Source organism: Lepus europaeus, chromosome 14 (assembly GCF_033115175.1).
Source record: "Lepus europaeus isolate LE1 chromosome 14, mLepTim1.pri, whole genome shotgun sequence".
Classification (NCBI taxonomy): Eukaryota; Metazoa; Chordata; class Mammalia; order Lagomorpha; family Leporidae; genus Lepus; species Lepus europaeus.
Window position 1 is genome coordinate 68,062,518 of NC_084840.1, and position 135,212 is coordinate 68,197,729.

The 135,212-nt window shown below is 46.4% G+C and overlaps 4 protein-coding genes and 1 pseudogene across 8 annotated transcripts; 4 read left to right on the forward strand and 1 right to left on the reverse strand.

Annotated features, from left to right (window-relative positions):
• Window positions 1-7,582: 7,582 nt before the first annotated feature.
• Window positions 7,583-7,677, forward strand: LOC133774078 (U2 spliceosomal RNA; annotated as a pseudogene).
• Window positions 7,678-13,591: 5,914 nt separating this feature from the next.
• LOC133773543 (phytanoyl-CoA dioxygenase, peroxisomal-like) lies at window positions 13,592-34,433 on the forward strand. Its single transcript, XM_062210887.1, has 9 exons — window positions 13,592-13,666; window positions 17,554-17,612; window positions 20,077-20,187; window positions 20,783-20,951; window positions 25,033-25,114; window positions 26,331-26,512; window positions 30,238-30,387; window positions 31,418-31,552; window positions 34,108-34,433. The coding sequence occupies exons 1-9, from the start codon at window positions 13,592-13,594 to the stop codon at window positions 34,159-34,161; spliced, it is 1,017 nt and encodes a 338-aa protein (XP_062066871.1). The 3' UTR covers window positions 34,162-34,433.
• A 12,837-nt stretch (window positions 34,434-47,270) lies between these two features.
• LOC133773863 (cyclin-C-like) lies at window positions 47,271-49,283 on the forward strand. Its single transcript, XM_062211415.1, is given in 2 exon segments — window positions 47,271-47,285; window positions 47,287-49,283. Coding segments are annotated over 2 exon segments (912 nt in total). The 3' UTR covers window positions 48,184-49,283.
• A 15,384-nt stretch (window positions 49,284-64,667) lies between these two features.
• Window positions 64,668-73,010, forward strand: UCMA (upper zone of growth plate and cartilage matrix associated). Of its 2 annotated transcripts, XM_062211416.1 has the most exons (5): window positions 64,668-64,804; window positions 65,174-65,239; window positions 65,317-65,412; window positions 68,862-68,960; window positions 72,605-73,010. In XM_062211416.1, exons 1-5 carry the CDS (start codon window positions 64,747-64,749, stop codon window positions 72,700-72,702), a joined length of 417 nt encoding a protein of 138 aa, XP_062067400.1. In that variant the 5' UTR covers window positions 64,668-64,746; the 3' UTR covers window positions 72,703-73,010. The 2 variants fall into 2 exon arrangements, with proteins under 2 accessions (XP_062067400.1, XP_062067401.1); XM_062211417.1 differs by lacking the exon at window positions 65,317-65,412.
• Window positions 73,011-79,131: 6,121 nt separating this feature from the next.
• MCM10 (minichromosome maintenance 10 replication initiation factor) lies at window positions 79,132-119,713 on the reverse strand. 4 transcript variants are annotated; one of them, XM_062210891.1, is made up of 20 exons: window positions 119,638-119,713; window positions 117,391-117,473; window positions 112,238-112,576; window positions 110,734-110,838; window positions 110,452-110,586; window positions 107,854-108,034; window positions 104,328-104,493; window positions 103,056-103,223; window positions 100,585-100,701; window positions 98,470-98,669; window positions 96,696-96,796; window positions 94,888-94,998; window positions 94,685-94,802; window positions 92,601-92,805; window positions 90,318-90,462; window positions 89,225-89,340; window positions 87,585-87,698; window positions 84,988-85,133; window positions 81,165-81,207; window positions 79,132-81,070 (listed from the first exon to the last, which is right to left on the reverse strand). In XM_062210891.1, exons 2-20 carry the CDS (start codon window positions 117,425-117,427, stop codon window positions 80,987-80,989), a joined length of 2,631 nt encoding a protein of 876 aa, XP_062066875.1. In that variant the 5' UTR covers window positions 117,428-117,473; window positions 119,638-119,713; the 3' UTR covers window positions 79,132-80,986. The 4 variants fall into 4 exon arrangements, with proteins under 4 accessions (XP_062066875.1, XP_062066874.1, XP_062066872.1 ...); XM_062210890.1 differs by having other exon boundaries at window positions 89,225-89,343; XM_062210888.1 differs by having other exon boundaries at window positions 89,225-89,343; window positions 94,685-94,820.
• Between the last annotated feature and the right edge of the window lie 15,499 nt (window positions 119,714-135,212).

Here is a 135,212-nt window from a genome sequence, read left to right on the forward strand (position 1 = left end):
GGAACATAGGGAAGGGGTCCAAAATGCTCACTGGTTATCAAAGTTTTGGATTATTTTCATCTGTTCCCTATTTATCCTTATTATTTTGATCACTCCTCTCATGTTGGCACAATGGCTATAGTGGCCCCAGACATTGCATCCTTGAACAACATCATTCAAAGGCAAAAAGCAATTAGAACTCTTCTTTGTGTGTTTTTTTTTAAGTCATTTTATTTATTTGAAATACAGAGTTACAGACAGATGTAGAGACAGAGAGAGAGACAGGTCTTCCATGCACTGGTTCACTCCTCAAATCTTGCAACAGCCGGGCCTGGGCCAGGCTGAAGCCAGGAGCCAGGAGCTTCCTCAGTTCTCCCACATGGGTACAAGGGCTCAAGCACTTGGGCCATCCTCTGCTGCTTTTCCAGGGACATAGCAGAGAGCTGGATTGGAAGTGGAGCATGGGAAGTGGAGATGGGACTCGAACTAGCAACCATATGGGATGCAAGTGTTGCAGGCCAGGGCTCCAACCTGCCTGCCTTTGTGTCTCCTTTTAAGGGCTTAGAATCCTTTCTTTATATTTGTTTCTTTGTAAAAACTAAGAACTAAAAAACCTTTCCCCTAATCTCATACACTCCATAAGGTTCCTTCCTCCACCCCATCAAGTTCATACACCCCTAGTTAAGTCAATGATTAGCAAGGGGACTTACTTAACTGAAATGACGCTGGCAACAGTTCACAGGACGCTAAGAGGGAGAAAAAGGTGACAGCCAACAGAAAAGCAGTATGGGAGGGTTTGAAATGAGAGCCTCAGCCACAGCAAATGCAGAATGCAAGAATGGACACAGTGGACCTCGCTTAAGACACAAAAGCAACGGGAGTTAGACGTGATGGTGAGAGGAAGAGAGGAGGCCAGGGTGACCCCAGAACATGAAGGGTACTCTTTTTTCTCTGCCAATTGACCCCACCAACCCTACTCTGAGGCCCCCTGAAAGAAGGTGTTTCCAAGGCCATGAAGACCTCACTGAGAATCTGTGCCAGGTTCCCCAGGTGTGTGGGATGCCTTCTGCCAGCAACTCATCTCCCAGGCCCTCCCCTGCCGGCTCTCCAACCCCACTCTCCTAGAGCCTCCAGGGAGTTCCTTCTCAGTCTCCTTTGCTGGTTCTCTTCCTCTCCTTGATGTCTAACTCTGTGCACACTTTGCCTTCTCAGACCTTCTCTCTTCTCCCTACGCCTTCCCGAGGTCAGGGTGGGGGGGGTGGGTCCGTGAGGTCTCTCAGGTGCAGTGGCCCCAGTTTTGAGCATCAAGTTCTAGCTCAATCTCCATCCACTCTTTCGGGAAACTGTTCTGACATGTGCCCAGGGACGGAGGAGGTGTGGGCTTTCCAATCCTTTCTACTTTTTGACATAAGACAAGCAGCACAGTGTAAATCAAATCCTCACACCCAGTAGGGTATGCCTGTTAAAAAACGAAAAGAGAGAGAGAGAGTAACAATTGCTTATGAGAACATGGCGGAAATTGGCATCCTTAGGTCCTTTTGGTGGGAACGTAAAATGATGAAGTTACTACGGAAAATTGTGTGGTGTTTTCTCTAAAAATGGAATTACCGTTTAAACTGGCAGTTCTGCTTTTGGGTAGCTACACAAAGGAATTCATAGCAGATCGTGATACACCCCTGTGGATGTCAGTATTATCCACAATAGCTAAAAAATGAAAATGACCCAAATGTCCATCGATGGACAGACAAGCTGAATGTGCCATTGACATACAAAGGACAATTTTTAAAATGTATTTATTTATGTATACAAAAAACAGAGCACTGAGAGAGTGGGCTGATCCAGTGCACAGATGACCACAACAGCCAGGAGTGGGCCAGGCTGAAGCCAGGAGCCAGAAACTCCATCTGGGTCTCCCATGAGGGTGGCAGGGACCCAAGTACTTGGGCCATCAGCCTCTGTCTCTCAGGGGCATTAGCAGGGAACTGGAATTGAAGCACAGTGTGGCTGGGACTTGAGCCAGTGCTCCAATTTGGAATGCAGGTCTCCAAGGAGTGGCTTAACCCACTGCATCACAACGGCTGCCCCATAAAATACGCTATATTGTTCAACCTAAAAAAGGAAGGAAATTCTGACACAGGCTCCGAGGTGGATGAACCCTGAGTTTATGCTAAGTGAAATACGCCAGTCACAAAAGGACAAATACTTTCTAATTCCACTTACGTGAGGTGCCCAGTGTTCAAATTCCTAGGCAGAACATCGAATGGTGGCTGCCGGTTCTTGGGAGGTGGAATGGCAAGCTATTGTGAATGGGTGCAGAGCTTCAGTTTTACAGCTGAAAAGAAAAAGAGCTCTGGGGATGGGTAGCAGTGGTGGTTGTGCAAGGTGAGGAATGCATGCGATGCTGCTGAGCTGTGCACTTACCAATAGCTAAGACCAGAGTGGAAGGTTAGCCTCCCTGCTAAACACTGCATCCCACATCCGCCTCCAGCTTCCTGCCAATGCCCTCCCTGGGAGGCAGCAGGTGTTGGCTGGAATGCTTGGGGCCTTGGCACCCACATGGTAGACCTGGATTGAATTCTAGGCTCTCAGCTTTGGCCTGGCCCATTTAGGAAGTGAACCAGAAGATGGAAGATCTCTGTCTCTCTCTCTCTCTCTCCGCCTTTCAAATAAGTAAAAATAGGGACTGGCAGATGCAGTTCCTGGCTCCTGGCCCAATCCCAGCTGTGGCAGGCATTTGGGGAGTGAACCAGAAGGTGGAATATTTCTCTTTCCCCCTCACCCAAGCTCTTGCAGAGGAATAAATAAATCTTTAAAATAATTTTAAAAAAACATTGGAAGAAAAAGACAAACAGCTCCTCCCCCAAGCCCCAATGTATGGACCTCACCGAGGTTCACTCCTCAAGGGAGTGAAAACCTCCAGGTGGATGTTCTTCTGATGACAAAATCGGGTGACAACAGAGTAAGGAAGCAGCAGGGAGAAAACCTGCAGGCAAGGGAGCTGACTCCAGCCCAGAGACAAACTCACAGCAAGGCGCTGTGCCTGCCTATTTGTCTTTGAAGTTGAGATGATTATCTCAGGTGGTGTATTGGTAGGTTTATTGCATTTGCAGGTTGAGCTGAAAAATAAAGTCAGATTTCTGATAATAGGAAGTCTTGTGGGCTGATTAGATTTTATGATAAAACAGGACCCGCAATGCAGTTGGGTGATGAGTTTTCTTCTATGCGTCAGTGTGGTGGTTTAGTGTGCAAAGCCACCGCTTGGAAGTGCCAGCATCCCATATGGGCTCCAGTTAGTGACCTGCCGCTCACAGGCTTCGTGATCCTGGGCCACGCACAAACCTAGCCAAGCAGCAGAGAAACGAGGTGTCGTTTGTGATCCACAACCTTCCTGTGCTGGCCAAGATGGCTGCTGTGAGCAAGGCCTGCGGAAACATGTTTGGCCTCATGCATGGGACCTGCCTGGAAACATCAGGTACAAGGGTGTGGGTCCAGTCTGTGCATGTGACCCCACTTTGAGGTCAGCCCCCTGTGGCCATGGCGGCCTCCTGCTGTGTATGGGCTTCCAGGCCCCCTCAGCCTGTGTGGACTGAGCAGCTTCGGTGGGAGTGGCCCGTGTTCTTGTTGACATCAGAATCTGGTGATGGGTGGGAGAGGGATGATGGTCTGGACTAGAACTAAGGTACGTTTCATGAGTCTTAAATTTTTAAAAAATGCCAGAGCGCATTCTTGGTTAAGATGAGGAATCCTGTTGTTTGTGTCGACTTCAGTGTAGCTCCCATTCTGGAGCCCTAACCACCTTTCTCCTATGTAGCGTTAATCATTCACAGATTGTTTGTTTTCGCCATTTTGAGGTTTTTGTTGTAGAAGTGTTTTTTATTTAAGAAAGTGGAGCTGACCAAGAACTTGCTGAGCCGCTGTACAGGATAGACCAGGCATCTGAGTTGATGGAAGGTGCAGCCTGCTGCAGGCCCAGTGAGGTGCTGGTCTGGGGGGAAGTGTCTGTAGAGGCACGGAGGTGGAGAAGCTGCTCTTGTCGTGTCACAACTAATGGTCCCTCTTTATTCCTTTGCCAGGAGGCCTCCTAATCTGTTTACCACGTGAGCAAGCAGCTCGGTTCTGTGCGGAGATAAAGTCCCCCAAATAGGGTGAAGGTCGCCAAGCATGGATTATTGGGATTGTAGAGAAGGGCAACCGTACCGCCAGGATCATAGACAAGCCCCGGATCATCGAAGTCGCACCGCAAGTGGCCACTCAAAACGTGAACCCCACACCCGGTGCCACCTCTTAATTTAGACGGAAGTAGCTACTCAGTTTTGTTTTTAATTAGATCGATTTCCTTTATCATCACTTCAATTAAAGACTATAAGCAACAAGAATCTCATTGTGTCTACACATCTGGTGACCTTAGGTCGATTTGTGAGTGGATACAATTAATAAAATAAAATCCATGGCCTTTTCTTCCTGTTACATTAACTGAAGATGCACCTACTCTTGAGGCAGCTTCTGAGTTGAGAATTATATTGTTATCCAATACTGTTGATTCATTTTGAATCTTTAGACACTTATCTCTCACCGCATAGGCTCTTCCTAAAGGTGCTTTCACATAGCACAGACGTTTCCAGTAGTGGTGTCAGGTAGCAGTTCATGTGTTTTCATTTGATGTGTATTTATCATAGAAGCCTGCTCTTTTTTCAAGCATCTTGACTGGCGTTCTGGAAAGACGGAATTGGTAAGTGAGAATGATGGCTTCTGAGCAGCAGGAGGGTTGCATGGTTCCTTTGAGTCTTATCATTCAAGAGCATCTCTTTGGCCCAGGACATTCTCCAATAATAGTGCATTCAGTTCAACAAGACAAGTGCTTCACTCTGCATGGAAAGCACTTTGAAGACCAAAAATGACATTTTATTTCTTTTTTTTGTAGCCTTCCTGATATTTACAGTAACATCATTAACTGTTTTCTTTGACATCAAAAAAAGATACTTTTTGCGATGTAATTAGTTGTTCTATAGTGCAATGAGGAATTGCCTTCCTGAAGGGGATTCATGTATAATACTCATTTACAATTCAATATATAATTATGCAAATAATTTTTATATATAATCAGTAATAAAGAATGTAGTGTGGATGGTAGTGTTTAATACATTTTATATGTGGAGGGAGCCAGGATGGCAGAATAGTGAGGGCTTGCACGGATAGTCCAGGAAAAGATAGTTTAATCAAAGTGGAGATACTATAGTTTCAGGGAAATGTTCGGGAAAAAAACTGCAGAGGAAACTCTTCCGGAACTAGGGGGGCATGGTGGACCTACGTGGAGGGCAAGTGTGCCCAAGGCTCGGGAGCCCAGCCAGGGAGTTTACACACCAGCGTTGGAAAGGGAGGTGAGGCAAAACCTGAGTAGCCTGAGACATTGGTGGGGAAACAGCAGAAGAGCTTAGAGGGAACGAGGCTTGAAGCCCCACTGGAGAAAGTTCAGCAGGCTAACTAGAGGAGAGAATAAATAAATAAATAAATGAATAAATAAATAAATAAATAAGTAAATAAAAGGGACCGGCAGGGACATGAGTCTCTCTCTTCAATCACCTTAAAAAGGTGAGTAAGATAAAGAGCAGGTGCCATTTTGGTCATACGTAAAAGCAGCGCCCGCCATCACCAAGCAGAAAAACCTGACTCTGGTGGGAGAACTAACAGGAGGTTAGGACCTAGTGAACGTGTGGAGCTAATGAACTGAGACTGTGAAAACTGAAGGTGCAGGAGAAAACTCACAGAGATGTGAGTACTCTCCAGAGAATACACAAACTCGGTAACCTTGGCAACCCGGTGGGAGACTGCAGATACCCACAGGGGCCAGAATTCAGACATTGACTACCTTCAATTCCACTCAGCTGTGTGGAATTACTTCCCTTCTGAATTTTAAAAAAAGAGAGAGCAAGAGAGAGACAGATAGAGAGCGAGTGAGAAAATTTACCACTCCTAACCTGGCACACCCTTAACCCTGAAGAACAAGAGTTCTCTGGGCACACCCATCACAAGCCTCTAAGGATACATCAAAAGCACTCAGTCCACTTAATCTAGAGTCATAGTATAATGAGAGAAACCACTACAGCGAAGAAACCAAAGAATATCTCCACAATGCCAAGCAACAAAAGCAGAAACCGAAGAAACAAGATCAAGGAAGACACTATGACGCCCCCAAATGAACAAGACACCCCAAGCCAAGATTATGAAAATGATGAGATAGAAGAAATGCAAGAAAGAGATCTCAAAAAAATTTATAAGAACATTAAGAAGTTCTCAAAAACAAATTCTTGAACTAGAGAAATCCTTACTGGACAGGATAGAAAATCTCTCTCATGAAAATGAAATTATAAGCAGGAATCAAATGAAATGAAGAAACTAGTAGAACATGAAATTGTGATCATGAAGAGAAATCAAAATGAAATGAAGAATTCAATAGATCAAATGACAAACTCATTAGTGAGCCTTAAAAACAGAGTCAGTGAAACAGAAGAGAGAATATCGGACTTAGAAGACAGAGCACAGGAAAGTTTACAGTTAAACCAAAGAAAAGAAGAGGAAATTAGAAATCTAAAAAATATAGTTGGGGATCTACATGATACTATTAAAAACCCAACATTTGGGTTCTAGGAGTTCCTGAAGGCATGGACAAAGGATTAGAAGGCCTTTTTAGTGAGATACTAGCAGAGAACTTCCTGGGTTTGAAGAAGGAGAGAAGCATCCTAGTACAGGAAGTTCATAGAACCCCTAGTAAACATGACCAAAAGAGAGCCTCACCACGACATGTTGTAATCAAACTCACCACAGTGAAACATAAAGATTCTAAAATGTGCAAGAGAGAAACATCAGATTACTCTCAGAGGCTCTCCAATTAGACTCACAGCAGACTTCTCATCAGAAACCCTACATTCTAGGAGGGAATGGCAAGATACAGCCCAGGTACTAAGAGAGAAAAACTGCCAGCCCAGAATATTATATCCTGCAAAGCTCTCATATGTGAATGAAGGTGAAATAAAGACCTTTCATAGCAAACAGAAATTGAATGAATTTGTTGCCACTTGTCCAGCACTGTAAAAGATGCTCAAAGATGCGTTACACACAGAAACACTACCATCAATAAGAAAGATGGTAAAGGAAGAAAACCTCGCAGTAAAAGATCACAGGAAGTTAAAAGCATATATTAGAAAATATCCTTGGCAAAATGGCAGGGCAAAGTTACTACTTATCAACAGTCACATTGAACGTTAATGGCCTCAACCCTCCAGTTAAAAGACACACAGACTGACTGAATGTATTAAGGAACAAAACCCATCTATTTGCTGCTTACAAGAAGCACATCTTTCCAATAAAGTTGCATGCTGACTGAAAGTGAAAGGTTGGAAAAAGATATTCCATGCCAACAGAAATGAAAAAAGAGCAGGTGTAGCCATCTTAATATCAGACAAAATCAACTTTAACACAGAAACTGTTAAGAGAGACAAAGAGGGGCACTATATAAAGATTAAGGATTAATTCAACAGGAAGATATAATGATTATCAATGTATATACACCTAATTACAGGGCACCGGTTTATTTAAAACATATGCTATCGCTTCTCGGCCTTTGGCTAAATCAAGTGTAGTATCTGTTCTTATCAGTTTAAAACATATGCTAAGGGACTTAAAGGGAGATGTAGACCCCTAGTACAATAGTACTGGGGGACTTGAATAGTCCACTCTCAGAAATAGACAGATCAACCAAACAGAAGATCAACAAGGAAACAGCAGATTTAAACGACACTATAGCCCAAATGGATCTAATAGATATCTACAGAACTTTCAATCCTACACATAAAGAATTTACATTCTTCTCAGCTGTACGTGGAACCTACTCTAGGACTGACCACATACTAGGCCATAAAGCAAGTCTCAGCAAATTCAAAAGAATTAGAATCATACCATGCAGCTTCTCAGACCACAGTGGAATGAAGTTGGAAATTAGCAACTCAGGAATCCCTAGAGAGTATGCAAACACAGGGAGACTGAACAAAATGCTCCTGAATGAACACGGGGTCATAGGAGAAATCAAAAGAGAAATAAAAAACTTTCTGGAAGTAAATGAGGATAACAGCACAACATATCAAAACTTATGGGATATGGCAAAAGCAGTGTTAAGAGGAAAGTTTATAGCAATAGGTGCCTACATCAAGAAATTGGGAAGGCACCAAATAAGTGAGCTTTGAGTGCATCTCAAGGATCTAGAACAACTGCAGCAAAACTAGACCCAAATCTAGTAGGAGAAGAGAAATAATTAAAATCAGAGAAGAAATCAACAGGATTGAATCCAAATAAACATTATAAAAAATCAGCCAAATGAAGAGCTGGTTTTTTGAAAAAAATAAACAATTCTAATTCAACTCCCTGCCAGTGTGCCTGGGAAAGCAGCCAAAGATGGCCCAAGTGTTTGGGCCCCTGCACCCAAAGGGACACTCGGATTGTAGTTCCTGTCTCTTTACAGCTACTTGAGAAGTGAACCAGTGGATGGAAGATCTCCGTGTCACTCTACCTTTCAAATAAATAAAAATCTTTAAAAAAAGAATCCTTATGAATTATGCAGGTACTAAACATGGCAGGAATCACAACAAAAATCAAGATTCTGTTGAGAACATGGGGAGTGTTAGATCCTCTCTGTTTAAATCTGTCATTTGACATGAGGATGGGAGTGGGTGGATTAGACAGGCCTTCCTTTAATGTGAAGCAGCTGGTAAGAAAGGCCGGTGCTGGGTGTCCAGATGTGTTCAAGCATCGCTGGCGTCCAGGCTTGCCGTAGGTGATGAGGGCAGGGGAGGCAGGGCTTGGAGCTGCTCTCTAGGCCTCCTGTGTGGCACAGTTCTTGAAATGCTCAATGGTTGCATTTTGCCACATGGATTCTCTCCATGTAGAACACAGTTGCCTGGGCAGAGCCAGTTGTGGGAGTCAGGTGCAGACAGCAGGACCCTCTGGTAACCCGATTGTCTTGCACCCAGCCACATGTTTTCAAGGCAGTTTTTAAGGTTTTGGGGGAAGAATACCAGAGAGTTTCTGGAGTATAAGAGAATGGACACGAGCAAAACTAAGCAGCACTGAAGGGGGGCTGGAACCTACAAAACCGCACATGCTGTGTATACTGCTGGGCAACTTGCTGCTGTTCGCTCACATGCTGGACCTGCCAGCCTGGCTGTTTAGTGACAGGAAGGGCCCCACTCATTTCAGCCTGGACATCCCGTTGTCTGGGCTGTAGGGTACTCCGTCCCCGAGATGCAGAGAGTGAACATGCTCCTGCCTGCTCCGTAAGCTGTCTCAGCTCCCTCACCTGGCGTTTTCTTGAGCACTAATCGTTGAGATGTTGCAAACCTGGCGCTTGTACTGCCTTGCCCTAGCTGTGAGATCTGAGGATCATGAGATAGTAGCTCTCTCCGTAGCCCTCTGTGGCCTTAAGCACCAAGTATTCAGTGACTATTACTATTTGCTTTCTAATCTGCAGGGTGTTTTAAAGGAAATGTGAATTATTAAAAAACAAAAATAAAACCCAGAAGACTTGAGTAACAAAGCCATTGAGCTGTCACTAAATTTTATTCACCACAGACAAGGAATTCTCCAAAGTCTCCATCTCACCTGTTAACTCAAGAACAGGAAAGTGTGGAAATGCAAAAGAAACATCCATGCTTGAATCCCTAGAACCACTGCTTCGCAGAAGGTAAGGGGTGAGCAATGCGGGTGAGAACAGAGGCCTGCGTTCCTTTTCCATCACTGGGGTAGCCAGTTCCCACAGTAGGGTGGCTTCAAACCAGGCCAGTTGTTGTGTTACAGTTCTGTAGACTGTGTGTTCAACTAGGACCTGGGTGGACGTCACGTAGGAGCAGCCATCCAAGGGGGTAGCCTTGCCTTTCCCTTTGCAGCTTCCAGAGTGTGCCCGGGTTCCTTTCCTTGTGGCCCCTCCATCCTCAAAACCAACATTGTTAGCATCTCTGGCCTGCTTTCCATCAACATTCTGGACTCCTGATGACATTGGATCCACTCAGAGAATCCAGGTTAATCTCCCTGTTTCAAGTCCCTTATCTTGTTTTCTGGGTACCAGGACACGGGCATATCTGGAGGGACGTAACACCCATGGGGAGCTCCAGCAAGGCAGAGATTTTTGCAGCTACAAAACCAAGCTCTTGGCTTAAACTCAGCACTCAAAATGTGCTTATGTAACCATTCCAAGTAGGGGCTAGCAGGCAGGAAGCTCTCTCTGCCACCAGCTGCCAAGCCTGTGCGCAGACCAATGGGCCACCAGGCAGGTTGTGCACAATCGACTTTGGCACAGTACAAGGATCACCTGGCAGTTGGTGACTGATACTTGAGAAGCATCACATGGAAATTTCGCACATGTTGCATGTTCTAAGGATCTGCCTCTGCTGGTTTATAGTGTCTCTGATGCACAGTCAGACTTCCAGAGTCTCTCTCTCTCTCTCTCTTCACAAACACACACACACACATACACACACACAAACACACAAACTTTAACTTGATTCTTGGTTTCCAGAGGGCTGGGCACTTGCTGTAATGTCTTGAATTCCATCGGGGCCACCCATACCGTGACTCCCCTTTCACTAATGTCCTCAGAGGCCACAGGTATAAGGTGGCAACATCACAGAATGAACCTGTGTATCCTTGAATCACTACTTTAGCAAGAGGCACTGGGCAGTCAACTGGATTGTTTTGTTAGATTTAGCGCCTCCCAGTGGCCTAGCCCCAATGGTCCCAGCCTGAGTTTATCTCAGGACCCTGAATGTGAATGGGAAAAAACAAGACCATGTTTCCACACAAGGCCACACTCATCTTTTCCTGGGGAGTAGGATGTGAACATATCTTCCAGCACGGGGGACACCATCTTTTGGAGGTGTCAGGGATCCTATTTTGAGGGGGTTGGTCGGTGCTGTGGCATAGTGGGTAAAGCTGCTGCCTGCAGTGCTGGCATCCCAAATGGGCGCTGGTTCAAGTCCTGGCTGCTCCACCTCTGATCAAGCTCTCTGTTATGGCCTGGGAAAGCAGTAGAAGATGGCCCAAGTCTTTGGACTTCTGCACTCGCGTGGGAAACCGGAAAGAAACTCCTGGCTCCTGGTTTCAGATCAGTGCACCTCTGGCTGTTGCATCCAACTGGGGAGTGAACCAGCAGATGGAAGACCTCTCTCTTTCTCTCTCTGCCTCTGCCTCTCTGTAACTCTGCCTTTCAAAAAATAACTCTTTAAGAAAGAGAGGGAGGTGGGGGGAAGGGAAGAAGGAAGGAAGGAAGGAAGGAAGGAAGGAAAAAAGGAAGGAAGGAAGGAAAAAGAAATCCTAGAGGCAATATGATGTTGACCATTGGTGACACGGGGTCTGGAGTTCAGCATCTCACTCCTTGCTTTGCCTCTCAAATTTAAATAGATAATTAAATAAACACTTCTTTTTTTTTATTTAACAGAGTTAGACAGTGAAAGAGAGACAGAGAGAAAGGTCTTCTTTCCTTGGTTCACCACCCAATTGGCGCTACGGCCGGAGCTATGCCAATCTGAAGCCAGGAGCCAGGGCTTCCTCCTGGCCTCCCACATTGGCCATCTTCCACTGCCCTCCCAGGCCACAGCAGAGAACTGGACTGGAAGAGGAGCAACCAGGACTAGAACCCATCGCCCATATGGGATGCTAGCACCGCAGGCGGAGGATTAACCAAGTGAGCCACGGTGCCGGCCCCCACTTCATTTATTTTTTAAAAACCGTTTATTTATTTTATGTGAAATCAGAGTTACACAGAGAGAGAAAAAGAGGCAGAGAGAGAGAGGGAGAGGGAGAGGGAGAGGAGGAGGGAGAGAGGGAGAGGGATAGAGGGAGAGGGAGAGAGGGAGAGAGGTCTTCCATCCGCTGGTTCACTCCTAAAGTGGCTGCAACGGCCCAAGCTGGGCCGATCTGAAGCCAGGAGCCAGGAGCTTCTTCCGGGTCTCCCACGTGCGTGCAGGGGCCCAAGGACTTGGACCATCTTCTACTGCTTTCCCAGGCCATGGCAGAGAGCTGGACTGAAAGTAAAGCAGCCAGGTCTCGAACTGGTCCCCATATGGGATGCCAGCACCACAGGCAGTGGCTTTACCTGCTACGCCACAGCGCTGGCCCCAGCTAAACACTTTAAAAGGCAACACAGTTCCTGAAGATGCTTACTCAGGAAATGTCCAGGCAGTCCAAATTGCTGCTGAAGAATGCCAATAACATCAACCAAATTACCCCTTTATTTAAAAAACTGCTTTAATTCCTCATGGGTTCATAAATGAACAAATTTGTTTAAAATTTTTTTTTTAATAATGTCTTTGAGAGGAACAGAGAAGGGGAGTGTTCCCATTGGATGTTTCACTCCCCCAATTCCCACAACGGCATGGGTTGGGCTGGCCCAAGTCAGAAACTCAATCCAAGGCGGCCACAGTCCAGCTATCCAGTGTGGAGGGCAGGGACCCAACCACTGGAGCCGTCGCCGCCTCTCAGGAAGCTGGAGACAGGAGCCGACGCTGGGAATGGAACCCAGGCACTGCCATGTGGTAGGCAGGTATCTGAACTACTAGGCTCAACACCTGCCTCCAACTGAAAGAAATAAATAAGGAAGGAAGGATGGAAGGGAGGGAGGGAGGGAGGGAGGGAACATCCCTTGGACTTTAAACAGATAAAGGACGATTGTAGACGTTCAGGATTTTCTTCTTCTCGCGGTAACAATCATCCATTGAAGATATTCCTTAAAAAAAAAATGTCTTAACAGAGCAGGGGCGGGGATCTTCACACACCTGCTCAACCAGGGCATTTGAAAGCAGCAGGACCAGTGCAGGTCTAAGTAGGTGGGAAAGCCGGTCACTGCCAGGCCCAGTGCGGGCAAGGGCGGAACTCCAAGTAGGTGACAGGTGAGCCGCATTCATATTTTTAGTTTTTTTTTTTTTTTTTTCCCCTCTTCTTAGCAGTTCCTACTGCTCACCAGGCGAGGGCGGTAGGGAGACACCTGTTGGTCCGCTCCCCATAGGGTAGGGGCTCCTGGAAGGCTCAGCCTCTGAAGTGGGGCTCAAAGCCAGGTGCGCCTCCGCGACCCTAGATGGCAGCTGAAGGATCAGGATCTTGCATGGGGCGACCGGGCTGCGGAGGAGGTTAACAGGGAGTAGGGCAAGGAGCAGGCCCGGGGTCCTTCTGCTACCTCGGGGGCTCTGGGGGAGGAGGGATCACAGGCCGAAGGGCTCAGGCGTGTGGCTTGCACGGGGGAACCTTTGAATTTGCGTGCGCTCTGCAGTTAGTGGAAGGAGAGCCACGTGGGGTTAAACGGATTGGGTCCTTTTTCCGCTCAGCCACGGGTCACTGGAGGGCCTCCGTCCAGTCCCTGGACCCCCAAGCCTGGGTGCTGCCGGGAGGACCCCCCCTGGTCGCCAGGAGGACGTCCCCGCAGCCCGGTGGCCTGGCCGGCCCATGCCAGGGCGGCGCTGCCCGGGATCCCTAGCTCCACGCGTGTCCACGCCCCGGTCTTGGGCGGGGCCGCCCCGCCTCCGGGGCCGCCTACAGAGTTAAGTCCGGGGCCCTTTGGGGTCTCCACGCTGTCACCATGGATCAGCTGCGCGCAGGCGGCCGCCTGAGGATCGTGCTGGGACACCTCGGCCACCCCTCGGCCGCGGCCATCATATCCTTGCGCCTGTGTGCGCCGCTGGGGCCCTGGCTCGGGGCGGTGGCCTCCGTGTGCTCGTCCCCGCTAGGGTCACTTTTCGCCCAGGGCGAGCCGGGCAGCGGGGAGGAGGCCGTGTCCCGCGACGCGGGTGGCCCCGGCGGGCCTCGGTAGCCGCTGTGGCTCCGCTCCATCGTGTGCGCGCCCTTAGGGGCTCGGTTTCTTGCTCTGGGGACTGGGGAGCTGATCCCGAAGAGGGCTTTGCCATTTTCCCTGTGGCCGCCCAGAGCCCTAGACACAAATGCGAAGCGCAGGGTGAGCTGGCAGGCAAGTGACTCCCAGGACTGGGTGCGCTGCTGATGTTGGGTGGCTGTGGATCCGCATACATGTCTCTGGATGAGGCCCGAGGCCAGGTGCCTGCTCGGGTTAAGTTCTCATCCAGAGCATGCGCAGGTCCTTCCACAGGTCGTGGCAAATGGAATTAAAAGATAAGCTTAGTTTGGATCAAAGACAGGTTGAATCGTGCATGCTGGTCCTCTTGGTAACCCACTGGAAAACGGCCTGGGATGTTTCTCTGAGTGAGCGACCTGCTTCACTCCTGTTCCTTGCATTGAGACTCTTGAGCGGCCCTGACGTTGACCACAGCTGTTTCTTTTGCTTTGGCCATTGCTCTCCCTGCTGAGTTCCCGAGCAGCCGTGTATCAGAAATTCGGCAAATGTAAGGTTCTGTCCACAAAATAGTCAGGAGGCCGGAGGAGATGTTGCAGTCTCACTTGACAGGCTAGGAGAGAGTAAAACCTCAAGGAAGCTCCTTTAACTAAAGCAGAGCTGGCCAAAGTGCGGTCCCTGGGCCAGAAGGCCCAGTATCACCAGGGACCTGTTAGAAATGCAGATTCTAGGGCTCAACTCAAACCTAGGAAATCAGAGTGTGGGGGTGGGGCCCAGATTCCGATGCAAGCTGCAGGTTGAGACCTGGTGATAACACTGTGACTAGATCTGCGTGGGACCAGAGCTGAGATTCCCCGGTCTGTTCTCTCACCACTTTTTAAAATTTGATGATCCGATCATGCCAGGTTTGGTGTCGTGGGATGGAGGTTAGAGCCTGGTGTTTTCACCGGTGACTCCTGGAACAGTGCTCAGCAGTACAGCTCTCTGCAGTGTTGGAACCGTTCTGTCCGTGCACTGTCCAGTCTGGTAACTACCTGTCTTATGTGGCTAGTGAGCATTTGAAATATGGCAGGGGAGGGATTTCTTTGCTCCAATAAACTCCAATTGAAATAGCCAGGTATGGCCGGTGGCTTGTGGGACAGTCCTGGCTTAGACTTCCGGTGAATGAGTGGTTTACTCTTACGTGGGTGCCTGGGAACTCTGTGTTTCTCCCCAGTGTTTTTTCTTGTTTTCAATTCCTTGGCTAAGACAGCAGAAGAAATAACTTACTGAACCCGGGTTATCCTTGGCCACAGTGGAGAACAGAACTAGTTCAGAATGTCACAGGCCCAGGGCAAAGGCCGTCAAGGACAGTTTTGGTGTCAGCAAAGTGGGTCTCACAGGTGGTTTTGGCGATCCATTGGTGATGAAGTTCCAGATCCTTTGAAGACAGGTTGTAGCTGGGAGCAGGCAGTCTGACAGCTTGTAGCGAAACGTGTTCCAGCGTCCCAGGGTCCGGCACTTCTTACTTCTGCTCCTTTGGCCCCCACGGGCACACAGCCAGCAGCGTACTCGGATGTGTGGTTCATCTTTCTTCTTCTGCGCTTCTGCCTGGCATTCGCTTCTTCCCCCACTTGGCCCTCATGGCGCTGAGGTTTCCAAGAAGACGGTGCTAAAGCCCAGAGCGCTCTCCCCAGTGTTAACTGTTTCTAAAGTAATGTTGATTGTGGAACTAGGAGTGATCATTGGAAGTTGAAAACATAATGTGGTTTTTAAAAGGTTTATTTATTTATTTGAAAGTCAGAGTTACAGAGGCAGAGAGAGAGAGAGAGAGGTCTTCCATCCACTGGTTCACTCCCCAGATGGCCGCAACAGCTGGAACTGCACCAATTTGAAGCCAGGAACCAGGAGCATCTTTGGGGTCTCTCACGCAGGTGCAGGGCCCAAACACATGACCATCTTCTACTGCTTTCCCAGGCCATAGCAGAGAGCTGTATCAGAAGCGGAGCAGCTGGGACTCAGAGTGGTGCCCGTATGGGATGCCAGCACTGCAGGCGGTGGCTTTACCAGCTACGCCACAGCGCCGGCCACTCAACTATTTTTTTAAAGGATTTATTTATTTGAAAAAACGAGTGACAGAGAAAGGGGGGGGGGGGAGAAAGGGAGAGAGGGAGAGACAAAGAGAGAGAGAGAGGTCTTTCATCTGCTGGTTCTTTTCTTAAATGGCCACAATAGCCATGTCTGGGCTGGGCTGGGCTGGGCTGGGCTGAAGCGAGACATCAGGAACTCCATCTGGGTGTCCCATGTGGGTGCAGGGACCCAAGCATTTGGGCCATCTTCTGCTGCCCTCCCAAGCTCATCAGGATGGAGCTGGATTGGAAGTGGAGCAGCCAGGACTCTTGACCAGGCACTGTGGTACCGGATGCTGCTGTTGCATGCAGTGGCTTAACCCGCTGCACCACAGCACCAGCCCGTTGCCACTGAATTTATAGAGGAAACATTTGCACATCATTAAGTAGTGCTCCAGGAGCAACAGCCAAAAAGCAACCACGATGCAGGAAGAGGGGAGGCTGAAGTCTGGCTGTGTTCACAATGTTTTACTGAGAGTCGTTGACCGAGACTTAATATCCTGAGAGCCTCTGTGCCTCAGTGTAAACAGACAGTAGCTAATAATTCTGACTCTGACTTGCCTCGCTCCTGGAGTATGGCATTGTCACCACATGCTATGAAGACATTATTGAAGAAATGACATGTGATGACAAGTGACAAAGCTCTTCAGACTACAGAAATAATGAGAAAAAACCAGCACGAGATACTACGTCACTGATGTGTAACCAGGAAAGAGAGCTTACAAAAAGAATTTTCAGGGGCCGGCATTGTGGCACAGGGGGTTAAAGTGCCGAACTGCAGCTCCGGCATCCCATATGGGCACTGGTTCAAGTCGTGGCTGCTCCACTCCTGATGCAGCTCCCTGCTAGTGTGCCTGGGAAAGCAGCAGAAGACAGCCCAAATGTTCAGGCCCCTGTACCCATATGGGAGACCTAGAGGAAGCTCCCGGCTCCTGGCTTCGAATCCGCCCAGCTCTAGCTGTTACAGCCATTTGGGGAATGAACCAGTGCATGGAAGACTTTCTCTCTCTCTGTCTCTCTCTGTTTTTACCCTCTCTCTAACTCTATATTTCAAATAAATAAAAAATAAATCTTAAAGAATTTCTTCAAGATACCTAAATATATACTCAGCTGTATAGACCCTACTGCTGTTGGAGTCCTTGTTTATTTTACAGGTTTTTTTTTTTAATAGCTTGGACTGAAGTCCCACTAAATTGAAAAGCTTGTGTGAACAACACATGCCCCTCTCCTTCTGGAGTTGCACCTTGGAGATTCTTAGTTGTTCAGCAGTTTGGGGGAAGGAGCAGTTCTGTGGACTAAAGCCCATGGCAGCTGTGGAGTGTGGGTCCCTCCTAGTGACCCTGGCCCTGTGCTGAGTCTCCCCCACCCAGGATTCCTGCTCTGTAAGCAGGAGTAATAACAGAGTGCTCCATCTTCCAGCCACCTCTAGGGTCATTGTGAAGATGAAGTGAGGTGATAGAGGCCATGGGCCTTAGCCGTGGTGTGCACCTGTCCAAGGAGTGAAGTCCAACGCTCCTGTGTCTGTTCAGGAAGATGCCTTTCTCGTGAGAACTGAACTAGCACGGGGGGCTATTTCTTGGAATGGCTGGCTCCTCAGTTTTATCTTATTTGCCTTAATTCACGTCCTAGGTCGCCCACCCCACTTCAGGGACAGCTTCCCCTGCCAGTTTCCAGCCTCAGCAATTCCAGTAAGTAGAGCTAACTGTGATTTTTTATTTTTTAAAAGATTTATTTTATTTGCAAGAGTTATGCAGAGAGACAAGGAGAGGTAGAGAGAGAGAGAGAGAGGTCTTCCATCCACTGGTTCACTCCCCAATTTGCCGCATCCAAAGCCAGGAGCGAGGAGCTCTCCAGGTCTCCCAAGAGGGTTCTGGGGCCCAAGCACTTGGGCCATCTTCTGCTACTACTTCCCCAGGCCATCAGCAGGCAGCTGGTTTGGAATTGGAGCTGCTGGTATTCGAACCGGTGCCTATACGGGATGCTGGTGTCACAGGCAGATGCTTAACCTCCTATACCACAGCACCGGTCCCCCAGAACTAGTTCTAATCAGTAAAGTTGGGGAAAATGGTTCACGTGTTGACTTTAATTTTCTATATGTAAATTTCAGAAGGAAGGAACAGTATCAGAAACTACATAACTAATAACGCAGGCAGGATATATATTACATTTAAATTAGCTTGTAGTTAGATTGACATATTAGCTAGCTAGCATCTCTGGCATATCTTAAGTCACCTTTGATAGGGAAAGCTTTGACCTTCATAAATATTCTGCTTGTAATATGTACTATTAGCAACAATTCCAATTTTTAAATTGCTGGTTAAGATTTATACTTATTTACGGGATATGATATTGTAATTTGAGACATGTATGCATGTAAAATGATCAAATAGGGGTAATTAGTTTTTCTACCTCCTCAGATACCATTTCTTCTGCTGTACATGGTTTCAAGCGCATAATTAATTGTTCTAGAGTCCAGTTACCCTGCTGTGTTATAGACAGTAGGGCTCATGTCAAGGAGTGGGTTATGTAGCTTGAGTTTGTGGACATGCTGTGCACTTATTTGGATGTTGTCACTTAAAACTACATATATTCATTATACCAAAAATCTTATATACTCATCTATAATTCCATTACTGAAAGGCACTCACTCTTAAAAATTATTTTTGATATATTTTTTGCAGGTTTTAATCTTTTTTTTTTTTTTGACAGGCAGAGTGGACAGTGAGAGTTAGAAAGAAAGGTCCTTCTTTTTCCATTGGTTCAGCCCCAATGGCCACTGCAGACAGTGCACTGCGCCTATCCGAAGCCAGGAGCCAGGTCCTCTCCTGGTCTCCCATGCGGGCACAGGACCCAAGGACTTGGGCCATGCCTTCCCGGGCCACAGCAGAGAGCTGGACTGGAAGAGGAGCAACCCGGACAGAATCCGGCGCCATAACCAGAACTAGAACCCAGGGTGCCGGCACCGCAGGTGGAGGATTAGCATAGTGAGCCGCGGCGCCGGCCTTTAAACTTTTTTCTAAGTTTTTATTGATGTATTTTTATTTTATCTGAAAGGTAGAGAGAGAGAGAAAGACAATGAGAAAAAAGAGAGTGAGCTACCATCCCATGGTTCACTCTCCGGAGGAACACAGTAGTTGGGACTAGGCCAAGGCTGAAGCCAGGAGCCCATCCAAGTCTCTGACGTGGGTGCAGGAATCCAAGCAGCTGAGCCATCATCTCTTGCCTCCCAGGATGCACATTAAGAGGAAGTTGGATCAGAGATGGCCAAGACTCGAACCAGGCACTCAGGAATGTGATGTAGGTGTCTCAGGGGATGACTTAAGCTGCTGCTCCAAACACCTGCCCCTGCGTCTTTCCACAAGTAGTGTCTTGGCTTTACATCACTGTCCTCATAACGTATTAGAAAAAACATCATCCAAACTATTATATGCCCTTTATTTTTAATACTTACTTATTTGAAAGAGTTACACACAGAGAGAAGGAGAGACAGAGACAGAGAGAGAGGTGTTCCATCCACTGGTTCACTCCCCAGTTCCCAGTTGGCCACAATGGCCGGAGCTGTGCCAATCCAAAACCAGGAGATTCCTCTGGATCTGCCACTTGGGTTGGTGCAGAGGCCCAAGGACTTGGGCCATTTTCCACTGCTTTCCCAGTGCACAGCAGAGAGCTGGATTGGAGGTGGAGCAGCTGGATCTCCAACTGGCATCCATATGGGATACCGGCACTACGGGCAGCGGCTTAACCTGCTACACCACAGCACTGGCCCCATGCCCTTTATTTTTAATGCTGGAGTCATAATCTATTGAGTGGATATACAGGGGTGTTCAAAAAGTCTGTGGAAAATCTGTACTGTGAAAATACTATGCATAGATTTCAAAAAAATTATTTGTAACTCAATAAACTTATATTTTTACTCTATTACCCTCAAACTTTTTGAAGTACACTCATAATGTTGGTTAATTTTTCTTTGATTACTGCAGTTTTTGGGGGGATAATCATAGTTAATGCTTTTTAGGTTGTTTTAGATTAGTTCCTTACAGTTAGGAACAGAAATAACAGATTGGAGAGTAGAGTATGAATATTTCTTAGGTTCTTGGTACACGTTGTTTTCTTATCATTATAAGGATATTATGGAAATCTTTTCTTCTTTAGGTATACTCTGGATAATAATGTTCTAAGCCTGGAACAGAGAAAATTTTATGAAGAAAACGGGTACCTGGTCGTTAAGCATCTGGTGTCGGATGCTGACATTCAGCGCTTCAGGTACAGTAGGACTGCTTGTTCGTTATGAACTGTGTGTTCTGTGGCAGGAGGACCCGAGTTAAGACCCGCCTCTTCCTGACCCATGTTTGCAGTGATCCGCTTTGTTAGGCGGTGGGTATGAGCTCTGGGCTAGACTGATGGCCGCGTCCAGGGGCCGTCTGCCTAGGCTTCCGCGACTCCGTGTCCCCTCCCTGCTACATTTCATCTGTACAATGGCCATCGGGACAGTGCCACCATCCCAGCAGCTAAGACTAAGTATGGTGACAAGTAAGGAAAACGTAGCAAGTGGGGCCTGGCACGCGGTGAAGACGACTGGCGTGTTGGCCATCATTTTTACTGCGCAACCAAAACCACAAAACTGTTTCCCTGCAGGTTTGCCAAGCTGAGCAATGTTTTCATTGTGGTAGGGTGATCCCTGCCTGGCAGTAAGGAGGCCGGCACATCTGAGGTGGCCATGTCCCCTCCCTGTCGCTGAGACTATTCTGTTGTGCAGGGAAACCCGCCACTTGGGTCTATGGGTCCCTCCGGCAGGGCAGGGCCGGGCAGGTGCTGGGGGCCCACCTTCATGACACCGTATGCAAATTTATTTTCCTAGGAGTGAGTTTGAAAGAATCTGCAGAAAGGAGGTGAGACCACGGGGCTTAATGGTGATGAAAGATGTGGCCATTGTGAAAACGGAGCATAACCTGAGTGAGAAATCGGTTACCAAGATCCAGAACTTCCAGGAAGACGAGGAGCTCTTCAGATACTGCACCCTGCCCGAGGTCAGAGGCTCTGTGCGCCGGGCTTGTGTGCGGCATCGCCGGGCTGGGAGCCTGCACCCCTGGCCCCAGATCTGCTGCCCTCTGCCCCCTTCCTGCATGTGGCTCTAAGCACTGTCGTCCACAGCTGGAGGTGCTTTGGGCACCCAGTGGGTATTTGGCGGTTTTTGGTTGGCACGTGGTGGTTTCTCCTGGGTGGGAGCCGGGGATGTTGCAGTAACGGCGCTCAGCCATGCTACAGTGCCCAGAGCCAGAGCAGCCCCCTCCCCAAACAGAGAATGACCCCACCTGCAGCGCCAGGGTTGGCAGCCTTGAGGAGCCATGCTCTGTTGAGAAGGAACAGAGTCTGGGTGAACGGGACACAGCCCTTCCAAGACAACGGGCGTGAAGTGACTGAGGCTGTGATTCGGAAACTCGTGTATGTTTTCTTTTCTTTTTTTTTTTTTTTAATATTTACTTGAGAGATAGAAGTTACAGAAAGAGAGAGGGAGAGAGAGAGAGAGGTCTTCCATCTGCCGATTCCCTCCCCGAATAGCCCCAACAGCTGGAGCTGGGCGCATCTGAAGCTAGGAGCCAGGAGCTTCTTCCAGGTCTCCCATGTGGGTGCAGGGGGCCCAAGGACTTGGGCCATCTTCCACTGCTTTCCCAGGCCACAGCAGATCTGGATTGGAAGTGGAACAGCCGGGACTTGAACCAGCACCCATATCGGATGCTGACGCTGCAGGCAGCAGCTTTACCCGCTTCACCACAGCACTAGCCCCAGGATGTGTTTGTTTTAAAAATTAGGTTTCTTTTTTTTGACAAAGAGTATTATTCTTTTTTTTTTTTTTTTTTGACAGGCAGAGTTAGACAGTGAGAGATGGAGACAGAGAGAAAGGTCTTCCTTTTGTTGGTTCACCCCCCAAATGGCCGGTGTGGCTGGCGTGCTGCACCGACCTGAAGCCAGGAGCCAGGTGCTTCCTCCTGCTCTCCCATGGGGTGCAGGGCCCAAGCACTTGGGCCATCCTCCACTGCCTTCCCAGGCCACAGCAGATAGCTGGCCTGGAAGAGGGGCAACCGGGATAGAATCCGGCGCCCCAACCGGGACTAGAACCCAGTGTGCCAGTGCTGCAGGCGGAGGATTAGCCAAGTGTGCTGCGGTGCCAGCCAAGAGTATTATTCTTTTTTTTTTTTTTTTAGTAATTGTATTCTTCACTCCGGGTTTCTTTTCTTTTCTTTCTTTCTTTTTTTTTTTTTTTTTGACAGGCAGAGTGGATAGTGAGAGAGAGAGACAGAGAGAAAGGTCTTCCTTCGCCCTTGGTTCACCCTCCAATGGCCGCCGCAGCTGGCGCGCTGCAGCCGGCGCACCGCGCTGATCCGATGGCAGGAGCCAGGTGCTTCTCCTGGTCTCCCATGGGGTGCAGGGCCCAAACACTTGGGCCATCCTCCACTGCCTTCCCAGGCCACAGCAGAGAGCTGGCCTGCAAAAGGGGCAATCGGGACAGAATCCGGTGCCACGACCGGGACTAGAACCCGGTGTGCCAAAGCCGCAAAGCGGAGGATTAGCCTAATGAGCCGCGGCGCCGGCCAAGAGTATTATTCTTTAAGAGTGAAACATATTTACAGAAAAGATCAAAACAGGCTGGTGCCACGGCTCAATAGGCTAATCCTCTGCCAGTGGCATCGGCACACTGGGTTCTAGTCCTGGTCAGGGCGCCAGATTCTGTCCCGGTTGCCCCTCTTCCAGGCCAGCTCTCTGCTGTGTCCTGGGAAGGCAGTGGAGGATGGCCCAAGTTTGGGCCCTGTGCCCGCATGAGAGACCAGGAGAGGCACCTGGCTCCTGGCTTTGCATCAGCGTGGTGTACTGGACGCAGCATGCCAGCCGCAGTGGCCATTGGAGGGTAAACCAACGGAAAACGAAGACCTTTCTCTCTGCCTCTCTCTCTCTCTTTCTCACTGTTCACTCTGCCTGTCAAAAATAAATAAAAAAACAAACAGATAAATAAATAAAATTAAAAACAAATAAAAAAAGATCTAAGCAGTACACAAAGACATGAAGCAAAACAGAGCGACCCCATCTCCCGGGACCTCGCTCCCTGTTGAGTATATGTGTTGGGAATTCTCTCACTTGTACACCTCCCGCCTGTGTCGAGGATCAGGAACTTCCTGGCTGTCACCTTGTGTTTTTCACTTACAGTGGGTCCCTGTCATCTTCCCATATCCCTCTGCATGGAGCCACCTGGTAACTTTCAAACTGCTGTATACCAGGGTCTTAGTTTCCGAGCCATTTGTTTGGAATGGCTTTGCAGGAGGCTTCCCAGGGAGTATAGAAATTATAACCAGGTCCTGTTAGAGAGCTTGGTTCCCAGAGGTGGGCTGTCAGGGATGCCACCTGTGCTGTCACGTCCAGGTCCCCAGACAGAGGACCAGAGGGGAAGCGGCCCCCTGGACTGTCCGTGCAGTCCTGTGCTGGAGGTGGAACTCGGCTGTGGGATGGTGGGTGACAACTTGTGGTTGGCGAAATGCTGCTGTGACTTTCAGATTTCTTGGGTGAATATTGGCAGTTCCTGTAGTGCCTTCAGGAGGTACGCATTACGTGAATGGTTACTTCTCTCCCCATGTGTTGGGAAACATCACCGGCACATTGAACTCAACGATTTTTAGGAAGTTAGTAATCAGGATAAGATTTAGAAGGAAGCTGATGTAATGAGCGAAGTGACTGGCTAAAGAACAGTACGGAGGACAGCAGTGATGGTGGGGATGGCTCTCAGTGGTGGGGGTTTATAGAGCACAGCCCAGGCGAAGGCCCACAGTCCCAGGCTTGGTGTAGACGGATCTGTGAGGCCTGCCTCTCGAGCTGTTTGTACATTTCAAGTGTTTCAGGCTGCAGTTGCCAACATTCCCGACCTAGCAGAGATCAGGCTGTAAGGAGGCAGCGGGCCCTGCCTCCTGTTTTGGCATCAGACCCGGGCCACGCTTGAATGCCGTCTTCTTCCCTGATCTGACTTCTGAGTCTTGGGTTTATCCATGCAGGACTTTCATCTTCAGAGATTCTTGTGAAAGATGGCGTGAATTTTCAGGCATCGTGTAAGGCTTAGACGGACTGATATGTCATGGGCATTCAGTTGGGAGTCTGTGGCTGGGTCCCTGTGTGGCGCAGCACCCCCACTCCCAGAGCCTGGGACTGATACCCGCTCCTTGTCAGGTGCTCTTGGTGCAGCTCACCCTTGGCCGTGCCCTCACAATGCTCCCAGGTCATGATTGAGTCAGCATCTTGATTCCCACATGACTGCCAACTGCACAGGCACAGGACCTGCTTTTCTTGTCCACTGCTGCACTCCCGCTTCCTGTGACTGGGCCTGCTTCCTGCCTCTGTGAAGACGTGGAGGGGAGGGCACACTCTGAGCCGCTGCCCTGCTCTGACCTGGCCACTCCTGACAGCAGCGAATCCTGCTGGGCTCTTCCTTTCTTTTCTCACTGCCTGAGAGGTAGACTGATGAAGAAATCTCCCACTCATGGCTCCACTCCACGGATGCCCATAAGGGTCCCGGGCTGGGCCTGCCAAAGGTGGGCACTGGAACTCAATCCAGGTCTCCCACGTGGGTGGCAGAACCCAACGACTGAGCCATCAGCTGCTCCCTCCCAGCGTGTGCACGAGCAGGGAGCTGGAGTTGGGCGCAGAGCTGGGACTCAAACCCAGCTGCCGGGCCAGATGCTCCCCTCGGGCCCACTTACACAGGGTTGTTCTTGTGCGCGGTCTCCAAGAAGAAAAAGGAAACCGTTTCTCCCAGGGCAACTGTCTGTGGCTCTGGGTGGCAGAAGGGCTGGCCCTGGCCTTCTTGGCTGATACCTTACAGAAACGCATCCCTTTCTTGTAGAATAGAAACAGGTTATATTCCCAGCTACTCAGACAAGCCTGCCCAGTCCAAAAGGTTGTAGATTTAGAGTGATTTCCAGTTTCTGGATTTCCCCCATGCTTTGTTCACAGTATCGGGGAATACTGACTGTTACCATCTTGCCTGTCATAGAGTAGTTGGTGCCACTGGCCTGTACTTCTGATTGCCCATGAAACTTTGTTCCTCACCCTGCCCCCTTTTTTTCTTAGATCTTGAAATATGTGGAGTGCTTCACCGGACCCAATATTATGGCCATGAACACAATGCTGATTAACAAACCTCCAGATGTTGGTAAAGGACTCCTCTTCTTATTATTTTAGATTTATTTATTTATTTGAAAGGCAGAGTTATAGACAGAGATCTTCCATCTGCTGGTTTACTCCCCAGATGACCCCTAATAGCCAGCACTGGGCCAAGCTGAAGCCAGGATCCTGGAGCTCCCTCTGAGTCTCCCCTGATGGGTGGCAGGGGCCCAAGCACTTGGGCCATCTTCTGCTGCCTTCCCAGGTGCATCAGAAGGGAGCTGGATTGGAAGTGGAGCAGCCAGGACTCAAACCAGCACCCATAAAGGATGTCAGCATTGCAGGTGGTGCTTAACCAGCGGTGCCACCACGATGGCTCCAGGACTCTTCTTATTAAGGAGAAGCAAGAAAAAAATTGTTCAATTAAAATATGTGAGGTAGATGTTCTGACCTTGGTGGTGCAGAACTTCTAGCCTTCTGGCTTCAGATTGGCTTTGCTCCTGCTGTTGCAGTGACTGGTTCACTCCCCAAATGGCCCCAATGACCAAAGCTGGGCCGATCCAAAGCCAAGAGCTTCTTCTGGGTCTCCCACGCAAGTGCAGGGGCTCAAGAACTTGGGCCATTGTAAGCGGCTTTCTCAGGCCATTGTAGAGAGTTGGATCAGAAGTGGAGCAGCCAGGACTGAAACCGCCACCCATATGGGATGTGGCAGTGCAGGTGGCAACTTTACCCACTACACCACAGTGCTGGCCCCTCCCCATGTTGATTGGACATCTAGTTGGTTGCTTCTCTCTCGAGGTTGATTTTTCTATAGTGTTGTTTCATTTGCTGGGGGATAGGTCATTTTTCTGGTGTTCAAGGCAAAGGATAAGAAATTCTGAGACTTGGACAAATGTCTTTTTAAGATATTTGATTTAATTTGATTATTTATTTAAAATTTTAAAAAATACCTGAGAATAAAAGAGAGAGAGAGCTTGCACAAGAAAGAGCCCATCTTCTGGTTCACTCTCCAGATACTTGCAATGCCTGGGGCTGGGCCAGGAACTCAATCCAGGTGTCCCACCTGAGTGGCAGGAACTAAGGTACTTGAACCATCATCACCCACTGCCTCCAGGGTGCAGAGTGGCAAGAAACCGGAGTTAGGAGCCAGCACTGAGTATCACACCCAGGCATCTGAATTGGGCTGCAAGTGTCCTAACCAGTGTCTTGACCACGGGCCTATTGTCTGCCCCTTGAACATCTTTTAACAGCAGGTTCTCTTTCAGGCAAGAAGACGTCCCGTCATCCCTTGCACCAGGATCTACACTTTTTCCCCTTCCGGCCCAGCAATCTCATTGTTTGTGCTTGGACTGCGATGGAGCACATTGACCGGAACAACGGTTGTCTGGTGGTGCTCCCTGGCACCCACAAAGGCCTCCTGAAGCCGCACGACTACCCACAGTGGGAGGTAGGTCTGTCTGGGAGCTGAATCTCGTTCCCTGTTTTAAATTTCACTCAGCATCCATAAAGAGTGGACAGGGGAGAGGGCACTGCCTTTCTTAGCCAAGCGCTGTCCCGAGACTTACAAATGCGATCAGCGCCAGTTGCAGGATGTCAGGCAAAACACCCAATGTAGCTGTCCTTTGAACCGTGTTTGAAAACCGGCCCAGGTGGGGAACTTGAGCAGGTGCTGCGGAGGGCCCGAGATGGCACGGCCTAATCGCAGAGGAAGACATAAGCACTTCAGTCCTGGATGTGGGGGTACGTGGCCCCGAGTCTTCTCGCTGACCGATGGCTCTGAGAGCGGAGAAGAGGATGGGATCGTGTGCTGCAACTTAGGGGACAGCGGGGCTCTGCGGAGGACTGGACGGGGGAGAACGGCCCCGAGCAGAGAGGCCTGGGTTAAAGGGCAAGCACGCTCGGGGCTAGGGAGCAGGAAGGCCCTTGGGCGCTCACAGGCCAGCCTGGCTGGGGAGAGAGGTGCATTTGGAGAGCAGCAGAGATGAGCCTGAAACAGTCCACCACGGCCGGATAATAGAGAACTTTGTTTTATTACTGAGGGTCCCGTTAATTAGAGAGAATGGGGAACTGTTTTTTTTTTTTTTTTAATAAATTGGAAGAGCTTTTCAATAAAACTGGATAGTTTCACTGAGGTATAAGCATCAGGAAAGGAACTGTTCATATTTATTTTAGAAATGTCTTTGAAAGGCAGAGAAAAGAGAGACAGAGCTTTTCCATCTGCAGGTTCACTCCCTAAATGATCACAACAGCCAGGGCTGGGCCGGGTCTCCAATGTAGGTGGCAGGGACCCACGAACTTGACACCTGCTGTGTCACAGGCTGTGCATCAGCAAGAAGCTGGGTCCAGAAGCCTAGGAACCAGGACTCAAACCAGGGACTCTGAGTGGGATGTGGGTTTCCCAGTCATCAACTTTGCCCCAAACGGAGCATATTTTGAGTGTATAACATGATCACTTTCACACACACACACAGCCCTGTGCAATCCCCACCACAATCGAGATAAGCTCTCCTAACCACAGGTAAACACTGAGTTATTTTCTGTTCATGCTGATGAGCTAGCACTTTGTAAACATGACCGAAATGTCATCCTGTGCAGCACACTTTTTCCGCTTTTGATCTGGGTGCGTCCACCCAGCGTGGTCATTTTGGGAAGCCTCCCCGTTGCTGAGTCGTCTTCCATTGCGTGGCTGTCCCATGCCTTGTGCATCCGTTCAGCTGTAGATGCTGGGGAACTGTTAAGCTCCTTTAAGCCAATGAGTGGCGGCATCAGATCGGTCCTTGAGGAAGAATAGGCTGACGCTCTGGCCCAGGATGCACTGGAGCTGTGGGAGTCCAGAGCCAGAGGAACCAGAAAGGAGACCATGAGCATTTGAGGTGTGAGATGAGGAGGTTGGGAAGGCCTGAGCGACGGTTGGCCTGGAAGAGCACCTGCGGCTGAGCAGGACGTGGGAGTTGTGGGTCTTCAGAAGTGAAGACCCCTGTGAACGTTCGTCTCCGATAGTTAGAATGCTTGCACGGATGATTAGTTTACGTGCAAATATTTGAGTCTGGATCCTGTTAGAAAAACTTGAAATTGTGAGATCATCCATGAAGTTCTGGTTTCGGTGAGAGTTAGTGCAAGTAAGTAGCAGGAGAGGCTCTGGATGCCTTAGGCCGGAGGGAATGTCTGTAGGACTCCAGGGCCAGGCTGGGGCTGTGCCCCTCTGCCGGGGCTCAGAGTGGTGGCAGCTGTGGGGCTGGGGGGTCTGACTCACTGGGCCTGGGTCACGTTTCCACCTGGACCAGAAGAGAAGGCACTGGGTCACAGGTTCACCACTCTGCAGCAGGGAAGTGGGCGTAGACAGAGGGGATTTGGGATCCCTTGGGAAGGGGAATGGGTGCTTCTGCCTCCCTGTCTCCAATGACCCATATAAACTCCCACACTGTAAACTTTATTGTCCTTCTCACTGTCTTTCCTCTCTCCCTTCCTTCCTTCCTCCCTCTCTTTCCCTCGCTCTCTGCCTCCCTCCCTCCCTCCCTCTGTTCCTTCCTCCTATTTCTTTCAGAGACAAACACAGCACATGCCTGCACTCCCATCTACAGGTTCAGGCTCCCCAGATACCCGCAGTGCAGAGACCAAGAGCTGGGAGCTCAGGCCAGGTACCCACGTGGGTGGCAGGAACCCAAGTACTTTCTTAAAACATAGGAGCTTACAGCTTATTATTTTCTTTATTTTTAAATATTTTTATTTATTTGAAAGACAGAGTTACAGAGAGAGGTAGAGACTCAGAGACAAAGAGGTCTTCCACCCTCTGGTTCACTCCCCGATGGCCGCAATGGCCAAAGCTGTGCCGATCCGACTTCAGGAGTCAGGAGCTTCTTCTGGGTCTCCCACGTGGGTGCAGTGGCCCAAAGACTTGGGCCATCCTCTACTGAACTCTTGGGCCACAGCAGAGAGCTGGTAGGAAGAGGAACAGCTGGGACTAGAACCAGTGCCCATATGGGATGCCGGTTCAGGCGCTTCAGGCCAAGGCTTTAACCCACTGTGCCATAGCACCGGCCCCAGGAACCCAAGTACTTGACCCATCACCTGCTGCCTCCCAGGGTGGGCGTTAGTAGGAAGCTGGAGGCGGGTATGGAACTCCGGCCCCTGATGTGGAGTGTGTGCATCTGAACAGCCAAGCCAAACCACACCCTGAGGCTTGCAAGCTTCCCATGCGTCTCACTTGTGTTCTGCAATAAAGATGTAACCCATTACCTAAAGCAATCACTTGCTTTGGAAACAGTTTTAAGCAAACACCAAATTTATTCTTTTTGTTTTTCTCTTACTCTGGATGTGACATAAATGCTTTTGGGCAAAAAAATAAATAAAGTACAAACTGAGCACTTCTTCCCCTGCCCCTATTTTGGGAGAAGGACTGGCTTCTCAGAGACGTGCCCGAGTAATGGAGAAGAATGTTCGCGAGCTCTGGGAGAGGACACTGCTGGCAAAGACTGTGACAGAGTCAGCTGGCAGGGTCAGGAGGAGGCCGGAGAAGGGTCGCCCCTGTACTGGTCCAAAAGGCAAAGCCCATCTGAGGCTTCCTGTTTGACTCAGTCGTGAAATTTCAAAGATTTTAATACCAACACATGACTTTTCAAACCAGACACCCAAGAGGCTTTAGTGTATGGAAACTTTGTCTTTCTTTATTTTTTTAAAAAAATTTTATTTATTTATTTGAAAGGCAGAGATACACACACACAAACACACACACACAGGGAGAGATGGAGAGAGAGGAAGAGAGAGCGAGAGAGTGCTTCCATCTGCTGGTTCCCTCCCCTAATGGCTGCAAGGGCTGGGGTTGGGCCAAGCTAAAGCCAGGAGCTTCTTCCTGGTCTCCCACATTGATGCAGGCGCCCAGGCACTTGGGCCATCTTCTGTTGCCTTCCCAGACACATTAGCAGGGAGCTGGATTGGAAGTGGAGCAGCCAGGACTCAAACTGGCGCCCACATGGGATGCCAGTACTATAGGCAAAATCTTAACCCATGTACCACAGTGCTGCCCCTGGAAACTTTTTCAAGACTCTGATTCAGATGTCTCTTTCTCTTGGAAGAACAGAGAGTGCCTGTGCTTCCGTGGTGAGCTGATGAACAAGTTTTTACTGATGCTGCTGCTTCCTCGTGTTTAGCTGTGTCTTCTCTTGTGTGTTGCAGGGAGGAGTTAACATAATGTACCACGGGATCCAGGACTACGAGAAGAACAATGCCCGTGTGCACCTTGTGATGGAGAAGGGGGACACAGTTTTCTTTCATCCTTTGCTCATCCATGGATCCGGGCGGAACAGAACCCAAGGCTTCCGGAAGGTATGCATTCATGTTGCTGTGGCTCTCAGAGATGATGAGTTAGAAACAGAAATTTTAAGATATATGAAAATGTGAAGGATCTGTGAGTTTTAACTACACTGGACTTTAGTCCAGTTTGTTTACCAGGAAATAAATTTGTGGACCTTGTGCCTTTTTGGCTCTTATCAGTGAGAAGCCAGAGGACCTCACGATCCTAATCATGTGGATATTGACTACTGACACATGAACGTGCTCGGGATTGCTTATTCTGGGGCTCAAATGTGGAATTTCGATGGCTTGTGTACATGATCGTCAGAGGGAACTTCATGTTAATATTACTGCTGGGAAAAACAGTATTGATTCAAAACACATTGTATTGATTCTGAATTGATTGCCCTGAAGCCAAAATGAACAGCAGCCATATATATTTGTCTTTTTTTAATCCCTTGGCCTTAGAAGGTTTTAATTTCATTGCTTGCATTTAAAAGTGAATGACGATCCTCACACATCCCTGATGGTTGACTTCTTGGTCTCACAGACTGACAGTCCTGTGGGTACACATTCTCCCAGGATAACATGCTGTCCACACACAATACTGGAGCTCCTTTGGGGCCCAGTGGGTCTTTCCAGTTCATCGTGCTGTTCCCACCAATCCCTGAAGCCTCTCCGAGGCCAAAGATCAGGGGTCACATTTCATGTTCCATCCATTCATTTTTTCCCCCTGGGCTCAGCAGGGCCCAGAATAGGCTGAGGCAAGTTGAGGCAGCCTCCCCAGGGGCAAAAATTAAGGGGATGAGGCCAGCGCTGTGGTGTAGTAGTTATTACACCTGGCTAAAAACCATTTGTAAATTTTCAGTTAGCCTTTAACTGGGGTCCTGGGAGAGGGAAGGAGCTGAGCTACAGAGAGACTGATTTTGTGTCCCATGGAGCAGGCTTCCAGTGTAGCAATCCAATGCTGAGTGAAATAATTGGCTGGGTAAGAGAAGGCCTCCCTGCCCTGTTGGTTGCTGGCAGCAATGCGATGTGTTTCTCAATTTCACAATCTCCACAGGCAATTTCCTGCCATTACGCCAGTGCCGACTGCCACTACATTGATGTGGAGGGCACCAGCCAAGAAAACATTGCGAAGGAAGTTTCAGGAATGGTGGATAAATTCCACGTCCCTGAGGGCACCGTGGACTTCAAGGTACGCTTGTGAAAAATAAGGTACAGGTGCCAGGTGTGTCTTCCGATGCTTCACGGTTCTCCCACCCAGTGAAATCTGGGAGGTGCAGAATGCACTGCGGAGCCGCACTGAGAGTGGCAGTGGCCTTTCCAGTTGCACCTGCTTCCCCCCTGCCGGGGACCCGGGCACCTGCAGCTGTCACTCTGTGTCTTGGGGAGGTCCCACAGCGCGAGGTCAGACCTGTTGCACACAGCACAGCCCAGAACAAAAGCAGGAAGCAGATTTCGGTGAGACAAAATGAAGCACAGAACGCTACCTTCTGAAGGCAGAGCAGGGCAGGTCCAAGTTCAGGATGGCCATCACAGGCCTCCTGTATCACCACAGATCACACGTTTGGCCATTAGCAAAGCCAGTGAGGCTGCCAGAGAGCAATGCCCAAGCACATGTTCCTTTTGGTAAACTTGCCTCTGGGGTTTTAGGAGAGGCACAGCTTGCATATAGCAGGGATAAAGATCAGGAACATTTATTGAGTAGGGCCATGAAACAGTGCTGCATGTGCTTTCTAAGTGGACACGCATCACTCCTAAATCATTATTTTTAGCCAGTGGATATTCTGCTGAAGACCAGTAGACGGATTATCAGTCAAGGCAAATAAGCAAACGTGGTGACCTTAGTTCCTGTAATATGCGCATTTTAGCTGATCTTGTTATTTAATTTGTAACAGATAATGACAAGTGCAGTCCCAAATGCTTCCTAGGGAGACGGGCTATCACAGGGACTCTGGGCTGCTGAGTATGCTGGAGGGCATGTGTGCCAGTGGCAGCCACCAGCCGTTGCCAGTCACCTTCTGAAGTAGTTCCCAGTGTGAGAATCTTCTTCTTCCTTCATTACCTGCAGCTGTGACCCCAGCTGACAAGGCCTTGGCTGGGCATTTTTCCCTTGAAACCTTGTCCCTTGCCTTTTGTTCAGTACTTAAAATGCCTCACACAGACAACCTAATCTGTCCACTGGGACTTCTGTCTGACACCCTGAATTTTAATGTAGGATAAACACACTATGCAGTCAGCTCTGCTTAATTGCAAGTTCTGCGTCTGTAGAATCAATCTTCCAAAGTATAAAAGACAAGAGGAACTTTTGAAAAAATATTCCATTTGTCCTGAATACGTAGACTTGTTCCTTATTAATGAGCAGACAGTCAAAGCTACTGGTGACCAGCAGACAAATTATCTGTGTCATTGGTCCCTGAATGATCCAGAACAACTGTTTACATAGCATTGCCTTTGTACTTATATTATGAAGACTCTAAAGATGAGTTGAAGTAGGCAGGAGGATGTGCACAGGTGAGATTCCGGTTTTATACACTACTTGATACTCAGATGAGGGTCTGGAGCAGCCTCAGATGTTGGTATTCCCTGGGGGTCCTGGAACCAGTCCCCTGCAGATATGATGAGGTCCAGCTGCACATATGTTTGACGTTCAGCAAGGCTATGCTGAATAAATACCTCCTCTATTTAACTGAGTTATCGAGTAGGTCATCGTTCCTCAGGCTTACTGAGCTGGCGGTACTAATTGTTGTGATCTGCTCTAGAATTCTTTGTGAGGTATCAGAGCACGTTCATGTCCATTCTGCGGGTTTCTTCTCCCACAGCCAAAGGAGGAGAGAGCAGTCAGCACGGCTCCATGCTGGGTAGGAGAACATGAGTCCCAGTGGTTGCTGCAAGTTCCCTACGCAACATAAGAATTCGAGGTCTAATTCTAAAATCATTCTTTCCACCCTCCCTTTTGCCCAGAAATAAATAATAAACTAGATTGTGTAAATTGTGTCATCAAAAAACAAAGGAAAAAAAGCAACAAACAAATCAGTAACCCAAGATGCCAGTTTTCCCTGTTAGGATACAATCAGGAGTAGAATATCTAGTGGCTAAAGCACTTAGCATAAAGGTCAGCAGGAAAGTGCAGAGGAAACTCTTCGGGAAGTAGTGATGTCACGAGACATTCCCTGCAGTTAGCAGGTGCACCACATCCGCCAGCGCTGGCAATTTGGGGCCCCACTGACTTAGTGTGGTTGGCACTATTTTAGATATTAGATTAATTGCAGTCGCAGAACATGTTTTTTGTTTTGTTTTTAAATTTATTTGACAGATTGAGTTAGATGTGAGAGAGAGAGAGACAGAGAGAAAGGTCTTCCTTTCCCATTGGTTCACTCCCCAAATGGCTGCTACGGCTGGAGCTGCGCCAATCTGAAGCCAGGAGCCAGGTGCTTCCTCATGCTCTCCCATGGGGTGCAGGGCCCAAGCACTTGGCCCATCCTCCACTGCCCTCCCAGGCCACTGCAGACAGCTGGATTGGAAGAGGAGCAACCGAGACTAGAACCCAGGGCCCATAGGCGATTCCAGCACCACAGGCAGAGGATTAACCAAGTGAGCCTTGGCGCCGGTCCATCAGAACATGTTTTATTTACTAAACAGTGTAGCAATCACGGGGAATTTTGTTCCCCCTATTTAACCCTATGTAGATAGTGAATAGGCAAATAGAAGTGTCCCATAACACTTCCTTCTGTTTGGCCTTATTTCCAGGATGTTTGGATGTTTCGAAGTCGACTTGTGAAAGGGGAACGCATCAACCTTTGAAACAACCCTTCGCTAAAACTCTCCGACAGGAACCCAAAACAAAACCAGGTGTCAGAAGAAAACCCTTCCCTTGTGATGGTGTCATCTGTGCCATCACTCGTTAACAAAATCACAAACCATGGCTCAGGTACTTAATTGCATCCAGTTAATTCTGCAGTGCAATGAGGGTGTGGTGATGGAAGTAAAAACAGTAAAAGTGAAATAGTATTGTCTCAAGGAAAAACATCTGGGGTTACAACATGATTAATAAAGATAGTTGACATATAATTTCAGTGTGTGAAGTCGGTTTATTTCATTCAGTTGCTGGAATGAATGCCTTGGAACTCAGGACGAGCTGAGGTTTGGGTTTGTCTCCTGATAAACCCACTACCTACTAATTTCCTGTCATGACAGATGCTTCTCCAACTGAGAACAAGGTATAACACCTTGACCTTTTATGAAAGGCTTAAGGAGGGCATGATGACGTCACAGTAAGGGTGGACATCCAGGCTCCGACACAGGCCTCCTTCCACAACTTCCTCAACCCAACTGTCCTCCTTAAGAAACCCATCTGGTGTTTCTGTTCTTTTAAATTAGTTTAATTGAGAGGCAAAGTTATAGACAGAGAGAGGGAGAGACAGAGAGATCTTCTATCCCTGCCTACTCCCTAAGTGGCCAAAGCCAGGAGGCAGGAGCTTCTTCTGAGTCTCCCATGTGAGTGCAGGGGCCCAAGCACTTGGGCCATCTTCCACTGCTTTCCCAAGCCATGAGCAGGGAGATGGATTGGAAGTGGAGCAGTCAGGACTTGAACCAGCATCCACATGGGATGCCGGCACCCCAGGTGGAGGCTTAGCCTCCTATTATCACAGCGCCGGCCCCTATTTCTGATCTTTCCCTCTGCTCAGATGGTGTGTTCTGTTGGGCAGGGCAGTCGAAAGCCTTGAGCATTTACGAAGGAAACACCACTTCCTTCACGGTGCAGAACGTTTTTAGGAACTTTCACCTGGATTGGAAGTGGGCTGGCAGGATTTCACCACAGCACCATATTTCTGGACCAGTGGAGGGCAGCAGGAAACACAGTCTTGATTTTTAAAATTTGTAGTTAGGACTTTAGTGAGAAAAAATAACAAAGGGTCGCTTTCTTGCCATTCTGCTAAGCACAAATGTCCCTAAGTCTAGCATCACCTTTCTCGTCGGTTTCTTTTTAGGGACACCTTGTTTAGGACCTGTTCCAGCTGGAAACCAGGGTTGCCAAGGGACTCCTGGGGAGGATCTGAGCAGCCTGGATTGTGGAATGGCGCTAAAATGTAAAGAAGGAATGCCAGTGTGAATAGATAGCACTTAGGCAACACTGTTTTGTTCTGGACTAAATTTTCCAAGCTGGTTTCAAACTTCAGTGTTAAAAAAAAAGGGTGTGTGTGTGGCATTGTGGCATAGTCGGTGGAGCATGTTTGCAAAGAGTGGATTTGGGGCTAGTGCTGTGGCATAGTGGGTAAAGCCAACGCCTTCAGTGCTGGCATCCCGTATTGGTCCTGGTTCAAGTCCTGGCTGCTCTATTCCCAATCCAACTCTCTGCTATGGCCTGGGAATGCAGTAGAAGATGGCCCAAGTCCTTGGGCCCTGCACTCGTGTGAGAGACCCTGAAGAAGCTCCTGGCTCCTGGCTTGGATTGGCAGAGCTCTGGCTGTTCTGGCCATTTGGGGAATGAACCAGCGATTGGAAGACTTTCTCTCTCCCTCTCTCTCTCTCTCTCTCTCTCTCTGCCTCTGTAACTCTGGCTTTCAAATAAATAAGTACCATAAAAAATTAAAAAAGACAAAAAAAAGACTTCAGTAGGAAAAATAGATAGCACAAGGTGTTCCTGCCCATGTGTATTTGTGACTGAAAGCCAACCAATCAGGACATCACATTTTATCCATGGTGTTTTGTCCATGAAGGGAAAGAACAGCTGAGCAAATGGGCACTGCTCATCGTCTGTGTGGATCCCCGGTGAGTGGAGGAGAGAGGAGGAGCTGCAAAGGGGATGGCACTGGTGCTTGGCAGAATGAGGGCAGCCTGGTGCCTCAGAGGCTGGACTTGGCCTGGGCTGCTGTTCCTTTCAGCAGAGACTAATCTAGAAGTTAATGCTCAAACAAAGCACAAAACGAAACAAATGGAAAAGCTTCTGTTGTATGAATTTTGGGACTCCCAGCTTAGGAAACAAAGGTCTTTGCTCACTGTCTACACTGCAAGCCTTCCTCGACTCACCTTTTATTCCTGTGTTCTTTTTTCTTTTTTTTTTTTTTTCAATTCTAAAATAACACTAATGGAAACTCTACCACATAAACCAGCTTTGTTTTTTTTTTTACCATATTTTTTTTTTAAAAAGATTCATTTTATTTATTTGAAAGGCAGAGTTACAGTGAGAGAAGGAGAGAGGGAATCTTCCATCTGCTGGTTCACTCCACAAATGGCCATAATGGCTGGAGCTGGACCAGTCCAAAGCCAGCAGCCTGGAGCTTTTCTGGGTCTCACATATGGGTACAGAAGCCCAAATACTTGTGCCGTCTTCTGCTCCTTTCCCATGTGCATTAGCAGGGAGCTGGATCAGAAGTGGAGCAGCCAAGACTCAAATTGGTGCTCATATGGGATGCCGGTGCTGCAGACAGCAGCTTATCATGATATACCACAACACCAGCCCAACATAAACCGTTTTTTTTTTTTTAAAGATTTATTTATTTGAGAGGCAGAGTTACAGAGAGAGGTGGAGACAGAGAGAGGTCTCCATCCACTGGTTCACTCCCCAAATGGCTGCAACGACTGAAGCTGAGCCAATTCGAAGCCAGGAGCTTCTTCCAGGTCTCTCATGCGGGTGCTGGGGCCCAAGGACTTGGGCCATTCTCTGCTGCCCTCCCAGGCCATAGCAGAGAGGTGGATCAGAAGTGGAGCAGCCGAGACCTGAACTGGTGCCCATATTGGATGCCAGCACTGCACGGAAGGCTTTAACCCACTGCACCACAGTGTCAGCTCCATATGCCCTTTTTTTTTTTTTTTTAAGATTTATTTTATTTATTTGAAAGTGTTACAGAGAGAGGTAGAGACAGAGAGAGAGGTCTTCCGTCTGCTGGTTTACTCCCCAGATGACAGCAATGTCCGCAGCTACGTCGATCCTTAGCCAGGAGCCAGGGCTTCTTCCTGGTCTCCCATGCGGTTACAGGGGCCTAAGGACTTGGGCGATTCTCTTCTAGTATCCCAGACCATAGCAGAGAGCTGGATCAGAAATGGAGCAGCCAGGACTAAAAACGGTGCCATATAGGATGCTGGCGCTTCAAGCAAGGGCGTTAACCCACTGCGCCATAGTGCTGGCCCCCCCATATGCCGCTTTTTAAAAACCACAATTTATTTGTATTAAACATTTTTAATTTTGTTGTCTAATCATCACTGCCATCTATCTCCAGAGCCCTTTTCATGTTACAAAATGGAAATCCAGCACCCACTAAAAAATAACTCCACATTTCTCTATGCCTCCAGCCCCTGGAAACCTCCACTGTACTTTCTTTCTTTCCTTTCAAAGCTTTATTTATTTTATTTATTGATTTGAAAGGCAGAGTGAGAGAGCGCTTTCATTTGCTGGTTCACTCTCCTTACAGCTGGGGCTGGGTTGGGCTGAAGTCAGGAGTCAGGAATTCCATCTTCTAGTGCTTTCCCGGGCCTGTTATCAGACAGCTGGATTGGAAACGGAGCAGCCAGGACTTGAACCTGCACTCTGATATGGGTTGCAGACATTGAAGGCCAGCGGCTTAACCCACTGTGCCACAATACCAGTCTGAGTTCAATATTTTTGACTGAAAGACTCTTAGTACAGACTTCCACAGACAACTGAAAATTGACTGTAACTTCACAATGACCCCAATGCATGCACCTGTTTGGGGTCAGGTTAGATTGAAGCCTTGAAGGTTAGAGAAACCTAATGAAGGAGTTGGTGAACAGGCTGAGGAGATGTTAAAAAGCCACTTTCCGTGCTCATAGGGCCACATTATAAATCAGAAGAGATCTTGGCAGACTCTAAGGAGGAATGCCTCGTAAATGAAGCCCTGGGCAGCTGTCCCGTGGACCTCCTTCCCTGAGGTCAGCCGGGCCTGCAGCCTGGATGCTTTGCAAGAGGAATGGTTTCACACACCAGCGGAGGCTGTGCAAGCCCAGGCCCACCAATTCCCAGCAAGCTGACCTCTCGGAGCCTGTTTCCTCATCTATAAAGTATCCACAATACGACTGCTCCATAGGCTGTTTGTAGGGGATTCCCAGGATGATATATTGTGGTGGGGGTGGGGTGGGGGTGGGGCGTGCCGCACTGCCCAGATTCCTTTCAGTAATAAAGAACATAATTCCTGCCGCTGCTAGCACTGTCAGTAAACAGCCTTCAAATGCCAGCCTCTTTGGGAATGGCCTCCGCGGCAGAGCTGCCTCCACCAAGGTCAGGCCTTTCCCCTGTGACTGACCAATGTGGAGGTAGAAAGCTTGGCCAGGGGCTGGCATTGTGGCACAGCAGGTTAAGCCACTGCTTGCAAGGCTGGCATCCCATATAAATGCTGGTTTGAGTCCTGGGTGCTCTGTTTCTGACGCAGCTTCCTAGTAAAGCGCCTATGAAGGCAGTGGAGGATGGCCCAAGGGCTTGGGCCCCTGTCACCCACACAGGAGATCCCTCTGGAGTTCCAGGCTCCTGGCTGCAGCCTGGCCCGAACCTAGCAGTGTGGTGAATTGGGGAGTGAACCAGCAGATGGAAGATTCTTATTCTCTCTCTCTTTCTTCTCTCTCTCTCTCTGTGATTCTGCCTGTGAAATAAATGTCTTTATACATATATAAGTATATATATTTATAAATATATATATATATTTATATATATATATATATATATATATATATATATATATATAAAGTCATGGGGGCCGGTGCTGTGGCTTAAGAAGTAAAGCAGCCACCTGTAGTGCTGGCATACCATATGGGTGATGATTCGAGTCCTGACTGCTGCACTTCTGATCCAGCTCCCTGCTAATGTCCCTGGGAAAGCAGTGGAAGATGGCCCATGTACTTGGACTCCAGCACCCATGTGAGAGACCTGGAAGAAGGTCCTGGCTCCTGGCTTTGGCCTGGCCCTGCCTTGGCTGTTGCAGCCATCTGAGGAATGAACCATAGGATGGAAGACCTTTCTGTCAGGAGACAGGAGCTTCTTCCAGGTCTTCACACTGGGGGCAGGGGCCCAGGTGCTACAGGAGTTTGGAGTTGGGCCTTTGTCACAGGACAAGGAAGAATTATGAAGTGGACAGCAAATGGGGTGAGAAAAGCAAGTGAAAGCTGATTTTATTGAGAAGCAGACTCCCGCTTTTCAGGAGGGGTCCTCCAGGGAGGGGTCCATCCAGGTCTGGGTATTGGGAACTTCTATAGGAAGTGCACAGCAGCTGATCAGTTCTCTACACAGTTTCAATATGCCAGGGGTCTGCTTTGTTTTTCTCTATGTCTCTTGCACAGGGGTCATGGTTCCTGACCACTTAGCAAACTTGACCATGTGGACCCCTTGGGAGATGTGACAGTTGGGAAGTATTGTTGACCTGGCCAGTTAAGGCAGGTTATGCCGACCTGATAGGTTGGGAAGCACTTGAGACCTGCTGTTGTGTGCTGTGGTCTGGTGTGATGCCAGAGCTTAGTCTCTCATATTGTTGCTTATGTGTATGGGACTCACTGTGTTCCCTATCAATCATTTTCTTGAGGCAATGGTAGGTTTTTTTTTGTTTGTTTGTTTTTTTTTTTTTTGTTTTTTTTTTTTTTTTTGACAGACAGAGTGGACAGTGAGAGAGAGAGACAGAGAGAAAGGTCTTCCTTTGCCGTTGGTTCACCCTCCAATGGCCGCCGCGGCTGGCGCGCTGCGGCCGGTGCACCGCGCTGATCTGATGGCAGGAGCCAGGTGCTTATCCTGGTCTCCCATGGGGTGCAGGACCCAAGTACTTGGGCCATCCTCCATTGCACTCCCTGGCCACAGCAGAGAGCTGGCCTGGAAGAGGGGCAACTGGGACATAATCCGGTGCCCCGACCGGGACTAGAACCCGGTGTGCTGGCGCCACTAGGTGGAGGATTAGCCTATTGAACCGCGTCGCCGGCCACAATGGTAGGTTTTAACAAGCACTTTTTTTTTGACAGGCAGAGTGGACAGTGAGAGAGAGAGACAGAGAGAAAGGTCTTCCTTTGCCATTGGTTCACCCTCCAATGGACGCTGCGGCCAGCACACCACACTGATCCAAAGCCAGGAGCCAGGTGCTTCTCCTGGTCTCCCATGCGGGTGTAGGGTCCAAGCACTTGGGCCATCCTCCACTGCCTTCCCAGGCCACAGCAGAGAGCTGGACTGGAAGAGGAGCAACCGGGACAGAATCCGGCGCCCCGACTGGGACTAGAACCTGGTGTGCTGGTGCCGCAGGCGGAGGATTAGCCTATTGAGCCTTGGTGCTGGCCACACAAGCACTTTGTACCTTCTACCCACAGAGACCTTTCTTAACTGCCTATTAACTCTCTATCTCCCCACACAGGTATGTGGGACTTTTGCTGCTGCTTTCTCTAGGCCATTAGCAGGAACCTGCATCTGAAGTGGAGCAGCTGGGACATGAACTGGTGCCCCTATGGGATACCAGGGTTGCAGACGGTGGCTTTACCCACTGCACCACAGTTTCAGCCCCATTGAGTTTGTTAGTCCTTCCTTACTTTCTGAGACTGGAAGGATGCTCCAGGCTCTCCTGTATCTTTGCTGCCCTAGTCCTGTCACCAGGCTTTTCTCCCATGAGCCCTGGCTCCTATATTTGGAGACTGGTGTTAGAGACCCAGCTGAGGGCACTGCAGCTACTCAAAATGTACACTGCGAAGTCTGGCTCAATAGGCTATTAGTCTCAATAGGCTAATCGTCCGCCTGCAGCACCGGCACACTGGGTTCTAGTCCCAGTCGGGGCGCCGGATTCTGTCCCGGTCGTTCCTCTTCGTGTCCAGCTCTCTGCTCTGGCCCAGGAGTGCAGTGGAGGATGGCCCAAGTCGTTGGGCTCTGCAACCGCATGGGAGACCAGGATATTAGGGGGTGAACCAATAGAAGGAAATCCTTCCTCTCTGTCTCTCTCACTGTCCACTCTGCCTGTAAAAAAATTTTTTTTAAAAATACACTGATCCAAGCAGGAATTCCACTTCTGGGTAAGTACCTAACAGAACAGAAAGCAGAGTCTCAGAGGTTTTCGGCTTCCCACGGACACACAGCATCATTCACCATAGACAAACGGTGCGGGCAACCCAAGTGTCTGTTGACAGATGCAGACGGATGACAAATGGATAAACAAAATGCAGTCTACCCGTACAGTGGAATATGATTCAGCCTTAAAAAGGGAGGAAGTTCTGACGTATGACACACCGTGCATCTACCTTGAGATCGCTATGTTAGGTGAAGTAAGCCACTAGTCACAAAAGGACAAACATCGAATGATTGCCCTGAGATGAGGTTCCTAGAGAAACCAAATTCACACAGACAGGCAGAACAGTGGCTGTCAGGGGATGGAGAAGGGAGGATGGGGAGTTGTTGTTAAGGGTACACAGTTTCCCTTGGAGGAGATGAGAACGTTCTGGAGACGGATGGAGGGTGGTGACAGATGCAAAACAGTGAGTGTACTTAATGCCACCGAACTCTGCCCTTAGAGATGGTTAAAATGGGAGCTGTTATGCTATTTATGTTCTACTACAATAAAAGAAAAAACCATAGAGAGAAAAGGTGGTGGTGAGTGAGGAGTTTGAAAGATGGAGAATGAGCAAAAGCCTTTGGTTTTCCTAAGCGGCGAGTCCCCAAATCGGTGGCAGGGAACCCGCCTATTTGCTTTGAGCGCTGTTCGGGGACCTCAGAAGCACCTTCCAAATGGGGTGTCTAGTGAAACAAACACAGCCCAGGATAAGTCCCCTTGCAGCCTCTGAGGAGCCAGGCTTGCTGTCATTCTGCCAAGATCTTTGTTTTCGCTCAGTGTGCATCCAGGGCTGGTCCCAGCACGTGGCCCCCAGAGTGGTGACCTCTGAGGAAGTACAGCTCTCTCCCAGACTGGGGCTTGGGGGGCCTCTGCCCAGTCTGCAGCCCGTACAACCTGCTGCACAGTCATTGCCCACACCCATCATAGAGCCACAAAAGCAAAACCGACAACACCCAACCAAAAACAGTCCCCAGCTCTCCCTGGGGACCCCAGGAGCATCCCCCTCCCACCGGGCTGAGGTTAAACCCCAGCTCCATTTTCACTCCCCACACGAGACCCTGGACATCTCGAGACCTTCGCTGCTTCATCTAAAGAAGGCAACTGCTGGGGAGGTTTTCAAGAATGAATGAGAGCCGTGGGTAATTTTCTTTTCCTTTTCTCTCATTTGTTGAGGGGCCCATTCAGACCCCACTTGCTTAAGAAGATCTCAAAAATGGGGCCACCTTTCTCTGAAGGGAGGAGAGAACTTCCACTTTGACTAAGACCTTGTCTAAATAAGGTCTGAGTTGGTGAACACAGGAGGCTTCCATAGCCTTGCCAGCTCATGACAAGAGCCTCGGGTGATTACTGACACCATAAATAAGAGTGTCAGTTGTTAAATCAACAACGGGAGTCACTGTGCACTTACTCCCCGTGTAGGACCTCTGTCCTTAATGTGTTTACTATGTGAAGTATTGGTTTATCTAGTACTCAAACAGTACTTTACACTTTGTGTTTCTGTGTGGATGCAAACTGTTGAAATCTTTACTTAGTATATGCATGCTATCTTTTGTATATAAAGATAATTAAAAATGAATCTTAATGAAGAATGGGATGTGAGAGGGAGTAGGATATGGGATGGTTTGTGGGTGGGAGGGTGGTTATGGGGGGAAAACTGCTATAATCCAAAAGTTGTACTTTCAAATTTGTATTTATTAAATAACAGTTTAAAATATGGGGTCCATGTTACCCATGAAAACAAAGAGAATCAGCCCCAACTCAGTAATGAGTATGCCTGGGAATTTGATAGAAAAAGACAGGGGAGGTGCGAGGTACCTGGACCCCCTTCAGGTACAGTGGCCTGTAGGCCACCCAGCTGGTCTCATGGCGTCATCCAAGGCGCTGGGCATCTTCCCACAGAACAAGCCAAAACCCTGCAACGTCTTCCCGCATCAGTGATCTGGATGCTCAGTGGTGACTCCAGGAAGAAGTGTAGAAACAGACGTTTAATAGAAAGATGCCTGCAGTGTAGGTTCCAATCGGCTTCTCATTAGGACAATTTCCTCAATAGATGCAGGTTACTGAAGGGGAAGTAGAAACCTTGGGCCAGGTGAGAAGGAAAGAAAATAAACAGTTGGAAACCAGCACTTCTCAAATGATAAACAAAAACAAAACAAAAAAATACAAAAACAAACAAACAAAAAACTCAACAGAAAACAACAAACCAAACCACTGTGGGCAAAAATCACAGGCTCACCAGAATACTGAGTGACCACAAACATTTACATCCATTCCTTCTGACTCTATCCTTGGAGTTTCACTCCCACCATCTCACAGGCACCCTCAGGGACTTGAACAAGCTGCCTCTCATTGCTCCTCGCTCCAGAGACTTCCTGGACACAAGCCCACAATCACCCACTCACTGACACCTGCACTATCCGCACAGCCACCCTTCCCCTCATTCCCTCAACACAGAGACCCAGGCACCGGGCTACCACGTGTGTGTGCACACTCGCACAATACACAATTGTCCAGCCCGCAGCTCTCAGCTTTGCCTGGCCACCTTTCCTGCCTCTCCCAGCTTCAGCCCAAATCCTCCACTTCAATCCCCATCGCCAAATATTTACTGAGTGACTGGGATGTGCAGGCGCTGTCGTAACCCCTGGCAGAAACACAGATGAGTCAGACATGGTCTTTGCTTCCACGGAGTTCAGAAGAGAAGGGGGGTGGAGGCAGAAGGCACAACTCAAAAATCTATGTGCGTGGAGTGAGAATGGCCCTAGATGCGAGAGAAAGCAAGGGTGAAATGGAGAGAAGTGCAAGGGGACACAAGAAAAGGAGAACTGCCCCCTGGAGAGGTGAGGAGAGAGAGGCACACGAAAACAGGGTGCCTCACAGGAACCTGAAGAAGTAGGGAGATTTTGCCGGACAGGCAAGGTTACTCACCAGAGCAGGTGTGCGAAGGGTGGTTCCAAGTGTGACGTGGCCAAGCACACAGGCTGGGACAGTGGGGGCTGTAGGGAAAATGGGCATGTGGGAGCCACCCTTTGGTGTCACACAAAGTGATCTGCAATTGATGTAGTGTTCTATGAAGAGTAGTTCAGGATGCCTTTGGTGGCAAGAGCGCTTCCAAGTCAACTCTGCAGGCCTAGCCAGTAAAAATAAACATGTTGCCTCTTATAACTGGAAGTCAGGGAAGGGGCCCAAATGCTCACTGGTTATCAAAGTTTTGGATCGTTTTCATCTGTTCCCTATTTATCCTTATTATTTTGATCACTCCTTTCATGTTCGAACAATGGGTATAGTAGCCCCAGGCATTGCATCCTTGCACAACATCATTCAAAGGCAAAAAGCAATTAAAACTCTTCTTTGTGTGTTCTGGGTTTTTTTTTTAAGATTTATTTTATTTATTTGAAATACAGAGTTACAGACAGAGGTAGAGAGAGAGAGAGAGAGAGAGAGAGGTTCACTCCCCAAATGCTTGCAACATCCAGGGCTGGGCCAGGCTGAAGCCAGAAGCCAGGAGCTTCCTTGGGGACTCCCACATGGGTGCAGGGGCCCAAGCACTTGGACCATCCTCTGCTGTTTTCCCAGGTGCATTAGCAGGGAGCTGGATTGGAAGTGGAGCATGGGAAGTGGAGATGGGACTCGAACTGGTGACTCATCAAGCCCACCACAGGGGCTGGAGATGGGTGCAAATACACATGGCTGGCAGATAACTGGATGACAGCTCTGCTGCCAGAGAAGGGAGTGGCACGTGCCATCGCTGTGCTGAGCCCTGCTTGTGGGCTTTGGGTGGTGGGACAATGTGATCCAATTCGCATTGTGCAAAGATGACTCTGGCAACAGTTCACAGGATGCTAAGAGGGAGAAAAAGGGGACAGCCAACAGGGAAAGCAGCATGGGAGGGTTTGAAATGAGAGCCTCAGCCATAGCAAATGCAGAATGCAAGAATGGACACAGTGGACCTCGCTTAAGACACAGAAACAGCAGGAGTTAGACGTGATGGTGAGAGGAAGAGAGGAGGCCAGGGTGACCCCAGAACATGAGGGGTACTCTCTTTTCTCTGCCGATTGACCCCACCAAACCTAAGAAGGCCCCTTGAAAGAAGGTGTTTCCAAGGCCATGAAGACCCCACTGAGAATCCGTGCCAGGTTCCCCAGATGTGTGGGATGCCTTCTGCCAGCAACTCATCTCCCAGGCCCTCCCCTGCTGGCTCTCCAACCCCACTCTCCTAGAGCCTCCGGGGAGTTCCTTCTCAGTCTCCTTTGCTGGTTCTCTTCCTCTCCTTGATGTCTAACTCTGTGCACACTTTGCCTTCTCAGACCTTCTCTCTTCTCCCGGGAGGAGGTACCTGGTTCCTGGCTTCAGATCGGCACAGCGCCAGCCATAGTGGCCATTAGGGGAGTGAACCAACGGAAGGAAGACCTTTTACTTTGTCTCTCTCTCTCTCTCTCACTGTCTATAATTCTACCTGTCTAATTTAAAAAAAAGAGAGAGAGAAACGAGTGCTGATGAGAACATGGCAGAAATTGGCATCCTTAGATCCTGTTGGTGAGAATGTAAAATGGTGCAATTGCTACAGAAAATTGTGTGTTTTTTTCTCTAAAGATGGAATTACTGTGCAAACCAGCAGTTCTGCTTTTGGGTAGCTACGCAAAGGAATTCATAGCAGATTGTGGAACACCCCTGTGGATGTCAGTATTATCCACAATAGCTAAAAAATGAAAATGACCCAAATGTCCATCGATGGACAAACAGACAGGCTGAATGTGCCATTGACATACAATGGACAATTTTTAAAATGTATTTATTTATACAAAAGACAGAGCACTGAGAGAGTGGGAAAGAGAGAGACAGCTTCCATCAGCTGATCCAGTCCACAGATGACAACAGCCAGGAGTGGGCCAGGCTGAAGCCAGGAGCCAGAAACTCCATCTGGGTCTCCCATGAGGGTGGCAGGGACCCAAGTTCTTGGGCCATCAGCCTCTGTCTCTCAGGGGCATTAGCAGGGAGCAGGAATTGAAGCACAGTGTGGCTGGGACTTGAGCCAGTGCTCCAATTTGGAATGCAGGTCTCCAAGGAGTGGCTTAACCCACTGCATCACAACGGCTGCCCCATAAAATACACTATATTGTTCAACCTAAAAAAGGAAAGAAATTCTGACCCAGGCTCCGAGGTGGATGAACCCTGAGTTTATGCTAAGTGAAATACGCCAGCCACAAAAGGACAAATACTTTCTAATTCCACTTACGTGAGGTGCCCAGTGTTCAAATTCCTAGGCAGAACATCGAATGGTGGCTGCCGGTTCTTGGTCATGGAATGGCAAGCTATTGTGAATGGGTGCAGAGCTTCAGTTTTACAGCTGAAAAGAAAAAGAGCTCTGGGGATGGGTAGCAGTGGTGGTTGTGCAAGGTGAGGAATGCATGTGATGCTGCTGAGCTGTGCACTTACCAATAGCTAAGACCAGAGTGGAAGGTTAGCCTCCCTGCTAAACACTGCATCCCACATCCGCCTCCAGCTTCCTGCCAATGCCCTCCCTGGGAGGCAGCAGGTGTTGGCTGGAATGCTTGGGGCCTTGGCACCCACATGGTAGACCTGGATTGAATTCTAGGCTCTCGGCTTTGGCCTGGCCCATTTAGGAAGTGAACCAGAAGATGGAAGACCTCTGTCTCTCTCTCTCTCCGCCTTTCAAATAAGTAAAAATAGGGACTGGCAGATGCAGTTCCTGGCTCCTGGCCCAATCCTAGCTGTGGCAGGCATTTGGGGAGTGAACCAGAAGGTGGAATATTTCTCTTTCCCCCTCACCCAAGCTCTTGCAGAGGAATAAATAAATCTTTAAAATAATTTTAAAAAAAACTCAGCCAAGCTGAGCTGATCCGATCTAGGAACGCGGTTACCGGACGGGCTGGGTCTATGGTCGCTCCGCGGGCCGCTCCGCCGGCTGGTGCTTTTTTATCAGGGCAAGCTGTGTTCCATGGCAGGGAACTTTTGGCAGAGCTTCCACTATTTGCAGTGGATTTTGGATAAACAAGATCTGTTGAAGGAGCGCCAAAAGGACTTAAAATTTCTCTCAGAAGAAGAATATTGGAAATTACAAATATTTTTTACAAATGTTATCCAAGCATTAGGTGAGCATCTTAAATTAAGACAACAAGTTATTGCCACTGCTACCGTCTATTTCAAGAGATTCTATGCCATGTATTCTCTGAAAAGTATAGATCCTGTATTAATGGCTCCTACATGTGTGTTTTTGGCATCCAAAGTAGAGGAATTTGGAGTAGTCTCAAATACAAGATTGATTTCTGCTGCTACTTCTGTATTAAAAACTAGATTTTCATATGCCTTTCCAAAGGAATTTCCTTATAGGATGAATCATATATTAGAATGTGAATTCTATCTTTTAGAACTAATGGATTGTTGCTTGATAGTGTATCATCCTTATAGACCTTTGCTCCAGTATGTGCAGGACATGGGCCAAGAAGACATGTTGCTTCCCCTTGCATGGAGGATAGGTAATGATACCTACAGAACGGATCTTTGTCTACTGTATCCTCCTTTCATGATAGCTTTAGCTTGCCTTCATGTAGCCTATGTCGTACAGCAGAAAGATGCCAGACAATGGTTTGCTGAACTTTCTGTGGATATGGAAAAGATTTTGGAAATTATCAGGGTTATTTTAAAATTATATGAACAGTGGAAGAATTTTGATGAAAGGAAAGAGATGGCAACAATTCTTAGTAAGATGCCGAAACCAAAACCACCTCCAAACAGTGAAGGAGAGCAGGGTCCAAATGGAAGTCAGAACTCTAGCTACAGCCAATCTTAAAACATTCCGAAGAATTCCATAGTGGACCACTTGGAAATAAACCATTGGACAGATTTCAGTAATGTCTTCAATGGAACACAAATGAAAATGAATAGCTTGTTTCTGTCAAGCATACTTGGAAGTGATTTTATTTTTGCAAAATAAGTTTTTCCTTACCTAAGTTGATTCTAGTATATAATTGATCAAAATCTCCTGGTTATAAAAGTTTGGAAAGGTTCTAAAAGGACCTGTAGACAGATAGACATTTCAAAATTAATAAGTTTTGTTCAATATTTCTTAATTTGGATAATAGAAAAAATTTAAGCTAGGAAACAAAACATAAGTGCTTAAAACTATCTTTGGTCATTGAAGGACCAAAAAAGGAAGTAAAAAGTCAAAATGTGAGGTTGTTTTTTTTTTTTCACTTCATAAGTTAAACTTTAAAACTCTGTTTAAGGAATCATGTCTTACAAAATCCTGGAAGATTTTAGTGATGATGTGTATAATTTCAGGGAAATTAATCAAGTATCTGTTGATTTCAAAATGTATAAAAGCTCAGCCTAGTAGAAAAGTGCAATATGAGGGGTCTTGAAAAAAATGTATGGAAAATGCATATTATGAAATAACTATGCATGGATTTAAAGATTTTCTTGCACCAAGACCAACCTTTAATTCCATTTTTCCATGAACTTTTTAAGTCTCCTTATATGTATACCATATTTTAGCAGTTTAAAAGTTACATTAATTCTGTAACCATTTGAAATGCTGGGCAAACTTTTAAAAAAAAAACCCTACATGAAGATACTTGGAATTCATTCAGCTAACCTGGCATTTTGAAAGCTTAATTGGATCAAACACAATTAATAAGGTTGAAAATTTGGTATAATCTTAATGTTAATTTTTATTCTGCTGTGAAAAGTTTTTATAAAGTATATACACCTTAGTTTAATTTTGTCTCTTAGTGTGGATTTACAAACTTAATACAGGTATCCTGAGCCAGGAACACAATCAGGTTTCAGGCCAGTTTGATACTGGCTTTTCTTAAGTAGGACTTCAGACTAAATGTTTTGTCAGTGGGACTGTGCTGTCTGTGGAACTTAATAAATTAATCATTTTATTCAGACTTGGGGAAAAAAAAAAAAAAACCTTTGGAAGAAAAAGACAAACAGCTCCTCCCCCAACCCCCAATGTATGGACCTCACCGAGGTTCACTCCTCAAGGGAGTGAAAACCTCCAGGTGGATGTTCTTCTGATGACAAAATCGGGTGACAACAGAGTAAGGAAGCAGCAGGGAGAAAACCTGCAGGCAAGGGAGCTGACTCCAGCCCAGAGACAAACTCACAGCAAGGCTCTGTGCCTGCCTATTTGTCTTTGAAGTTGGACGTGACACGATTGTCTCACGGGGTGTATTTGCAGGTTTATTGTATTTGCAGGTTGAGCTGAAAAATAAAGTCAGATTTCTGATGATAGGAAGTCTTGTGGGCTGATTAGATTTTATGATAAAACAGGACCCGCAATGCAGTTGGGTGATGAGTTTTCCTCTAGGTGGCAGTGTTATGGCATAGTAGGCAAAGACACCGCTTGCAAGTGCCAGCATCCCAAATGGGCACCAGTTAGAGACCTGGCTGCTCTACATCTGATCCAGCTCCCTGCTACGACTTGAGAAAAGCAATAGAAGATGGTCCAAGTGCTTGGGCCCCTGCACCCACGCGGGAGACTCAGAAGAAGCTCCTGCCTCCTGGGTCAGATCAGCTCAACTCTGGCTATTGCGGCCATTTAGGGAGTGAACCAGCAGATGGAAGACCTTTTTTTCTCTGCCTCTCTGTAACTCTGCCTTTTAAATAACTAAATAAATAAATCTTTAAAAAAATTTCCTCTAAAGTAACCAGTAAAATATGCAGCTTGAGTGTTTGGTAAAATATATTTAAAGCATGGTAGTGATAGAGTTTTTGTTCAAAATATTATTAGCAAGTGTTTAATGACAAATAATTTTAGAAGTCTTGATAACATTCTTTTTCAATTTCTGAGAGGCTGAGAAAGTAAATGACTTAAATCACAGGTAGCAAACCCTTTTCCCTCTCTCTGGTTAATTCTTTGCTTTCCTCAAAATTGAAAAAAGGGGTGGGCATCTGTCATGATGGTCAAGATGCCATTTGGGACACCTCCATCCCATATTAGGGTGCCAGGGTTTGTGTCCTGGCTCCACTTAAAGTTTCAGCTTCCTGCTAATGTGTACCCTGGGAGGGAGCAGTTATGGTTCAAACAGTTGGGTCCCTGCCACCCACGTGGGAGACCCAAATAGAATTCCCAGCTCCTGGCTTCAGGGTTCCCAGCCCAGGCCATTGGTAGAATTTAGAGAGTAAACCAGCAGTTGGAAGATCTCTATGTGCCTGTCTGTATCTTTGTCTCTGTCTCTCTCTTTCAGTCTCTTTTCCTTTTAAATAATAAATTAAAACACAACAAAGAAAAAATGAAAAAAAGATCCAACAGATTTGTCAGCTGTTAGGTCTTTTTTTTTTTTTTTAAAGATTTTTGTTATTTATCTGAGAAGTACAGTTATAGACAGAGGTTGAGACAGAGAGAAAGGTCTTCCCTCTCCTGGTTCACTCCCCAAATGGTCTCAATGGCTGGAGCGGTGCCAATTCGAAGCCAGGAGCCAGGAGCCTCTTCTGGGTCTCCCACGTGGTTGCAGGGCCCAAGGACATGGGCCTTCTTCTACTGCTTTCCCAGGCCATAGCAGACGGCTGGTTCAGAAGTGGAGCAGGCGGGACTTGAACCAGTGCACATATGGGATGCTGGCGCTGAAGGTGGCGGCTTTACCCACTACTCCACAGCACCGGCCTCTGCTGTTAGGTCTTTACAAGTAATATTTGATGATAGATCATGATGTGATTTTTGTGATGTTTAACTGAGAAAATTTTCAAAGAATTGAGTGACAGGTGGAAGCCAGGAGTCTAGAACTCCATCTGGGTCTCCTACATGGGTGGCAGGGCCCCAAGTACTTGGGGCATCTTCCATTGCTTCCCCAAACACACTAGCAGGGAGCTGTATTGGAAACGGAGCACCCAGGATTGAATTGGCACCTGTAGGGGATGCTGATGTCCCAGGCTGTGGCACAACCCTCTGGGCCACAATGTGGTTCCTATAGTAATTTTTTCACCTCACCATCTACTTATTTAAGAGAAAGACATTACTCAGCCTTCTGTCCATTAAAACAAACAAAAAAATAGCAAAAACATTGCTACTGAATCTTGTCTCAATTTAGCAATAAGGAATAGCCAACCCTAAATATATAAGCTAATTCACAAACAACTACATTCATTTTATGAACAAAGGCTGGTGATTATTTAACATTTATAAATAATTATTTTGTTCTTTGCTATTTAATATGTGATCCTTATGTTGTTTTATTTGTTATACACTAATACTAATTGTTATGACAACTATATCCTGAAGAAAAAATTTAACATTAGGAATTATGATCTCATAAAAAATACATCCTCACAAAGAAGTAAGATGGGGTGACAAACGAGGACTTACAAGCCTAAAGTTATATCACACTAGGAAAATATTCTAGAAGTGGACTGGAAAGGCTGTAGGTCCTCGGTGCTAGTTGTTTTATCCAGTAGACTGGAACCAAGAACTCGAGAGGAAAATATGTCAAATTTCCAGCTGTTAAAGAAGAGCCTGTTCATGTATTTCTAAAAAATTGTTGGTGGTTATAAAACCACTTTTGTATTTGGATTCCATTGGATACATCTAAAAGATCAAAGTAGCAGTTTTACCAAAAAAATTTAATGCCTACAATATGATCAATATTATTTGCAATTATTTAAATTTAAAGCTATAGATAAAAACCCAAAATATGTGAGGAGAATCATAGTTTTTCAATGTTAATTAATAGGCCGACATTTATATAACACTTTGTCCAACAACTGAAGAATACATTTTTTTTTTAACAAGTAAACTTAACCTTTATCAAAATGCAGCGTGTGCTAGCCCTAGGATAAGCCTCACTACAGCAAGCAGGACTGATATCATGCTATGTTCTCTGACTATAACATTTATGAGAAGACATGTACAAAGCACACAATCATTTGAAAATTAATCAACACACTTTCCTTGTTTTTATTTGAGAAGCAGAGACAGAAAAAGAGAAAGAGAGGAGTGCCCACCTGCTGGTTCACTCCCCAAATTCCTGCTGCTAGCATTGGGCTGGGAACTCTCAGGCTTCTAGCTCTGGCCTGGCCCAGCCCCAACCACTGCTGCCATCTAGGGAGGAAGCCTAAAGATGGCAGATCTCTCTCTGTCTGTCTGTCTGTCTGTCTCTCTCTCTCTCTCCCTCTCCCTCCCTCCCTCCCTCTCTCTCTCCCTCTCTCTCTCTGTAACTCTGCATTTCAAATAAATAAATCATTTTTAAAAAATAGAAAATTTGATCAAGAAACATAAAGTACTTAGGGAATAAATCCTACAAAGATGTGCAGGACCCACAGCCGATGCTATAAAACATTCCAGAGAAATGAAGACAATCAAAATAAATGAGGAACTATTTCATGCTTGTTGATTGGAAGACTTAATATTGTTACACTGCCAGTTCTTTTTTTTTTTTTTAATTTTTTTGACAGGCAGAGTGGACAGTGAGAGAGACAGAAAGGTCTTCCTTTGCCATTGGTTCACCCTCCAATGGCCGCCGCGGTAGGCGTGCTGCGGCCGGCACACCGCGCTGATCCGATGGCAGGAGCCAGGTACTTATCCTGGTCTCCCATGGGGTGCAGGGCCCAAGGACTTGGGCCATCCTCCACTGCACTCCCGGGCCACAGCAGAGACCTGGCCTGGAAGAGGGGCAACCAGGACAGAATCCGGTGCCCCGACCGGGACTAGAACCCGGTGTGCCGGCGCCGCAAGGCGGATGATTAGCTTGTTGAGCCACGGCGCCAGCACACTGCCAGTTCTTGAGCAGGCATTTGGCCTAGTGGTTAAGCACCGCGGCTCAATAGGCTAATCCTCTGCCTGCGGCGCCAGCATCCAGGGTTCTAGTCCCAGTTGCTCCTCTTCCAGGCCAGCTCTCTGCTGTGGCTGGGGAAGGCAGTGGAGGATGGCCCAAGTGCTTGGGCCCTGCACCCGCATGGGAAGCTTTGGATCAGCGTGGTGCACCGGCAGCAGCGGCCATTGGTGGGTGAACCAATGGAAAAGGAAGACCTTTCTCTCTGTCTCTCTCTCTCACCGTCTATAATTCTGTCAAAAAAAAACTCCTTGAATTCAGAATCATTCTAATTTGGCTCAAAGTCAGACCCACCAGGGAGGTGAACTTCCTTCCTTTTTATGTCCACATTAAAGTCTACACTTCTTTCCTTGGATGTTTTGCTTTTTCAAAATATAAGACCAGAGTTGGTGTTTGGCCTGGTGGTTAAGATCCCAGTTAGGTAGCCTGCATTCTCAACAAAGTATCCAGGTTCCATATCCAGCTCTGGCTCCTGACTCTGGCTTCCCACTAATGAATGGATAGGGGCAGCAGCACTGGTCCAGGTAACTGGGTTTCTGCTACCCATGTGGGAAACTTGAATTGTGTTTCCAGCTCCTGGATAGGCCCCAGCTGGGAACGTTTGCAGCATTTTGGGAAGTGAGCCAGCGAAATGCAGTTCCCTCTGTTTTTTTATTTTTATTTTTCCCCTTTCTCTTTCTCCTCACCTTTGCTCTCTCTCTCTCTCTCTCTCTCTTTCTCTCTCTCTCTCTTTCTCTGAAACATATTTTTTAAAATTAAGGAAAGAGGCCGGCGCCACGGCTCAATAGGCTAATCCTCCGCCTGCGACGCTGGCACCCTGGGTTCTAGTCCCAGTTGGGGCGCTGGATTCTGTCCCAGTTGCCTCTCTTCCAGGCCAGTTCTCTGCTGTGGCCCGGGAGTGCAGTGGAGGATGGCCCAAGTCATTGAGCCCTGCACCCACATGGGAGACCAGGAGAAGCACCTGGCTCCTGGTTTCGGATCAATGTGGTGCACTGGCCGTGGCGGCCGTTGGAGTGTGAACCAACGGCAAAAGGAAGACCTTTCTCTCTGTCTCTCTCTCACTGTCCACTCTGCCTGTCAAAAAATAAAAAAAAATTAAGGAAAGAAGCTAGAAAGAAAAAAAATTAAAGAAACATAAGACCAATAGCCACAGTTTTAAGATGGGTCTTTTGGGGGCTGGAGCTGTGGCATAGCAGGTAAAGCCATTGCCTGCAGTGCCGGCATCCTATATAGGATCCAGTCTGAATCCTGGCTGCATCACTTCTTTTTTTTTACTTTTTTAAAAAGTATTTATTTATTTGAAAGGCAGAGTTACACAGAGAAGGAAAGGTAGAGAGGTCTTCCATCCACTGGTTCACTCCCCAGATGGCTGCAACGGCCGGAGCTGCACCAATCTGAAGCCAGGAGCCAGGAGCTTCTTCCAGGTCTCCCACGCGAGTGCAAGGACCCAACCACTTGAGCCATCTTCTTCTGCTTTCTCAGGTCATAGCAGAGAGCTGGATCTGAAGTGGAGCAGCCAGGACTAGAACCGGCGCCCATATGGGATGCCAGCGCTTCAGACTAGGGCATTAACCCGCTGCACCACAGCGCCAGCCCCTGCTGCTTCACTTCTGATCCAGCTCTCTGCTATGGTCTGGGAAAGCGGTAGAAGATGGCTCAAGTCCATGGGCCCCTGAACCCACGTGGGAGACCCAGAAGAAGCTCCTGGCTTCTGCCTTTGGATCGGCGCAGCTCCAGCCATTGTGGCCAATTGGGGCGTGAACCAGTGGATGGAAGACCTCTTTCTCTCTGCCTCTCCTCTCTCTATGTTACTTGGACTTTCAAAGATGGGTCTTCTGCTTACTCTTTAGAGACATGAGTCTTGCCTTTATTCCAAAACCTTCTCAGAAGCTTTCCTGTCCCCCTCTTTCCTATACAATTCTTTGTATAAATAACATTGGTCCTCACAGCACCCTGTATTATTCTTAAAAGATTGTTCCCAGTGAGTACGAGCTCCCTAACTGAAATGCATATTATTGAAGGGTAGAGGCCCAGTTTTATAATATTTATTAAATTACTGTTTTCATGAAAATTGACTTAGGTTACTGATAAAGACCATTCTAGATACAGACTTAAATGATGATTAAGGAAGTGTGGGAAATACAAATCAAAATTAAACAGATTCTCTAACAGCAGAACTAGTCAGAGCACTTAATAAGCCACCGTGCATTGTGCATCTGGTGGGGAGGAGAGAGATAGAGACTGTAGTATTTCCCAGATTTATTTGACCATGGACTCTTTCCATTGGAGCATCTTGTGACTCTAGGGTCTCCAAACTTTGGGGAAGCTACACCCTAATATATTCCCCAGTATTGGGGTGCAAGTGGGAAGTGGATGACACTCTTTCCAGGTAAGATGCATTTTGTCATCTACAAAGAGGAAGGGCCATGTCTGTCATTTTCCAGTTCTTGGATTCCCCTGGCCGACCTTTCAGAACTTAGCCTAGCATAGCCTCTGCACAAGGCTTTTGCGCCATCCCCAAGAGGATGACAAGACCAGGCCCCCTGTGCCCGTTTTCCTCAGGCCGCTCAGCCTCTGCCCAGGCTTCTGAGGGGGCTCAGTTCTTCTCCCCTTGGATCTGCTCCAAGCAGTGCCTGGGCACAGCCTTGCTGGAGCTGCCCAGAACTGTGCAAAAGTCAGACTATAAACCATATATTCACAGGATTCCTGGATGGCCAGGAACCCCAGCCAGCTGGACTGACACTTGCGTCCCTCAGACCTTGTTTATATGGCTTCCAGGAGGCAAGCCAATGAGTACTTTCCTTTCCATTCCCCTACAAACTCCAGTGCGAACCAGAGTGTCTCATCTCCAGAGACAGACAGAGAAAGAAGGAGATATAAAGATGACAGAGATAAAGACAGATAGGCAAGAGAGAAGGAGAGAGAGAGAGAGAGACCCTTGTTCAGAGAAATGGCCAAGTCTCCAGCTCCGTATCTCCCTCAAAGTCAACACATTGCACTTCCTAACTGTAATCACGGAAGACCAACGTTTCTTGGCCTCTTTGTACAGCATGTGGGCAAAGTGAGACAGGCAGATTTATGATTTTTCCCTGTAGATTCAAGGGAGGGATTGGCCAAGCTTGGAGTGGGACACAAAGTGGGTGATGCCGATTCACTTTGAATGAACATTTCCTGTGAGATTTCATTTCATAGGGGACCTTCTAGTTACTATTTTCCTCAAGACAGGGGCATGCAAGGAAAAATGCCCTGTGAAACCCTGGCTGGGCCTTCGAGAAATGAATGTCTTACAGGGAAACAAGAAGCCAGAAAAGATTTAGAGCTTTTACATTTTTGTAAAGTTAGTTATTTGTTTGTTTGAAAGGCAGAGTTATAGAGAGAGAGGGAGAGACACACAGAGAGAAGTTCCATTTGCTGGTTCACTCCCTAAATGGTCACAACAGCTAGAGCTGGGTCAGGCTGAAACCAGGAGCCTGAAACTCCATCCACATCTCCCCCGTGAGTGGCAGGGACCCAGGTACTCGGGCCATCTTCTGCTGCCTTCCCAGGCTGTTAGCAGGGAGCTGGATCAGAAGCACAGCAGCCAGGACTTGAACCAGTGCCCATATGGGATGTCAGCACTGGCTTAACCTTCTGTGCCACAACCCCAGCCCGGAGAGCTGTTGTCTTGACACAAGGAGCTCTCTTTTTCCACCCACCTTTGTCAACACTGTCAGCTCCAGAGGGACTTCAAATGAGGGGATTTTTTTTAACTGTCACTCTCTTGCCCAACAAACAAGCTTTCGCTCTCATATCTAAGGTGTCTCCTTATTGCTCCTGAGACCCATGGAGTGGCACAGGAAAGGTGTTCACCTGTGTTCTCTGTGGGAGTCCCTGCAGGCTGAGCTCTGGGGATGCTCTGTTCCCAGAGTCAGGAGTTCCTCTTGGGGTTCAAACTTTACTTTGCCCCTACCCAATGAGCGGCTCTCAGGAATAGAATTAGTCCGCTGGGAATGACGTGAAATCAAAGAACACCATGTAGTGTTAAGGTGTAGGCAACGGGCTTTCGTGTGTCTATGTCAGGGTTGATGGGCCATGGCATCTAGGGACCGCATTTGTGTGGATACCTTCCTCTCAAGGTCATTTCTACTGTTGTGAGTTGTGCCCACAGTCTCCGGATGATCGGGTGGTGTCTGCAGTGATGACTTTGCCAAAGCTAGCATTTCACCTGAGAAAGCTCAGCAGGCAGGGATGACTTCAATCAAGACTATGGTTACTGGGGAGAGAGCCTAAACTCAACTCTGCTGAACCAAAGGACAAGACAGGTGTAAAGAGCTGGGGTGGGAGACACCACAGGCCACCTGTGTTTGCTAATTCCTGTGGCTCAGAGCAAGGGGCCCACCCCAAAGAGGGGTCCACCCTTCCATAGAACCCAGGAGGCAGGGTGCCAGCTCATTCCATGTTCACTTTTCAAAGAAGGCTCTTCCCAGGTCCTTGAGAAAGACATGCCTGGTTGTGAAGCTGAGAGAAGTTGCACACATTTCCAAGTGGAAGGGAAACATTTGCAACTGCCATTTTTTTTTAAAAGATTTGTTTTATTTATTTGAAAGAGTTACAGAGAGAGGCAGACAGAGAGAGAAGTCTTTCATTTGCTGGTTCACGCCCCAGTTGGCTGCAATGGCTGGAGCTTTGCCGATCTGAAGCCAGGAGCCAGGAGCTTCTTCCAGGTCTCCCACGCAGGTGCAGGGGCCCAAGGACTTGGGCCATCTTCTACTGCTTTCCCAGGCCACAGCAGAGAGCTGGATTGGAAGAGGAGCAGCCGGGACTAGAACTGGCGCCCATATGGGATGCCAGCACTTCAGGCCAGGGCTTTAACCTGCTGCGCCACAGCGCCAGCCTCTGCCAATTTTCTAAAGTGACTACTACAAGAAAAGGGGGCGCTGAGACCTGGAGTCTAGAAAGAACATGGCTAAAGCTCAGCAAGCTGAGGGGCGTGGGAAGCCCATCTTGGTCACCGTCTAAGGCAGAATCCATTCCTGCTGCTTGAGAAGGACTTTAAACCCAGTAACACACACGCAGTTGGGAATTTCAGTCTCCTGTGTGGTTACCTTCTCACGAATAGCTCATTGAAACAAGCTTATAAATGTTTTCTTTTCATATGCTCAAGCTAGAGTTTTTTTTTCACTGATTAATTTAAAAAACACTTATAGAGAAGCTGGTCTATGCCAGGTGCCATACGAGGAATGAATCAGGTGTAAACATCTCTTCTCAAAGAGACCTTACAGCACTGGAGGGAGACAGACAGATAAATAAACATTTTGAACAAAATACGAGCGTTTGTCAAAATATTAAGCACAGAGTTAACACATGGCCCAGAAATTCTACTCTGAGTTATCTACCCAGAAGAAATGAGAGCATGAACACATGTTTATGTGAAAACTTGGGCACCAATGTGCACAATGGCATTATTCATAACAACCAAAAGGTGGAGACAAAATCCAAGGGGCACCAATTGATAAAGTCAGTATTATTCAGCAGTAAAAAGGAACGAAGTACTGATGCATGTTATGACATAGATGAACCTTGACAGCATTATGCTGAGGCTAGTGCTGTGGTGCAGTGTGTTAAAGCACTACCTGTGACACAGGCATCCCACACCAGAGTCTGTTAGAGTCCCAGCAGCTCCACTTCTTAGCTCCTTGCTAATGCACCTGGGAAAGCAGTGGGAGATGGCCTAGCTGCTCAGGACCCTCCCACCCACATGGGAGACCTGGATGGAGTTCTAGGCTCCTGGCTTCAATCTGGCCCAGGCCTGGCCAATGAGGCCATTTGGGGAGTGAACCAGCAGGTGGAGGATCTCTCTCTTCCTCTCTCACACGCTCTCTCTCTCTGTAGCTCTGCCTTTCAAAAAAAATAAATCCTTAAAAAAAAAAAAACACACACTGAGTAGAAGAAGCCAACTATAAAAGGCCACCTGTTGTAGGACTCCATTCAGATGAAATGTGTAGAACGCGAATCAGAGAGGCAGTTCCAGCTTAGTAGTTGTCTGAGACTGTGGGGTTGGGGGAAAATTGGGAAGTAACTGGTAATGAGTTATAAGGTTTCTTTTTCAAGTAGTGAAAGTATTCTAAAATTGATTGTGGTAATGGTTTACAATTTTGTCAATTTACTGAAAAAAAAAAAAAAACCACTGAATTGTATACTTCAAATGGGTGAATTATGTGGTATGTAAATGATATCTTGAAAAAAGCTATTATGTAATGCAAAAACAGCTTCAAGATACTCATTGTGGGGTCAAGGAGGGTGCTACTAGGAAGACTTCAAAGAAGAGGTCAAGAACAGGTGATGGCTGAGATGGAACTTGAAGGACAAGAGCTCTAAAGGCCTGATTAAGACTGAAGTCATCAAAATGCCCAGGGGGTGAAGCTCTACTGAGGACAGGCAGGTGGTAAAGTAGCTCCAGAGCATGGTAGTGTGTGGGTGGGCTGCAGGTGTGTGGGGCCACTGGGTGGACTTGGGCAGTAGAGTATGACAGTAACAGCATGCCTTGGCCTCAGGCCACCTGTACTCAATCCCAGGTCTGGATTTAACCAGCTGCATTGCCTTGGGCAGGGCAGTTCACTTGATTCCACCATGTCTTACTCCCTCCTGTCACATGGATTGATGGGAGGCTTGAAGCAAATGTGCCTTTATTCCTTAGGAGAGTGAATGGCTGGCACTGAGCATTGAGTACATATTATAGAACACGGTAATGAATTGTTGAATGGCTTCAGCAGGGAAGTGACACGAGGGTTTTTCAGGAATTAGATGAAAGTCGTGGAATTTAGAAAAGGCTTTGGAATCTTCCAGAAAAGTCTGGAAAAGGTAGGAACAGATGAAATGGAGAAGGCAGAAGATTTTAGAAAAGGAGCTTAAGGGCTGCCCTAGTCTGAGGATTGTAACTATTCCACATGGAAACTGCAGCTGATGTTCCAGAAAGTTCCAGAAAGTAGAGTCTGATCTGGAGGGTGTTCAGTACAGGCTGCACTATGAAATCAAGACTGATACTCCTGGTCCAGCATGTGAGAAACATCCTGTTACACTCTTACAGAATTGGCAGCCATAAAGACTGGACATCTAACTCTGTATGTGAGCTTTAAACCAGTTGCTATTGAGCATAAAGAGACCAGGAACAACATGTGTGCTGCTGCAAATAAGGCCGTGGCTGTGATACAAGAGCCACAAAAGCAAGCAGGCCTGGAGCCATCTCCAGTGAGTGAAGAAGAAAAGACTATGGCAGGGTAATTTAAATCTTACCTGCCAGACTTTGGGAGACACGGACTTGACAAAAGCATTCTAGTGGAGAAGCGGTGAACTCCAGAGAAAGTGAGGGAGCTACACTGACTGCAGAAGGTGGAGACCGGGGAAGGAAGGAGGTCTGGCTTGAGAGACTACATAACAATGCTTTCTTCCCCCTACGTTTAAAAAGATCATTAATATTAGGGACCAGTGCTGTGGCATAGTGGGTAAAGCCGCCACCTGCATTGCTGGCATCCCTTATGGGCGCCAGTTTGAGACCCGGCTGCTCCTCTTTCTATCCAGCTCTCTGCTATGGCCTGGGATAGCAGTAGATGACGGCCCAAGTCCTTGGGCCCCTGCACCGCGTGGAGACCTGGAAGAAGCTCCTGGTTCCTGGCTTTGGATTAGTGCAGCTCCGGCAGTTGCGGCCAACTGGGGAGTGAAACTACAGATGGAAGATCTCTGTCTCTCTCTCTGCCTCTCCTTCTGTCTTTGCATAACTCTGACTTTCAAGTAAATATATAAAATCTTTTAAAAAAGATAATTAATATTTATTTATTTCAAAGAGAGAAACACACACACACACACACACAGAGGGGGAGAGAGAATGATTTTTTTCATGAGAGAGAGGAGTAGAAGAAAAAAACCAGGCACTGCATGAATCAGTTTCAGTCATAAGGATAGAATGGGAATAGAGGCATCTAAATATGCACGTGCACACGCACACACACACACAGTCCTATAATTTCAAGGAAGAAAATCTCAACATATTTTGTGTCTATATTCTTTTTGTACAGTCGGGATCATATTGCCATCCTGGCCTATCATAAAAGGGTGTTTATGCACACTTTACAGTCAGTCAACTCCTTTTTTTATTTTTATTTTTTGGCATTTATTTATTTATTTTTAGTAAATATAAATTTCCAAAGTACAGCTTATGGATTACAATGGCTTCCCCCCCCCCATAATTCCCCTCCCACTCACACCCCTCCCATCTCCCGCTCCCTCTCCCATTCCATTCACATCAAGATTCATTTTCAATTATCTTTATATACAAAAGATCAATTTAGTATATATTAAGATTTCATCAGTTTGCACCCACACAGAAACACAAAGTGTAAAATACTGTTTCAGTACTAGTTATAGCATTACTTCACATTGGACAACACATTAAGGACAGATCCCACCTGAGAAGTAAATACACAGTGACTCCTGTTGTTGACTTAACCATTTGACACTCTTGTTTATGGTGTCAATAATCTCCCTAGGCTCTAGTCATGAGTTGCCAAGGCTATGGAAGCCTTTAGGGTTTGCCGACTTCAATCTTTTTCCGACAGGGTCATAGTCAAAGTGGAAGTTCTCTCCTCCCTTCAGAGAAAGGTACCTCCTTCTTTGATGGCCCTGTTCTTTCCACTGGGATCTCACTAGCAGAGATCTTTCATTTAGGTCTTCTTCTTTTTTTTTCCCAGAGTGCCTTGGCTTTCCATGCCTAAAATACTCTCATGGGCTCTTGAGCCAGATCCGAATACCTTAAGGGCTGATTCTGAGGCCAGAGTGCTATTTAGGACATCTGCCATTCTATGAGTCTGCTGCGTATCCCGCTTCCCATGATGGATCATTTTCTCCCTTTTTGATTCTATCAGTTAGTATTCGCAGACACTAGTCTTGTTTTTGTGATCCCTTTGACTCTTAGACCTATCAGTGTGATCAATTGTGAACTGAAATTGATCACTTGGATTAGTGAGATGGCGTTGGTACATGCCACCTTGATGGGATTGTATTGGAATCCCCTGGCACGGTTCTAACTCCACTGTTTGGGGCAAGTCTGATTGAGCATGTCCCAAATTGTAGTCAGTCAACTCCTGAAGGAGCTTGCTTTGGAAATTAAAGGAGAAGCAAAATAAAATTAAAATAAAAAGATTTGGAGCTGGCATTGTGGTACAGTGGGTAAAGCTGCTGTCTGTGATACCAGCATCCCATATGGGCAATGGTTCATGTTCTGGCTGCTCCACTTCTGATCCAGCTCCCTGCTAGTGGCCTGAGAAAAGCAGCAGAAGATGGCCCTAGTGTGTGGGTCCCTGCTACCCATGTGGAGACCCAGATGAAGCTTGTGGCTCCTGGCTTCAGCCTGGCTCAGCAGGCCACTGTAGCCATCTGAGGAGTGAAATAGCAGATGGAAGATTGATCTCTCTGTAACTGCCTCCATACTTCCACTGAGCAAACTCCAGATCTCCTGCCTTTTCATTCCAGGCTGGGTCTGACAGAACTTGGTGGTGTCAAAGATTGTTCTTTTTTTTTTAAATTTATTTGACAGAGTTAGACAGTGAGAGAGAGAGACAGAGGGAAAGGTCTTCCCTCCGTTAGTTCACCCCCAAAATGGCCGCCACGGCCAGAGCTACGCCGATCCGAAGCCAGGAGCCAGGTACCTCCTCCTGGTCTCTGACGCGGGTGCAGGTGCCCAAGCACTTGGGCCATCCTCCACTGCCTTCCCGGGCCACAGCAGAGAGCTGGACTGGAAGAGGAGCAAATGGGACTAGAACCTGGTGCCCATATGGGATGCTGGCGCTGCAGGCGGAGGATTAGCCAAGTGAGCCATGGCGCCGGCCCCCTCAAGATTGTTCTTTTTTTTTTTTTTTTTTAACATTTATTGCGCTTATTTGAAAGGCAGAGTTTCAGAGAGAGAGAGAGAGAGAGAGAGGGAGGAAGGGAGGGAGGGAGGGAGGGAGGGAGAGAATCTTCCATCTGTTGGTTCACCTTCCCAAATGGCCACAATGGCCAGGGCTGGACCAGGTCAAAGCCAGCAGCCAGGAGCTTCTTCTGGGTCTCCCACGTGGTATAGAGGCCCAAGCACTTGGGCCATCCTCCACTGCCTTCACAGGCATATTACAAGGGAGATGGATTGGAAGTAGAACATCCAGTACTCAAACTGGCACTTATCTGGGATGCTGGCATTGCAGGTGGTGGCTTAACCCACTATGGCACAATGAGAGTATCTTTAAAGACTTTCCATATGCACAGTGGACAGTGTCCAACAGGGGTATGCAAATTACATTGGGGAGGTTGGACAGGTTCACCCAAAGCCGATTGGCCAGTGACAAGCACAGGGCCCCAGGGTAAAGTAGGTATTCAAGACACACTTGCGGTTGACCTGAATGGAACTAAGCAAGGGATAAGTGGACTCAGGGTGTCAAGGACGTCATAGGTGTGACACACACCAACCTTCTCACTCCAGAGTCCCATAAAAATCACTGTCTGGTGTCCCTTCCTTCTCCCAACAGACATCTAGTTCAACTGAGAGATGAATCCTTGTTAATGTGTCCTCATGCATGTTGCTCCTCCTGGTTAAACTGCACATAGTCCCTGCCTGCAGATTGTCCAGCGTCCCAGGGGGACCCACATGGAGCCAGCATAGCGATTGGCTGCATTTTCCTCCATTGCTTATTTTGTTTACTGTCTCCTTAGCTAAGGATGGCATGGATGACAGGTCCTGGTAAAGAGCAATGTCAGGAACACATCCCGGAGGGACAGCTCTGATGGCACACAGCGCTGATTCCATTGGCCTTCCTGTTTCTAGGAGCCCGTTTCCTCCTGTGCGAGGGGGGTAACACCTGTGGCTCTAGAGTGGTGCGAACAGAGGTGGCACTTCTCCAACATGTTGCTCCCCAGTCCCCAAGGTGGAAGGCTGCCGGACTCTTCCTCTACATCTTCAAAGGACTCTAAGACATCTAGGCCTTGGGCTGTATGTCTTGCTTCGCGGGGATCACAGCTGGGAGTAATGTATCAAGGGAGGGGACGTCCTGGTTACCCAAGGGAAAGGCCCATGTGTCCATGTGTCACCAGGGGTAGGGTGGGGTTCTGGTCATTACAGTTTCTCTTTGCTTGACCCTTGAATTGAAACTCCCCAATTGATCCCCTTGAGGACACCAGTCCTAACATCCCTGGAGCAGGTGCAAAGAGCTCTTAGAGACCGGCCCTGGGTCTCTGAATCTCGACTCTTAGGCTGCACATCCTCAACAGCAACTCCTTGGACGCTGATATTGGAAAGGTCCCAGCCCGTGGCTCCGACTACAAGCCTTGCTTCTGTAGAGGTTTGCCAGGTGCCAAAAACATCTCTGGTGCTCTGGCCGGGAGCAGCCAATGGAAACTGCAGCCAGGACCCCTCCCACTCTCCCTCTGTGGTATCCCAGCTCTCTCTGTCCTCTCTCCCTCCCTCTTCCTGGCCAATCTGACTCAGAAGCAAGGACCCTGGGCAGGGCAGCAGCTCTGGGGGCTGCGGGAATACCTTGTCTGACCTGCAGTGCCTAGAGGGAGCCTCAGCTGTTACAAAGATGATTTGGAGACAGGTCCTCCTCCTGTCCTGCTTCTCAGCTGTGGTGCTCCTGTCTAGTGAGTATGGGAGGGCCAAGGGTGGACTGTGGTCACTACATACTAAGACTTAGCCTATACAGGGGAGTCTGCTCAGGTGGCACTGGTAGAAGGGGTGTGCTTATTGTTAAGATACTATGCTTGGGATATGAGTATGAGTGTGTGTGTGTGTGTGCAAGACATGCTATAATACAGGAAAATAGCAAAGAAAGAAAAAAATAGAAAAAGAAAACTCCCCAGCTGGCCTGGTGGGTTCAGGTCTTTAGCTGGCATGTGAGGGACCTAGAGTCCCTGGCCAGTCCCTGAGGCCAGAGAGGGCTGTGGAGGCCCCGCTTGGGGTCTGGTTCCCCCCTGCTGCTGTAGGAGTTCACCTGTGCCTTCATCCCACAGGGCTGCGGGAGGGCACCAGTGCGTCCGTGGGCAGCCGGCAGGCAGCAGGAGACGAGGCTCAGGAAGGTGAGCAGAGGGGCTCCCCCGCTACCCGGCAGCCCTGGCACCCTGTGCTGATGGTGATAGCCTCTCTTGGGTTTCAGGTGTGAAGCCAAAGATTTTTATGCAGGAATCAGATGCCTCCAATTTCCTCAAGAAACGCGGCAAGCGGTCCCCTAAATCCCGTGAAGAGGTCAACGGTAAGGACGCTGGACAGCCTGGCCTTTGCTCATGCCTCCTGGTTCCTCCTCTTAGCCACAGTGGGCAGGCAGCAGGACACAGCGGGGCAGCGGGGGTTCAACCCAGACCCTTGGCTATCAGGGTGGACACAGCTCTGACTGAGAAGTTACATCCGATTTCCTTGGTTGTGGGTCCCATATTGGAGTGAATGTGTTGTTGTGAAAGAAACGGGTGTCAAATGTACTTAGCAGTTGTTAAGATGCATCCTGATTTCAGAAAGAAATGTATGAAGGAGGAAACACAAGTACTAGTCTAGCAGGGACACAACGCTACAGTGTGTGCTTCTGGGTGGTGCTCGCACAGTGTACCCTCTATTCAAGGGCATTGGCTTCACACACAGGGAGAGTGCAGAGGACGGGGTGCTGAGCAGTGGGGCCCTGCTGCTAAGTGGCCCCCACCACCTCCTCTCCCTGACCCTCATCTCCTTATTTATAAGCCTCTGAAAAAGCTGTGTTCAGCCAGCAGTTTTCAGTTTGGATTTCCCATGACTTTGGGTGAGCACGGCTCCTGCACAGCCTGCTGTATTTCCTGTCATCCCACAGTTGCAAGGCCTTCAGGTTTCTGATTTTTCCATGACTCAGACAACTGTCCCAGCCGAGTCTGTGCCTTGATTCTTTCCTGGGCGTGTGTGTGTGTGTGTGTATGAATGAACTCTTTGTATCCATCAGCATTCAGCGAGGTGAACTGCTTGGTAAAAAAAATGACAGGCCTGTTTTCAAATGATGGGGGAAGAATAGAGATGCTTGCAGATGAAATTCTCCCCCTTTTTTTTTAACTTGGATACTATAACTGCACTAGGAAAATTTCCAGGCCTCACACAATTTGAGGTTGAATAGTTGGCCAATGTCAAGAAACACTGAAAAGCTAGGATGGAGGCTGGGTCATTTGTGATTGAAATCAGAGAAGCAACTTTCTGGCAGACATCCCAGGGGGAAACAGGTGTGATTTTAGGACAGGCAAATACCTTCCATCCTCCTGAGCCGACTCAGAACAATGAGGTCCCTCATATCGAATGGGAGCTCGGTGTGGCAAGAGTCAAGGGAGGCCCAGGACAGCCTGGTGATCAGAGGGTGACACAGGAATGCATCTGCTGCCATCTGGCCATCTCCAGTGCACGGCAGGGGAGCAGTGCCCAGTGACTGCTCAGGGGAGGGCTGAGTGACACTTCAGGCAACTGGAACTTGGAACCAGGGGACAGGCATCTGACATCTCTAAGCTTCTAGAGAAAGGCATGGGTGGTGTTTGGGTGGAAAGAGAAACGGATGGAATGCCCACATCTTTGACAAGGGACGTGTATAGTGCATAGCAAGGACACGCATGATAAAAATACCTTCCTGTTCTGAGAATTAGATTGCTCTTGGTCACTGCGGCATCGGAAGTCAAATGTGTGGCACTCTGACAAGCAACTTGTGCAGACTGTTTCTTTCCCTGAGTGCAGAGGGGCTGGAAAATGCTTCCTTAGGACTCGGTACCGGCTCACGGAGCATCTGCTTCCTAAACCCTCAGGCCTTCCTCCTTCCACAACAGCTGTCGGGTATCTGGAGCAATACCAGGGTCTACGGTGGGTCAAGAAGGGGAGGCTGCTATGCCAGTAGTTGAATGTGGGAATGGGTGCTTGGGACTCCAGCCCTACCTGTGCCCCTCCCAGCTGTGTGACATCCATTGGGTCACTGCTATCTCCCCTAAGGCTAAATCCCCTCCTTTGAAATGGGTGGGTGTGGGAGTGAGGGCCTCCAACCCCTTCCACCAGACTGAAGTTTCCTACAAGTTTGTGGGTAAAGGCAGAAGCCTGGAAGAAAGATGGAACTTAGAGATCCATACTAAGACTAACTCACAGACACCTGGACTTTTTAATCTAAGCTACATCAAATCATGGCCATACAACACATACTGGGATCATATAATTTACATATTAATATAAGTCCTTTCTTCCAAGAAGGATTTGAGATGATTTCTAGTATTTTCATTTAGCAAAGAAATACTTTTTGTTGTCTCTCCCAACACTTTTAACATGGGATGGGCAGGGGACCTTGGCTTTTCTGTTTCTCTGCTTCCCTCAACTTGCCACCATCCAACTTCCTCTTGCACATCAAATATGGTGGGGGCAAGAAGAGAACTTCAATCTCCCGTGTTGACGGGAGGGGGCTCTGCCCTAAAAATGTGAGGTGGCTCAAGCAGCTGATCCTTCTGTGCTACACATGGAGAGAGAGAGAGAGAGAGAGAGAGAGAGAGAGAGAGAGAGAGCACGAGGGAGAGCCACCTTGAAAGTAAAGAGCTTGAAATAATTTTCTCCAAATGACAACTCTCAGAGATTTTTATTCTAGTAGTCATCATATTATACATGGTGAAACTCCTAAAATCTTTTGCCTTAACCAGATTCTTGATCTCTTAATTAGAGGGACAGAATCTTTCTTTTTTCAGTTTTAAAAATGTATGTATTTATCTGCAGGGAGAAGGAGAGAGCATGAGTGAGAAAGAGAGACAGAGAGGTGGGTTCAGGGACAGACAGAGAGCTCCTGGGCGCTGGATGACCCTACATGCCCTCAACAGTTAGGACTGGGCCAGGCTGAAGTCAGAAGGCTGGGTCTCTCATGTGGGTAGCAGGGACCCAAGCACTTGAGCCACAGTCTGGTGCCTCACAGAGTACATGTTAGCAGGAAGCTGGAATCAGGAGCAGAGCTGGGACTCAGACCTGGGTGTCTCAGGCAGTGGCTCAACCACTGTGCCAAATGCTTGCTCCCAGATTTTTTTTTTTACTAACTTTTTAATCCCAGTGCTGAGTCTCTATCCTGACCTGGATAAATGCTCAAAAATGCTAAATGGACCTGAAGGTATTGAGATGAGATTAAATTTAAATTGGATTATTCCTTTATGGAAATCATTTCTGATCATGAGATTTCTACATGGCCTTGTATACTTTGAATATATCACTAACTTTGTCTGGAGCTGAATCATTTTACACTATAGGGCTTCCATCTCTTTATCTGCAAAATGGAGGCAGTGGACAAAGATAATCTTTTATTTAAACATGAAAAATCTTCTACATCTGGTCATTGCCCAATAGCTCATTTTTTAAAAAAGGATTTATTTATTTGAAAGTCAAAGTTGGGGAGGAGAGAGAGAGGGGGAGGGAGAGGGAGAGGAAGCCAGGAGCCAGAACTCCATTTGGGTCTCCCACATGGGTGTCATGGGCCTAAGCACTTGGGCCATCATCTCCCACTGCTTTCCCAGGTGCATTAGCAGGGTGCTGGATCAGAAGTGGAGCAGCTGAGACTTGAACTGGCATGCCAGTGTTGCAGGTGGTGGCTTAACCCACTGTGCCATGTTGGCCCCTGAGATAATCCCCTAGGTCCTTCAGGTGTATCCTCAGCACCTTCTTTCTTGGGGGCAACCCTGACTCTTTTCACAGCGGAAAACAGGCAGAAGCTACGGGCTGATGAGCTGCGGAGAGAATATTACGAGGAACAAAGGAATGAATTCGAGAACTTTGTGGAGGAACAAAATGATGGTAAGAGCTCTTCACTAGTCTCTTCAGGGAAGGGTGCCTTGTGAGAAAGTCGCATGGCTTCCCTCTACTTCTTCTTCCCAAATTTTGTTTGTTTAAAATATTATTTAAAATAATATATTAGAGGTAGGGACACACACACACACACACCACTCTCATTTTCTGGCTCACTCCCCCAAATGCCCACAATGGCTGGAACTGGGTTAGGACCATTACCAGGAGCCAAGAACTCATTCCAGGCCTCACATGTGGGTGGCACGAATCCAACCACTTGAGCCATCACTGCTTCCTTTCAGGGTTAGCTGGACACTGGACTCAGGAGCTGGAGCTGGGAATCAAACCCAGGCACTCTGATACAGGATGTGGCATTTTAACTGCTAGGCCAAATGTCAGCTCCTCTACTACCCCCATTTAACTGTAGGAGGGAGGTGTGGGAAGATCTACTTTAAATTCATATCCATAAGAGCCTTGAAAAGCAAGGAAAAAGCCAGAGAAATGGCTATACAGAACTTGAGAAGGTGTGGAAGAGGGTAGGATTTCTGTGTTAGCATTGGCTTGGGGACTGTGGAGATGGGGAATTGTTAGCTGACCGAATGATGCAGACTCCTTTTCCTCCTTCCTGTTACTCAGGGATCACTGTGCTGGTCTGTGTTTTCTGCCCAAGCAATGAAACCAGGGGCTTTGTTCTGGTAGGCTGTGCTGGGTTGATTTCAAACTCACTCTTTTTTTTTTTTTAAAGATTTATTTATTTTATTTGAAAGTCAGAGTTACACAGAGAGAGGAGAGGCAGAGAGAAAGAAAGAGAGAGGTTTTCCATCTGCTGGTTCACTCTCAAATTGGCCGCAACAGCCGGAGCTGCGCCGATCCAAAGCCAGGAGCCAGGAGCTTCCTTTGGGTCTCCCACGTGGGTGCAGGGGCCCAAGGACTTGGGCTATCTTCTACTGCTTTTCCAGGCCATAGCAGAGAGCTAGATTGGAAGTGGAGCAGCCAGGTCTTGAACTGGTGCCCATACGGGATGCCGGTGCTTCAGGCCAGGGCATTAACCCACTGTGCCACAGCGCCGGCCCCAAACTCACTTTCAAGTACCTTGGATTCACATCTGTGTGGGATCTCCCGGACATCACACTGGACAAGACCTTCATTCACCCTTTCATTTTAATTATCGCCTTAACTGAGTGGTACAAGCAAAAATCGAGGCATAGGAAGGACAAAGGAACACAGAAGGTGACAAACAAGTCGGCAGCCCTGGGGTTGGAGCTCAGGCATGTCTGCCAGCAAAGTTCCTGCTTCTGAAAGTCATGGATGACCAAGTGCATAGAGGTCTTGGAGATTTTTGGTGCAGGAACTGGCACACTGGTGGATGGAGTGAGGGAGATAAAACACAGCAGCTACCAGGTGTCCTCTCCAGAACTCGATAAAGGAAGGAGCTAAGGTGGAAAAGATCTGTTTTGAAAAGGTGCAACTCATTTTTGTGCCTGTCCCTTTTCCTTGCCTTCCTTCCTTCCACACAGTGGCCTGAGTGTCTGAAATATCCACCTTGGAGCCATGATCAAAGTGCCTGTCTTCCAAGCCCTTCTCTGAGGACCCTGGTCTCAGCCTCTCTGACAGTGTTACCTGTCTTAAGAGTCTCCACCTCTCCCAAGGCACTTGCTTTAGACATTAACTGCCAAGTCAAAGTCACACTGTCAACGTTGACAAAGAGGAGGTGGTCTACCGTGCTGCAGAAATGTCTCAAAGAGTTAACTGCTCACATCTAAAGCTCCAGTCTGGGCCTGGCTCAGCTGCTCCAGGCTGTCCCTGGGAATCAAGTACGAAAGGGGATTTTCAGCACCAAGGGGAGCGCTGACTCTGCACTCACAGAGGAGGGAAACATTGGCAGCAGCCATGGTGCCTCAAACAGGCAGTGGTAACAGGGCCCTTCTTGCTGAGGTGGGACTCAGCCCAAGCACCTGGCTCTCACGGGTGCTAAGGAACATGAGGACATCCATTTTCTCCACATCCTGAAGCCACCAGCTTATCAGACAAGGTCATAGATGACACCAATTTCACTAGCACCAAATCAGGCTTCCCAGGGTTTTCTGGTGGAATCCACACTGAGACAAAGCAGAGAAAGACATGTTTCAGTCCTCAACATCTTCTTCTTCTGCTAGGTCTTCTCATTCTCCCAATGCTTCTCATGAAGGCTTTTCTTTTTCTTTGTTTTTACAAAATGTGATGATTACTGTCATGGTTTTCTTTTTTCTTTCTTTCTTTCTCCAAAGATTTATTTTATCTGAGAGGCAGAGTCTCTCTCCCTCTCCCTCTCCCTCTCTCACACACACACCTTTAATCTGCTGATGCACTCCCCATATCACCTCAGTGGCACAGTCTGGGCCAAGCCAAAGCTAGGAGCCAGGAGCTCTATCCGGGTCTTCCACGTGGGTGGCAGGGGCTAATCCATCTTTTTCCAGTTAGATTTTTTTTAAAGAGATTTATTTATTTATTTGAAACTCAGAGTTACACAGAGAGAGGAGAGGCAGAGAGAGAGAGAGAGAGAGAGAGAGAGAGAGAGAGATCTTCCATCTGCTGGTTTACTCCCCAATTGGCCACAATGGCTGTAGTTGTTTCGATCCAAAGCCAGGAGCCAGGAGCTTCTTCTGGGTCTCCCACGTGGGTGCAGGGGCCCAAGGACTTGGACCATCTTCTACTGCTTTCCCAGGCCACAGCAGAGAGCTGGATCAGAAGAAGAGCAGCCAGGACTAGAACCAGCGCCCATATGGGATGCCAGAGCTTCAGGCCAGGGTGTTAACCCGCTGCTCCACAGCGCTGGCCCTTCCAGTTAGATTTTTTTAAAAAGATTTATTTATTTATTTGAAGGCAGAGTTATTGAGAGGGGGAGAGACAGAACGAGATCTTTCATTTGCTGGTTCACTCCTCATATGGCTGTGATGATCAGGACTGGGTCAGGCTGAAGCCAGGAGCCAGGAACTCCATCAGGATCTCCCACATGGGTGGCAGGGACCTAAGTACTTGGGCCATCTTCTGCTGCTTTCCCAGGTGCATGAGCAGGGAGCTGGATTAGAAGTGGAGAAGCTGGGACTTGAACTGGTGTAGATATGGGATGTCAGTGTCACAGGGAATGTCTCAACTTGCTGCACAACATGGGCTCCTCCATTTTTTTAATCAAACCTTTATGAATACAGACCAGTATAGGGGAGAAAACTGCTCATCCCCCATCACTCCAGGATCCTGAGGTTTCCCTGTGCAGTGTGTTAAAGGCATGGTTTGTATCTGCTTTTGTTGTACTGTGCTGTTGCTTTGGGATTTGGTGTCCTAGATACTACCTCTGTGAGCCAGTGATTGCTAAGGCTCTTTCCCCCTTTTGCTGTGACGTGAGCAGAACAGCATGCAGGGTGCCAAACCTTGGTCTCAGTTCTACTGGCAGCCAATCCTGTGACCTGTGTGGCTAACCCACAAAACAAGGCCTCTCAACTCATTCCCGGGCTCCTTGCTGCTCTGACATTCTGTGTTGCCTAGGGCTCGCAGGCACGTGTGGCTCCTGTCCCTGCAGGGCCCGGCAATGCGGGCTGAGGGCAGCTGGGGGTGGTGGCTGTGCTTGGGCCAGATTCCTCTCTGTCCTCACAGGTGACTTGGTCTTTGCTCCACAGAGCAGGAAGAGAGGAGCCGGGAGGCAGTGGAACAGTGGCGACAGTGGCATTATGACGGGCTGTATCCTCCCTACCTCTACAACCGCCACCACATCTGACCTCCCTGAGGCAAACCGGCAAGGAGCCATGTGACGCACTCCCCTTCTCCCAGGCAATGCACCTGCAATGCTCACACAGTCCTGGGAGACACAATTGCCTCATCTTCTGATGCCTCAAACACCCTGGCTTTTGCTTCTTTGCAGGTGATTTTCTGGGGCCCCTGGGTGCCTCTCTAGCACTAAACCTTCAGGTCCGACCGGCTTGGTCATTGTTCCCCAGAGCAGAACTCCTGTCCTATAGAACAGTATATCCAACTGAAGAAGAGAAATGGGTACATGTTTGCTTCCAGCTTACCAATAAAAATGCTGTGTGCCAAGCGTCTTTCTTAGCCTCTCAAGCCTCAAACTGAGCCGAGGCCCCTTAAGTGATTGTGTGGTTTTCTCTTCTGCTTGAGCATGTGACAGCTTGAACCCGAGGGAGTGCTTACTGCTCACTCTTCCTCCGCGTGTCTCAGGAGTTAGGCAGAGGAGTGAAAATGAAGGAAAATACAACTGATTTGGAAAAACCATTCTCTGAGAAGGTGACTGAGCCAGATGCTTCCTATCCATTGCCTCTGAAAAGTCAGAGGACTCAACTGTGATGCCTTAACTGCATCACTCACAAGCCAGGGTGACAGCAAGGCCAGCTTCGCAGACACAAGTAGGAAGCAGGGACAATGAGGTTTTGGTGCTGCCTTCTGGTTCACCATCTGCCTTCTTCCCACCCTTGCTCTCCTCTGACTTTCAGGAATCCCACACTAAAGTGCAGACAAACCAAGAACACCTTAAGCAAGCACCTCTTTGTGTATCCTTACCCAACCTTTCTTCAAATAAGACACTTCCACTGAAAATTATCATTTTGCTAAATCCGGGCTCATTGTAGTAAATTAAAGCAATATTGGAATATACTACACAGAAGAGGAGCAGAGGTCTTTTTTTCCTCCCATCTCCTTGAAAGGGGTGCAGGGAGAGAGAGAGAGAGAGAGAGCGAGCTGAGAGAACACACATTATCTTCTATCCACTGGTTTATTCCCCCAAAGCCAGGGGTGGGCCAGGACAAAGCCAAGAGCCTGGAACTCCATGTCTCTCACATGGATGGTGGGAGTCAAGTATTTGAGCACTGAACTTCTGCCTTTCCAAGAACATTAGTAGACTGGGTTCAAAGAGAGCAGCCAGGACTCAAAAATGGGATGCTGGTGTCACAAGCAATGCCTTAATCCACTGCACAATGACATTGCTCCTGTCAATCCTTTCTTAAAGTAAGCAATTGAGAACATTAGCAAGTAAGACTGGGATGGAGGGCTCTTGAAATACACACTGTTCTTGCCTTGGATACATCAAGTCCCTTATATAAACAGCACAGCACTGCATATGACCTATGCAATATTCCTGCATACTATGAATCATCTCTACACTACCTATAATGCCCAAGACAATATAAATGCCAAGCAAACAGCTGTTGTGTTTTATAGGGATTAACAGTAAAAAAAAAAAAAAGAGAGAGAGAGAGAGAGAAGTTAAGTCTTCACATGTTCAGATTTGATGAATTTTTTTTCTCTAATTCTTCAGTCCCTAGATGGAGAACCCAAGGCCATGGAGAGCTGGTCAACTGTATTCTTTTAAAATATTTATTTGAAAGGCAGGGTGACAGAGAGAGAGGGAAAGACACAGAAAGAGATCTTCCATCCACTGGTTCACTCCCTAAATGGCCTCAATATCCTAGGCTGGTGCCAGAAGCAAGGAATTCCATCTAGGTATCCCACATAGGTAGTTGGGGCCCAAGTACCTGGGGCATCCTCTACTTCCTTACCAGGCGCATTAGCAGGGAGTTGGATTGGAAGCGCAGTACCCGGGACTTGAACCTGCACTCTGATATGGGATGCTGGTATTAGGAGCAGCAGCATGACCTGGTGTGCCACAATGCTGACATCTGAATTTTTTTCATGCCAGGTTGTGCAATAGAAAAAGACAAAGCTTTGCTGTGCTACCTCCACTAGGAAATGAGGAGCCAGGCTTAGAGAACAGGTGGACGGCAGCAGATGGACTCTGACTCATGGCCAAACCACATGGCCACCTGCCTGTCATGTGTCCACAGACAGGAATGCAGGGGCTATACAGATGTCAAAAACCAAGAACAGTTTATGTGAGTGGCCCATTTAAGAAAGCAAAACAAAAGCGCCTGTCCTTTCCTCTTCACTGGCTAGGACTCTGGATAGAAGTCTCTGGCAGGAGGGGCTGAGTAAGAATTCTCTCACCTCGTTCTACCTCAGCCTTCACAAGGGCTCCATTGTACTTCAAGGTTTTCAAGTTCAGTCCAGAATTCCTTTGCCAAAAGCCAACTGCAGTCACTTCCTTGGCAGGGAGAAGAAAGCCAAAGAGAATAGGACCAGGAATCTGGGCAGCTACATATAATAGTGACAGAGCAATTTGTATTTTTGGAGGAGTTGGGTCTTGTCAAAAGTTTGGCTTTTGGTACATTTTTGGGCTCATTCTCTTCTTCTTCTTCTTCTTCTTCTTCTTTTTTTTCATCATTATTGCCCCATTCTTAAGGGATTTCAGGTAAGCAACAAATTTGTCAAGGGACACATTTGTTCCTCACTTTTGTTTGCTCATTTTTTATCTATGTTGGAATTTCTTTTCTTTTAGATATACTTAAAGGATTTATTTATATGAAAGGCAGAATAACAGAGAGTGGGAGACACAGAGAGATTGTTCATCTGCTGGTTCATTTCAAAGGACCATAATAGCCAGGGCTGGGCCAGGCAGAAGCCAGGAGCCAGGAGCTTCCTCCAGGTCTTCCATGTGCGTGCAGTGGCCCAAGCACTTGGGGCGTCCTCTGCTGCTTTTTCAGGCACATTAGCAGGGAGCTGGATTGGAAGTGGAGTAACCGGGACATGAACTGGTGCTGCCAATGGTGGCTTAACCTGCTGCACCACAGTGTCAACCATGGGAAGATTCTTGATCTATTCTTGTTTTGAGAAACATTATACTGCTGCTTGTTATGATTTGTGGCTATATTTGCAATTCAAATAATTGTTACTCATAATCCCCAAATCAATACTTTAGGTACTTTTTGTCGTGATTCATGGTTGCTCACATGTACAGAACGTGTTTCCAGATGAGGACAAACAAAATGATGCTACTTCAACTCATCCATGTGGATCTGGATAAAACTGGGTCCCAGATAAGGAACACAGGCCATCTTTTCCTTATTTCTTCCAGGAGGAGGCAGGAACTGTGAGCTTCAAGGAACGGTTCTTCCCCAGAACCTGAGAACCCTACTTTGGGCCCTCCAGGTAGGATATCTCCCTACACTTTCTTGCTAGAAGCCAACAAGGGCAAAGGGCTTGCAATGAAAAGACAGACACAATGTCTTCTGTTTGGTTTTGTAGTTTTTACTTCCAGGTAAATTCCACTACACGCATTGACATCTCAAGTAAATTCCCATTATGATTTTTATGGGCCAGCGATGCTTTTGCCTTCTTGGGTGCCTTCCTTGTCGAAACACTAAAAGGTATATTCTACTGCTGTGCTGGCATAGAATATATTTCTAGGCTAAAATTTTCTTCAACCTCAAAGATACTTTTCTTCTGGTTTTAAGACACGATTTCAGCTCTCACACTGTGAGCGTGTCCTTTTTCTGCTGTTGGCGACTTTCATGTTTAAAGAGGCCCCCCGTGCATGGTGGTGATGCACTGTCTGCCGTTCCCAAGTTCAAGGTCCTGATGTGCCTTACAGAAAAGGTCCACGTGCCGGGTAAGTTTCAAGTGTGAGTTCTGTTAGTGAATTAACAACACATATTAAACAAGATGTCTTTAAACAGGACACCCACAGAGATCATACATATATCTGTTGGTAAAAATGCAGTGAGGGGCTCACAGGAACCACAGGCTCTCTGCTAGGAATGGTGGTTTGTTACACATAGGTTCAGTGTTTGCAGCGACATAACCAGAATTGGCTGCAGACATGTTGAACAGAGGGTCTGACCCCTGCAGGACATGGTAGGACATTTTGACTTGGACATTTCAACAGCGTGACTGTCCTTTCAATTTTCAAAACTCTGACAGCTTTTTCTGTACATTGCTATTGATCTAAGACACCTGATCTCTTCAACATTTTCTGCTTATCTTCTTTATCACCATTTCTCTTCTCAGATTATAGCACATACAGATAGAATTTCATCTTTTGAACCATCTATATTTGACAGCAGAAAGGTTTCCAAATCACTTGAGATCAGAGATGCCTCTGTCACTGACAGGGAGAAATCTGATTGGTTACAATTTATGATGCTCTTAGGCAAATAGATCTGTGCTCTAGATTTTTTAAAAAAGCCACCAGAGTTTATTTAACCTGCTACAAACATCAAGCTTTATTTTTGTTATCATCACCATCTATACAGAAACCCAATTTATCCTGGTCAATTTTGCTGTGCAATCATTCAGTCTGAAGATTTTAATATCTTCAGTTCCTTTTGAGACAATTCCACATCACTCAATGAGAAGTTCCTTATTTGCTATTCTGGATGATTTTTATCTAATAATTCCACTTTCCTTTTATTGTTTGAAAAGGGAAAATACACAATGCTAAAAACACTCAAGACAGACAATTTTTAATTTTTTTAAAATGCAGCACTTTTATTTCTCTGTACACCAGTATTGCTGGGGCCTAATGTTCTCATGTAACAGTGGAAAAACAAAAGATTTGCTGTCATCTCTTAAACAATCAAAAACTGTACAAAAATCTTACACAAACTTAAAGGATGAATAAATTTACAGGTGTAAATGTAAACCACTTCCAGCCTAAGGCAGGTATAACATGGTGTTCTGGCAGGAAAACCAGGTAAGAAGGAAAACTGGGCCCCAAAGCTTGGATCTCCCTGCCCCCCATCTCTACACACTTTATTTCTTTTTTTTCTTTTATAGTTTTTTTAAATTTTTATTATTTTTGACAGGCAGAGTGGATAGTGAGTGAGTGAGAGAGAGAGAGAGAGAGAGAGAGAGAGAGAAAGGTCTTCCTTTTGCCGTTGGTTCACCCTCCAATGGCCGCTGCGGCCAGCTCATCGCACTGATCCGAAGCCAGGAGCCAGGTGCTTCCTCCTGGTCTCCCATGCGGGTGCAGGGCCCAAGCACTTGGGCCATCCTCCACTGCACTCCCGGGCCATAGCAGAGAGCTGGCCTGGAAGAGGGGCAACCGGGATAGAATCCGGCACCCCTACCGGGACTAGAACCCGGTGTGCCAGCGCCGCAAGGCGGAGGATTAGCCTGTTAAGCCATGGCGCTGGCCACACTTTATTTCTTGTAAACAGAAAAAGGCGCAAAAGGGAAAAAATTGGGGTGAGTCTGCTGCGGCACAGGTGTTGTGACTAAGCCACCACTTGAGGCGCCTGCATCCCATATTGGAGTGCTGGCTTGAGTCCCGGCTCCTTTGTGTTTCCAATCCAGCTTCCTGCTAACTCACCCAGGAAGGCAGCAGATGAGGGACCAAGCACTTGGGTTCCTACCGCCCGTGTGGGAAACTGGCACTGAGTTCTGGGCTTCTGGCTTGGGCTGGCCTAGCCCTGGCTGTTGCGGACATATAGGGAATGAACTAATGGATGGAACATCTTTCTGTCCCTACATGCCTCTCTGCCTCTTAAGTAAAACAATAATCTCTGTGAAGACTGTGATGTTTGGATCAACAAGATTCTCAACAAAGGCCATTGCCAGTTTTTTGTGAATTTAGGTCACTGAGCGCTTGCTTACCCTGTTCTGATGGCCTATGACCACACAAACCCTACATTACTGAAGATAGGTTAATAAAAAATTAAATATGCATCATGGATTAGATAAAGAGGTAAGATTGAAAGATCTCATTGATAAGTGTTTTCAAGGCAGACAATTAAGTTCCCCCACCCCAACCTACCTAACCCTTCCCAACTTAGGATCTCAAATGATAGCCCCTTAAGATTTAGTGACTGAGAAATGACCCAAATATATTTCATATTTAGAAATTTAAAATCAAAAGTTTTAAAAAAGCACCCAGAGTCAACTCACTGTCATGTTACGAGCATGTTACATCATTTACACACCATACAAGCAAACACAGATCGAGCAATGCCCTGTATTCAAACAAGAACATATTTTCCCATAGAAAGAGGCTGACCAGTAATCCAAGAGCAACCTGCCAGTTCAAGTTCTATGTGACCTACTTTATATGTATTGCTCTGTGTCAAGTTTATGGGACTAATATATCTATTCTAAGTAAGCCATTTAAAAACATGAATTTCAAGTGCTTCTTGGTTCTTAATAATTTAACATTTTTCTTTGTTAGTAAAATTTCTTTAAAAAACAAGCATCTTCCAGAAAGTAAAGTACTACTGAAAGTTTAATTATTAGGACATAACCTCACAGTAAACACAAGAGTCAGAGACAGCAGCATCTACCTGTATAGAGCAGAGTTTCAGGCATGCAATTTTTTTTTTTTTTTTAAGATTTATTTATTTGAAAGGTAGAGTTACAGAGAGGCAGAGACAGCAGTCTTCCATCCACTGGTTCACTCCCCAGAAGGCCACAATGGCCAAAGCTGCACGGATCCGAAGCCAGAAGCCAGGAGATTCTTCCAGGTCTCCCACGTGGGTGCAGGGGCCCAAGGACTTGAACCATCTTCTGCTGCTGCTTTCCCAGGCCATGGCAGAGAGCAGGATGGGAAGTGGAGCAGCCAGGGCTTGAACCGGCACCCAAATGGGATGGTGGCACTGCAGGCAGCGGCTTTACCCACTATGCCCCAAAACATGCAAATTTTATTTCTGGCTGCTGAAAGCCTAAATCAATCTCTCGACTACTTCCCTTAGGTGTTATATTCCTAATATCATATCATATATCATAACATCTTGGGGGAAACCTCAAGTATTTCCACCTAGATGTCAATTCCAATACAATAATCCTATGAATTTGCCTAGTCTTATTTTATTTATTTTTACAGGCAGATTTAGACAGTGAGAGAGAGAAACAGAGAGAAAGGTGTTCCTTCCATTGTTCATCACCCAAATGGTCGCTACAGCCAGTGCACTGCGGTGATCCCAAGCCAGGAGCCAGGTGCCTCCTCCTGGTCTCCCATGCGGGTGCAGGGCCCAAGCACTTGGGCCATTCTCTACTGCCTTCCGGGGCCACAGCAGAGAGCTGGACTGGAAGAGGAGCAACTGGAACAGAATCCGGTGCCCCAACCGGGACTAGAACCCGGGGTGCCGGCACCGCAGGTGGAGGATTAGCCTAGTGAGCTGCGGTGCCGGCCAATTTGCCTTGTCTTTAGGTGGCATCAGCATTCATATGAATCTGTTTGCAAAGTCAGGTTGGCCAGACAGAGGTTTCTCCTAAATTTTTTTTTGCTGGTAATTTGCACAGGGTTTGGCCTTTACTTCTTGATGAGTTAATAAAGTGTATCTGCAAACCCCAAACTCCAAGGGATTTTTTTGTCTTTGTACACAGGACATTTCTGCTTATCAGTCGTGCTTCACGGCATCTCAAATTTTGTATTACTTTTGTTTAGAAGTGCTACTTCTTTTAAATACATAAATCTATGCTTAAAAATGATGAGATTTTAAGTATCCCTATTTCAGAGCTCCAAATATCGTTAAGAACAGAGAACTTTTCTTTCTCTTGCCATATACAAACATAAATAAACCAAAATGCAAAGTGGTTCAGTGATTTGTTCAACTTCCAAGAGCAAAACAGAGATGCCAGTACAGCAGAAAGGAACCTGGCTTTTAATATCAGTGCATCAAGATCATATGCAGGGCAGTGATCATAATTATCCAGGTGGGAGAAGGTTACACTATCGACAGACTCTGAGTGCTGAAAGATGCACTTGACAATCTCTTAGTCCAACTGTCTTCATTTCACAGATAAGGATGCAGAAGCCCCTAAGTCAAGCATCCGTATTCTTTTTTTCAAAATTATTTTTTCTTTGGATGCCATATAAACACTAGCTCTTTATTGTGATAAAGGAGCATACACTTTAAAACCAAGAGATCTGGAAACCCAGCTCTCAATTTATCTTCCAGTTTTTGGACAAGAGAGTCCTGAGCGCAGTCATGTCATCTCTACCAAGAATAGGAAAGACAATGGTTTCTTGATTTTCCACTTCAAAGACAATGTCACATTTCATGTCAAACCAACACAACGGAGGAGGAAAGAAGCAAAGCCCGAGGGCGTCACAAGCATTTGTTTGTCGTTGTCAATCAGGAACAGGAGCAATCCAGAGCCGATCCCTGGCTTTTCCAGAGCCACAGGAAGCGAGGTGGGTTGTGGGAAAACATCTGAAGCAAGGATTACTTAAGGCTGTTCAGAAATTTGGCATGTTCTTCGCCTCTTGGTAACAGGGTTTCTCCTCCTATTTTTGGACCAGTCTTTTCCTAGCAAAATGGGAAGTACTTTAATAAGAAATGGCTCAACATTATTTGCATGGGTAACTAAAATTAGTCACAAACTAGTATGCAAATGACATACCTTTAGCATTCCATCCCGTTCCCATTTGTAGAGACCACAGTTACTGAAACAGAAGAGATGACTTTACTCGGTTGTGAGGCATGGGCCCAGACACGCAGACAACGGTGCTCTTGGCACTGGGGAGAGTACCCCCCACCCAGGCTTTGTGGAGATGCTAGTAGAGGTGCTCCTCACATCACTGGTCAGATCTGAGGTTATGTTCTAATGCTACAAATAAACACTCCAAGGAGTCGAGACACTGCCTTCAAAACCTTACTAAGCAAGACTTGAGTGATGGAGATTCCAATGAGGGTTCCACTGGGCTGTGAGCACTACGGGTGATGGATGCATCTCTAGTTATTACTGGTGGTGTCGAGCTGAGGCAGATTTAGGAAGCCAGCCCTCTGATGCAGGGTGATCCATGGCTTTGCCCTGACTTCCTGTGCTTGGAGCTAAAGCGCTGTGAGCAGAAAAGGATTCATCCTCTTTTGGGGCTGGATCTTCCTTTTTCCCTTTGTCATCATAACCAGACTTTATCTGTCAGAGACTCCTGCTTGCACTTTCAACACAGTAGAGGACCCCCCTCCCACAGAAGGGATGTGACCATCTTAGGGGAAAGCTCCCTGTCTACAGTCTACTCAGAAAGAAAGAAGACAATATCGTAAAGTCACATAAACAAGTCTCCCAGCACCCTCAGGTTTTATAGGGTCTGGGTAGGGCACAGGGGGGTGTTTTACTGTTTTACCTGCCTCATTTTTCTTCCTTGTTTGCTTTGGATTCTGTTCCTGTCCTGAGCATCAGTATGCTAGTGCCTTTGGTTCCTGGGCCTCTCCACCACGACCTGGCCCAGCTAGCGACCGGCTCAATATCTACTCAGAGAACTCTAGTAGCCTACCTGTGGGTCAATGATGATATTATGGGGGGAAAACCCCTCCATTCTAGCCAGGAGTCTACAAACTAAGACCCAAATGTAAGCCCACCACCCACTTACAAACATAGGCAGTTTTAAAAAATTTTATGGGGGTTGGCATTGTGGTATTGTTGTGGCACCCCATATGGGCGCAGGTTCCAGCCCGAGCCACTCCACGTCCAATCTAGCTCCCGCTAATGGACCTGGGAAGGCAGAGGAAGACGGCCCAAATGCTTGGGCCTCTGCACCCACATGGGGAAGACCAGGAGAAAGTTCCTGGCTCCTGGCTTTGATCTGGCTCAGCCCTCGCTGTTGCTGCTGTTTAGGGAGTGACCCAATGGATGGAAGACTTCTTTGTAACTCTGCCTTTCAAATAAATAAATATTAAAATTTTTAAAAAATTTACTTACTGTAATTTATTTGAAAGGCAGAGAGGGACTGATTTCCCATTTGATTGTGCACTCCCCAAATGCTTGCAACAGCCAGGAGTGGACCAGGCCAAAGCCAGGAGGCAGGAACTCAGTCCTGGAGTGGATGGCAGGAACCCAACCAAGTACTTGAGACTCTGCCTCCCAGGATGTACATCAGCACGAAGCTGGAGTCAGTAGTGGAGCCCGAAGTCAAATCTAGGCACTCTGACTGGGATGCAGGTGTCCTAATCAGCATCTTAACTGCTGGGCCAAACACCTGCTCCTGTAAACAAGGCTTGATTTGAACACAGCCATGCTCATTTGTTTGTGCTGTATCTACAGCTGCTCTCCTACTACAACAGTGGAGCTGAGTAGCTGCAACAGATCTTTTGGCCCACAAAGCCTACCATGGTTATCATCTGGTCTTTTACAGAAAAAGTTTGCTGATCTCTAGATAAGAACTGGTAGGGGCCAGCACTGTGGTGCGCAGAGGGTTAAACTACCGCCTGCAGCGCCAGTATCCCACATGGGCACCAGTTAGTGTCCCGGCTGCTCCACTTCTGATTCAGCTCCCCTGGTAAAGTGCCTGGGAAAGCAGTGGAAGATAGCCCTAGTGCTTGAGCTCCTGGACTCATGCTGGAGACCTAGATGAAGCTCCTGGTTTTAGCCTGGCCCAGCCCCGGCTGATGCGGCCATTTGGGGATTGAACCAGCAGACAGAAGATCTCCCTCTCTGTAACTCTGTTCTTTAAATAAATAGATAAATAAATAAATCTTCAGGGAAAAAAAATGGAACTGGTAAGAGAAAAATGCAGAGGAAGTACTGTTTCTACAAAAATAACAGTGCTACCTGGTGGCTGAAAGGTATCTCGTTCCTCCACTGGTGAGTTGTACTGACTGCTTATCCCTAATGAATAGCATTTTCCTAATGTTTTACATAAGCTCTTGCTATTATTATAGCACTTGTAGGAATATACTGTTCACAAAAGTACCGATACAAATACCTACTTAAAATACTAGAATACCGATTGCAGAAAATCCACAAACGCGTCTGATAAAGTGATGAACCAAGCTTCCTGAGTTCCTGGCTCCCCTCCCCCATGATCAGCCCTGGAGACCTTGATGTGAGGGGGAAGGATGGATTCCGTGAGGTAACCGAAGTAAAGAAACATGTAGGTGCTCACAAGCTCCTGGGAGGGCTAAAGGTGATCAATAGCATACAACTTGTGTCTTCGAATAATGATGCAAAAAAAAAATTAGAAATTAGCAGAAAAGATGGCTACAGGCTGTCCATGTGTTTGGAAACTAAACATCAGTAAACCTCCAGTCAAAATAGGGAAAAGTCATAAAGCACATGAAATACTTTTAGCTGCATGTCAAGCGTCGTGGCTGCTGCAGGGAAATATGCAATATAAATCACTTGAGAAATGAGAAAGCTGAAAACTAGCAGGTTAAATCTAAGCATTCAACTGAAGAAGATGGCAAAAAGCACAGTACAAAACAAGCCCAAACAAAGAAAGGCAGATGAGGGGTGGGCACTGTGGCACAGCAGGTTACGCTGCCTCCTGGGACTGCTGCACCCCATCCTGAGTACCCAGGTTGGAGTCCACTCTGCTGATCCAGCTGCCTGCTGATGAGTAGTCTGGGAGGCAGCAGGTGATATGCTTTGGCCCCTGCCACCCACACAGGGAACCCAGACGGAGATCTGGGCCCCTGGCTTCGGCCTGGCTCAACCCTGGCTATTGTGGGCATTTGAAGTGAACCAATGGATGAATGGAAGATCTCTGTCTCTCTACCTTTCATGTAGATGAAAATAAACATTAACATTAAAAAAAGGTTATAATAACAGAAATCAATTCTTAAAAACACCACCAATAAAGATCAAGAAAATGAAAAGGTGGTTTTCTGAACATATGACAGGTATCTCCTTACTCTGTTCAAGGTTGAACTTTTTAAAAAGAGAAGAAAAAACAAATAAAATAACAGAACACTTTATGGCAAATAACTTGAAAAAACAGTAAATAACAGATTGAAAAAAATAAGAGCATTAGGAGTGATCAGATTTCAATAAATTTGAAAACCTAAATGATTACCAAAAAAATTACAAACATACAAAATGCTGAAAGTGGCAAAAGGCAGGTCACGAAAAGACTGTATTAAAGAAACTGAAATGATGCTCAAGGCCACCTCTCCATCTGCCTGAAAAACCCAAGACTAAATAACTACAGTGGAGATCTACTAACTTTGAGGAATAATCGTTATTTAACACAAATTGTTTTCTGGAAGCTGTCTAGTTCAAACAAACCTTTTTCTAAAACCAAGTGAGGCTGATAAAAGACAGGAAAATAGCAGGTCTAACTCATTCAGGCACAGACATATAAAAACCCTTCCTAAGCGGTTAACTGAACTTGACAATGTGCTAAGAGAGCAGACCATCATCGTAAGATTGTCTAATGTTAAGCAGGAACAGCATTGCAAAGGAACGGGTAAAAGAGGGGACAAAGAGCCCCAGGCAATTCTCCTACCTGCAGTGCTTTTTGGGCAGTCTGTCGAGGGAGATACTTCTGTTTCCACAGGGACACTTGAAAAACCTTTTCACACCATCATGCCAGTGGTAGTCGTGTTGCTCGCTGATGCAGGTTTCCAAAGGCTTGAAATGCGTGTAGGAGCACTGTACAAACCCACACACACACATATTTGTGAGACCCGTTATCTGGCTCTGCCACTGATCTGCTCTGTGACAATCCGTTCCCTTGCTCCCGGCCGGGTCCTTATGGGGACTTTACCACCTCATCTCCTAGCTGCAGTGACCCAGGCTGACTTCTAGATCCTCCTTTATACTGATAACAATTTTTCTCATGTTGGTCCCAATTTCTGTCCAAGCAGGAAACACATGAATGTTCTGTGACATTAAGACAATAGTAATGGCAGAGGAAGAAAAGTACTGTTGACCTCTAAGTAGCTTAGGTCAGTCCATTCTGGGTTCACTACAGGCCTTTGGGGGTTACTTAAAATACTCAGGCTCAGGACTCACTGAGGAAGGAGACATTTCACTTTCTCTTACAAGGTCTGCGACAAGGATATAAACTCATTATTTATTATTCTTATTTTTAAGCAGCAAAACCAAAACAGGGATAGCATGTAATTTACCTTTAATTTTGACTGAAGGTAACAAGACATGGTGGGTGCAGGCTGCAACGAGTGCCAGGAGGGTGCTCAGTAATTTCTGGTGACTATGTTGAGTCTAGATAGATTACTCTAGACGCTGGTAACTTCAGCAAGTACAGAGCAGAATGCTATGTCTGCTGTGGCAGGCAGAATACTGATCCATTAACAGGGGTGGGGAACACCTGGTTTGGGGCCAGCACAGAGCCTGCGCAATCATTTTGTCTGGCCCTGCCAAGACAACCATGAGAGCTGAAATTGAATAAACCCACAGAAGACTAATTTTTAAGTTGATAATTTGTTATGGTCTGTGAATGATTTATAAATATCCAAATGGCCAATGGCAGGCAAAAAAAAAAAAAAAGATTGCCTCCCCTGCAAGGAACAGGTAAACATTCTGTTCTCCAGAACCTGTATCTTAATGTTACATGGCAAAGGAGAATGCATATAGGTAGCAGGTGGAATCAAGACTGCTAATTAGTTGATCTTAAGACAAGGGGAAGGGCCGGCGCTGTGGTGCAGTGGGTTAAAGCCCTGGCCTTAAGTGCCGGCATCCCATATGGTGCCAGTTCGAGACCCGGTCGCTCTACTTCCGATTCAGCTCTCTGCTAGGCCTGGGAAAGCAGCAGAAGATGGCCCAAGTCCTTGGGACCCTGCACCCACATGGGAGACCTGGAAGAAGCTCCTAGCTTTGGATCAGCACAGCTCCGGCCGTTCAGCCAACTGAGGAGTGAACCAGCAGATTGGAAGATCTCTCTCTCTCTCTCTGTGTGTGTGTAACTCTGACTTTCAAATAAATAAATAAATCTTTAAAAAGAAAGACAAGGGATTATCCCAAGTTACCTGGGTGGGCCCAGTGTAATCACAAGGGTCCTTTACCATGAAAAGACGAGAGGAGGGGGTTGGAGTGCTTTGATGTCAGAACTCAACCCGCTACAGCTGGCTTTTCAGGTAGGGGAGAGAGCCGTGGCCTAGCAATGAGGATGGCTCTGGAAGCTGGGAAGGCAAGGAAAGGGAGCCTCCCCATGGCCTCCAGAAAGGAAGGCAGCCCTGTGAGCACCACAGTTACCCTGAGTGAGCCTTACACAGACTTACAGAACATAAATTTGTGTTCTTCCAGGCCAAGGAGTCTGTACTTCGCTACAGCAGCAACAAGAAACTAATACAACCACTACACCTACCCATTTCGCACTGGGTCAGGTTAAAGCTATCATCTGAGGTCAAATGCAATGTATGCTTGCAATAATCACCTTTATTTCATTTTCCAATGTATAAAGTTTCTCAAGAAAGCCCTACCTTTTGGTGGCAGCTGATTCAAGGCTGGTCTCCAAATATATAGCATTCCAGGTTTTTAAGAAAGATTGAGAAGCGTGTGTTTGGCAAGCTAAGTCTCTTCCCCTTCTTACATGTTTATAAGGCTGACTGACCAGAATGGTAAGAGATGGAGCAGCACTTAGCAAGAACTTTTCCCTCTGTTTTCTTTCCCATTTTATATTAATGTTGAAGAATTTTCTACGAGTCAAAACTCAACAAACACAGACAATTCATGCTCTGACATAAGATTCATTGAGTAGACTGCGCCACGAGTAGAAAGAGATGGAGTTGATCACAATGAGTGGTTAACCCAAGAAGTTCAAACATCGTCCCTGGGACTGGATGCTGGGTCAAGGACACATTAGAGGTTGAGACAAAGTGCTAAGACCAAGGTGGATTTGGTGGTCAGGGGCAAGGGATGTTAAGAAGCCAAATGCTCAGTGAGAAACTGGGAGCTGTGGCCAAATGAGGAGACTCTTCTTGGCAAATGCTCCGCCGGCAGAGCTGAGCCGGGCAGGAAGCCAGACCGTGGCTGTGCCAGGCTGTTTGGTCTCCGGCCCAATTTAATGACGCAAGCCCCAGTGTCCTCCTGAGTCACACCGGCATAAAACAGGGCCCGGCTGGAGGCCACGGCTTCACTCACCGTTCTGCAGGTCACTACTCGACACTTCACTTCTCGGATGTTTCTCATCTTTTCTTCCATTTGTTCTTTTTTCACCAGTGGCTCGAAATAGCGCTCCTGCAGCTCAGCCTCGGTCTGGAAGGACAAGGCACGTGGGAGGTCTTGTCCTGAATCCAGTATTGCCCCCAGGCAGGTCAGCGAGAATAATTCAAGTTACTGAAATGATTCAGTTCAACAACCAAAGAGAACTGAAGAGGCAAGCTAAACGCTAGAGGATTCCAGACAGTACCTCAGTGTCACCCAGAGATGATGGTAAGAAGGAAAAATGCCCATCAGGGACACAAAAGCACTTGGAGATTTATATAACATATAGATAAAACTCACTAGCATTATTCAGTGTCATGACACCAAGTCTGTACCAGAGGCAGCTATTTCTGCTGCTCAGGGCAGACCTCATACACGGAAGGCACTCAAGACCTCCCCAGGGATGACAGCCCCGTCTTTCACTCTTCCCCAGATCACACATGCAGCAGGGAAATGTCCTGCGTGTTTGGAACCACAGGGAGTTAAGTGCAAAGGCAGACAGATTTCTGGCACAGCACAGGCACAGCTCTGGAGGTAACATAGCCACACAGGGCCTTTGGTCACAAGAGGCAAGGAAGGACCTCAGCTTGACATGTGCTTCACGTGCAGTGGGAAGATATAAGGAACTGTCTCACTGGTCATTTGCTAACTGACAAGAGAGTCACTCATTCAGGGCAATGGTACTGAGAGGGTGTAGCACTGCCCCCAAGAATATTCTGATTTTTGTTATCCCAATGACTGCTACTTTGGCTGCTGGCAGGGACCAGGGATGCTACATATGGAGTAGTCCACCCCACAACAAAGGGGTTACTCCTTGTTCCACATGGCTTCTGAGTGTTCTCTGGGACATCTGTATGCCTGAGAAACCTGAGTATAACCCTGAACCTGACCGTTATTACATAATCCTCCAATATTTGCACATGGCTTTAACATACATTGATTATTCCAAGACTACAATTATGCAACGTCTGTATATACTCAGGGACAACTGTGGTTTCCCAAGATTATTCTAATTTTCAAGGAAATCAAAGAAACAAGCCTATGGTATTTACATTCTCAAGAAAACACACCCTTACCAGTCTATGTCTAGCTGTCTCATTTGCACTTATAAATGGAAGCCTCTGACTACTCATTATTTCTTTGAGGGTGACTGTGTCTAAATATTTACACAATGACATATCTATCTTATCAGAAATATTTTTCCTTCCTTCTTTATAGTAGGACACTATCAGATATTTTCAAAATTACTAGTATAAGTACTTCGTATTATCCATGCATTTTTATTTTGAGATGAGAAGGAGATATTCAGAACACTTGTTTCTAAAAAGGGGCACTGGGAGTAGCAGAGTTACTACTGACATAGAACATCTGAAATGTCAAAAATAAAAATATTCTTCAGTGCAAGGACAAGGGCAGAGCTGAAATCTGCAAGACGTACTCCTCTTGAAAGCAGACTCAAACAAACAGGAGCTGAAGCTCCTGCTTGGTGTATGTCAGAGCAGCAGACTCTTGGCCCTATAACAAAGCACCCTGGTTCTGAGGGTGTTGACACCATCCTTGATCCTTTGGGATTTTACCTCTTTCAGGATGCTGGTGTGCTTCGATTTGGCTTTGAGAATTTTCTGGAATTCCTCAGATTCCAGGTAGGCAAGCTGTTCTCTCCTTTTCTTCTTGGCAGGCTCCAGTTCGTCCTCTGCTAGAACAGGAAGGAACAATGTTAGCTGTTACACTGAACTTTCAGAAAGCCAATGTGGGCCTCACTGACTCAGCTGCTTTCCCCTCTTTCCCTCTCCTTCCACCCGGTCCTATAAACCTGACTTGGGGGGCCGGCGCTGTGGTGCAGCAGGTTAACACCATGGCCTGAAGCGCCAGCATCCCACATGGGCGCAGGTTCTAGCCCCGGCTGCTCCTCTTCCAATCCAGCTCTCTGCTATGGCCTGGGAAAGCGTTAGAAGATGGCCCAAGTCCTTGGGCCCCTGCACCCATGTGGGAGACCCAGAGGAAGCTCCTGGCTCCTGATCAGCGCAGCTCTGGCCGTTGCAGCCAACTGGGGAGGGGACCATCAGATGGAAGACCTTTCTCTTTCTGCCTCTGCCTCTCTGTAACTCTGCCTTTCAAATAAATACATCTTAAAAACAAACAAACAAACAAACAAACAAACACAACACCTGACTTGGTACCAGCAGGGGAAAGCTCTCAAGTAGACCAGAATTTCTCTGTCACATTAAAACAGGAAGCTGACTATACTCTTTTTTGTAACAACAACAAAATCTGATTTTAAATGACACATGAGTTTTAAAAATGTAATTTAAAAGAAGAGAATCATATCTTTCAAAGTAAATCTTTCTGCTGGAAGTCGATGGGATAATGGAATTAAAAGGTAAGTTTATTTTGGTGCAAAAATTTTGGAACTCATGTTTATAGCTTTTTCATAGTATGCAATAACTTTTGGAAGATGTTGTACATGTGTACAAAGATCCAATGAGGAACTGTGCATAATTTCATGTGATTATAAAAAGCAATCACTTCCAGTTGAAGAAATTCTATTTAGATATGTAGAGGGAAAAGGCAGTCAAGTGATGACTGGACACCAGGGGCACTGGTTATGGTTTAGAATACCTCCTTTATTAACAGTTCTCTTCCCCACTGCTAACTTTGAAACTGCAGTACCTTGAGGAGAAAACGTGTTGTTCTTTTCCACACGTTCCTTTACTTCCAGGATGTCCTGGGCGTCCTTTTGCTTCCTTTTAAAGTTGTTTGGATCTGTTTTTGCAAGAACCTGGCCTTTTGTTCTCAATTTAGCAATAGCAGCTAACTAGGAAAAAAAGAGAAGGAGGTAAAAATACAAAAGATGACAGACATCTTAAACCTTACATTCCTTTCTGGTTATTAACCAGAGGATGATGGCTGTTCTTGAAAAGGTTTTTTTTTTTTTTTTTTTAAAGATTTATTTATTTGAAAGTCAGAGTTATACAGAGACAGGAGAGGCAGAGAGAGAGACAGAGAGAGAGAGAGAGGTCTTCCATCTGCTGGTTCACTCCCCAATTGGCTGTAACAGCCTGAGCTGTGCCGATCCGAAGCCAGGAGCTTCTTCTGGGTCTCCCATGCAAGTGCAGGGGCCCAAGGACTTGGGCCATCCTCAACTGCTTTCCCAGGCCATAGCAGAGAGCTGGATCGGAAGTGGAGCAGCCGGGTCTCGAACCAGCGCCCATATGGGATGCCAGTGCTTCAGGCCGGGGCGTTAACCTGCTATGCCAAGCACCGGCCCCCAAAATGTTTTCATTTCAGGGTGAGCATTGTGGTACAGTGGGTTGAGCCCCAACTTGGGATGCCCAAATCGCCACAGTGGAGTGTCAGTCCAAGTGCTTATTACTCAGTGCTTCTCATCTAGCTTGCTGTCAATGTACCCTGGGTGGCAGCAGATGATGGTCCAAGCACCTGGATCCCAGCTACCCATGTTGGGGACCTAAATAGGGCTCCAGGCTCCTGGATTTGGCCTGACCTAGCCCCGGATATCACAGGCATTTGAGGAGTGAGCCTATGGATAGAAGATCTCTCTATCATTCTGCCTTTCAGATAGTGCTTGTGTCCCTGCACCCACGTGGGAGACCCAGATGAAGCTCCTGACCCCTGGCTCCAGTCTGACCCAGCCCTGGCCATTATGTCCATTTAAGAAGTCAAACAGCGGATGGACGCTCTCTCTGTAACTCTGCTCTATAAATCTTAAAACAAAACAAAACAAACAAAAAAACCCAGAAGCCAGGAACTCTATCCAGGTCTCCTACATTGAATGGTAGGAACCCACGTACTTGAGCTACCATCTTCTGCCTCTCTGGGCACATAAACAGAAGCTGGGTCAGAAATGGAGCAGCCAGGACTCAAAGTGGCTTTATGATATGGGCTGAGGGCATCATAAGCTGCAGCTTATTAATCCGCTGTACCACCACGCCTGCCCCGTGAGATTTCTTTTAAAGAAAGATTCATTAAACCACTAGTTTACAGTCTCATCTCAACAATTCCAAGAACTTTTTTCCCAGTGCCAGTGTCTCCACCTGTAAAACAATACCTTCCTTGAGAATATCTCCTTCAGTCTGTTAGGAAACGGTATGGAGATAGTGGCATGAACCTTCTCAGATTAAATTAATGGTGTGATTTATGTTGACACTATTATCTTTTTTTCTTTCTTTTTATTTATTTATTTTCTTTTAAAGATTTATCCATTTCTTTCAAAGTCAGAGTTACACAGAGATAGAAGGAGCAGCAGAGAGGGAGAGAGAGGTCTTCCATCCGCTGGTTCACTCCCCAACTGGCCACAATGGCTGGAGCTGTGACAATCTGAAGCCAGGAGTCAGGAGCTTCCTCCAGGTCTCCAACGCAGATGGAAGGGCCCAAGGACACGGGCCATCCTCTACCGCTTTCTCAGGCGATAGCAGGGAGCTGGATCGGAAATGAAGCAGCTGGGACTCAAACCAGTGCCCATTTGGGATGCCGGCATGGTAGGCAGTGGCCTCACCAGCTACCCCACAGCGCCGGACCCGACACTATTATCATTTCAAATTGCTTTGCCTGTAATGATCATGATTGCTAAATAGCTTTTAGGTGTCTTTCCTGGATATAAGCACACAGAGTTTGACTCAGGGTATGTCTCACAGAATGCAAAATTAAATGTTAAAGAGAACAGATGCCAGGGCCAGTATTGTGGCTTAGCAGGTAAAGCTGCTGCCTTCAACACCAGCATCCCTTATGCGTGCTGGTATAAGTCCTCGCTGCTCCACTTCTGGTCCAGCTCTCTTCTCATGGTCTGGGAAAAGCAGCAGAGCATGTCCTGAGTATTTGGGTCCCTGCCATCCACGTAGGAGACCCTGATGAAGCTGCTGGCTCTGGCCTGGCCCGGCGCTGGAAGATCTCTGTCTCTCCCTCTAACTCTGACTCTCAAGAACAAATGCCACTTACCTTTTTGGCCTCTGCTAAAGCACTTAGTTTTGGTTTCGGAGGTGGTGACTCATCAAAGAACAGCACATCATCTCCTTCAGAGATGCCTCGCCCAAGCTTCGGCGTCTGCATGGCCGGGGCTCCCTCCAGCTGCGGGAATTTGGGGGGCTGTCGGGATGAGGATGGCACGGCTGGGCTGCTGACCTCACTTGAGCTTTGGAGAAACCTTTACAAAGGAATATGAAGCAACGAAATAAGCAAACGGGGCTTCCCAGAGATGAAAACCATGTCTCCAGAACGCCAAGTGGACTGAGAGGATGCAGGCAGGCCACCAGTTGATGATTCGTGGCCACTGTTTGCCACTGCTTAGTTAGTAATTCACATCAGCACACTATGAGAACAACATAACTTCATGAACTCTGGTTACTTAACCTTCCACTGAATAAGCTGTAACTGGTCCACCACTTCTCTGCTGAGTCTGTAAACTGCCCATCAGTGACAGACAAACGGCCCCAAGATGTATGTTTTGTTTGGTCAGAAAATTCTGAAAGTTTTCCAACTGTAACGCTTTCTAACTGACAAGTGCTCTCTATTTCAAGACTCACAATCCCACGTGAATTTTTATGTACATTTACATCAACGAGAGGCACATGATAAATATCTGCACGGACACCCTACCACACCTTTAAGTAGCCTATTGAAGACTAATTCTCTTATTTTTCCAAAGAAATCCCTCTTTGACTTAGAACTGACTTTGCTTTCCATAGAGCCATCTGCCCTTCAGGAGCTGATACCTGGGACAGCATATTGGTGAGATGCTGGAGTAGAGCTGGTCTGAGTTTGAAACCTAGTTCTCTGACATTCAGTTGTGTTAAGAGTAAAACACAGGTCACAAACCTCCCAGAGTTACTGAAAGGACCGAAGGAGATGCTGTATTTATAGACTGTACTGCACAGTGTATACTAAGCTCCTGCAGACAGTACTCTTATCAGCACTCAACCTGAATTCAGGAGTCTTTGACTCAGCTACCTTCCACATCCGCTTCTATTTGATTTTGCCTCTAAAATGACTCCATTTTAAGTGCCTTGTTTTTATCGTTTATTTTAATAACTGCAAAAACCTACGTATTGGCTCTGCCTATAATTAAAAACCTAACTGTGGTAAATCAAGAAATGATTCAACAGGTAAATGCACGCTTTCCTCTTCTATAAAAATCCCCTTCCTATTTCACTCCTTTCCCTTTCCCACAGTGATGCTAAGGACTCTAACCTGTATCCTAGTCACTAGCCTAAGTAGACACACACAGCTTTAAAAAAAAAATTAAATAGAGAAACAAGAAAGAGATGGACAGAGCTCCCTATCTACTTGTTCACTCCTAAAAGCCTGCAAAAGAGGTGGTGGGATGCAAAGCCAGAAGCTGGGAACTCAATCCACGTCCCTTCATGGGGGTGGCAGGAACCCACTTATGTGAACCATCACCACTGCCTCCTAGGGTGTGCATTAACAGGAAACTGGAGTCAGGAGCTTGAGACAGGCATTGAACCCAGACACCCATGTGGGACATGGACCTCCTAATAGATGTCTTAACAGCTAGTCCAAATGCTTGTCCCCCTATCACCTTAAATGCTATCTAGGTTATGATAGGATGACTTAAAACCTAATAAAGTTAAAGTGTAGCCACAGGGCCCATGTTGCAGTACAGCAGGTTAAGCTGTAGCTGGCATCCCATATTGGTGTTGTTGGTTCAAGTCCTCGTTTCTCTACTTCCAATCTAGTTTCCTGCTATGTGCTGAGTAAGTGGCAGAAGACAGCCCAAGCTCTTGGGCTTCCACACCCATACAGGAGACTCGGATGGAGTTTCAGGTTCCTGATTTCAGTCTGTTCCAGCCCTGGCCATTGTGGCCATTATGGGGAGCAAACCAGTGGATGGAAGATCTCTCTCCCTCTCTCACTGTCTAACTCTGCCTGTCAGATAAATAAATGCTTAAAAAACAAAAATTTTACTCATCAAAATCTGACGTCATATTTTTGAAATCTATGAAGACATCCTGAGGATTCCTGAGACGAGTTGCCTGAATAGGGAATATAAAATGTGCTACTCTTACCGTTTCTGTATTTCTTCTGATTTCCTTTTCCTCATCTCCAACATGTGCTGCTTCTGCTGTTTCAAGAGGGCTGATGCTGAAATAGACTGGATGGCAGGTTTTGGGCTCCCCATGATTCCTACAATACAATACACATCTGCAGGGGTTCATGAGAGGCAAGGGAACCCTGGCATACACAGGGCAGCCACACAAACTAACTGTACCTGAAGCCTTGGTTTTGGCTAAATGTTGTTTTAAGTTTCTGGCTCCAAATGTCGGCAGGTCCATCAACTCCCTGAACTCCTCAGAGCAAGACAGGCTCTTCTGGGGTATTCCTGCAATGCATACACATCAGCTTTAGAGGACTCACAATCCAGACAGTTGGAATCACCACTCTGAGCCTGTGCTCATAATTTAGTTATCTGCAAATGAATACCAAGAAACAAAAACCTCTTAACCTTGAACATCAGACTAGTAGGATTAGAATGGTATCATACATGAATCGGTGAAGGTCTGCGGAAAATGTTTAAAAAAACTGCATAATTTCAAAATTTTACAGCAAAAATAAATATGTCTTTTTAACTCCATTTATCCATGACCTTTTAAAGTACCTTTACATGTTACTTCAAGTAATGATTAAAATATTAAACACTTAATACATGTGGGTCATTTCTTTTTCTTTTCTTCTTTAAGACTTATTTATTTGAAAGGCAGAAGGATAGAGACAGAGAGATCTTCCATCCGCTGGTTCACTCCCCAAACAGCTGCAACTGCTGGAGTTGGGCCAAATCTGAAGCCAGGAAACAGGGACTCCAATTCAGTCTTCCACATGGACAGGAGAAACCCTAGTACTTGGGCCGTCATCTTCTGCTTCCCAGGCACATTAACTGGAAGTTAGATTAGAAGCAATGTGGGATTAAATCCCAGGTGCTCTGATGTGGGTGTCCCAAATGGCAGCTCAACTCTGCACCTCAATGCCCACAGGGTCATTTTATGCACTATTCTGGAAATATGCACCATGGTGAAGAGTACATGCTAGGCTCTGACCACTGTTTATGACCACAAGCACAGAGTTGTGGGAAGTATTCTGATTCCAATGCTGGATGTTAAGTTTTTCCTAGGGGGCCAGTACTGTGATGTAGTGGGTAAAGCCACTGCCTGCAGTGCTGATGTCCTATATAGGCATCAGTTCGAGTCCTGGACAGTCCACTTCCAATCCAGCTCCCTACTAATGTGCCTGGGAAAGCAGTGGAAGATGGCCCAATTGCTTGGGCCCCTGCACCCACGTGGGAGACCTGGAACAATCTCCTGGCTTCTGGCTTCAGATTGGCCCAGCTTCAGCAGTTGCAGCCATTTGGGGAGTGAACCAGTGGATGGAAGATCTCCCTGTCTCTCCCTCTCCCTGTAACTTTGCCTTTCAAATAAATAAATAAATCTTAAAAAATGGGAGAAAAAAAGAGTTTGACCCAGGAGCAGGTATTCAGTGTAGCAGTTAGGATGCCCATGAGCCCTATCAGAGTACCTGGGTCTGATTCCCCAGCTCCTGACTCAAGCTGCCTGCTAACGTGTACTCTGGGAGGCAGCAGTGACGGTTCAGGTACTTAGGTCCCTGTCACCCACATGGGGGACCTGGATGGAGCTTCTGGCTCCCATGTTTGGACCTGGCCCAGCTCTGGGTGCTACAGGCTTTCGTAATGTGAACCAGTGGAGAAGCTCTCTTTCTGTTTGTCTCTCTCTCAAATAAATAAATAAAATAAACCATAAAAAGTGTTTGCCCCAGATATATTAAGAAAATTTAAGAAGCACCCACAACTTTAAAAAAAAAAAAAAAAAAAACACCAACCCAGCTGAGATGAATATGCTGCTTTTCCTGAATGTTCTACCAACAGGCCGAGCCCTTCACATGCCTCCCTAAGTGTGGGTAGTGAGGGGGTGTTCCCAACTTTAGGAGTATAAGCTGCAGCTATCTTCCACCCCAAAGACTGCATATTTCAACTGGAGGAAGAAATTTCGTATGGAGAAACAAAGTTACCGAGCTTTTGCTGGGTTTCCTGAATGATCAGGTCCGTGCCCTTCACGACCAGATTAGTCAGAGTGGTCTGAATCTTCTTCTTGGGAGCAACGGCAGCTGCCCTGAAATGATAAGGGCCGCCACCCAAAGGGAAATCACCCAATGCCCGTGCTCTGGGGAGGCAGACGCACACAGACACCCTGGCAACTGTCAAAGACTCTCAGTACCAAACTCCTACGCTTCCTACAGACACGGCCCTGCAGCTCAGCTGCTTCCTGCACTGTCTCAGGAGAAAAACGAACAGCAGCCAACTAACCTGCTTGAGGCCATTCAAGAAGGCAAGAGATAAAACTATATGCCAGCATTTGATCTGGAAGTCTAGGGATTTATCTTAAAACAATTAAAGACCACACAAAAACTTAAAGTATATATCAACTGCAGCTTAGTAAGTAAGTTAGAAGCGCCATTAATGTTTATCTATAGGGAATAAAAGAATACCATGCAGGGGCCTGTGTTGTGGTGCTGCAAGCTAAGTTGTGGCCTCCAATGCTGGCATACTGCTCTACTTCCTTTCCAGCTCCCTGCTAAAGTCGTTGGGAAAGCAGTGGAAGATGGCCCAAGTGCTTGGGCCTCTGAGACCAATGCCGGAGACCTGGATAGTGTTCTGGATTCCTGGCTTTGGCCTGGCCCAGCCTTGACCATTGAGGCCATTTAGGGAGTGAACCAGCAGATGGAAGATCTCTTTATCTGTCTCTTCCTTTCTGTCACTCTGCCTTCCAAATAAATAAAATAAATCTTTAAAGAAAAAAAAAATACTATGCAGCCACTAACAATAATGCCACAGGTGGATATTTTGCAAAAAAACATTTTATGTTGGGGGGGGAAACCAAAGTTACAAAGTATGGGTGCAGTGTAATCTCATTTCACAGTATCAAAAATGTATGCATAAAAAAAAAAAAGACCTCAAACAATTAGAAGCATATATATCAAGGAACTAACAGTTTTCTAAGTGGCAGGATTATAGGTGGCTTTACTTTTTTCTTTTTGATTGGATTGTATCTTCTTTTTAAAGACAATAATGTGTGAGGATTGCTTCTAACAGTTCGGAAAAATACAGAGATTACGTTATATCTTAAAAAATGTGCTGATGTTACCAAATAGGCAGGAACTGTAAGTCTTCTTGCCCAACTCCTGTTGGGAATAGAAACAAAGTCTGCTTCTTGGGTCAGCTGCTGTTCCCCTGAATGAAGTCTGTGCCCCTGTCACGTCCTTCTCGCTCTTTACAATACGTGACAAGACCATTGCACATCTAGGTCAGGGACTCCAGGGACCATCTGCAGCCCCCAGAACAGGTCAGGTGTATCTGCAGCATCACCCTACTCCCCACATGCCAGTGGCGTATTGGCTCACAGCACATTTGCTCAACAAATTCAACTCGGATTCCCAGAGTTCTGCAACTTCAAACCAGTCGCGAGGGGAGTGACTCAAAGGATGTTAACGCTTTTAGCACACACTCAATGGCTGTGCAGTCAGCCCTAGGAAAGTGGCACTGTCCACTTTGGGAGTCAAAGAGGAAGCACGGTTGTATGTTAAAGGCCATCATGACATGACTCACTCCATCTCTCCCCTTGGTGTTCCTTCCTCTCCATCTGGGAATAAAACAGGTCTTCGTCTGCCCTGTTACCGGCAGTGAGCTGATAAACTATGACAGCTACAGGAAAGTACACCCACTGGGTTTACTCTTATTAAACCAAACAAAGCCCTTGCCCCCAAAGAAGCCCCAAAACCAGCTTACATCGAGGCTGCATATGACGCAGAAGAAACTCCTCCATAGTAAAAACCATCCTGACACAGCCGTTCTTTCAGGCTGGTGCCTCTGCGGGTAAACTTCTTAGGAATCCGTCCTCCGGAGAAAGTAGACTGCAGATCGGCTCGCTTCGCACTGAGCTTCTTGTACTGAGCCTGGACGTGATACTGGCAGTACTCACAGTCGTTCTGCAAAAGGAAGAGCGGCCGCATGGGGAATAGGGCGTCAGACGGGAGCGATGGTGGAGATGCAGTTCTGGGTCCCATCCCCCCAGTCTCGCAAGGCACTCTTCTGCATGCGGACTCCTCACAGCCTTCCATCAGGACCAGCCCCCAGAGGAAGGGCTGTGCAGTTGCTGAGGGTTAGAAGTTCTTAAAGACCCTTTTAGGGCACTAGTCTGATAAAAGAACAAGCGATATAATTCCTGCCTTTTGCCCTCTTTCTACAATGGAAATAAAACAAGTTTCCAGGAGGAAAGCTGAAATGGTGCCAAAAAAGAAGTTGGCTGCACGATCATATGTTGTAGGATTCCTTTTGTATGATATATCCAGAGTAGGCAAACCCACGGAGACAGCTGGTAAGAGGTCACCCCGTGGAAGGGTATGGGATTATGGGATGGGATGATTACTTAATGGGTACAGGATATTTAATGCGGTGATGAAAAGTTTTGGAACTAGAGAACTAGTGGATGAACAACTGAAAACCTGAATGGTACATTTTAAAAGAGTTAAACAGTATGTTTCACTTTGTGTTTCTATGTGGGGGCAAACTGTTGAAATCTTTACTTACTATATACTAAATTGATCTTCTGTATATAAAGAGAATTGAAAATGAATCTTGATGTGAATGGAAGGGGATAGGGAGCGGGAGAGGGGAGGGTTGCGGGTGGGAGGGAAATTATGGGAGGGGGAAGCCGTTGTAATCCATAAGCTGTACACTGGAAATTTATAGTCATTAAATAAAAGTTAAAAAATAAAAAAAAGAAAAAAAATAAAGAGGAAAATATATACATCAAAAAAAAAAAGTTAACTTGGAGTGAAGAGGGGGTTGTTTGGTCTAGCAGTTACGACACACGCATCCCATTCTGGGTTGGATGCTTGGCTCTGGCTCCCAATTCCAGCTTCTTGCTAATGTAAACCCTGACAGTATGCAGGTCAAGTAACTGAGTCTCTGCCACCCACAAGGGAGACCCAGATTGAGTTATTGGTTCCTGGCTTTCACCAAGCCTAGTATTAGCTGTTGCAGGCATCTGGGAAGAGAACCAGGGAACAGAAGCTCTCTGTCTCTTGAATTAAGAAAAACAGTCAACTGTATGAATGCAAATTTTACTTCAATAAAAAATAATTAAAAATGTAATAAATTTAACATAATAAGTTTAATAAATTAAAAAATGTCTATCGACCAGTGAATGGATAAAGAAAACATAATATAGGAATGCAATGGGATATTAACCACCAAAGGAATGAAGTGCTCACATATGCTACACGAAGGATGAACCTTGAAAATATTATGCTAAGTGGAAGAAGTCAATCACAAAAATGTCACATGTGATTCCATTATATGAAATGTCTACAGTAGGCTAAACAATAGAGGTGGCAAGTAGATCAGGGGGTGGAGGGGCACAGTGATGGGGATGGACTCCTTTGTAAGGAATGAAAATACTTGGAAATTATACAAGTGATTGTTGTAGAACTCTGAATCTGCTAAAAAGGACTGGATTGAACACTTCAAAAGGACAAATTATGTATGAATTATATCACAATGAAGTTTTTTTTTAAAGCTCTAAGAAAAGGTGTATTAAAATATGGGCTAAAATAAGGTTTTCAGTGCATTTCATTTGATCTTTGGGACTACAAAGAACTGAGGGCACACTAAAATTCTTTCTTATATCTCCCAGCCAGTGGCAAAAGATCACCTTCCTAAGAGGTTAAACCCCCTGCCTTAGCTTTTTAAACTGGCAATTATTAACCACACATTGAAGATTCTCATTTTCACTTTTCCTGTTAAGAAATTCAGTTCCAAATTGGCCATTATAGCTAAAGTACCATCAGTCTATTTCTAGTAGTTCCCTTCTATAATAATCCTAACAAGGCTGAAACCAACCAAATTCACAGTCTGGGTACATGGTTCTCCATTCTTCTTCTTTGCTTTACAGGTTCCCAAGTCAAGAGCTTCTCCCATAATTAGGACCTTTTGGGGATGATCAATAGATAAGCACACCTGTTTAAAAAAAGAGTGGGTAGAAAGTAGGAATTAAAGGCAGACAAAATTGTGGCCTTTTATTAGCAAGAATGGTTGGTGCTAATTTAAGATCTTACAGTCTAAAGGAATTTGAAGCCAGCATTCTAAAAAACATTTTTAGAAATGACAGTGCAGAAGATACACTGTTCTCTTCCCAGTATCCATCTTGTCCTCCATCTCCACCATCAGAATCCTGATTTTGATGGGCTGGCCTTGGGTAATGGATCCTGTTCCCTATCCCATAGAATTCCTTATAGCTAGCAAGCACCATCTGACTTGATTACGATTTAGCCAGTTAGCATCAGTAGGAAACACCAGGGAAGCCTTTGCTTTCCCATTAAATGGAGACAGAAGAGGCTGGCTCACCCTTCCTCTTCTCTTCCTGCCCTGAATGGAGGAACTGCAGGATGGCAGGTCACCAAACCACCTGGACTGACCCAGCTCTCTCTCTCACAGTTCTCAAGCAGAGTATAAGCAGAACGCAATGTCCTGAGATAAGCAGTCTGAGCCTTGTCCTTCTCCTCCTAGAACAGGACGCCCTGTAATACTTGAACTTAGCCAATTCCTGTGGCTGCTGGGTCATAAAACCCCAAGCAGTGTGATTTCAGTCTCTCAGCTATGGCATGAAGAAGGCTGTGTACAGATAAGATTCTATCTACATTGTGCAATTTTCTTAAGCCATAGGGAACAGACAGACCCCAGATGCACCCCAGGCTTCTGTTGCTTCTTTTTGTCATCTGTGAGTAATGAAGCTGCTTTGCCTGACTTGCGCGAGTGCTCTGTGTTATCAGACTCATACTCTGGCAGCTGGCTTTGTGCAAAGCCCCGGAACCTGCCAGATGTGGGAATCTTAGCAGAAACTGGTAACATGTTTAGAATCCTCCCTTGGGGCTGGTAACCAGCACGTGGTGTTCTCCTCACAGGCACTGATAATGTGCACGGGATTCTGCTTTACAGCAATGGCTTTACATAACCCACCTTGTGATTAAGAGGAAAAGGCTGAGAGACTGACAGGGACGCTGTCCTGACATCACTAGTTGCGCATGTCTGGATTTTTTCACTATGTAAGGAAAGTAAAATATGCTGTTCATTGTTAAAAAGAAAAAACAAAACAAAACAAAAATCACCTGCAATGCCTGTGAGAGTCCTGGCTGCTCTGCTTTCAAGCCAGCTCCCTGTTAATAAGCCTGGGAAAGCAGCAGATGATGGCCCAAGTATTTGGGACCCTGTCACCCATGTGGGAGACCCAGATGGAGTTCTGTATTCCTGGCCTCAGCTTGGCCCAGCTCCAGCCATTGTGGCCATTTGCAGAGTAAACAGACAGATGTAAGATCTTTCACTACCTCCCCACCCATATCTCTATCACTCTGCCTTTCAAATAAATAAATCCTTAAAAAAAATTAATGGAGCAAAATTCCCTCAACTGTAGAACTCCAGGAACCTTGGGACTAATTTGAAAAGATACAATGAAAGCAAATTGTGGGGCAGGTGCCCGCATCCTGTATCACAGTATCTGGGTTTGAGTCCCGGCTCTGCTGATGCTTCCAGCTTCCTGCCAGCCTGCACCCTGGGAGGCAGCAGCTGATAGCCCAAACACCTGGGTTTCTGCCACCCATGTTGGAGATCCAGACGGAGTTTCAGGCTCCTGGCTTTGCCTGGTTCAGCCTTAGCTGGCAGGCAGTCACACAGCGAACCAGAAGATGAAAGATCTTTATCTGTCTCTGTGCCTTACAAAAAAAAAAAAAAAACAAGAAAAAAAGAATTGCAAAAAAAAAAAAAAAGGGGGTAAATAGAAAGTAGTTAACACAAAAACATTTTTTTATAGTAGGTGAAAACTCAAAATATTGGTGGGTGATGAATGAATGAACAAACAAATGAAAAGCAGATTACAGTAAATTCAACAGTACAAAACTAGCACGATAGGCTAGTGCTGTGGCAAAGCAGTAAAGCCACTGCTGGTTTGAATCCCGGTTGCTCCACTTCCAATCCAGCTCCCTGCTAATGCACCTGGGAAAGCAGCAGAAGATGGCCCAAATACTTGGGCCCCTGTATCCACATGGGAGACCTAGAGGAAGCTCCTGGTTCTTGGCTTTGGATAGGCTCAGCTCTGGCCTTTATGGCCATTTAGGGAGTGAACCAGAGGATGGAAGATCTCTCTCTCTTTCTGCCTCTGCCTCTCTGTAACTCTACCTTTCAAAAAAAAAGAGGCAACCACTTTGAACTCTTAAAAACAAAAATAGCATGACTTATTTCCTGGAGGTAGACTAACAGAAATGTTTTTGATAAAACTCAGATAATTTGTAGACAATCAAATCACAGAAACAGATTCTCACCTCCTCTGACCCATCTCTGGGCTTCATGGGGTTAGCGTTGAGCAGCCCTACGACGGTGCCTTGCTCCGTTTTCCAGAGTTCTCTGTGAACTTCTCCAAATAAGAACAATGACACACAGCGTGTCAGGTCACGAAGATCATTCAGCCTCCAGATGCTAAATGTTTTCCCCTGGAACAAACATTCACTCTTGTTCTTGACAGTGTTTTAACTGTGGTTTATACTGCCTCCATTGATGGTTCAAGGGCTTTATTGTGAAAAACAGCTATAGGCAATCCAGCCTGAACACATCATCCTCACAATGCTAATTGGTTATGAATCCTTTCTCTAGGCCTCAGGATTCTATGCCCCTTCCCACTTCGGAGATAAAACAGAAGGCAAGCCTGTAGGCACCCATGAGGAGAGTCAAGTTCTTAGCACATCCTTTACACAAATCCCCCTTGGATACCAACCCCATGACAACGTGGCCATTTTAGAACATAAGAGAAATACGTGGGGCTGGCATTGTGGCATAGTGGGTTAAAAAGCTGCCAGCAATGCCACCATCCCATATGAGCTCCCATGAGTGCCGGTTCCAGTCCCAGCTCTGATCCAGCTCCCTACTGATGTGCCTAGGAAAGTAGTGGAAGAAGGCCACGTCCTGGGACTCCTGCACCCAGGTGAAGACCTAAATGGGATTCCAAGTTCTTGGTCCCAGCCTCACCCAGGCCCAGCTGTTACAGCCATTTGGGGAGAGAACCAGAAGATAGAAGATCTGTCTCTCTCTCTTAGGGGAACTTTGCCTTTTAAATAAATAAATAAATCTTCAAAAAAAAAAAAAAAAAAAAAAAAAAGAGAAGAAATACCGACAGGTCCTGGGTAACAGATTAAAGACAAGGGTCCCAGGGCCGGCGCTGTGGCTCACTTGGTTAATCCTCCGCCTGCAGCGCCGGCATCCCATATGGGCACTGAGTTCTAGTCCTGGTTGCCCTTCTTCCAGGCCAGCTCTCTGCTGTGGCCCGGGAAGGCACTGGAGGATGGCCCAAGTGCTTGGGCCCCTGCACCCACATGGGAGACCAAGAAGAAGCACCTGGCTCCTGGCTTCGGATCGGTGCAGTGCCGGCCGTGGCGGCCATTTGGGGAGTGAACCAACGGAAGGAAGACCTTTCTCTCTGTCTCTCTCTCTCACTGTCTATAACTCTACCTGTCAAATAAATTAAAAAAAAAAAAAAAAAAGACAAGGGTCCCTACTGTTGGTTTGCCATGAAACAGCTAGAAAATCAACAAAATGCTTACACTGTTAGCACTCTGTGGGGTGACTTTCTTCAATATAACCCCGAATGTCACCCAGTCTATTTCTTCCAGCTTTTCAGTTATCATCTTTTCCTTGATCTGAGACAGTCTGATCAGTTTTCGGCCAGTCATTTTCTTGGTCATTTCTGTAGAGGATACACGAGGTTTCCTGGGTTAAGAAACCAGCAGTTAGATGATTATTCTAATAGAGATTATATGGCACTTTACCAGGTAGTAAGGAGAAGTGCTATGTGCTCAAATCTCTACAGAACCTTAGAGAACTTAGTTACATAGTATAAATTTTTACAGCAGATAAGTAAAATTTTAAATATATATATATATATATGTATATATATATATATAAAAATTTGAGAAGCAGAGACAGAAAGAGATAGAGCAAGCTCCTATCTGCTAGTGCACTTCCCAAATAGAGCCAGCAGCCAGGAGCTGGAAACCCAAGTCTAGCTCTCCTAGAAGGGTGGCAGGAATCCAGTTACTTGAGTCATCGTCACTGCCTCCCAGGGTCCTCATCAACTGGAAGATGGAATCAGAAACAGGAGCCAGAGTCAGTATCAAACTCAGGTTCTTCGGGGCCGGTGCGGTGGCACAGCAGTTGAATCTGCTGCCTGCAGTGCTGGCCTCCCATATGGGCGCCGGTTTGAGTCCCAGCTGCTCCACTCCCAATCCAGCTCTCTGCTGTGGCCAGGGAAGGCAGTGGAGGATGATGGCTCAGGTCCTTGGGTCCCTGCCCCCATGTGGGAGACCCAGAAGAAGCTCCTGGCTCCGGATCGGCACAGTTCCAGCCGTTGTGACCATCTGGGGAGTGAGCCAGCGAATAGAAGATCTTTCTCTCTCTCTCTGCCTGTCTGTAACTCTGCCTTTCAAATAAATAAATCTTTAAAACAACAAAAACAAAAACAAAACTCAGGTACTTCAGTGTGGGGCACGGGCATTCTAACCAGCACCTTAACTGCTGGGTCAGGTGCCTGCCCCAATAGGACAATTTTTAAAGCTAGGTTTACTTTCCCTTGGATGTAGATGGGGGCTTATACAGACACAAGAGAGATCACAGGTTCTTAAGTTCTCATAAATTATACAGTATAGTATATTTAAAATAATCTCTTGGCTTCATTATAAAACCATGAGTCAATATCTATAAATAAGATACTTAAATTTCATCAGTATTTCAAACATTTCATAGTTCCGACTATTTCTAATCTATTTTTTTTTAGCCAACATTTTTGTGTAACAAGAAGAGTTTTTGAATCTAGTCATCAATTAATATATTCTTATTCTTAATGACTGGCCCAAAACTGGTGATTTTTCTGGTTTTCTGTTTCATCTTTGAAAATATTAGAGAGAGAAGAGAAAACAGAGTAAACTATGCTTCTTCACTATTACAAAAGTCTTCTGAATAGAAAGTCCACAGCTCAATCTGAATAACAAAGAATACTCAAAAGGCAAGCATTGGGGCAAGTGCTGTGGTGTATCGGGTAAAGCTGCTGCCTGCAGTGCCGGTATTCCTATGGGCACTGGTTCGAGACCTGGCTGCTCCACTTCCAATCCAGCTCTCTGCTATGCCCTGGGAAAGCAGTAGAAGATGGCCCAAGTCCTTGGACCCCTGCACTGGCAGGGCACTGGTGGGGCAGGCAGTTATCAAATCAGGAGGCACATGATGACCTGACCAGAAAACCCCCAGGGACCTCAAGGTGTAATTAAGATACTGAAGACATTTTTCACTTTTGGAAAACACCAAGTCTTTACAATATACTGCTAAGAAGCACTGGCTGCTACTTGTTTCCCCCGCATAATAAAGAATAATTTAAGAGCCCTGGCAGAGTACCAGGCACCAAGCAGCATGAAGACTGCAGGCTCTTGTCTGGGCCATGTCTGGCTGCCACATACCACAGGGAGACTGCTGCTGCTACCAGGAATGTGGCGTATGGGACTAGGAACTGCCAAGATACGTGATCCCAGAACCCTGCAAACATTTAACAGTTGGGCTGTGTCACTGCGACTGGAAGAGGAATTAGCTGGAAGCGTGGCAAGGAAATCTACTTTGCTCCTTAGGGAAGGCAGAAGCAGTGGATTCAGTCTGGAGACTTGTGTGTGATATAAATGAACAAGACACAAGGAGGCCACCAACATCGGAGAAACTTTATAGAAAAGGGGGCCAATGTACGCACGCCTCTCTTCACGAGAGGAGCAGACATGGTGACGGACATTCACTTCTGAAGCTGCCGTCACAACCACACTTCTCTCACTGGCATGGGATTCAAGTTTCCAGACCCGGAAATGACAGAGTAGGGAAATGGACCTCCGAAGGGCACTGCAGATAGGAAATGTTTCTGGTATTCAGCATCGACAATACACCTGATGAGAAAGATCTCACAGAACGAATGGCTCATGTGTGAATGAATACCCAGATGTCATGGAATATATGTAGGAACTTCAAAAAGTACATAGAAAATAAAAATGAAGTTACTGTGCCTTTTCCATGAACTTTATGAATTACCCTTGTATGTGTGGGGAGAAACATGGGAGAAGGTTAAAAACATGTGTGAATGCTATGACTATCTGCCCTATTAATGAAAAAAGTCGGATTTGATCCTACACAGCTCCCAGATGGAGAAAATGAAATTGGATGGAGGTTTAATTACATAGAGATAAAATTAAACAAAATTTCGGGGCTAGTGCCGTGGCTCACTTGGTTGATCCTCTGCCTGCGGCACCAGCAGCCCGTATGGGCGCTGGGTTCTAGTCCTGGTTGGGGCGCTGGATTCTGTCCCGGTTGCTCCTCTTCCAGTCCAGCTCTCTGTTGTGGCCCAGGAGTGCAGTGGAGGATGGCCCAAGTGCTTGGGTCCCTGCACCCACATGGGAGACCAGGAGAAGCACCTGGCTCCTGGCTTCGGATCGGCACAGCGCAGGCCGTTGCGGCCAATTGGGGAGTGAACCAACGGAAGGAAGACCCCCCCCCCCCCCCCCGCCTTTCTTCTCTCTGTGTAACTCTGACTTTCAAATAAATAAAATCTTAAAAAAAATTAAACAAAATTTAAGAACTTAGCAGTTTTAGTTGCTGGCTGATGCTCAGACTGTTTCAGGAGCTCTAGAGGGATCATACTTGGCTTCTGGGACTGCACCCAATGCGATCCTGTCTCGGGATGGAAGCCCTGAGCTTTAATGAAGTAAGAGAGGAGATACACTGGAGCAGCAATATAAAGAGCACAGAGGATTTAAAAGTCCAGGACTTCAATATGGCTTTTAATTAAACTGAGCTTGGAATGCAATCTCATTTTAACTGAGTATCTTAAATTTCTCTACATAACAGGCATAAAGAATATAAATTTGCCTTAAAAGATTATTAGAAAGAAAACAGCATATTATTCTTGGCATTAATTATAAGAAGATACTATTATACTGGTTAAACCATTATGAATTTAAAAACAGTCTAAAGACTTGGCATCCAGAGAGGAGGAAGGGCCACCTAGCGGTGCACCTGAGGGCAGGGAGAGGCTGTTAAGCTGCTCACCTGAGTCGCAAGCCTGAGAAGGCTTCGGTGGAGACAGGGACCTGTGGAGTCACCTCCTGGGAACTTCCTGGGGTCCGTGTGCTCTGATCTCTCGTTATCCCTCTAGGCTGGTTTCCAGGAATAGTTTGGAGTGGAAGGGAGGGTGCACTTGTCGTCCTCGAAATTGGTGAACTTTTGGGCTCTAGAAAATTAACATAAGAATTAAGCAAACAGAAAATCATACGCAGAAAATAACATTTTTTTAAAAAGATTTATTTATTTTATTTGAAAGGCGGGGTTACAGAGAGGTAGAGGCAAGGAGAGAGAGAAAGAGATATCTTCCATCTGTTGGTTCACTCTCCAGATGGCCAGAATGGCCGGAGCTGCACCGATCTGAAGCCAGGAGCCAGGTGTTTTTTCCTTGTGGGTACATGGGCCCAAGGACTTGGGCCATCTTCCACTGCTTTCCCAGGCCATAGCAGAGCTGAATCGGAAGTGGAGGAGCCAGGACTTGAACCGGTGTCCACATGGGATGCCTGTACCATAGGCAGTGGCTTTACCAGCTATGCTATAGTGCTGGTATATAATAATCAAATCTTAAGAGAATAAAGGAAGCCCCTAAGACATTTCTGTTCTACACACAAGATCTCTGCAGTGCAGTCCATCAGAACTTTCTGTGAGGATGGAAATGTTTTGTATCAGTGCCATCCAATATGGTGGTAGCCACTAGTCACATATGGCCACTGTTTACCTAAAATGTGACTAGTGCTCCTAAGGAAATATATTTCTAATTTAAGTAGTCACATGAGGCTAGGCTACTGTATATTAGACAACAAACAGTACAGTTAAAACATTGTCACTCTATGCAACGAATTTATTGAGTGTTCCCCATAAACAAACACTTGGGATAGAGTCCATAGTGGAGTAAAAGCCCTCCAATAGGAATGAACAATCAGTGGAGATTTATACACAAAGCAAATTCTCCCTTAAGCAAATTCAAAGGTAGCTCCTCTTTCTTTTCTTCTTTCTTTCCCTTCTCATTTCACTCTTACATTTTATTTCTGGAGTGGGGGACCAGTGTATTCTACTTAGTAATGCTCACATATCCCTGGGGCAGTTACTTCTATCTTAGAAGTGGTTGTGGGGCTGGCGCTGTGGAGTAGCAGGTAAAGCCACTGCCAACAGTGCTCGCATCCTATACAGGCACGGGTTTGAGTCCTGGCTACTCCACTTCTGATCCAGCTCTCTGCTATGGCCTGGGAAAGCAATACAAGATGGCCCAAGTCCTTGGGGCCCTGCACCCGCATGGGAGACCTGGAAGAAGCTTCCGGCTGCTGGCTTTGGACTGGCACAGCTCCGGCCGTTCTGGCCAATTGGGGCGTGAACCAGCAGATGGAAGACCTCTCTCTTACTACGCCCATGACCCACTCCCTTAAAGGCAAACTTTGGACATTACCTAATAAAACTTCTGAGTAAGGACAAAGGTCGTAAGGGGATGAACACAATTCATAAATGGATACAGTGAATACATAATTTGTTGTCCAATTTTCATGAACACACCAAGGCTTCAGCTATTTTCTACTGCTGTATCGTAGGCCAAGGCTAATCAGAAGAGCTCTGCTGTGCACATGTGGTCAACAAAATGCTGCTTCCTCTCAGCTATGTTATCTACACACCATCCTGTCTTAGCTCAGCAAAGAATAATTACTTTGGACACACTGAGGCAATGCAACAAAACCAACACAAAAGGCTTTCGAATCTTCCTCATTTTTGTGTGTTGTACAAATGTGTGTGCTGAAAAAGGACTGCTTTCTTTATCATGCTATACTCTATATAAAGAAATTTTTTCTAATGAATGGACTCTGGTTTAATATAACTTGGCTCTAAATAGTACTTGACCACTTTATAAGGCAGATTTGTGCCTTGATCTCACAAGCTCAACCATTAAATCTCCACATTCACAGCGCAAGAACTCAATCCAGTGGTTACATATAGTACAGTCCAAGAAAAAGTGTTAAGCCTATACAGCTAAAAAATTCAACCAGTTAAGTAATAAGCATGTACTGTGTACCTAGGCATTTTCTAAGCACTATGAGTCAAAGAAAAGCAGCACAAAATATATCCTATGGATCCCATTTCCAAGAAACTTATTTTTCTCAATGGGAAAATAAGACAAACATAACAAAAGATACACACGCACATACACACACCAGTGCAAAACTGCACTAAAATGTATTTTGGGGGCTGGCACTGTGGTATAGTAGGGTAAGCCTCCACCTGCAGTGCTGGCATCCGATATGGGCGCTGGTTCATGCGCTGGCTGCTCATCTTCTGATCCAGCTCTCTGTTATGGCCTAGGAAAGTGGTGGAAGATGGCCCAAGTCCTTGGGAGCCTGCACCCATGTGGGAGACCTGGAGGAAGCTCATGGCTCCTGGCTTCAAATTGGCCCAGTTTCATCTGTTGCGGCCATCTGGGGGGTGAACCAGCAGAAGGAAGACCCTTCTCTCTGTCTGTAGCTCTACCTCTCAAATAAATAATTTTTTTTTTTTTTTTTTTTTGAAAAAAGTATTTTAGGTGGAACTAGAGCAGTGAGAAGTAGTGGGGCCTTGAGATCATACCTGTAGAAGCCCTTGGTGTCCGAGCCACCCGCTGGGCTCTTGGCAGAACAGGGACATCCAGCTCTGCGGAAAAACACGTCGATTCCTGAATCCTCTGAACTTTCTTCTCCTTTAGAGGGGGACGTGGAGACTTCTCTACTGGATTAAATGGGAAAAGAGATCAGTAAAACTATTTGAGGAAGGAACTCAAAGTCTGTTTTGCTCGGAGTTAAATGCGGAAGTAATGTTATAATTTCTTAATGACAGGAATGTATATTTTTGCCAGAATTATAGTTGTATTACCAGGGGATTTATGTAGAAGCACTGGACTTGCAGGTTGTTTAATTGTCGCTGCTTTTAGCTGTTCTTGTAAAGACTTCATTTGCTCTTGCAACTTCCTTAGCTCATCTAGGAAAGTAAAATACACTGATTTAAGAATCAGGACAGGGAAAATGCTACACATGACAAAAATGTCAGCAATATTTTTGTTGTCCACCCCCTCTGTCCTCAAATCCTGGTATTCACAGTGTAATCGCATCTGTTTTAATATCTAAGCTAGTTAAGGATTTTTATGAATGGCAGATATCACAGAAACATATCCACAGTTAGCACATTTTTAAGAGTCAAGAAGTGATTAGATTTATTTCATCAATTGAGATATCATAACTAATACAAAGGAGTTCCGAAAAATTCATGAAAACATGTGTGGTGTCTTTTAACTCCATTGCTCATGAACCTTCTTCTGAAGTACTCTCATATAATAAATGCTGGCTCCTGAATCAGAAGAAATAGCCAACCACTGCATTTTATAATGACTTAAAAAATATGGGGAGGAGGGAATATGGCCTAGCAATTCGGATGCCACTTGGGATACCCACGTCAGAGTGCCTGGATTTATCTGAGTCCTGCCTCTTCTGATTCCGGCTTCCTGCTAATGTGTGTCCTAGGAGGTAGCACGCAATGATTCTGATAGGTGGAGGCGTCTACCTATGTGCAAGACCCAGATTGAGGTACCAGCTCCTGGCTTTGACCTGGTCCAGTGCCAGCTGGTAAGGGCATTTGATGAGTGAAGCAGATGGAATTTTCTGTCTCCCTCTATTTGCCTCTTAATAAAACAAAAACCAAAAACCGAGAAGGAAAGGACATGCCTCAAAGCTTCTGTTCAGGAATGGTCTCTGTTCCAATAAAAATGTGCAAGGGCTTGTAACCTTGGCCTTGACTCCATAGGCACAAAAATCCCAAAGTAGTGGCACTGCATAACAAGGGCCGGGGCCAGCACTGTGGCATGGTAGGCTAAGAATCTGCCTGCGGTGCTGGCATCCCATATGGGCACAGGTTTGAGTCCTGGCTGCTCCACTTCCAATCCAGCTCCTGGCTGATGGCCTGGGAAAACAGTAGAAGATGGTCCATGGGTTCCTGTACCCATGTGGGAGACTTGGAAGAAGCTCCTGTCTCCTGCAGGGCTTTGGATCAGCCAGCTCTGGCTATTTCAGTCATTTGGGGAGCAAACCAGTGATGGAAGATATCTCTCTGTAACTCTGCCTCTCAAGTAAATAAATAAATCTTTAAAAAAAAAAAAAAAGTGTTAAGGCCATTCTGTGGAGGATTGATTATAGGTGGTGACAGTGCTATGAAGGCACCTGAGGACACTGGAATGCTGGCCTTAATGCTTCATCTGTCAGTCGCACACTTTCTATGTTTTACACAGTCTTGTCTCTACCTTGAGTCAGCAGCAGTTTGATGAAGACTCAGACGGATGGCTTCATCCAGGTTATCATACACTAGAAGAAGTAAATAGTTAGGGTACCTTGCAACTCTTGATTAGTCTTCTCTTGACTGGGAGCAGACACAGGGAGAACCCTGTCTTCAGCTGATTGCAGTGTAGGAATCTCTTCTTCATCCGTTAAGTCCCCTACATCTCCAAAGAGCGTGGCCACATTTTCCTTCTGGTCTTCCGTCTTTCCCACCTCTCCATCATCAGCCTCCTCTGTGTAGGATTCCCCATCGCCATCAGCGTCAAAGAGCTCATCAAACGTGTCAGGTTTGCCCTCTCCTTGGGGCAGGGAGTTCTCTTCTGAATGACAACCCACGGCTGACTCATTCTCCTCCAGCAGTGCAGTCAGCAAAGACAGATCATCTTCCTCCCCTGGGGACAGGGAGGGGAGAGAAGGGATAGAAATTAAGCCTGAGTTTTTTGTTTTGAATTCAGAAGAGACAAGTATATAAAACCGTATTTATGGCATTAGCCATCATTAACATTTATCACGCCTATTCCTTGCCTTTAAGTTAAGTAACACTTTACTGATAAAGTTATCATGTCAAACCTCAACCCAACTCCTTACTAAAGCTTCTGCCCTCTGCAATCACTTCCAAATCTTGGGCTATTCGTCTAGCTCATTTTTCATGCTTTCACATACATAGGCAGTCATAATCAGTACATTATAGACTGTTCTAAAAATATTTACATATTTACTCTACACTCTATGTATTATCCTGCATCCTGTTTTAACATTGCTAGTAAGATTAATTCAAACTGAGGGCCTGTATTGTAGCAAAGCACGCTAAACCGCCACTTAGGACACCAACATCCCACGTCAGAGTACTGGTCTGAGCCCTGGTTATTCTGCTTCTGACCCAGTTCCTGCAGCAGAACATGTCTCAACTACTGGGATCTTGCCATGCATATGGAGTTTCTGACACCTGGCTTCAGCCTGACCCAGATCTGGCTATTGTGGCCATCTGGGGAGTGAACCAATAGATGGAAGATTTCTGTCTCTCCCTCTCTATCACACTGCCTTTTAAATAAACAAACAAAATATTTTTTAAAAGATTAATCCAAATAAATAATTTTCATATATTTCTTTCCCTTGCTGTACTGTGTTCTATACAGACTGTATCAGCAAGCAGGCATTGAGGCCAGTGGGTTACGCTGCCGACTGGGATTCTTGCATCCCATACGGGAGCACCTGGGACTAAAACCAGGTACTCCATGCTCCTGATCCAGCTTTCTGCTAACATGCCTAGGAAGCAGCACATGATGGCCCAAGTGCCTGGGTTTCTGCCATCCATTTGGGAGACCTATACAGAGTTCCTGGCTCCTGGCTTTGGTGGGCTATTGTGACCATTTGGAGAGTGAAACAGAGAATAGTGGAGGATGGCCCAAGTGCTTGGGCCCTGCACCCGCATGGGAGACCAGGAGAAGCACCTGGCTCCTGGCTTTGGATCAGCGTGGCGCACCAGCCACAGTGGCCATTGGGGGGTGAACCAATGCAAAAGGAAGACCTTTCTCTTGTCTCTCTCTCTCACTGTCCACTCTGCCTGTTCAAAAAAAAAAAAAAAAAAAACCCTTTCTTTCAAATAAATAAATCTTGAAAAAAGACGATCACATCTTATACATCTTGCCCATGTGTGAGTTTCTTGGAATATACATGAAGTGGAACTGCTGTGTTGTGGGATACACACATTTTTTTAACTTTTCCTAGATGCTGTCAAATTGTTCTCAAAGTAGATATACTCAAACCCCCACCCGCCATGTTCATAAGTACCACTTTTCCCCACCATCTCCCCAATACACAAAATGTCACTTAGAATTCATTGCCAATTTGATGGGGTGCTTTAAATAGTTATCTCATTATTTGAATCTGCATTTCCTGGACTACTAGTGAGGTTATGAACTGCTTATTGGCTGGAGCCATCGTTGTAGTACTGACTCCAGCATCCCATATGGTGTCAGTTCGAGTCCAGGCTGCTCCACTTCCAATCCAGCTCCCTGCTAACTCATCTGGGAAAGCAGTGGAAGACAGCTCAAGTGCTTGGGCCCCTACCACCTACATGAGAGACCTGGATGGAGTTCTTGGCTCCAGGTTTTGGTCTGCTCCATTTGCATCCACTTGTAAAGTGAACCAGCGGATGTAAGATCTCTAACTCTGCTTTTCAAGTAAACAATCTAAAACAAAAACAAAAAAAACCCAACTGTTTATTGGCTAATCTGACTTCTTCCTTGGTTTGTCTACTTGTACTCTTCGCTCTCTCTCCTTTCTATTCCTTTTTATAATCAGAGGAATTTAAAGCAACAATGCTAAGATTATCTGACTCACTTCTCTCATCTACAAGATAGAGGTTGGAATTCATAGTGTAAGGTCTAGCTCTGGATCACGTGGTGCTAGAGATCAGTGCTGCAGAATGGGGTGGTAAAACTTGTTTTCTAGATCAGCAAACCCACATCCTTTCCATAGTCCACATTCCCTTGCTAAAGGGAAAAGAGCCAACAGCCAAATTTAAGGCCTTGGATCTGAAGACAAGGCCTTCAGCATTCTCTAACACTTAAGAGTCAGATGTATAAGGATGATTGGCTTGAAGTGCTTAACCAACAAAGACTCCATGAGTGCACTGAGACAAGTGCAATGCTAGTTCACTAGGTCCAAGACTGCCACAGGAATCCGAGAGGCTTTCATGGCCCCAAACGCTTCATCCTGAACCCACCTTCTTTCACAAGAGTACCAGGGCTAACCCCACGATGCCTCGAATTCTCTTTTTTACCTTGGTCACCATCCACAATCATTTCTCTTCTCCATGTTATGCTGACCCCCATCTTCCTGCCTTCTTGTTACCAAGCTTCTGGGGTCTGCAGTTTGGAATCCAGAGTCTACTACCAGCAAATTTTCCTTCATCTTCTGTGGTTCTCAAAACAGCAACCTGGCTTTCCTTGTAACTCTCTTGAGTGGAAGATGTTTAATTGGTCATAACCTCCCCCTACAATTTCTGGTTCCATTCAGACTAGGCATGCAATAAATATTTGTTGAGCAGTATTCTGATGTTTTCTTTGTTTGCCTTGGAACCATGCACCGTGCTTCAAGGCCGCATCTTCTCTGACGGTTACCACACAGATTTTGTCATCAAGAACCACCCATCCCCCAATGGTTGGTTGCTTCATCTACTGAAATCCATGCCTTCCAGTCCTCCCTTCCATCACTGCTGCAGTCCCCACTGTCAGGTACCTCAACACCTGCATGGAGGACCCGGGTTCTTGACCTCTTTACCTTCAGAGATCTTATTCTCCACATCATCTTGGCTACCCACTCCCAAAATCGTCCTGGACATCACAACAAAGACACACTGTATCTCAGGACCCTGATTTAAAGCATCTCACTGGGACCTCCACCTCCTATTCTTCCAGCCCACTTTCCCTAGTTTTCCCACTCAGCACTTCTTTGTTTTTTTTTTTTAAGATGTGCAACCTTTTGAGCTTCCTACAATCTTCTTACTATCCATCATTTCCCACCCCCATGACCTCACTTCGGATCCAGGTTCCTGCATCACAATCACTGCCTTCCAAAGTCTCATCACTCCTCTGCTTCTCTCCCATGCTCTCATTTTCCTTGACAAAAGTTTTAGCCTCAATTGAATATAATAAACATCCAACTGCATGCTTGCACCCAGCTAGCAAACATTACTGAAAAAACGTTGCCATGCTGATTGGCTGAACTTTAAGTTTGTGCAAGACAATAACAAGTAGCCATTCAGCACTGCTTAAAAATTCCCACATCTTCCCAATACATTGGTTTTCCCATCCCGTCTCTCCTCACACCTCCTCAACTCTCCTCCCTCTCTATTTTTAGCTGATGATCTCATCCTACATTAGCAAAAACCAGAAGCAATCAGACTTCCTCATCTTTCACTACTAAATCTGAACATAGGTTGTCTGATTTCCCACCTATGACAATGCACATGGCGTCACCTCCCATTTATGGCCAATTCCTCCATTTTTGCCTTGGATCCCATTCTCTGCTTCTCCAGGATCTCATTCTACAGTTACCTCCTCTCTGGCTCCCACCTCGCCCATTTCCCTCCTTTCCTGCAGCATTTCTGGTCAACACACCACATGTTTCCCACCTTGCCAACTACCTGAAGTCTTCTTACTTTTTAATTTGTTATCTTGCTCCCCCAAATACGTAAGCAAGAACATTGGTCAACAGGGTATTCTCAGTATTAATAGACTTTTTGAGTTCCTTTGTACTGGCCAAACTGTGAAGCCACGCCAACTCAAGATTTTTTTTTTTTACCAGACACTATGATTTCTTAGAGAACATACATCCATTCATCTCTTATTTTCATGTCCAATTAGTAACAAAAGTTATACTTTGTATCACATTAACTTTGCTATAGGCAATGTGGTGATTTTAAGAAATAAGAAACTAATATCACACCTCTGGGCAGTAATTTTCATGTGTATCACAGGCTAAGGAATTTCAACATCAGGTTTTACCTTTTTTTAAAAAAGGGCAAAGTGTAATGAATTTGAATTTTGAATAAAATTTGTAATAAAAATTAATTTTAAAAAATCCAGTTTCACACAATGAACTCAATCAAGCAGCCAGAAAAACAATGCTTTTGATTTGTCCGGGACTCTTTACTGTCAGTGCAGTCACTCTGTGCTGCTTCTGGCTAAGCTCTGGTAATTAGAGCAACATCTCGTTCAGTAGGTAAACATTTTGCACGCACCTCTGCAAAATGAAAAAAAAATGAGACAGGACTATAAAATTTTAAGTCTGAGCCATGCTACAGCCACTTCAAAAGACTACAATATTAAATATGAATTCTGAAGTTAGGTGATCTCATTCAAACACCTGTTCTGACAATTGGACCTCTGATGAGTCACTACACATCACTGTTTTCCTAAGATACAGTTGTTGTGAGGGTTAAATCCACTAACATATGTACGGATGAGAGCAGTAATTGGCACATTGTAAGTACATGTCAGTGAGAACTATTACCAGAGAGAAGTCTAATTAAAAGAAGTCTAATTAAATAACATTCAGTGACTGGGTGAAACCGCTTTTGAATCACTCAGACAACACCTCAAGGTGAGGGAACATCTTGCCAGGAGAATAACTAAGTCCATGGACAAAAGATTGGTTTCCCACAAAACAAAGAGCACTTAAGAAAAGAGCCAGGCCTTACCATCCATGCTGTCAAGAGAAGGGTCAACAGGGAACATCGAAAGGGGATTAGCTGCCCAGAGGATGAGTGATGTAGGATCCTGACTGTGGGGAATCAACATTAGAGAAGTTACTCTTAACTCATGTCTTTCACAGCACATATCCAGAATCCCGCAAATTCTATGGGCTCCAACCACAGAACCCACCAGAATCTGACCACTCCTCACCTCCCTCGTACAGAAGCAGTCTTCTTTGACCTGCTTTCAAACTATGGTTACAGAAACTCAGCTGAGGTGAGGAGCAGTTTACACAATATTAGATTACACCGTGGAGAAGGAATTGTGAACAATAATTACTGAGGTTAGGCTATTACCACTCTGATTGTAATATACACTTAATGTCTACTTTATCCCTAACATCTTAGCATGTGATTTTACTTAGTTCTTGCCTTCATTACGATTTAATTCAATACTAGCCGGCAAAGTACAGTGTAATAGTTAGCATAGCTAACTTGTATGATTCAGGGCACTGTCCTTTTTGACTTAAAAAGATTTTTTTTTTAAAAGATTTATTTATTTATTTGAAAGGCAGTTACAGAGAGGCAGAGGCAGAGAGAGAGGTCTTTCATCCGCTGGTTCACTCCCCAGATGGCCTCAACAGCTAGAGCTATGCTGATCAATAGCCAGGACCAGGAGCTTTCTCTGAGTCTCCCACGTGGGTACAGGGGCCCAGGGACTTGGGCCATCTTCTACTGCTTTCCCAGGCCATAGCAAAGGGCCAGATCAGAAGTGGAGCAGCTGGGACTTGAACCAGTGCCCATAAAGCTGCAAGTGGCGGCTTTACCTGCTATGCCACAGTACCAACCCCTTCAAATGATTTTAAAACTGCAAACAGGAGCAGGCATTTAGCCTAGTGGTCAAGAGCCCTCACCCCACACCAGAGTGTCTGGGTTCAATTCCCAACTCTGGCTCCCAATTCCAACTTCCTGCTAATATACACCCTGGGAGGCAGCAGGTGATACATCAAGTAGTTAGGTCCCTGTCTCCTACAGAGGAGATCAGGATTGTGTTCTTGGCTCCAGGCTACAATCTTGGCCCAATCCCAACTGTTGTAGGAATTTGAGGAGTGAACCAGCAGATGGGAGCCATTTGTTAGCCTCTACAAAAATAAAATAAAATTAAGCAAGTCAAAAAGAGTACATGCCTAGGTTACAAGTGCTCTGTAATATGTGCGACTTTGGAAAGTCTGGGGCTTTTTTATTTAATAAATATTTCCACGGATCCCATCAAGCATTGCACGAGGCATCATCTACTAGACAATCTGCTGCATTGGAAGCTTCCTGAGGGTTAACAGCAACTGTCTTGCTCATCTCTATAACCAGCACCCAATATCCCCCCCGCCTCCCCGAAACAAACCTGTGCACTCTCTTCCCCTCCTACCTAGACTATAGGGTTCTATCTCTAAGACGTACTCAAATCGTCCACTTCTGTCCGGCTTCACCGCCAAACGCCCAGTGTAGGTCACCACTAATCTCATGCCTGAATTTCTTTAATGATGTTCCATTGCCCTCAGAACAAAATCCCCCAAGCCTTTGGAGCAGTGGATGCCTTCTCTCGCGTATTTCTACTGCCACCTTTCCCATGCGTTCACCCACCTCCCAAATCATTCTCCAGCCAGGCTGGTCTGCTTTCCACCGCTCGAACACACAACGAGCGGCTCTCAGGCCTCGGGCTTTTTACTGGAAAGCTCTGCCCTAGCTCTCTCTTCTCATTTCCCTGAACCCTTCCGGGCCACCCGACCCGCGGGGGCTCCTGCCGATCCTCTCCTCTGAGCCTCTCTGTCGTCACGTCGTCCGCCATCGGGCTCTAGCCTGCTGTCTGCTCCCCCCTTTAGATCCTAGGTCGCAAGAGGGCAGAGGTAATGCACTGTGGCCCTGGCGCTCTCTACAGCGATTAGCGTCTCAGAATCCAAGCAATGGACGGCCTAGAGACAGTCTAGACAGCAAGCATTTTCAAAGGTTATTTTTACAAAAGAAAAACACTGGTTCCTTAAGTGGATGCTTCCGCCATTCTAGCCCCCGCGCCTTTCCCATCGCTCCACCTGGGCGTTCAGATACCCGCCGCCGCCCGGTTTCAGATCTCGCCCGCCCGGGCCCTGCTGGGCTCGGCGCCTCTCGCGCTCAGACTTCCCCGAGCCCCGCTCACGGACACGCGAGGGCGGCCCCCGGCCCCGCCAGAGTCCCCGCGCGCCCCGAACTCGCACCGCTTACCCAGAGCCGGCGCCGGCGCCTCTTCCCGGTCTACAGGCGAACCCGCCAAAATTCCAACTTGACCCCGCCCCGGCCTCTGTCGTCAGACGCACACGGCGGTCGGGCCGCACTGATTGGCTACGTCAGAGCTCCCGGAGGCCCCCACCTTGGGCATAGAGCAATCTGATTGGCTTACGTCACGGCCGCCCTCTTTGTTAAGGGCAAGGGAAGTTCCGGCCCTTAACCTTCTTTTGGGCAAAAATTAAAAATAAAAAAGGGGCGTCTAGCACCCCCCCAGCGTCGGGAAGTCAAATCTTCTCTTAGGTAGTATTTTCCCCGCCGCGGTCCTCAACTTTTTGTGAGGTGAAGGGCGACGACGGAGGCGCAGAAGCCGAGGCATGGTCACTTAACCCCGGAGCCACAGTGCTCCCGATACCGCCGACCCACGGATCCGCTGAGGTGGGAGGGATGGTGCGGACGTTCCAACGAGCTGCTGCTCATCACCCCGCTGCGCTTTGCCGGCCTGTGTGCCTTGGAGGTGTTTCCACTCAAGAACAGACAACACAATGCTGTCTGCGTTTTGTTTTTGTTTTTAAAATATTTATTTATTATTTAAAAGGAAGAGTTACGGGGGGGGGGGGGGGTCTTCCAGCCGCTGGTTTGTTCCCCAAGTGACCACAGGGGCCAGGGCTGCGTCTCCCTGGAGCCGGGAGCCAGGAGCCAGGAGCTTCTGCTGGGTCTCCCACGCGGATTCAGGGGCCCTAGGAGTTGGGCCATCTTCCACTGCCATCCCAGGCCATAGCAGAGAGCTGGATTGGAAGAAGAGCAGCCGGGGCTCGAACCAGCGCCCACATGGGATGCCAGCACTGCAGGCGGAGGCCTTACTGGCTATGCCACAGGGCTGCTGCATGCTGTCTACTTTTAACTCTGACCTTGAGAGAGTAACATGTGTGGGTGTCTGCTTCACCTCTGTACAGAAAGGAAGAGGGGAGAGGCCAGATGGCTTTTTTTTTTTTTTTTTTTTTTTGATGCAGAAACTACAATTCGAGGGTAATTCGTGATCCATAGATTTTGGAAAATTATAACTGGCATCAGAGCTGAGAACAACTTAACAGGAGACTTATTTTTCACAGGATTTTTTTTTTTGTAAAAATATTTTTCCTAAAAACATCTTTACATGCTAGAAATAGTTTGCCCATAGTACTAAGAACATGGTTTCTAAATTTAGAATTATATTTAGCTTCTACATGATTTCAAATGACCACTTAAAGGTTTCTTTTCCTCAAGACATTATTGAGGCACCTCATTCCCTCACTAATAACAGCATTTTGTTGAAGATGGTATGGCTAGCCACTGTGTGTATCTTCAAAATTAAACCAGCTTTAGAATGACCGGAAAATACACACTCCTGGTGACATCTACATTGACTTTTTTCCCCTAATGGAACATTAATGCTCTATTTATGAGTATAATCCTATTATTTGACCTGTTCTACTGACCCAGGAAAAGAAAGAGAATCACTTTTTTTTTTTTTAAAGATTTTTTATTTATTTGACAGGTAGAGATACAAACAGTGAGAGAGACAGAGAGAAAGGTCTTCCTTCCGTTGATTCACTCCCCAAATGGCCACTACAGCTGGCGCTGCTCTGATCCGAAGCCAGGAGCCAGGTGCCTCCCCTTGGTCTCCCATGTGGGTGCAGGGGCCCAAGCACTTTTGAGAACTGCTGATGTTGAGAGATTCACAGCAGGGAAGGAAAGACAGTAATGACATTGAGGAAGGGAGTTAAGACATATCACGGTATTTGGTTATAAAGTTTCATCATAGGAGGCAGACATACCAGATCAATTCTGACGGACCTTCCGAAGTTTGTTTTCTCTCTGTTGGCTTTCTAGGTCCTCTTTGCAGACAATTCAATGCAAAGAGTAAGAAGCAATACTAACCTAAGCCTCACACTTTTCCCAGAGTGAGAGATCAAGCAATTGTATTAGAATTTATATAGTGGAGGGCCTGGGCCAGGGCTCACTAGGCTAATCCTCCACCTGTGGCGCTGGCACCCCGGGTTCTAGTCCCGGTCAGGGCACTGGATTCTGTCCCGGTTGCTCCTCTTTCAGTCCAGCTCTCTGCTGTGGCCCGGGAAGGCAGTGGAGGATGGCCCAAGTGCTTGGCCCTGCAATCGCATGGGAGACCAGGAGGAAGCACCTGGCTCCTGGCTTCAGATCAGCACAGTGTGCTGTCCGCAGTGGCCATTTGGAGGGTGAACCAAGGGAAGGAAGACATTTCTCTCTCTCTCTCTCACTGTCTAACTCTGCCTGTCCAAAAAAAAAAAAAAAGAATTTGTATAGTGGCAATTTTAATAAAAAGTGGAGTTTTGAGAACAAATGTAGAGAGTAGAATCAGGAAGTATTGAATGGGGAGGTGGATATTAGAGAGCGATAAGGCGGGGATGGGAGAGACAGAGTGGTTTAGTATAGATTTCTGATTTTTGCAACTGGTTGGTTTTTGTGGCAGAGCACTGAAGCAGGGAACACAGAACAGAATGGGACTAGGGGGTAGGAGAGAGACTTAGCTGTCAATTTCAGAATAAGTATGGAGGATACTAATTAAGAAAAGCCCAGCAGCCAGCTGGATCTCCAGGTTGGGGTTCTAAGATGTTTGCACTGCACTCTCCTTAAAATACAAATAGAGGGGTCTGGCACTGTGGCCTAACGGGTAAAGCCACCGCCTGAAGTGCCGGCATCCTATATATGCGCTGGTTTGAGTCCTGGCTGCTCCACTTCCGATCCAGCTCTCTGCTATGGCCTGGGAAAGTAGTAGAAGATGGCTCAAGTGCTTGGGCCTCTGCACCCACACGGGAGACCCGGAGGGGGCTCCTGGCTCCTGGCTTCAGATCAGCCCAGCTCTGGCCATTGCAGCCATTTGAGGAGTGAACCAGTGGATGGAAAACTTCTTTCTCTCTCTGCCTTTCTGTAACTCTGTCTTTCAAATAAATAAATAAATCCTTACAAAAATATAGAGGCTCACAAAAAACAGCTATGAGAGTTCATCAGCATGTATCTATAATGGAATCTAAAACAAATGGTTTTTATTACAGTGGTTCTTACCATTTGGGGGAGGGGAGTTATGATCAAAGACTCTTTTGAGACTATATTGAAATTGATGTCTTTTTTTTCTCACAGAAAAATACATACTCTCTCAAGATTTAATATGCCTTCTCAGGAGCTCACAGGTATTCCTGAAGCCCATGCACAGACACCCCTCCAATCCTGAACCTCTGGTGCAGAAGGCCAAAGCCCTGGGAGCACAGATATGTGAGGGTAAAGCAGCTGAAGCCAAGAGGAGGAGCCAGAGACAAGAGTTGAGAAGGAAGAGCCAAGAGAGGTAAGGGAAGCAGAACTGTCCTTCAGCTGAGGCAAAAGACCCCCTGGCCTGGGCTTGCCATTCGCATGGCCCTGTTCTCTTACCTTCTTCCACAGCCCAGGGTGAGGAGTCCCAAGGCCAAAGGGATGGACCCATCAGATCTCATACCAGCCCTTGTAGCTAACATTCTAGGTCCTGGGACCCTAGGATTTTTTACCCAAATGATGCCGAGCTTGCTTCAGGGGCCTGTGTTGTTCTTTTAAGGACAGATCCCTCGGTGGCCAAAGGGCAGCTGTTTTGGGCTTGGGAGTGAAGGGAGCTTGGATAGTGGACTTGGGAGAGAGGCCACCAAACACAGCCCAGAACTGTACTCTCGTAGGAAGAACAGCAGTGCTAGCAGGGCTGGGACCCGTTTCTCATGCTGTCATGTTCTAATGTGAAACTCCAAGCAGATGGTTTGTCTTACTTTAAATTTAAATTGTGCACATAGGATATGTGGTTATCCGTGTGTGTTGTTGTCCCAGGTTTTTCCAGTGTAAGGGATGGGCCTTGCAGGAAAATGATGGCACAGGAAGCCAAAGAAGCAGAGTTTTAGGAAGTGGCAAATGTCAGCATTATAGTGTTGTGCTTCTCCTGGACCAGGTAGCATCAGCATCACCTGGTACTTGTTAGAAAACACAGGCCTGGGCCTCACGCCAGGCCTACTGAATCAGAAACACAGGAGGGACCCAGCCTTCTCATTGGGCTTTGATAATTACTGCATTTCAATGACAGTGGTTTCAGAACAGTACAATGCATCAGAATCATTGGAAGGCCCTTTTGACTTGTGATTTCTTCTTAATGTCTGGCTTTGGAGCTTTTTTACCCGCCATCTTGCAAGTTGGGAAACAGAACTAAGTAATCTGGTCTATAAGTAATCACAGAAAATGTCCAGGAGGGCCTTTTAAATCATATCATACTTAAGAAAGGGAAAAAGGCAGGAGAGAAAGGTTAGTTGTCTTCAAGCCTCCGACACTAAATGCCACTGGCCCACATGGCTAAGCACCTCTCCTCATCGCCCTCACTGACATCCCTCAGTCCTCATATCCAGTTCCAGTCTTTTTTTTTTTTTTTGACAGACAGAGTTAGACAGTGAGAGAGAGACAGAGAGAAAGGGCTTCCTTCCGTTGGTTCATTTCCCAAATGGCCACTATGGCAGGAACTGTGCCAATCCGAAGCCAGGAGCCAGGTGCTTCCTCCTGGTCTCCCATGCGGGTGGCAGGGCCCAAGCACTTGGGCCATCCTCCACTGCCTTCCGGGCCACAGCAGAGAGCTGGACTGGAAGAGGAGCAACCGGGACAGAATCCGGCACCCCGATCAGGTCTAGAACCCCGGGTGCCAGCACCGCAGGCAGAGGATTAGCCAAGTGAGCCACGGCGCTGGCCCAGTTACCAGTCTTTACTGACCTTATCTCCTATCTCTTGATCCATCCTCTCCTTGGCACCCTTCTTGTTGGGACTCTTGGGGCTCTCATCATCTGACTTCTTCCTACCTCTAACTGGTCTGTTTCCCATCTCACCCACCTCCAAATCATTTCTCTTTTTGCCTCCACTGACCATAAAATTTTAATATGGCTTTTCCGTGATTGAAATCTATTAGTAGCTCCTCAGTTCCTATACGTTCAAAACTTCTTACCATTCAAGATCTTTATTTACAAACCTGTCTCCTGCCTACTTTCCACACTAACATTAACTCTTGTCTTTCCCCACTAAGCCAGTTTCTCTACCAGCCAAACTGAATTATTCCCTCTTCTCCAAATATTACAGGCTCTGGAATGACTCAGAGCCCTTGTCCATGTAGACCCTACTGCTTGGAATGCCTTCAACCACTGGATCAGTTCCAACCACCAGGGTGCCTTCTACTCATCGAACTGAGCTGTGTAGTCATTCCCTCCTTTGTGGGGCTCTCTGGACTCCATGGGCTAAGCATTCCCACTTGTGCTTCCAGGAGCTCTACAATGGTCTTACACATAGAACTTGATAGATAGTATCCTAACTGGCTGTGTTCTGCTTCTTTCTACCATCATATGAGCCTCTGGTTACCCTCCAATTTCTTCCTCTGTCTTCTCTCTTGCTCTTGGTGTCTGATACATAATAAACATTCATAGAACGAAAAAAAATAGCACATTTGTCCTTTAACAAATCACTTATCATTTGGGGCTCAGTTTTTTAATCTGTGAAATGCTGATAATAACAGTACCTGGATTTGAGGGTACTAGGGTAGGTCACATGAGAATTTCCAGTACATTTTTACATATCCATTATCAGTCACAATCAATTATTACCTTATTTATAAAGGTGTTGGATGAAAACATGGTCCATATTTTAGGAATTTAATCTAATTTGGGAGAGGTGACCTATGTATTAAAGGTAAATAACATCAGGTGGTTACCAATGGGCACCAATTTTGGTTTGAGAAGGGAGAGCATATAGAGAAGAGGTAGAGATATTAAAGGAAAGAAATACAAGTTAGTTATCTGGAAGATGATGAACACAAAATCAAGAACTTTATAAGTAATAAAGAAACCATGTTTGAGCAGGTGGGGGAGTAATGTAGATGTGTGGAGAGAAGGTGTCACTGAATTTTCAGACTCCGAAATTAAGACTGCATGATTTTAACTGCACACGTGGGTGTGTAACCTTGAGTTTGTTATGTAACTCCTGAGTGCCCTAACTTACTCATCAGCAAAACAGGAATAGTAATAGTTATTTCATAGGACATCATCAGAACTCAATGAAAAAAACTTGAAAATACTCATGTAAAGAGCGTGCCTGGCACATGTCAGCATTAAACACAATGTGAATTTATATTCTCACCACTCTGCAGGCATTGCTTAGGGAGCTGAAGCTGATTTGAATGAGTCCTCCAATGGTCTTGTGTTGGAAGCTTACCACACAACAGCACCTGTCCCCTACTTCTTCTTTTCTTCTGCTTATGTTGTATTTGACTTGCTATTGTTTTCCAGTTCTTATATTACTGATTTTTTTTTACTTTATATATATTCATTCAGTGCTATAAATTTCCCTCTAGGCACTGCTTTCTATGCATCTCACAAATTTGGACATTCTCATTTAGTTTAAAATTTCTCTTTAGATTTCTTCTTTATATATTATTTAGAAGTACATTATTTAATTTCTACTACTGACTTCTCATTTAATTAAATTTTGGTTTGAGAGCATATTTGGTATGATTTCCATTGTTTTAAATTTGTTAAGCTGTGTTTTGTGGTCCAGATAGTGCTCTGTCTCCATGGCTATTTGATATGAGCTTGAGAGAAAGTGTGTTTTGCTATGTGTAGAGTACAAAGAAGGCTTTAGCTATCAATTAGATCTGTTCAGTTCAGCTTTGTCTACAGATTTTCTGCCTACAGGATCTGTGAATTACTTATGGGAGATTGTGCAGTTTCTAAATTATCAGTCTGCTTTGCAGGCCATAAAAAACACCATAGATGGGGTGACTTAACCAATAAGAATCTCCCAGTTTAGGAGATTAGACGTCAAAGATAAAGGTGCCGGCAGGTTATTGCCTGGTGAGGGTTCTCTCCTTGGATGACCGACTGGCATTTCCTTGGTGCACACGCATGGAGAGCAGGAGAGGGAATGAGAAGCAGAGGGAGAAGAAGCAAGTTCTCTGGTGAAACTTCTTAGGAGGGCACCAGTCCATCACAAAGGCCCCACCCACACATCCACATTAACACCCAACTACTTTCTTAAGAACTTTGTTCCAAATACCATCAAATTGGGGATTAGGGCATCAGCATATTGAATGGGGGTGATTGCAGGAAGCCACAAATCAGCTCATCGCATCAATTATACCAGTGGATTAATTGATTTCCCTGACAGTTTTATTAGCGTTCCCTCATGCATTTTGACACTTAGTTGTTAGGTGCATCCACATTAAGGTTTATTGTATCTTCATGGAGTACTGAAGTATTATTATGTAATTCCCTCCTCTTTATCCCTGGTAATTTTTCTTACTCTGAAGGCGTCTTTGTCTAAACTTAGCATGTCTACACCAGCTTTATTTTGCTTAATGTTAGCATGATATAGCTCTGCCTTTTTACTTTTTTCTTTATATTTTTTGATGAGTGAATGTTGTATGTTTGAATTTTTAAAAATGTTTATTTTCCTCTACTTGAAAGTGAGGGAAGGAGGGAGAAAGAAGAGATATTTTCCATCTGCTCTTTCATTCTCTAAATGCCTAAACCCAGGGTGAGGCCAGGCTGAAGCCAGGAGCCCAGAACTCCATCAGGTTTCCCACACAGGTGGCAGGGTCCCAAGCACTTGAGACACCATTTACTACCTTCAAGGATGCATTAGCAGGAAGCTGGACTGGAAATGGAATGGCCAAGACTCAAACTGGCATTCCAGTAAGGTAAGCAGATATCCTGGGGGTGGCTTAACCTCTTGTACCACAATGCCCACCTCTATATTTGTATTTAAAATGGGTTTGTTACATGGGGTTGGCGCTGTGGTGCAGCGGGTTAACGCCCTGACCTGAAGCGCTGGCATCCCATATGGGCGCCGATTCAGCTGCTCCACTTCCGATCCAGTTCTCTGCTATGGCCTGGGAAAGCAGGAAAAGATGGCCCAAGTGCTTGGGCCCCTGCATCCTAATGGGAGACCTTGAAGAAGCTCCTGGCTCCTGGCTTTGGTTCAGCGCAGCTCCGGCCATTGCAGCCAATTGGGGAGTGAACCAGTGGATGGAAGACCTCTTTCTCTCTCCTCTTTCTCTCTCTCTCTCTGCCTCTCCTCTCTCTGTGTAACTTTCAAATAAATAAATGTCTTTAAAAATAAAATAAAATGGCCAGCGCCGCGGCTCACTAGGCTAATCCTGTGCCTGCGGCGCCGGCACCCCGGGTTCTAGTCCCAGTTTGGGCGCCGGATTCTGTCCCGGTTGCTCCTTTTCCAGTTCAGCTCTCTGCTGTGGTCCGGGAAGGCAGTGGAGGATGGCTCAAGTGCTTGGGCCCTGCACCTGCATGGGAGATCAGGAGAAGCACCTGGCTCCTGGCTTCGGATCGGCGCAGTGCGCTGGTCGTAGCAGCCATTTGGGGGGTGAACCAAGGGAAGGAAGACCTTTCGGTCTCTCTCTCTCATTGTCTAATTCTGCCTGTCAAAAAATAAATAAAATAAAATAAAATGGGTTTGTTATAGTCCACATGGAGTTGAATGTTGGTTTTTTTTAATCTACTCTGACAGTCTTCATCTTTTAAACCACTGATGGTATCATTAGACTACTGATTTTTTAAAAAATTTATTTATTTGAAAGTCAGAGTTACACACACACACACAGAGAATCTTCTGTCCACTGGTTCACTTCCCACATGGCCACAATTGCCAGGCCAAAGCCAGGAACCAGGAGCTTCATCTGGGTCTCCCATTTGGGTTCAGGAGCCCAAGTATTTGGGCCATCTTCTGATGCTTTTCCAGGCTCATTAGCAGGGAGCTGGATCAGAAGCAGAGCAGCCAGGATATGAACCAGCGCTCATATGGAATGCCAGTATTACAGGTGGTGGCTTAACCTGCTATCCCACAACGCTGGCCCCTACTTGGGCATTTTTTTAAAAAATTATTTATTCGAAGGCAGAGTTATAGATATGCAAGGCAGAGAGAGTCTTCCATCCACTGGTTCGCTCCCCAGATGGCCTCAACAGCCAGAGCTACACTGATCTGAAGTCAGGGGCCAGGAGCTCTCCCAGGTCTCCTACACAGGTGCAAGGGGCCCAAGGACTCAGGCCATCTTCTACTGCTTTCCCAGGCCATAGCAGAGAGTTGGATCAGAAGTGGAGCAGCTGGGACCCAAACCAGCACCCATATAGGATGCTGGCACTACAGGCTGTCGCCTCACCCTCTATGCCACAGCACCGGCCCCAATAGGCATTTTATATGATTCATTTTTCTCTCCTCTCTTACTGTATCATTATATTGAGCCATAACTTTTATAACATATCTTGCAAGGCAGACCTACTAGCAACATTCCCTCAATTCTTGTTTGTCCAAAAAAGTCTACTTCACATTTCAAAGATAATGGCCATGGATACAGAACTCTAGGTGGGCAGTTTTTATCTCTTAACACTTCTTAATAATTTGTTTCAGTCTTGCTTGCATGGTTTCTACATTTTATACCCTTACTCTTCTATAGGTCAGGTTTCTTTTTCTCTAGCTTTGAAGATTTTCTGCAGTTTGAATATAACATGGTGGGTGAAAATTTGGCAGTATTTATCCTGCTCAGTGTTCTCTTTACTTTCTGGATCTGTGGTTTGGGGTCTGTCATTAATTTTTGAAAAATTTCAGCCACTGTTATTTCAAATATAACCTTTGTTCCTTTCACTTTCTTTCCTTGCTGACATTCTCTTTATAGCTGTATTACATTTTTTGTAACTTTTCTAAAGTTCTTGAATATTCTATTGCCCTTTTTGTTCTTTTTTCTGCTTGTGTTTGTTTTATGTTTCTATTGACATTTCTCCAAGTTCACTGATTCTTACGTTATTTGTGTCTAGTCTATTAATGAGCCCAAAGGCATTCATTTGTTATAATGTTTCTGATTTTCAGTATTTTGATTATTTCTTAGAGTTCCCATCTCTACTTCATTACCCACCTGTTACTGAGTGCTATCCATCTTTTTTCCATTAGAACCCTTAGAGAATTAGTCATAGTTGTTATACATTCCCAGTCTGCAGTCTGTCATAACTGAGTCTCGTTATAATGCTTGATCTATTTCTTCAAACTGTATTTTTTCTCTGTATGACACAGACATAGGTAAAAGGAATGGAGGTAAACAAGCTTTTAGTGTGAGGTTTTATTTTTACCTGGCTATGAGCAAGGCTGTGTCTGCTGTTTGCTATAGGTATCTATAGGTATCAGATGAAATTTCCTGTGCTGTCCTTTTTGTCTCCCCTGCTTTCAGTTTCCACAGAAAGGTCTGAGACACACAGTTTTCTTCTAGTGTAATGCCCTAGTATTATACAGAAGGTGGAGGAGGCAGTCTATACAGTGCTATAATAAAGTCTCAGTCTTCTAATCAGCCTGTGGGCTGTGACTTTTAACAGTGCTTTGTAGATTTTTTTTCTCCTTCTTAGGCAAATTGAGCAAGCTGAAGCCTGGCTGAATATTTCCCCAGGTCAGTAAGGCTCTTGAGGGCAGACCTCATAGTAAGAACAGTTTCTGGGGTATTTCAAAGTGGTTACCCTGCCCTTCTCCCAGCCAGAAGAGCAAGGGGATCTCCTCCAGTCTTCACTGTGAGAACTTGCTAAGACTTTTGGAGGCAACACTGACAAAAGTAGAGTGGGGGAGGTTCTCTGAAGACTGGAATTTGTAACTCAAACTTGCCCCACTGAGCTCTCAGTAACTTGTCAGTTATTTACTTTTCCTACCCTGGCACTGGCTCCATGGTGGTTTCAGCTCATGAGCTTCTGGTCTGGTAGTCTGTAACTTTACAATTTCTCCTGGGTCTCCAGTTTGAGGGGACAATGGTTTTCCCTGCAATTTCAATTCAAGAATGAATTTTAAAACAGTTGTTGCTTTTTAGTGCTTTTGTCTTTTTCTTGTTATGAGAACACGAGTGATGACTTCCAAACTCCAGGTCAGATCAAAATTATTTACAAATATAACAGTGGAAGATCTTATGTTGTAAAATTATGTAGCAGTCAGATTTTCATTAGGTTATTAATATTTCCCAGTTCTCATCATTCTATTGCTCCCATTTCATAAGGCTTTAAGAACACAGCATGGCAGGCCCTAGAAAAGGGGCCAAAATTCCTAAAGGAAATGACATTAGCAAGACGGTAGAATAGGAATTCAAAGCCTGCCTTCCCCCACAGAGACGGTGACTCAACAATAATACATGGATCAATTAATTCCCTTTGTGAGCAATCAAGAAAAGAGCAAGCACAAAACTAATCATTTAGGACAATTCATGGTACCATAACACCTTACCCTGGCTAAGTTTGGCATGATCAAGAGAAAACTCTCAGTTCCTGAGTTCTCCCTAGGGTATGCAAAGAAAAGACATGTGGTCAGTGTGCAGACTTTTTGGGTAAGGAAGGTGCCAGAGGGATGGGCTTATGTCATGTCTGAATCTGAGTGCCAACAGGAAAGGGCATCAGGCTGGGAACAACCAAGAATGAAGGAGATCTGAATTAGAACACACTCAGTTGCCACAGTCCCATCCTTTGGCTCAGTGCAGAACAAGCAGGAGAAAACCCTGTCTCTTAACTTCTCCCTCAAAAGGAAGGATTTGGAGCATGTAACTTCTAACGTATCATGGGGCTAAGAGGGTGGTTTCTATGTTGTCTGTTTCAGAGTGCTGAAAAGTCCCCAAGTAATACAGATGCCTGGGGCCACTGAGAATGAGGGAGAGTTAAGGGGCTTGTTGTTGCTCCAACAGACCTGCAGTACAGCCAATACCAGCCAGTGCACCTCAGCAGCCCATGTCCCACGTTCTAGCCTTTTGGAGAGCTGCCTAAAGGAATGGTTTCTTTTTTTTCCTGTCTTTGATTGTTAAAGGGACATAGCATATTCTGGATACCTTGGGTCTACTGAGAATGAGAGACTAAGCAGCTTGCAGGATGGCAGAGAGAGGTTGATATAGCTCTTGGCCTCTCCTTACAGGAAGGAAAGAGATGAGCATGGCATGTATAAAACAATAGGGTTTTTCAGGGGGAGTGCCCAAGGGGTGGTTCTGTCTTAACCAACTTGTAGTGCTGCTGGGGCCTGGCATAGTTTCAGAGGCCCAGAGGCCACTGAGAACGGAAAGCTGAATAAGCAGGGAACCTGCAGTGCTTCAGGCAGGCACCAGAGGGAATAAGAGTGTACCAGCTCCTGAAAAGGGAGACCAGGATATCCCATTAACTGAAAATTCACACGGAAGGCTAGGGGCATATGAAGAAGGAAATGTGGCCTAATCAAAGCAACAAAACGAATCTCGAGGGACTGGCAGCAGAAAACTGGAACTAGATGAATTACTCGACAAAAAGTTCAAAAGATGCTCAATGAGCTCAGGAAAATGATGTATCAACAGAATGAGACTATCCAAAAAGAGACAGAAATTATGTAAAAGGTAGTGGGCATTTGGCACAGTGATTCAGATACCACTTAGGTCACTTACATCCCAAACTGGCATACCTGGGTTCAAGTCTTGGCTCCACTTCTGATCCAGCTTCCTGCTAATTTGTATTAATGGGAGGCAGCAGGTGATGGATGAAGTATCTGAGTCCCTGCCATCCACTTGTGAGACCCAGATAGAGTTCAGTGCCTGGCTACCTTCTGGCCCAGCCCTGACTGTTCTGTGCATCTGGGAAGTGCACTAGGAGATGGAAGATACCTTTCTGCCTTTCAAATAAATAAATAAATAAACAAGACCCAATCAAAAGATGGCATTGGTAATCAAAAGCTTTTGAACAGCAAAAAAGCCTGGACCAGATGGTTTCATTAGAAAATTCATCTGACTATTTAAAAAAGAGTGAATGCCGGCCGGCGCCGCGGCTCACTAAGCTAATCCTCCACCTTGCGGCGCCGGCACACCGGGTTCTAGTCCCGGCCGGGGCACCGATCCTGTCCCGGTTGCCCCTCTTCCAGGCCAGCTCTCTGCTGTGGCCAGGGAGTGCAGTGGAGGATGGCCCAAGTCCTTGGGCCCTGCACCCCATGGGAGACCAGGAGAAGCACCTGGCTCCTGCCATCGGATCAGCGCGGTGCGCCGGCCACAGCGCGCCTACCGTGGCGGCCATTGGAGGGTGAACCAACGGCAAAAGGAAGACCTTTCTCTCTGTCTCTCTCTCACTGTCCACTCTGCCTGTCAAAAAAAAAAAAAAAAGAGTGAATGCCAATCCTTTTCAAACTCTTTCAAAACACTGAAGGGCCTGGAACACTTCCAAACTCATTTCATGAGGCTGATACCTTGATACCAAAGCTAGACAATGATTATACAAGAAAAGAAAACTGCGGGCTAATATCCCTGATGAATAGAGATGGGAAGAATTCTCAACAAAATACTAGCAAATCAAATTCAATAGCACATTAAAATACTTAGAAACCACTAATAAGTGGGATTTATCCCCACCTTGCAAAGATGATTCAACATATGAAAGTGAATTAATATAATATAGTACATTAACAGAGAAAAGGATCAAAGTCACATGATTATTTTGAATATATGCAGAAAAAAGTATTTGAATAATTCTATATCCTTTCGTGATGAAAACACTCAATTAACTATGAAGGCCATATATGAATAGCCCACAGCTAACATTATACTCAACAGTGAAAAACTTACAACTTTCCTCTGAGATCAGGAACAAGGCTAGGGTGCCTATCCTTGCCACTCTAGTCAACACAGTACTGTTAAGTCCTAGCTATAGCAACGGGGCAACCACAACCAAGAAATAGGAAGGGAGGGAGGAAAGCAAGCAAATAAGCTCTCCAAAAAAAGAAAGGAAGAAAAAAACCATCTGTTCATGGATGGGAAGACTTGGCATTGTTAAAATGATTGTACTATACACAGTGATTCATAAACTCAGTGTAATCCCTAATAATCCCAATGAAAATTCTGCAGAGATAGAAAAAAATCCTCAAATGCATATGGGATCACAAAGGATCCTGAATATCCAAAATATCCTTGAGAAAAAACAAAGCCAGATACCTTCAAAACATATTTCACAGGTACAGTAACCAAAATTGGGCTACTGGCATAAAGATAGCAATGGGAAATAAACCCATTCATATATGGTAAAATGATCTTTGACAAAAGTTACACGGTTACACAATGAGGAAGGGCTAGTCTCTTCAAGAAACAATGTTGGTGCAGTGGGTTAAGGTGCTGCTTGTGACCCTGGCATTCAATATTGGAATGCTGGTTCATGTTCCAGCTGCTCATCTTCCAACCCAGCTACCTGCCAGCAGATGTTGATGGCCCAAATCCTTGGACCTGTACTTCTCATGTGGGAGACCTAGAAGGAGTTCTGGGCTCCTGGCTTCAGCCTGGCCCAGCCCTGGCCATTGCAGCTATAGGCGAGTGAACCAGTGCATGATTCACTGTATCTCTGTCTTTCCTTCTCTCTCCTTGTCACTCTGCTTTTCAAATAAATAATTTTTTAAAGAAATGATGTTGGGAAAACTGGATATTCACATGCAAAATAAATTGGACCTCTATCTTACAGTGTCCACAGATCAACTAAAAATGGATTAAAGAATTAAACCTAAGACCTGAGACCTTAAAACCTCTAAAAGAAAACATAGAAGAAAGCCTTCATGACATGAGTGGTAGCATTGATTTCTTTACACCAAAAGCACAGGCCACAAAAACAAAAATAGACAAGTGGAAAACTAAAAAATTTCTGCCCAGTAAAAGAAATAATCAATGGAGTTGAAAAAGCAACCAACAGAATGGAAAAAAAAAATCTGTATACCATGTATCTGATAAGGGATTCCCACAACTCAATAGCAAAAAACGAATTTGATTAAAACACAGGTGGGATGGGGGTGGGCATTTGGTGCAGTGGATTAAGTCATCACTTGGGATATTTGCATCCTATATCAGAGGATCTGGTTCAAGCCCTGGCTACTCTGCATCTGATTCAGCTTCCTGCTAATGTACAGCCTTGGAGACAGCAGGCGGTGGCTAAAGTACTTGTTAAGGGTGAAACAGTAGCAGAGAAAGGTCACCTTGGTTCTTTGTCTCACATGGAAGAATTTCCATGCAGACAAGGGAGAGAGAAAAGCAAGATTTATTTAAGTCAGAAACCTCCTGCTGAAGCAGCTGGGAGGGGGATCCAAGAGAGGCAAAACCCAAGGAGCTGGTGGTGCAGAAAAAGATGAGGTGAAGAGGCGCTTTTTTTTTTTTTTTTTTTTTTTTGGTAAGCTCAGGGGTCAAAGGAATCTCAAAAATCTAAGGATGTGTCCCAAGGGAATGCCTACTGTGGATGGTTTGCCTCCTGGTTGGAATGAGAGGATAAAAGTATCCCCAGTTCTTACCTTTCCTGAGCTTGAGACGTCTCTCAAAACTTTCTTGTTGCCTGTGGTGTCCAGATGTGCACTGAAGCCCACAGGGAAGGGAAGAAGGTGGGGGTGGGATTAGCATGCATGCATTACCCACTCTTGCTCAGCCTTCTGCGCCTGTAACCTAGGGTCTATATTTTTCAGAATAGCCTGCACGGGAGCGCAGTGTGCTAGACTGGGCCTCTGCCTGGTCAAATATATACTGTTGC

Excerpts from the sequence above, each read along its gene's own strand:
- LOC133773543 (XM_062210887.1), top strand. The coding sequence starts at position 13,592 with ATGGATCAGCTGCGCGCAGGCGGCCGCCTGAGGATCGTGCTGGGACAC. Across the intron at positions 25,115-26,330 it reads TAACAAACCTCCAGATGTTG|GCAAGAAGACGTCCCGTCAT; the intron begins GTAAAGGACTCC and ends GTTCTCTTTCAG. Across the intron at positions 30,388-31,417 it reads GAACCCAAGGCTTCCGGAAG|GCAATTTCCTGCCATTACGC; the intron begins GTATGCATTCAT and ends CAATCTCCACAG.
- UCMA (XM_062211416.1), top strand. The coding sequence starts at position 64,747 with ATGATTTGGAGACAGGTCCTCCTCCTGTCCTGCTTCTCAGCTGTGGTG. Across the intron at positions 65,240-65,316 it reads AGGAGACGAGGCTCAGGAAG|GTGTGAAGCCAAAGATTTTT; the intron begins GTGAGCAGAGGG and ends CTTGGGTTTCAG. Across the intron at positions 65,413-68,861 it reads ATCCCGTGAAGAGGTCAACG|CGGAAAACAGGCAGAAGCTA; the intron begins GTAAGGACGCTG and ends CTCTTTTCACAG.
- MCM10 (XM_062210888.1), bottom strand. The coding sequence starts at position 117,427 with ATGTTCCCTGTTGACCCTTCTCTTGACAGCATGGATG. Across the intron at positions 104,494-107,853 it reads TTCTCAGGCTTGCGACTCAG|GAAACCTCGTGTATCCTCTA; the intron begins GTGAGCAGCTTA and ends TTCTTAACCCAG. Across the intron at positions 81,208-84,987 it reads CTGCCCAAAAAGCACTGCAG|TAACTGTGGTCTCTACAAAT; the intron begins GTAGGAGAATTG and ends CTTCTGTTTCAG.